Source organism: Equus przewalskii, chromosome 25, assembly GCF_037783145.1.
Source record: "Equus przewalskii isolate Varuska chromosome 25, EquPr2, whole genome shotgun sequence".
Lineage (NCBI taxonomy): Eukaryota > Metazoa > Chordata > Mammalia > Perissodactyla > Equidae > Equus > Equus przewalskii.
The window spans coordinates 4,623,366-4,745,261 of NC_091855.1; the positions used below are offsets into that span (position 1 = coordinate 4,623,366).

Sequence of the window (121,896 nt, forward strand, 5' to 3'; positions counted from 1 at the left end):
ACTGAAGTGATGTCGAAAAAGAGGATGAAGTGTTGCCATAAAGAATTTGAAAGGAAGATTGTGCAGAGCAAGAAATGATATCATGAGATAAGCCCTGACTACAGAGGGAGAGTCAGCAGACAGACCACGAGTCTTAAGGAAAGAACAGAACATCTCGCGTGTAGTCTGCAGCCCAGAGCTCCAGGATCGGTCCGCACGGGGCCAGGGGGAGAAGCAGTGAGCCCCAGGGGGTTCCGGATCGGCAAAGTGGAGGCTGACTTCTGCAGGCCGATCCTGGAACAGTCCTTCTTCTACGTCACTGTCGACCTTCCTGGAAAGTACCGTGGCAATCAAAAGTTTGTATCCTTCATGTTTCCCGTAAAACTGAAATGTGGGCAAAAACTTATGTTCAAAAGCTAACTTCAGACTAATTTATTTGGTGAAAATTAGGAATAATTTAAATAACCAACAACTGGAAAACAGCTAAGGAAATCACGGCATATTCATGTGATAAAATATTTCATGTCATGGGCAAGTGCTTTCTCCATAACACCGAGTGAAAAGGGATATAAACTGATCTGGGAAAACGATCCCTAAAGAAATACCTTGAAATGTTGACAGCGAGTTTATTCCTGAATGGTACAACCACGATGGGGTTCAGTTTTTTACCTCTTTTCACATTTTCCAAATTCTCTACACTGTGCATGTATTACTTTTATTAACAGAAATACAATAAACTTTTAAAAATTTCCACACTGGATTCTTTTATTCTGTTGATGGAAAGATGGATTCGTGTCATTTAGTGTGTGAGAGTGTTGTGTAAGGATATAGCATTATTCGTAAAAATGAAAAATTAGAGAAAACATATGTCTATCAGCAAGAAGTGGGCAAATAAATTAATAATAATAATTGTTACTGTTATAATTGTTGTTTTTCTTAAATAGCTAACTTTTATTGGTTCTAACCATGCGCTAGACACAATTCTAAGCACTTTACTTGTCTTAACCTTTTAATCCCCACTATAACTCTTTGAAAGACACACCATTATTATCCTTGTTTATAGTTGGGATATTATATTCATGTAATATTCATTATATCCTGCTTTTAAAGAATGAGGTAGTCTGAGGTGCTGACATGGAAAGATGTCCATGATATATTGTTATGCAAATAAAGAAAATCATAAAAGAGAATACTTAAGATGGTTGCCTTTTTTGTTTTTAAAAAAAAGTGCATACAAAAATTTTTGCAAGGATTTGTACATTAGAAAAGGTAACAAATATTTACTCTTGTAGTTAAAATATAATTATGGTTTTACAAAACAAAGAATAAAATTGCCCTACTTTTATACAACTAATACTTAGGAAGACAGAACACAACCCAGATGGAAAAAAATCCACAAGCCACCTAACAGAAGTTGATGTGTGTAAGCCGAAAGGCGCTTCATATTATCCCAGCCAAGATTATGTGGATAAACGAGCGCATGTGAGCAAGGTTGCTCAGTGAAGAATGAGAACCACAGGTTTGGGGAGTACAAACAGAACATCTGGGTTAAGTAAAGGGTATTTACCAGTAAACAAAGGAAGTTAATTTGATGAGTCGAGATAGTCTGTTAACATTTGGGACATGATCCGGTAAGCAGTAAGTAACTTCTGTAAGTTCTAAGTCAAAGAAATGACATGGTAGGACACCAAATATCAGGAGAATTCATCTTAGAGATGATTCAGGTGGCTTGGCAGGAGAAGAATCCATAGGTGGTTACAGCTATTTCAATATCGAGGCATAAGATAACTGAAACCAGGACTGAGAAACGGAGAGAAAGAGACATATCAGGACAGTCCTACCCTTAGACCCAGGCAAGAGGGCTGGGATCTCAAGCTTTAGCGGGCTGCACACAGCACACAATTTTAAAAAATTAAGTTTAGTAAAGAGAACATAGACATGTCTTTCTGGGTCCAGTGCTTTAACTGGCACAGCACAACCCGTAACTCCAAACATCCACTCTGCCAACTCACACGTCCTACACCCCAGGGAAACGCTGTTCCATCACTCTTGCCCAAGACCCTTGAAACAAACTGTGGCGGTGTTCAGGCAGCTGTGTCCACTGCCGGCTGTTGGCTGTGCTACTGCTCACACTGGAAGCAGACTCTGCTTTTGGGGTACAGGAGGGCTTAGTTTCAAGAAAACACAATAACTTATAAAAGCCTTCCTCTCAGCATGAATTCAGTAGATTCTTGCATAACGTATATCTTTTCCGGGTAGTGCTGAGCGTCCATTTTCTTGCTTCTCTTTGTGTTCCAGTTTGTGGTTCCAGGGTCCTCATGAATTCGTGCATATTGAAAACAATTGCATGTGGGAGCTGAAGAACATTTTGCACTATTAGACAATTCATTTACTCTTAAATTTGTGGCTCTAGATATAAGATGTATGTAATAAAGATTTTTTGTTATTGCTAATAGTTTCATTTTGACAAGAATAGTAAATGAAATTCAATTCACTTTTTACAAAATAAAAAGGTTAGCTTTATCTAAATAATTTTGCTTTAAAATATTGAAATTCAATAGGTATTTGTATTTTGTCTTCTTAACTTTAATAAATTTAAATAAAATAACTTTTTTGAAAATACATTGAAAAATAAGTTCAATTTTTCAAATTAATTTTTCAATGCTTACTTTTACTTTAATTTACATTTTTGCTGAAAATATATTCAAATTTTGCATACTTGAATACAATTACATTTTATTCTTTAATCCTTTAGATCATCCCTGTTAATAGAATACAAATTATGTGAAAATATTGATTATAACAATGTAATTGGTGATTATACTGAAAAGAAGACAAGAAAATAAAGTTTATTAAATACATGCATAATAATTTATGAAATAAGTATATCTTTATTCTTCTAGTTATTTATTTATTTATTTATTTTGGTGAGGAAGATTGTCCCTGAGCTGACATCTGTGCCAACCTTCTTCTATTTTGTATGTGGGATGCTGCCACAGCTTGGCTTGATGAGCGGTATGTAGGTCCACGCCCAGGATCTGAATCCAAGAACCCCGGGCTGCCAAAGTGGAGTGCGTAAACTTAACCATTATGCCACTGGGCCAGCCCCTGTATATCTTTGTTTTATCACTCATCGAAACATTGCCAGCCCATCAACAATACACCCAGACATGTGCAATTATAATTAAATTCAGTTGTCTTTGACAATTTGCCAACTTTCAGTCACACTTAAACCATAGCTTTACTCATATTTTTCTACTCTGTCATTATGAAGGTATTATTTGTCGAGGCAAAAGGGAACATCTTTTATTCTGTAGTTTGTGAGCTCAATTTTTTATAACTTTTAAGTATTTAGACATAAGGTGTGTGGGCCACTGCTATTTCACTCTTGCTCCAGATCCCTCAAATGATGGGGGCAGTCCTGGAGTCCAGAGACAGTAAAAAGAATGATACAGGGAACATATAGGATACAGGGAGCAAAGGAAATGCAGACTTTAAGGATAAAAAAGACTGTGAATCTGGTGGTCCCATAGACAAGAAGAGGGAAGTTGGAGAGGGCAACCTGACTCCATCTGTGCTTTCATAGAGCCATGAGTATGAGTAGCCAAAAACCTGAAGTCTTCGTAAACTGGGGAAATACAAATTCAGAATCACTACCATTGGTCAGGAATAACAGGAAGATGACCTTGGCATCATCCCCGTCAGGAGCCCGTTTGTCCCTTATGGGCGGTGACGGAGTGTGAAGATGCTCTGTTGGGTGGAATCCGATGTAGGTATTTATTTCTCCTATGGACTATTCCAGAGTGGCTCTTTAACTGAGATTTCAGGAACATAGGCATTATTTCAGAATTTCTGAATCACACCACAGGGTCGTTAGAAGTCAATTTTACTAAATAAAATATCTAGATCTTTTTTGTTACTGTACTCTGAAAATCACTTCCTTTTCTCTTCAGTAGCCTGTGCATCTTGGCATTGTCTTAAATTTTGTGGGGTCAGTTGACCCTCAACTTCGCGTTCCTTCTGTCAGGGCTGCATTTTCCTCTTAGGTCACCTGATGCTTTAGAAAAAGCAACCAATCACTGTCTACTTGGCCTCAGGTCTATGACTTGACTGGTCACTTTTTTCTCTCATCACATTCACTGCCCAGGTGGTGATGGCCAAAGGCTGTAGCGACCACACACTGAGCATTTGCATGGCCTCGGTCCTGCTGGTCTGACTGATCTCAGACTCCTCCAGCTCTGCCCTACAGGAGGCAGGTCTGGGGTACGGTCCTCACAGATTTGAATGGAGAAAGAAGAGGATCTCAGCAAAGAATCATGAGGCAGACCACTCCCACCCAAACAGATAACTTAGCCTTTTCCTTCCTTTCAGACCCTTCTATCCCCATCCCACTCCCAACCACCACTGTCCAAGTCCGCAGGAATCTCCCAAGGTCAAAGGAAGCAATTCTGACCCACACAGGGCAGTCCTTCAATACTTTTAACCCTTTAATTGACTGTCTTACTCATTAGATGTGCTTAGGATGTGGTATCCTAACCCCTACTCACATTCAATTTATGTCATTTCTTAAGTTGAGTTCACGTCAGTTAACCATCTCTGGGATAAGGCTTATTAACGTGGGCATTCCCAGTCTCGAACCCTGTTCTCTCGCCCTTCCACACACACACGTCACCCAACCACTAGCTAAAAGACTGTTGTCCACTCCTCCCACTCTCTCATCCTCTAAGCACGTTTTGGCTTTTGCCAAACCAGTTTGGGCTCTTTGCAAGACAGAATTTGATGAACAAGTAGACAGAAAAAGGACCTAAAAGAAAGAGGGAAATGGGAAAGAATCTTGCTAGCAGGGCCCCTTCCATTGCTCTCCTTTGTTGTAACAAATCCATGGGATGGGAAAAGCTGAAAGAAAATTTTTTTTTTGAAAAAGAAGCATGAACGGTTTAATTGATCTACACAGTAAAGAACAGAGAAAAGAGGAGGGAGGGGACAGAGAGGAAACGCCACAGGATGAGGTGTCTAGAAATTATTTCTGCGGTAGCGTTGGTAAGTGAAAGTTTCTGAAACTACTGCAGAGTATGGAAGTGGGAAGGAGGGGAGAGTGGATTTTTGTCACTGTGGGATATAAAATATACCCCCTAACATGATCTTCAAGTGCTGCAGGTGAGAATTAGAATTCCTTTAATTTCTCATGGTTTCCGGGCTTCTCAGAATGTAACTCCTCACAGAGCCTGGGCTGCTTGGGCCCGAGTGAGTATTTAAGTTACACAACTACAGAAGCCACTGGTTGGAAAGGCATTTAATCAAATCCCCTTTACATTCCACAGGGCGAAGGCTCTCCTAGCAGAGGGAAGGGTCAGGGCAAAGGCACAGAGAGATGTTTAGGAAACAGTGAAAGTTCTAGTAGGCACAGAGATGGGTCCTCAACACCTCAGATGAACTCAGGATTTCCCACTGACGTACTGTCTTCTTCTTCTCTCAGGAATTTTTCAAAGTCAGCTTCAAATGTTTATTTTCCCACCTTTAGTGGAAGAAAGATAAAATTTCAAAATGATGACCTTTTTCCATCTGAAAATTTACCAGGAGAGGGCTTGCCACATTCTATTCCTTGGCCTGGTGGTGGATCCACAAACTTTCTTCTTGCTAGATAGTTGGCTGAACATTATTTTTTGAACATTAGTTTTCTGATGTGTGTGTATGTTTCACAATAAAAAGTTTAAAGATTATTAAAGATATTTCTTTCTGCTGTGTTGTTCACTAATAATTGAAACTCAACTTAAAATGCTGGGAAAAATGAAAGAGCACCTTTATTCTCTTTAATCTGGGAATTAGGGGAACAGCTCCTAAATTTGGAAACATCCAGGTTTTCACATTCACGGTTCCTTGCTCACCCAGTTGAAAACATTCAGAAAAAGATTTACTTGTTTAAAAACTACTCCTCACACATTTAGAATTTAGGAAAGTCTTGGAAATACTTTACCCGAAACTACCCAGGCCCATTTTTATCACTTTCCTATTGAAATGCAAATATATTTAAAACTTAGTAAGGTGATCTGGATATTTGCTTATAACACTGCCATGTTTATTGTTTCAAGAAGTGTGGATTTTCATCTGTCAGAGAGTTTGAAATCAGATTCCAAGACAGGGGGCCCAACTCTGAACAAGAACCATGGAAATTGTTAAGATCCACTTTCATGAGGATATAATCCAGCTCTAGAAGCAGCCACAGTTTAAGTATGCCAGATTTGAGGATAAAAATCCCTTTTGGTCTGTGAAGAGGGTTGAAATTTTAATCAACTATTTTCTAGCTCATAGAATCCCATATGGTGTTGGGTCATTTTGAACATGGGAATACTTTGACATCGCACATCACTTTGGTTTCTCCCCCACAGGAAAGCCGCGACATCCTCTATTGGAGGAGCGGCACTGGGTGGAAGCTGCGTCCAAGAGCCCGTTGATATCTGCTGGCAGAGCCACCCGAGCAAGTCATGCGTGAGTAGTTTCCTTGCTAATGTTTTGGCATGTCATGATTATGCACTGCTAAGTCTTTGTCAGGAACAGACCTGTTGCCAATGTTTGTTGTTCATGCCTGTTGTTATTAAATTTCTTTCTTCCCTCCCCTAGAGCCATCATGCGCTGTTGTAAATGGTAAGGAGAACGAGCAAGTTAGCTGAAGCTTGCTGTCCTTCCCATTGGCTTGCAACCGCAAAGGGAGGTAAGGTGAAGGAGAGGGAGAGAGGAGTGCATCCAACAACCTCACAAAAGGCAGTTCGCTGATAGGATTTCCTAAGTCTAAAGCAGTTGTGTGCTACCTTGGCTGCACATTGGAATCACTGGGGGAGATTTGAAGACTGATGTCCGGACCCCTCCCCCATGATTTAATGTGGCTAGAATTAGACCTAAGCGTCAGGATTTTGTTCAAGTTCGTGAGGTGATGTTGACGTGAAGTCAAGGTTGAGAACCGACACTCTAGATTCAGGGAGCTATTGCAACGATGCTCTTTAATCATTTCTTCTCTTCCGTTCAGACTCATTGAGTTGTACCCTTTCAGACATCATGGGACCCTGTTACATTAGCGCATCCAGGACCTGCAGGATCAGCTAGTCTTGCCCACTCTTTCGAGGCAGCTTTGATGTGACAGAAAGAGCACTGGATCTAGGTCCAAGGACTAGACTCTTCTGCTTCATCTTTATATGAACCATGGCACATCATGAATAAGTCATGGCATCTCTCTGAGTCTCCTTTTTCTAGGATACTGGACTTTGGGGAAATTCAGTGACCATCGTGAACACACCTAACTCAGTTTCAGGCACATGGCAATGCATAGTTGCTCAGTAAATATTTTTGTCATTGTTTCTCTTTTTATAGATGAGGGCACTGCACCCCAAAAGGATCAAGTAACTGTCCGGAGCTCTTTCTGTATCTGAAGCCACCAGCAGTTTTCTTATGTAGGTCTCTTACAGTTGGACCAAATGAAAACACATCATTTTAACCCTATCCACACGTCACCCTCAACCCCTTCCCTAACATCATACAAACACACATGCCCACAAATATGGTTCAAGAGGATCTACAATCCATAAGAGAATAGAAATGTTAGTGCTGCCTCAGGATTTCTTGGGCTCGGACTGCTCACCAAATCCCAGCTCTGAAAACATTCCACTTTGGAGTCCCAGACAATCTATCTACATCTCCTCCGCTATCTCCTCCATCAACTAAATGGAAAAATTCCACCAGAGATTAATTCTTGCCTGCATGGCACTTTAAAGATTAAAATGCACTATATGAAAAAGCAAAGCATTAGCCCCAGGGCAGGATAGAATCACCGAGGGAAAGGTTGTAACAAATGAATCAACCAGAAGGTAAACCTTTGCAAAAAATGAGCTACACAATTCATGTAAACTTAAATTCTATCTTCATCCCTGGAGCATCCGTAATTTGCCGGATTGAGACAACTAAAATCAAATTTTCAGGCACAGCTGCTGTGATTATATAAAGGGCAAGCCCGTTTTTTAAATTAGAAAAATGGAGGGTAACATAATTCTTGGGTGAGCATTGGGGCACTTCCTCTCTCTCTGGCTCCTGTCTCTCTTTCTCTCTCATGTGTTGATCTTCACAGCCAAGCAAGTCACAGTGGGTGGCGTTCGCAGTCATGCGTTAGTACAGCTAAAGATCCTCCTGCGAAAAGAAGCTTTTTCTCTACAGCCCGAAGTCCTTAGGGGCCATCGAATATTTCAAAAACAGAAAACACCATCAGGCACCGTTCTTGTCCCTTACTACCAACACAAAGATTCCAAAGTTTTCCAAATGTATCTTGTTTGGTTAAATACACGCTAAATCCGGTACACGTTTTCTAGAAAACTGCAAAATCGGGTAGGAGAATATTCTTTACTTGATATTACAAAGTTTGTTTTTCCTGAAATGCTTTCACTACCCCTTAAGACAACTATATTTCACATTTCCATTACAGTGCCAGCCTAACTTCTTTCAAGAAACCTTTGCTGCTACAACCTGCATTAGAATGACTCCTCTCCAAGTTTGTAAAGCAAAAAACCAAACGAACAAAAATTTAAAAAACAGTAAAATGTAAATTTGACTATGACAAAAGTAACAATTGGCTGTCACTGCCTGCCAGGCCCTTTTCTCCGGGATGCTGTTGGGCGGGAAGACAGGCTGCTTGGAAGTGAACACGGACCGTATGCAGGTAACCCCATTAGGAAGCAGGAAAGCCAAAAGTGGACTCTGTGGCCCCAGTTTCCCTGGACCGAGCTAGTGAGATGGGTGCCAACTATCTGGAGATCCGTGGAATCACTGCCTTCTTTCTGGAAGTCTATCAACCACAGGGCCCGGAACCATCCATGTATATTTAAGCTGGAGTGGACAACTGCCACCAGGTGGCACCAAACCGCAGCCAGGCCCAGGAAGGATTTAGATGGCACAGACCCCCGGAACTCCCAGATGGCTAGTTGGGCAACCCCACTCTGGTCATTTCATTAATCTTGCAATAAGATGCCAGGCTTTAAGCAAGTGAAGTCTTTGGACTATGCTTTTCTCATCATGGAGAGAGCTTTACTCTACTTGTTACTGTACTCAATTTTATATAGTATTATTTTTCTCTGTATACTTCACCCCCCAGCCAAATTGCAAGCTCACTGAGAAGCAGCATCATGTTTCTATCACTCTTGTATCCCCGACAGTGTCTAGTGTGCTATAGGTGGGGGGTAGACATTCAACAACTGTCAGTTTTATTGCATTGTTGAAGCTTTAGTAGAGTATGAATTGTCTCAGTACCAATTTCTTTAACTGCCTGGATATAAACCTGTCTGCCATAGATGCTCCTTCCTGCACACAGCCCCACACGCACAGGGGGCTCCTGCCCTGGGTTCTATCATTGGCCGACCTTCAGGATACAAGCAATTCGTTCTTTTATCAGAGAAGTAAACAAAGGAACAAAAGAACTTTATTCAAAATATCTTTGTTATTCCATTGCTCAGTTATAAACACAACTTTCGACTTTTTCTGATTTTCTCATTTTGCGCATAGCTACTTATCAAACCTCTATTTATTTTTCCTATCTTTGCTAAGTGATTGAGGAAAATAGAAAACACGCACACATACACACACACATAGTGTATCCTTCTCAGGAGGAGCCACCAGCATAAAAGTCTGGAATGTGCTTGGCTTTGCACCCATCACAGCAAGGCATTAGAAATATTGGATTTAATGTTGTGCGTCCACAGATATAAAATTAGGCCGACAGAAGTCTGGATCCGGGCCGCGCTCCATCCTGCTAACTTGCAGGGCCCTGGTAGCCAAAATGGTTTGGAACAGTTCTCTCTCTACAGATGCTGCCATTCATTTCTGTGGGAACAGGACCACTTACATCTAATTACAGTTTCTGCTTAAATTAACAGGACAGATATGACAGCAAAAACTTCTTCAGACTAACTGGTGGGGAGACCTTTAGCTGACACAGCTTATGAAGTAGTTGGCTTGCAGCTAAGTAATGTCAATTTTTAAAAGTAATTTAGAATTCATATGATTCCATCCAGCAATTTGTGGCAGCCAGAGAAAAATATGTGGGGTGGGGGTGGGGCGGCAGAGTGGGTAGGCAGGAGCAAACACCAGTTTAGAAAGAGGAATAGATTATCTTAGAGAGTCAACAATTTGAGAGAGATGAGGTTACTTTACATAGTGCCATTCCATAGCTAATAATCGGTGGAGCTGATGTTTGAACCTTGACAGTTGAACTCTGGGGCCCTTTCTTTCAACCTTGATCACCTCCAAGGACATCTAAAGCCCTAACTCATGTTGAAAATGCCACTGCACTAACAAACAATTAAACGAGATTCTGTGCTTAATACTCATTTAATGACAGTTTTACTGGCCTTCATTTTGGCCAGTGAGCATTGTGGGGTGGGATCCAAGGTGAACTGACTCTTCAGTACACTATCAATCCCTAAAATGGGTCACTAGGTAACCCGTTCAGTCACTGTAAAAGTCTATCTCCAGCCAGCAAAGGGTGCCAAGTTGCCCTTGAGAAGGGAAGTCCCAGCAGATGCCCAGGGTTCACAGAATCTGCCCCCAAACTGCCCTCTTGCCTGATCTGCACCTTGTTCCATCTCTCTTTCAGTGCACCAAACCTCTCCTGTCCATGTACCTCACTGTCATTTCCAGCCTTTGTCTTCATGACCTGGGCTCTGACTACCATCCCTTTACCATGATCTAGCAACCTGGCCAACCACCACTTTGGCAGAGGGCAGTCTTAGAGCCACGGATAGCCATGCCTGCCCCCGTGGACAGCTCTCACCTGGAACAGACCAACGCTGGAATCATTAACAGACATGGTGGATCTGGGGTGCTTGTTTCACCTGAAGTCTAAAGAAGGACAAAGGAGAGACGCAGATTTGCTATATGTGAAAGTAGCTACTAAAAATAAAGTTTGAAACAGCTGTAGGTTTTCACAGCATACCAGATATAAGTATAGACATATAGATACAATATATATGAATATACATATACACATATACACATATACACAAACATGCACACATATGTCTTCATTAGGACTATATTCCATTTAAAAATTGTATTTTAAAATGAAGCACTTAAATAAAGTTCTCTTAATTGCTCATCCTAATTCCAGATGTAAGGACAGCAATTCCTCTTTTAAAGATACAGGAGACTGAATCACAGTCAGAATCATAAAATGATAGCTTCTTATTTACAGCTGACTGAACTTTTTTTTTTATCTGGCATAATTTTCTGCAGTTCGGAATAACAAATTTATTCTAAGAAGCTCCTAGACCAGAAGTCAGCAAACCACAGCCCACGGGCCAAAATCTAGCCCACTGTCTATTTTTGTAAATAAAGCTTTATTGGAACACAGCTATGCTGATTTCTTCACAGATTGTTTACAGCTACTTTCATACTACAAATGGCTGAGTTGAGTAATTGCAGCAGAGATCTTATGGCCCGCTAAAGGAAAAACTGTGTTTCTTTTCTCTACCTTTAACCCTTCTGACACTAAATGTGTGAGTGTTTTTCTCCACACCAACCAATTCTCCAACTTTCCAGACACCAACTGGGCATCCTACAATTCAATTCTGACACTGTCTATTCGGAGTTAGCACAGACCCCCAGGTTAACAGCTCAATTCCGCAAGACTGCCCCTGCATCAGATGCCAGTCACAAGTCCCCGGTTATCACCCATTCTTCTGACCAACTGGTTATAAATCAGTGGTTCCCACAAACCCCTCCTCAGTTTTGATGATTTGCTATACTGGATATAATGCCTCACAGAACTCAGGGAAACACTTAAGTTTATTGGCTTATTAGAAAGGATATTACAAGGGGTACAGACAAATAGCCAGATGCAGAGGTGCACAGGGTGAGGGCTGGGAGGGACCCCGAGTGCAGGGCCTTTTGTTCTCATGGAGCTGGACTGCACCCCCTCCCAGCATGAGGATGTGTTCATCAACACGGAAGCTCTGTGAACCCTGTAGTTCAGATTGTTGTGGAGGTTTCATCACATGGGTACGATCAATTATTAACTCAGTCTCCAGCCCTCGAAGACTGGAAGGTGGGACTGAAAGTTCCAACCCTCTAATCATGGCTTGGTCTTTCTGGTGACCAGCCTCCAAAAGCACTTCCAGCCACCAGTCAGCTCACGAGCACACAAAAGGCACCTTTATCACTCTAGAGATTCCAAGGGTCTTAGGAGCAGTGTGTCAGGAACCTGAGTCAAAGACCAAATGTTAGACTGAAAGATGCTCCTAGCACCCTTATCACTCGGGAAATTACAAGGGTTTTAGGAGCTCTGTGTCAGGAACCAGGGCCAGAGAGCAAACCTATTTCTTATTATACCACATCCACAAAATCTAAAATATTTACCCCTGGCCCTTTACAGAAAAAGTTTGCTGGCCCCCTGTGCTAGATGAATAATATGGGACATAGTTTGCAACATAGATTTTACCACCAGAAGGAAGCCTCTTGTTAGGTCTACGCTAAGACTAACGAAAACAGCACATCTGACAGGCTGTTCCAAATAGCTGATTTTTAAATTCATACATTTCACAGTCAAATCATTGAAAACTCAACCTTGAACTCAAATACCAAGACATTTTTGCCAGTTAGCCTCTCCAGGGGGTACTCAAGTTATAAAATAAAATCATCATTCTTTATTCACATAGTCTCAGACTAGCAAGAGTACATATTTGCTTGGTTGATTTAAATAATGCAGAATCAATGAGAAAAAGAAACTCACAGGGTTAATATAAAATCTCCGTTTCTTTGGAGGTGAAGAGAAAAGAGGGAAAGAATCAGTGATAAAAATTTATTTCTACTTACAGGAAAAAAAAAATACTGCTTCCTACCAATTTAAATAATTACTCATTTAAATAGAATTTACGTAATAATGAGATAGGTCTGTAGTTAGTGGTTTTTGCCCCTCTAAAATCTCTTCTAGACACAGAATATAATTCCAAAGCATGCAGAATGAAGAAAGGGAAACACGCTTGTCCCCGTGCACCAGTGTTGAAGAAGCAGAGATGGGAAGTGACAAAGCACATGCTGGGCTCACAGCTACGTCAAGCCATATCTGAAACCTTGGGCACATACATAAAAATCTGTCCTCTTTTGAGTCTGATTCTCATTTTATTCATTTACTCTCTTTTAAAACAGTGTTTCTGTTTTATTGATGCTCGGCCATTGTTTGGATTACTCTTTCGGTTTCAGGGAAGGAGAATAAAGTTTGCAGCATCTCAGTTTATAGAACTGACATACTGTCCAGTATTCACTACTTCAAGGTAGAAGTAGAAAAGGATTTGGGCTGGAAATCACAGGAAGTGATTTGGGTCTCATCTCGACTTGTGTCCGCCTGTGATCTTAGGCCATTTGCCTACTCTGTGCATCAGGTTCCTCATCTGAAAAACGTAGACTGTCAAAGAAGCCCCAACCCACCAGAATACAAAGCTGCAGGAATAAAATGAGGTAGAAGAAAAAGAATATTCTTAAAAAGTTAAAGTTTTAATTAAAATGAGCATTTTCTCGCAGAGGTATGTTAGCTGTGTTTTTGATTCAATTTATCAAACATAAATTGAACCTTTTCTTGCTTCATGTGTGCTAACAATCTGGATGCAGAAAACCCTGATTAGTCTGGATATACCAAGATTCGCTGGTTAAAGTTCTCCCAGGAAGCAGAGGCTGGGGTCTTACAACCCCACGCCCCCCCCCAGCCCAGCCTCCCACCACTAGACGAATGCAGGCAGAGGTAATTTTCTGGGTCCCAGACAGCCACAAGACTCAGAATTATCCCCATCGATATGTAAGCCAGGGTGAAAGATCACCACAGGTGCTGCCAACCAAAGTTGAGGAAAGGATAAATGTGGATGGTTCCTTTTTACCCAGCAGCTAGTTGAAGAGGATTGCCCTGGCTGTTTCCTTGTAATGCTGTCACTTACATTTCAGCCAATTCATCTTTTCAGTCCCCACTTGTCACATTATGATAAGTCAAGATGACCAAAATTGGCTTAAAATGGGGTGAAAGCCAAAAATCACTGGCTCTCCCCTGAAGTATTTGGCGGTGAGGAAATGAAAAAATCTAGCATATCGGCGTTACTGATACAGCTCTGGTGAAGGGCTGAGGGCCACACAGTAGAATCTTGAATTCACACCCAAATGAAAAGAGGATCTTCTTTAGCTTGGGCCCTGTCTCATTGAATCTGAGAGCTGAATAACAGTCAGAAACCACATTTGAATTTGTAGTTCCTGAATGTCTCTTTTCCTTATCAATTAGAACCTGAGAAACAATCTTTTAGGGCTCAGGACCAATATTAGGGTAAGGAAAATATTTTTCCCATGTCTCCCTAGTGTGACGACTCAGATATTAATATCATAGTGGTGATCATACGCAAAACAAGAAAATATGCATTCCCGGCTATTGGTAAAAAGTGCCATTTCACTCAGATCTCTGGTACATTTTGAAAGCAGAAACTGACACAGAACCCTACTTAGAGAGCGAGTATGGCCAACAGTCCCTCAGATAGCCACTTGAGTGGGTAAAGAAAACGTGATAGAAATGGAAATTTTAGCCTTCAGCACAGTGGTTCTATCCTCCTTCAGGCCACCAATATGCGTTATGATCAAAGGAAAGGCAATTTAAATTTGTTGGGCAGAATTTTTTTTTTTTCCAGCCTATGGGCAAGGCTGTTTTATTTGCTTGACCCTCTCTAGTCCTAAAACTATTTATGGTCAGATATTACCAAACGTGTGAAGAGCCACAGAACAAAATTACATTTCTTTTAACCAAGGGTAGGGGAAATAAGTTAATTTCATGCTATTTCTTGAGGTCAGATAACAAAACGCACATTTACCCAGGAAGAAAAATCATAGGCTTTTCTTCCAAAAATTGTTAGGACTGAGAGTAAAAGCAGCTGAATCCAGGAAGTTGATGAAGTGAAACTCTGAGAGTGCAGCCGGCTGGATGGGGAACCGAACGGCAGCCAATCAGGCTGCTTTCAGAGCACAGGGCCGTTGATAATGGCTACTTCATCGGTGACTAAAATCAGGATACATAAGAGAAGCCCCTGAAGATCACCATTTCTGCGCCTAGCGAACCCAGGAGAGAACACAGGTGGTCACAGCTTCCTAGGCAGCTGACTTCTGAATCAGTGGTTCTCAAACTTCAGCAAGCATCGCAGTCACCAGAGCGTTTGTTAAAACACAGATTGCTGGACCCCAGCCTCAGAGTTCCTAATTCAGAAGGTCTGGGCTGGAGCTGACGGTTTATTTGCATTTTTAACAATTCCCTCGATCTGCTGCTGCTGCTGGGCTGGGGATCACACTTTGAGAAGCACTGTCCTAGATCAAGAAGGACAGTCTTAGAACAGGAAAGGATAAATAAACCCCTATATTTCCTCTTGAATTATATTTGCTTAGCAGATTCCATCATACAATATTGATAAACAACCACAAGTGCTACCAACAAAGCTCTTGCTCAGAGATTGGCTTGGATTGATGTTTTGGGAAACTCTCATATCCCTAGGGAATTATGGATCAAGAAAGGGGCCCTTCAAGGCTGAGAGATTGGTGGACTCCAGCTAAAATAATCTTGAGAGGAAACTCTGGTCCTCTATCCTCTAAGCCGCGTGGCTCACTCTGATTATCGCAAACTGAAGTGGCTGAATCAAGAGCCCTACCCAAAGTCCACCAACCCAGCAGTCTATACAAATCTCTCTGATGCCAGATTTTTGGGCAGAGCACTCAGGGAGTGATGTACTCAGAGGCTAGTGACAATGACTCTTGAGCCACGGCTTCAGCCAGGCCAGAAGATGATCTCAGCCCGTTTGTTCTGAAATGGTCCATAGACCAAGAGCAGATGACTTAAAAATATCCCTAAATAATCCAGCCCTCATTCATGCTGTGCTGAAGAGCTTTAACAGGCCTCCCCAGTGGGAGGAACAAGGAAGGTTGCGGGGGCGGGGCGGGGGGGATCTCTTGCACAGCATCTTATAGTTTACAAAGCAATTTTCACACATATTGTCATTCGATTCTCATAATTCTGCTGTTGTATTAGCATTGCTCCCATTTTACAGATTAGGAAATGGAAATCAATAGGGTTTGCCACAGTCAAAAACTTGAGACTCAAACCCAGGCCGCATGAGCTCAATGCATGATGCCACACTGCCTCTCAGAGGCCATGGAAAAGGAGGACAGCAGCAGCCCTGGACGCAAAGCCAAATCAGGCCCACCGCCCAAACTAACTGAAATTCTTCATGCCGAGCAAAGTGACAAGCGAACAGGGCCAAGGGCCGCTGTTTGGCCAGCAAACGATGGAGAAACAAACACAAACAAGATAAAATTAGTTTTTTTTAAAAAAAAGAAAGACATTTACACAGTGATTTCACAATAACAAAATAAGACTCATTTCTCTGAGGGGACACTTCAAGGTTCTGACATAAACTATCCTGAGGGATCCTTCAGCACATATCTCACTTTCCACTCCTCACACGGATATATTTTAATACTCAGTTTTGCGGTAGTCTTTATTTTAGGACTTTCCAGGAAGAATCAGTACTCCAGCAACTAAAACTGCTTTGTTAGAGGTGGCCAATTTCTGAAACCCAGGAGTGTTGAGAATGCTTGTTGAGACAGTTTGGAAATATGCATTCATGAAGATGCACTGTTCTCATAAGCTCATTCTCCTCCTTGCTCCTTATCTCTCTGTGTCCTGGGTCAGAGCCTGCCACAGGCAAATCTGACAAATAGAAGTTTATTTTCAGCACCACCTCCTCATTCCTAATCTCCACTCTCCCCATCTTCCTGTAAAAACTCCAGGTACTTCTTCCTACCTCCCTTTGCCCAAGGACTCAGCTTTCTTTCCTTTCCAAGCAAAACCTGCCCTCCGGAAAGGAGATGATCAAATTTATCACACTCTAGAACAATGGTTTCCGACTTTGGCTGCACATTAAAATCCTTTTTTCTTTTTTAAAAAAATATATTAACGCTTGGGCCCCACCCTAGATCAATCAGAACCTCTGACAGTGGAGCTCTGGCTTCAGTATTTTAAAAAAAATGAACTAAAACACCTCCAAGTGATTCTAACATGCAGCCAGGGTTGAGAATCACTACATATACATTAACAGGAAGCCTTAACATTTAGTTTCTGGAGACACTTGTGTTTTATATCAATTAAAGCCTGAGTGGTGGGATTTTCAAGCAGGCCCTAAGATTGATGCAGAGTAGAGGGAGAATTGGAAGGAGAGGCGGAGCCCCCTGTGCTGAAGTTGCCCCCTGTATCCTATGTTTTTTGCCTCCACCAGTGAGCTTTGTGGGACTGGTCACTCGAGGGTCCTTCAGACATGTGCATTTGGCTTAGGATCATTCTATCTCATGGTTCGCCTCTCAGCCACACCACCTTCTGACTGCTGTTCACGGAGCCCGCACTGAGACCCTTCAGTTATCTCTATTTTCTCTCCTTGCTGTTAGATTATTTTCCTTCTTAGGCCTGGTTCAAATGCCTCCCCAAAATTTCCACATTCAGTGAAAGGAGTAAAGGGCCCCAATTTATTTAACATGGTAATGCTGTGACAATGGCTTCTGGGTCTTCCTGTAAAGAGATGGATTGAGCTGGCTGTCCCTTTTTTGGACAAGTTTCATGGGGTGACAATTTGGTAGGTCCCTGAGAAATCCAGGTCTGATTCTCAGCTTCGTGGGCTCTGAACCACAGTTTCATGAGTGATCAGGCCTTTGTGAGGTGGCCCATACCAACCTACTACCCAAGTCCTAACCCCAACGTCCTCATTTTTAGTGAGATCTTTGATTACCAAATGGAATACTCCTGTTGGCCAGCTACACCTCAGCTCAGGAAGTCAAATTAAGGTCAAGAGCTTTCACAGTGAAAATAAAGTTAGAGCGAAGATATGTTAACAAAGAAGTGCCTCTCCAAAATGCTTCCTGAGCTCCCATCTGGAAATTCTAGAAAACCTGAGCCCCTACATTTTAGCCGTACTCACTGCCTCCCCTTCTCCTTGCCTATGGAACAGAGAACTGCTTTCTGATGGTAGATTTCGGGAGTGGCAGAAGGACTCGCCCAAGAGGCCACCCTTGCTGAACCGATATTGCCGAAGAGAGTCAGCTGCCCAGCGTCTGATGCAGACTCTTCAACCAGACTCATGGTTCTCACACTTTTCTGCACATGAGAGTCACCCGGGAGCTTTAAAAAATCCTGATACCTAGGCCAAACCCCAGGCCAATTAGATCAGTTTCCCTAGGGGTGGGAGCTCACGGCACCAATATATTAGGAGTTCTAAAAATACCACAGAAATGTGTTGTCAGTGAACTCAGGTTCTTTTTTAAACTACCCCGGGGTGAGTCCAAAGAAAAGCCAAGTTTGTGAACCAGGGAACTATATCTGTTAAACCAATAAGCAATCCACAGTCAGGGCTGCAAAGAAATCTCTGCTCTCTTTTTCCGTCTGCCATCCTGCTTAGCAGGGTTCAGGGTAAGGAACGGTTATGTTTATATTTATACGCCAGACACTGAAGAGGTCTTTACATACTTTGTCTCATTCCAAAGAGCTGCACATCCCAATCCACAGGGCTGAGCTTCCTAAAAGTACATATGTCAACCACCACCCTCCCAAGGTCTCCTTAATCTGAATCTCTGAGATTGGCTGCCGAGAATCTAAAAATTTTTTAAAGTCCCCAAATGAGCTGATTCAAAACTAGGGTTGAGAATCGCTGAGCCATGTAGACCACCTGGAAGTGACCTCTTTTGGCACTTGTCATAATAATATCACTCTATACAGAGCAGATTATGGTTGGTGAGTACGCAGGCTTTGGAATGAGACAGCATGAATTTGAGTCCCCACTCTGTGAGCTATTGGTTGTATGCCTTTGGATAGGTGATTTACTCCTTCTAAGCTTCAGAGTTTCCTCCTTGGTAAAATAAGGATAATAATAAGATCACCATAAACGAGTAATTCACTAAGTACTGAACACAATGTCTGAGAACTATTCAAAAAGAGTAATAAGCATAGAAACTGTTATTGTTGCTACCATGCGTACTAACTGTGCTATTAGACTGGGTGCCAGACACCTTTATCTCAAGAGCAAATTCACCCATCTATTTATATTTTATTCATATATTTAATAAGTCAACAAACCATTGTTCAATGCTGTGCTAAGATTTGGGAGCTCACAGGTCCACGGGAGACAGTAAATAAATAGGGGAACCCGGAGGTGATGGGAGCTGCGGTGGAGGTGTGTGTGAAGCACCCCAGCAGCACAGAAGGAGGGGCCGGGGACCTTGCAAGAGGCCCTGGGCAAAGGTTTCAGGGCACAGGAGACACTGAGCAGCATCTCAAAGGAGGAGTGCAGCCCGCGATGTGAGGGTGGGAGAAAGGGAGGGGAAGAGTGCGCCAGGCAGAGGGAAAACCATGTGATGGGACAGGTTTCTGGGACGATGGCCATCGCTAACTGGAGAGGAAGGTCCTTGACTTTTCCCTGGATTTGGCATTCCGAGGGTTTGGGATTTAATTTTTGAGGCTGTAGACTTAGTTTTACCCACTATTCTCAGAAAATCCTTGTTAAGATTTGATGAGTTACCTATGCAATTCTTATGAATAAATTGAGTGAAGCTGTAGGCAAGTAGTGTTTTCATTTTCACAATCACTCAATCATTTACTGGCAAGAAACTGCAAGTCCAAAGGCAAAAAAGGAAATTTGGATTTAGTAACTGTTTGCAGTGGATATTCCAATATGATTTTCCAACTATTTTTCTATCACTTGGATTTATTTTATTAGCCTTTAAATACCAAACACATTTCTGCAGCAAAATGGGCTTTTGAAATGTTCACAGAAAGAAGTATCATCAACATTCACTTATTAGGTTAGAATATATTCTAAGCACAAAGGACTCCATCTCTGGGGTTTCTACAGGGAGAAGCCTCTGCTGATGCAGCTACAGAACACAGAAGAACCCGCAGCACTTGTGTCAACCCCCACCCCCACCCCCACCCACAGGCTGCAGGAACCCTTTTGGAAAGCTTCTGTGTGCTCCTAGCAGCCAGGATGTCTCCTGGGAAGTGTATTTTAGCCCTTAAATTTGGACCTTCGCAAAAGAGTAAGGGGAAAAAAATTGATGACTACATATGACAGTGATCGTCTCTGAAAATTGAGATTGAGGATAATATTTATTTTCTTTTTATATTTTTCTGCATTCTCCAAATCTTTTGTAAGGAACGTATTTTAATTATTACATTTTTTCCCCAAAATTACATAATTAAAAACATCATCATGAGAACACAGGTCAAACTCTACCTCACTCAGGCTTCACATATAGCTCTCTCACTTCTCACAAGCCCACTTCGCTTTGTTTAATGCAACTGTAGCAGAGACATTAATGCGAGTGCTTCAGTGCCTCGACGAAAATCACGGTTCATTGTTACTGGTGGAAAACTCATCTAACTTTCATTCCTGGGCATTTTCTTTTCTTAGTTAATCTTGTTTTGGAGATTATGATTTAAATAATTATATGGTAATCATGTGTGCTTTTAAATCAATTTTTTATCACAACTGGTAAAACAAGAAGAATACAACTCCTGAACATTGCTCTCTTCCTTGCAAAAGCTTCACTAGACACCTTGTAACAGAACAGGAGGTAATTCACTAAAACGTCTTCCAAGAACTTATAACAAACCACATGAACCCAGTAATGACAACATTTTAATCATTTGTAAATACCAATGGCTAATATTATATTTTAGGAATCAAATCAAGATTAATATAATCTTACAGACTGCTTATTTTCTCAAGAAATTAAATTACAGGGAAAAAACGTCATCTCCTGGTCATAGTCTTACACAGCAAGAAACATTTTAATTGTAAATGTGCCTTTTAGAGCCTTTAAATTTCAAAAAGATGATGAGGAGGTCGGATCCTGTGTACTTACTAATCTGTAAATAGAGCACCAGGCCAGGAATCAATTCTGAAATGCGGCATCAATTGCTCAGGCTTCCACTTAGTTTTAGTTGAATAAAAGCCCTACTAGATACGCAAATAACATCAAACTTGCCAGATTAAAGAGAGGCCCCTCATACTCTAAATCATGATTGTCAATCATCACCCAGGATTAAGGGATATATTTTAAAAACCTAAAAGCAAGCGCTTCCTTTTAACTTCTGCCTACTGTGCATTTTGGATTATCGCCCAGAAATAGTATTACTTGAAACAAGACTGCCTCCCTCCTACCATCTATGAGAAGTGCATTGTTACCATCTGCTGTTGTCTATTTGGAATAAAACTCAGCAAGGCACGCAGCTTGCTGTTCAGAGCCCTTCAGCAGACTGTGCTTGTCTTTAGAACGAAGCTCCACGTTTAAATGGAGCCGATTTTCGGGTTAGTCAGTGTTTTCCTAACATTGCTATCCTCCCCACTAGAAAGAAGGAAATCAGTCTAAGAACTAAGATGACCACGACATATTCACATTGCAATGTGGAAACTTCCTTTAAACCCTGCAGGGGACAGTGAAGCTTTGCTTGTAAACTCTCCAAGTTTATTCGGGTGAATAATTCTCCTATTTCGTACTTTCTCATTAGCATTACCCTCTCCAAACATCCACGTTACTCTCATTATTAGAAAATGTTCTTTCGAAAGGCATGTGTTCTTAGTAACACCCAAAAGATGTGATCAACAAAGGGCCTTGAATGCATATAGAATAGGGAACTGTTTTAAAGAGTTACGATAGGTCTAACAAACAACAGATTTTGTGAATTTGTATGCAAATAATATCTCTAAAGTATACACAATCAACTGGTAACAGGTTTCTTCACCTAGAGGTGGGGGACACTGAGAGTCTGGAGTGGGAAAGACATTTATTTGTCTGTATTATTTTGTGCTTTTTATTTTTAGCATGTAAATGTATTTAAACATGTTTTAGAAATCACCAAAAACGTGATTGTTCAAAATTGTGAAAAAGAAAGAAAACATACACTAGTTCTTTAAATTTAAAACAAAATCACTTTCCAGGACTAATCTTATCAAGAAATAACCTTTTAATAAGATTATTAAAATAAAGTGTTAACTTATGAAAAGTTCAGTGTTCTATTAAATTGCTAACAAAACACTGAATTACAACCCAACAGGTTGCTTCATTGAATTCATTCACCCACTCCTGGCAAGGACGTTCCAAATTTGAACTTAATTAATATTCCTTCTCCTCGTTTCCATAGTTTCTTTTTAAAAATGAGTACCAACAGAAACTGGCAGTAACTTTACCCATATTCTCAATAATAACCCCCTCTGGCTGTCAATATGTAAGAAAAGGAAAATTTTTTTCATTCCCAGAAGATCCGCCATTTTCATGTCTTTTCTTTAAAAATATGTTGGTAACATTCCTTTCTCCCTCTTCTTATTTTGTGTATGCAGTTTGACATACTTAACTCTTTCCCAGCCTGTGGTTCACACAACGCTTAAGTAGAAAATTAATGCTGAAGAGCCGTACTGCCACCCTGGATCCAAACAACCACCTCCTGTTCTACCTTCCCGTAACCTCAAAACTGCAGTGTCTAGGAAACTAGGGCCTGACAACAAAGCCTTCCAGTAGAAACCAACAGCATGGCTAGAAATTTAGCTGGGTGCAGAAGATACTCTTGTTTCTATTCTGTTTTAATACCTGAATGAAGATCTCCTTGGCCACTGTAAACAAAGGAATGAATTGGTAAAAGACTACATCTATATGAGTAAACGGCATGTGGGTACACTAAAGTGGTTCGTTTAGGCACAACTAATTCACTATATTCCGCACATTTTCTCTAAGGCTGGATGTCTCCCATAGCCCAAAGTGCACAGAAGCAGTCTCAAACCTGGTCTTGTACCTCCTCTCTCTGCTTCTGTAGCAGCATACCAGACACCTCTGTGTCCACTTAGTTTTAGACTAGAATGCTCACCTCTTTCTGCCATGATGCTGTTGCTATTTTGCAGATTTCGCTCTTATTTTCCATCTAGCATCTCTGTGCATTTGCATGTTCTACACTGCTGGGGAACATATTTCTGCTGACTAAATGTGTCTGTTGTAGTGTACAGTAAGATTTACAGCCTTATTGATTTGAGACGAGCTCCATTCCCCCTAGTTTGCGCAAATCAGGCTTGGGCCACACATCACATCAGCCCCTGTGGGCCCTGCTTGTGCTGCTCTTTGCATTCAGTCCTCACTGGCTTTCAGTGTCAAAGGTACACATATAGTCCCCACCCAAGTGGCCATGGGGTCACTGACCTCTCCGGCTACTTCTCTTTGGTCTTGCTGACAACCATGGATGTCCCAACAAGTAACAACATGGAGCAGGCTGTTCTCACGGCCAGTACAGGCCTCGTTTTATCCACAACTCTAACTATGAGACTCGCTGGTCCTTCTCTCTTCCCCTGAAGGGGATGATTTACCCAATTCGAAAGGGTTTGAGGGAGAAAAATAAGCTTGCAAGGAAAGGACAATCAGGAATACAACATGCCAGGAAACAACAGACTATTTTGTTTCTGGTTGTATGTTTCCTCAAAACTTTCTCCCTTCTCCTGTGCTTACAAGTCAAAGGACAAAATGCTGATTTTTAATATGAAGAAGATGTGCCTTACATTGAACCTGCTGTCCGCCCAGAAAAGTGCTAGGAATAAATTTAAATAGAATTTAAACTCAATTAGATTAAAAAAGAAATGTGCTGACCCTAAATAGAAAACACCTATGTAATATCGCTAAAGGACACGAAACCAGATAGAAAAACAAACCATGTAGGATGGAGAGAACTTAATATTCCAAAAATGCCACTTCTCCCCAAATTAATATACCAATGCAATATAGTTTCAATTATAATCTCAACAGACATGGCAGATATGCAAATTGTGCATATTTCCCCTGCTTATATACATCCTCTACTTTCCCATCAGACTTCATCTAAAAAACATAAGTTCAAAGATAAAATTATTAACAATTTCAAGATGATGTCAGCAGAGCATTCAACCAAGTGCAGTCCCTACTGGGTGTGGGCCTTGTGCCACCACACAGACTGCACACATATGAAGCTGACCCTGCCATCCCGACCACCACATTTAAAACGGGAACTCTTCCCTGCCAACTCTTCTTTTTCTCTATACCCTGATCTATTTTTTTTCCCCAAAGCACTTACCACCTTCTAATGTATTGTAGAATTTACTCATTATATTGATTGGCTTCTGCTGCTGGAATGTAAGTTCAATAACATCTGGGACTTTGTTCACTGATGTATCTCCTATGTGCCTAGAACAGTGCCTAGCACATAGTAGGCATTCAGTAAATATTTATTGAACTAAGTGAATGATAAAGTAAACCCTCAGTGCAGACAGGACCTCTATGCCGGGCTAATAAAACTCTACGAGGTTTTGCGGTGATTCCTCACTGGAAATGTGCTGTGTTGACTTCTGAACTTTGCGCACCCTTCCGTGAACAGCAAAGGAGATATCAGGGCCTCTCCACTTACATACTTGCACTGTTGCTCATTTGCAGGTCTGTGAATTGGGTAAAAGTAACCTTAAAAAGGGTCCAAGTTGTCTTTATTGCTCATTTTGAACATGGACCAGGCTTTGGGTTTGGCCTAGCCCAACATTTAGTCAACATTGTTACCAACTGGCCTATACATTCTTACCCACTGCCTCAAAATAGCAAAGGAAAGGCTTACTCCCTCAACTTTTCCTGTTGGTTCAGGCATTTCCAACCTCTGCTCCTGCTGTGAAGGGCCACATCAGTGTTCAACTTGCTTCACATTTGAGCGTGAAAAGTATGGATTTCTTTAAGAGTAAGAACAAGTTTGAGAATCTATACCAGTCACAATCCATGGCATGACTGCTAACAGAGTTAAGCTCTGAGCAAGATTGTTGGGATTTTTCACTTTTTAAATGTTCTGTTTTGTTCTGTGAAATGATCTGGCTTTTAGGGGTTTCTGGATAGTTTGGATTGCATGTAGAAGATAAATCCATTATATTCGGAGATGCACCCTTTGTTTGGGGAAAATTATCCAGGATAGACTCTTTGGTTACACAACATTAAGAGTTCATCAGTTGATCTTGGAGAAACATTTGAAGTCATCAGAAGTCCAAATGCAGAAGTTATAATCTGAGCAACTGCTTTTCCAAGAAATGTAGCATGGTAGTTAAGAGTACAGATACTGAGGTCTGACTGCCCATGTTTAATCCTGGTTCTACCTTCCCCTACCTGGGTGGATTTGCATTGGGTTTCTCCATATCTCGACTCTTCCATCCATAAAATGATGATGACAATATTACTATCTACGTCAGAGTTTTTGTGCAGATTGAATGTAAAATCATTAAAATGACATCTGGCACAAAGTAAATGTTCCATGAGTGTTAGCTATCATCACTAGGAGTTCTGTTTAGTAACTGAATATAGTGTTGTCTATGCTGGGCTCTTGAAGCATTGGAGAAATGTTTTCCTATGTGTAGATTTAGATAGGACTCTCCAGTGTTCTTATGTGGGGTTATTAAAATGAACTGACTTGGGCTTTGAGAAATCCATTCTACTGTGACTGACCTTCTAGTCCCTCTCTCAATCATTTTAAAGCAGAAAAAACGAACGGGCCTTGGAATCGAGAGTGTGGGGGTGGGCAGAAAGCCTTTTTGAGTCTGGACTTGGAGCATGAAAGTTCTTGGAGAGTTTTGTTGATGCATGTTAAATTGGCCTCAACGTCTAGGAGCCAGATAGAAACTCCACAGGGTCTCTGATATTGAATTCGGGGCTCATGAACCTGAAAAAAATCACTGCCGATGGCACAGTAAATCACTGTGGAGCTGTCCTTTGGTTATCCCCCAAGCATGCAGTAAAGCTTTATTAACCACTATGACCTTAGGTTTGGGGGAATTCAAGGTGCTGGATTAGAGTCGTTAGAATTTTAATTTTTAAAAATTGACCTTTTGTAGATCAAGCCAGTAAAGCAGGAGTACACTACACTATCTCTGGTTATCCTGCATCGTATGTTTCTGTAATGTTCGCATTATTTACAGCATGCATACATTACTTTAGAAATGAGAAAAGAGAAAAAATATTTTATATACAGGTGTTTTAATCCACCTACACAGGAATTTCTCTAGTAGGTCTTATCCTTCGAGGTCAAATGACATTAATTATTCAACAAACAGCACAGGCCAGGAGTTGTATTATATCCAGAAAGTTCTGGAAAATATGCCTTTGGCTTCTATTGTATTTTTAACAGCACCATTAATGGCTATGGATACAGAATTGAATACTGCTGTCTCACTCAATTACTTCCTTTCACATAACCTTTTTATTAAATATAACAAATTCAGAAGTGTACAAATTGTAAATATACTTCTCTATGAATTATTTCAAAGTGAACACACTCATGTAACTGTGTGCCCAGATCCAGAAATAAAACAACACCCCAGAAGCTACTCTCTTGAGACACTACTCTCCTCAGACACTACTTTCCTTCTCCTCAAAGGAAAGAGAGGAATTGCTAGGTATGCATATACAGTAGAAAACAGCAAATAGTTATTGAAATAGCAATATATCTGTTCCCATCAGAAAGATATATGAATTTCACTTGCTTCACATTTGCCAACACATGGAATTGTCAAGGCTTCTTAATTTTTGCTACTCTGGGGAATGTGTAATGGTATCTCATTGTGGTTTTAATTTGCGATTTTCTGATAACCAATGAAATTGGCACCTTTTCATGTCTGTTGGGCATTGGATATCCTCCTTTGTGGATCGTGTTTCAAATCTTTTGCCCGTTTTTCTATTGGAATGTCTTTTTCTTAATGATTTATAGTAATTCATATATTTTGGATATGAATCTCCTGTCAATTATGCATATTGCAAATATTTTTCCTAGTCTCTTTTGCCTTTTCAACTTCTTAATTTTTAACTCTCACCAAGAAATTTCTTCAAGAATCTTCATGCCTTTAAATCCAGTTTCCCAATCTCTAGGCTCCAAAGATTCAGGGGCTCTTTCTATGCTGACTCCCTCACTCCTGATTGCAAAGGCCATTCATTTTCTGCCTTAGTATGATTGCGAGTTCTTAATTTTAATGTAATCAAACTTAGAGTTAATTCTTTTTGTTACTTGCAAAGATATTTTTGCCTATACCATCATGAAGATATTTGCCTGTTAACTTCTAGAAGCTTTATTGTTTTCTCTCTCATATTTGGGTGCATAATTCCACCTGGAACTTATTTTTGTGTATGGTATTAAGTGGGGGTGGGGGTAATTAAGATTCATATATATGTATATGCTACTTCTCAGTTCCAATTTTATCATATCAGGTATTCAAGTACGTCAGTCTGTTTCTGGACCTTCTCTTCTGCTCTATTGGTCTAATTTTCTATTCTTTTGTCAACACCACACTGTCTTAATTACTGGAACTTTGTAGTAAGTGTTGGTGTTTAGTGATGAAAGTTCTCCAACTTTTTCTTCTCTAAGAATCTCTTGGCTATTATTGGACATTTGCATTTCCATATGAATTTTAGAATCAGCCTGTCAATTTCAACAACCAACTGAGATTTTGATTAGTTTATTAAATCTGTAGATCATTTTGTGGATAACTGATTTATAATATTGAGTCTTCTGACTCATGAATACGGCCTTTCACTCCCTTTAATTTCTCTCAATAATGTTTTATAGACTTATGCATAGATGTCTTTCACTAACTTTTTTCTTAGGTGTTGGATATTTTTGTAAAATATATTTTAAAAGTTTATTTTCAAATTGTTTATTGGTGTAGACAATCATTTGTATAGTTAATTTGTAGTATGTTGATTTTGTATCCAGCAACCTTGCTAAATTTACTTACTGTGACAACTTATTTGTTGACTCCTTGGACTTTCTATGTACACAATCACACCATTTGCAAATAATGACAGTTCTGTCTCTTCCTTTCCACCTTATAATTCTTTTTCTTGCATTATTGCATTGGCTAGGCTTGCCATTACAATGCTAAACAGAAGTAGTGATAGCAAACATCTTTGCCTTGTTACTGATCTCAGGAAGATAGTTATCAGTATTTCACCATTATGTTTGCTATATATACTTTTTGTAGATACTCTGTCAGACTAAGGAAATTCCTTTTGATTCCTAATTTGCAAAGTGGTTATTATTATTATCAATGGGTATTGAATTTCACTGTTTTTTTTCTGCTTCTTAGATGATTGTTCCCCTTAATACTGTTAATGTGGTAAATTTCATTAATTTTCAAATATTTAGTCAACCTCCCATTCTTGAAATAAACTTGATATGCTTGTGATATATTTTCCTTTTTTGTGTATCACTGGGTTTATGTTGCTAATATTTTGTTTAGGATTTTAGAACAACCCTCAAGAGATTGTTCTATAATTTTCCTTTCTTGTAACATCTTTGTTTTTGGCATCAAGGTTATGTTGGCTTCATAAAAGTGTTGGCAATTTCTTCCTCCTTTTCTATTCTCTGAGTTTGTGAAAAATTGGTATTATTTCTTCCTTTAATGTTTGGAGGGATTAATCAGGGAAGTCACCTGACCCTAAGTTTTCTTCAAAGGAAAATCTTTAATCATGGATTCACTATTTTTAATAGATATATTTGTTAATGTTTTCTATTTTATTTTATATCACTTGCTGTTAAGTTTTTAAAATTTTTTGTAGTTTAACCATTTAATCTAGTTTTATAAATTCATTGGCAAAGAGTTGGTCATATTAACCTTTTGTTTTCTTTTTAATGTCTGTAGAACATGCAGAAGTTTCCCTCTTCTTTCCTAATATTGGTAGTGTTTTCTCTTTTTTCTTCAGCAGTCTTGCACAGGTTTATCAGTTTCGTTAGTCTTTATAAGAAAACCAACTTTTGTTCTTATTGATCCTCTCTCCTGTATGTTTGTTTTATATTTTATTATTTTCCTTTCTTCTTTCCTTTCTACGTGTTTAATTTGATGCTTTACTCTAACTTTTTGAAATGGATATTTAAATAACTGTTTTCAGCTTTCCTCATTTCCTAATATATTCAAGGCTTTAAATTTTTCTCTATGCATTACTTTAGCTGTATCCCACAAGTTTTGATAAGTTGTAATTTTACCATTCAATTAAAATCTTTTCTAACCCATTGTAATTTCTTTTTACTCCAAAGTCATTTAGGAATTCTTTAGTTTCCAAGTGTATGGAAAGCATTTCGTAAACTTTTATTTCCAGCTTAATTCCACTGTAGTAACAGAACATACTCTGAATAAATTTCAGAATTCTGAAAAGTTAGGACCCCACAGTCTAGCACATAGTCAATTCTGGAAATTTCCAAATGCACTTGAAATGAATGTGTATTTTGTTATGTGTGACTATCATTCACTTATATATAATCTTTATATAAAAATCAAAATATTAAAATCTATTTTAGACACATTTCTCTTTACTGATGAAAGTTAAATATGTATTAAAATATTTACTAAATATAATCTCAGAATTTTAATGAAATGTATCCATAATTCTTAGTTAAGAAAAATATTCAATATTCTGTAATTGCTGTCTTTTGGTCAAAGCCATTAGTAATCACAATAAAAATAATTTGATTTCATTGTGTTAACTGCTAAAGCAGAACAGACAACATGTGGGGTTTTTTTTCTCTCAGATTCAGAATAAATGACCTCTAGATTTTGCTAATCCTTTGGTTAATTAGTAGCCCACTTTAGACAACCCAGTTATGTTAAACTTCCAAAAAATCCAAAAACATGCTTTCAAAACCTGTCTGAAATCCATCAATAAAAAAAGTTTGTGGCATATCCATAATTTGTAATTACACTTTCCACATACTATCGCCAAGGAGCCATTTTTATTAACATTACTGAGATAAACATACATTCTTCGGGATTACAGTTAAATATAATGGCTGAGAACTATGTTATAGATCTGCACTTTCTTCCCAGAAGCAGCTACTTGACATCCTCAGGGTTAATGTGGGGTCTGGCTGAGAACTGGGCACCAGGGTATAAAGCATCCCTAACATGTAAACAGTCCACCTATAGGAAGTCATCTAAATACTCCCCAACTTAAACTTTCTAAACGATTGACTTCAAGGGGAAATTGGTGTCATTCCATTTGAGTCTATGCATTCTAGCCATACACCAAGATGCTACAAAGTTTTTTTTTTTTTTTGCTTTAAGCAAAAAACAAAAACTCTACAATTATACATTTATCAAATAATGTTATTATTCAAATTTTAAAATCACTCCCGTGTTTCATAGCCATAGAGGAAGAAGGGATTTTCTTCTGCCACAATTTCTAGCATTTCAGAAAAAACGGAGATGATTAAAAAGTTTAATTTTTTTACATGAACTTAACTTCTCTTGGTGAAAGAACAGACGCTCTTCCAGCACTCACTGACATTCCCCCTAAACCTACTTTTACAAATGTATGTCAGTAATATTGGTATTCACCAAGATACATAAGCTAAGAATCTTGGAATCATCTTGATTCCTTCTCTTCCTTGCCCTCCACATCCAATAAGCAACAATAGATAAGCCCTATTGATTTAATCTTCCAAGTGTTTCCTGAAGCCATCACGTCCTCTTTATTCCTGTGCTGCTCCCCTCGTTCTGGCCTTCACCATCCAGATTAGTGTAGTAGCCTAGCTTCTGCTCTCTTCTCATCCACTGCATACATTCCTATCAGTCATCTTTTTAAGAGTTATTCATGTCATTTACCTATTTAATTATCAATGGTTGGGTCTGTTATCTTTATGACAAAGCCTGAACAATTAGCATAACATTTAAGACTCTTAATAAGCTAACTCTGACCCAAGTACTCCAGCTTTACTTGCCTTTTTTGACAGACCACACACCTTCAGCTCTACTCCTGCCTGCCCATTCAGTTAATATGCCAGTGACTCACACTTTGCAAGTGTGTCACTTCTACCTGGAATGTCCCTTCCCCTGCCCCATTTCCTGAAATGCTCCTTGCCTTTTCAAAGCCCAGTTGAAATGTAAACTCCTTTCATGAAATCTTCCTAGAAGTAATAGAACAAAATGGCTAAAGCATTGGCTCTGGAAGCCTGCAAGTACAGTTTGAGTTCTAACTCTATTACTTTTTAGACATATAACCTTGATCAAGTTATCTAACTTCTCTGTGCCTCAGTTTTCTCATTTGTAAAATGAGGATAATAAGAGTACCTACCTTCCAATGTGAGGATTAAGCGCAGTAACAAATGAATTTACTAGCAAGGAGCCTGACACTCAGTAGGTGTTTAATAAAAGATAACTTTAATAGCTTTAATTACCTACCCCACCCCTACCAGCACACAGATTTAGTAACAGCTCCCTCTGGGCTGTCACAGCAGCTGGGTCCATGCTGCTACTGCAACACTTGTTACAGAGTGCCGTAATTGGTTGCATACATTAACTCTTTCACCAGGCTAGACTCTTGAGGGCAGGATCTTTTTATTTATCTTAATATCCCTAACTTCTAATGCAGTGCCTGGCAAAGATGAGAATTTCCATAAATCTTTGTCAGATAAAGAATGAATGAATGAGGTGATCCCACAAAGGATTGGAAACACCTTCAAAAAGTTGATAGAAGTGGTAAGGATGAAAAATGATAGCAAACGCCTTTTTTTCTCCACCTTCCAACACTTCTACAAGGTCACGTAATCAGTAAGTGACAAAATCGAGATGCACATTAAGATGCCTTAGCTCTTAATGACAGGTATATGGTCATTGTATGCTGGCAGCACTAGGAGATGCTTCGGCTCTCAGATATTCCCAGGTGGGCTCAGACATAACTTCTCGAGGTAATCTACTTCTGACATCACAATAAGCCCATAATAGAATGCCTGCATTTTCTTGCATTTAGAATTGTAGAACTTTATTCCTAGCAGCGATCATAGAGCCCTAACAGGGAAACTGAGAGTTGAGTAATTTGCTCATGTATAGACTCTATTACACATTAAGTTTTAAATCCATCCTAGATACAGACTCCTTTCGCACATAAAGTCTATCTTATTTAAATATATTTTTATTTTTTGCCCTACAAAACAATTTTATGATAATTTTTCCTTTGAACTTTATTAGCAAAAATATTCTATTGGTATTCAGTCCCTAATGGTCAGATTTCCATTCACACAGTTTCTCTGAGGTACTCTATCATTAATTAGCAACTACTCATAACAGCAAGGAGATATTATAGAAAAACATATGGTATGTATTTCAAATTTAATTCCTTCAAAATGAAATTCTGTGTTTTTGGCATAATCACTTTACCCTTCTCAATTCAGCTTTACTAATTTGCTCACTACAGTAAAAGAAAACACATCAAAATATAGTTCTGAGTGATGAAATTATGAGTAACTTTTATTTAGAATTTTAAAATCTTTACATGTTTTCTGTAATGACCATTTTCATTCCCCCAACTCTGTCCCAAAGCCAAAGCTTTGGTGGCTGAGTGGGGTTAGGAAGCTCTTCTCACGAGTAGGGGAGGACAGAAACCCTATATGGGGTGTTGGAGCTCAACTGGGGTGAGAAGGTTGTCACATAGGAGAGGGAGAGTGTTGTACGTAAATTTAAAAGATATACGTGTGTGTGCACATACACTCATAAAATTCCCTAGCAATGTCCACTGAGAAAGAGTGGGGGCAGTGACATCCCAATTGTAATAAGCACATCACACATACAAATCGTGGTTCCTAAAGACCAATTGCCACTAAAAGGTAGATAAATAGGTGATTCCAGAGCTGGGGCATGGCAAGTACAAGATGAGTTTGGAAAATCCTGTATGCCCAAAAGTAAGAAAGTGCTTAAAAAATGATGGCAACATGTCAAAAGAACACAGGAGCCAACTTGAAGGGGTTCCCACTGGCCCAATGTGGGACAATTTGAAATTCAAAATTACTAACATCATAATCCACTGACTAGAAAATCATAAATCCATTCTGACCTTAATACACTGAAATTTTGGTCAGGAACAGGATACATACATAACTTCAAACTACCACCCCACAAAATATTTCAAAGGGAAAAACAGTAATTTTACAGTGGAGAAGCCTGATAGGTAGTACATTAAGCAACTGATCAAAATAAATGCCATCAGAAATGGGGCAAACTGGAATTGTGCACTACCCAGATGCAATGAGAACACAATCGCTCCTATAATATCCCTGCCAGAAAAGCGCAATTGGCATCTAATCATGAGGAAACAGATATAGTTAAATTTAGGGACATTTTACAAAATAACTGGCCTATAATCTACAAAAGCGCTGTGCACAGCAAAACTCAGGACTGAGGAACTGTCCCAGAGTGAAAGAAATGAGAGATGCTACAACCTAAGACAACACACGATTTTGAACTAAATTCTTATAAAACTTTATTGGGACAATAGGTAAAACTTGAATGGGGCTTGAGGATTAGACGGGAGCAATGTATCAGTGTTCACTTCCTGATTTTGATGGCTGTGCTGTGGTTACATAGAAGAATCCTTTCTTTTTGGGAATACAAAAGTACTGGAGGGTGATGGGGCCTTATGACAGCAACTTACTCTCAAAGTGGAGAAACTTTATTTGTACAGTATTTACAACCTTCACGTAAGTTTGAGATTATTTCAAAGTTTTCTTTAAAAAGCATAATGCAGAAAACTAATCAATAGAGTCTTATTATTCTTAAAGAGCTGATAAAGCAATTCAATGATGTGTAACTCTAACAACGGTAATTTTAATTACGATAAACTCTGTCCAATTCCTGGGTCCACCATGCACATGCATGTTCTTCAAAACTGCTTTACTTTTGTATCATTAATTCACCTAGAAGTTTTTCTCACACATGACTTTCAAAATCTTATTTAAACACACACTACTCTTTCTATTAGTTAGGATAGGCATATGTTCATAGGTGCTGTTCAGTAGAGAGAAGCTATGTGAGTCCTATTTTTTAAACCAAACAAAAATATAGGTATTACTATAAAAATAACTTCTCCCTCTTGTGGCAAAAATTGAAAATACATTCTACCAGAGAATCCTAATATAGAGGCACTTAGAACTATTCCTTATAAAGTATTTCCACATAATTTCATGTGAATCCTCTAAATAGCACAAAGCATTTGCAAACAATATACTTAGAGGTAGTTTCACAGTTTTCTTTAGGTCAGCACTGTCCAGATTCTATTTGGATAATATTCTCTGTAGCAAAAAGCTGCAAGTTTGATAAAACGGCCACAGCAAAGTGCCAGAGTTCAAAGGAACCAAATTCACTCACAGTATAAAGATTAAAATAATAGGCAGGTAAAAAGGAAGGGCTTCATTCAAAGGCACCTGCCTATTTAAAATTACATGGGCATCAAGAAGGCTTCCTACCTCGCAAAGTTTAATCTTAAATATTTGCAAGTCCACCATTGGAGATTAATTCCTTGGAGTTGGTTCTGACCAATCTTCAGAATTCATGAATATAAAGACACTCTGGAAGGGACAAGACATTTTCCTTCATTTAAGATTGCCAATGGTCAAAACAAAAGAAAGTCACTCATCTGAGCTATAATGAAACTTAACCGATTCATTCCAGATTCCTACCCCTGTTCTTAGCCCCCCATTCTTCTTCCTATTAAGTCATCAGTCACCGGTAATTCTCTGTTTTACCGATCTTCCAGTGATTAGAAAGTAATTTAAGTGGTTTTTGAAAGTAAACAATTCCGGTTTCAGACTTTGAAATTAAAAGCGGCTCAGTTGGATACTGTCCCATCAACACAGTAACATAAATATTAGTATCTTGGCTAAAATGAATTATTGACAATTTTAATACATGTTGCACAGTACATATTAATATAGAAAAATACATGTTATCAGCAGCATAATGTTGACCATGTTCTAATCCATTCCACCTGCTCAAATATTAGTGCAAATAATTATATATTTGTAATGCATCACTGCTGTCTAGTGCAAATCTATGCGTTCTGAATAAATGACTTTCCTCTGAGGTTGTTTGCTATTTGGAGTATCATGTGATATATTCGTATTTAAATTGGCTTTGTATGGTGAGGCCGACTACAATCTTCTAAACCATTTAGAAAACGAGCAAGTGTATTTATTTGTCTCTCCCCCAAAAAGTGATATTAATCCCAAGAACTGAAGTTTACTGTTATCTCTCAAATAATAATCTTAATGTATACAGGGCCTTGTTTAAAAATATCAATCTTGTTAAGCCCAGCGTTATCACCCTAGCTGCTCCAAATCACCAATTAAAATTCTTACTCTCTAATGTGTCGGGTTTCTCTCCCATATACAATTGAGGGGATGTTTCTCCCCTATATTTGGAAAGAGAAAAGACTGATCAGTGGTAGGAATAAAAGTTAAGAGTTAAGGCAATTTTTAAAAGATTAAACAGGCATTTTTGATTACATGAAAATGACTATTGCTAATACACTGAGTACATTTTCACTCTCGCATTAGCCATTTAAAAGCACCAAATAATTAACAGATTGGCAAACTTATGACATTGAAATAGTCTATTTTTTAAGGTAGAAATACTGATTTCCTCATATCTTCCAAGGTAGAGTTGTCATTTACTCCCATGTTAAAAAACATGGTACAAAATACCTGGACTCTTTCTACTTTAAAAATTATTAAGCAGAAACAGTTTTATGATTATGTAAAATAATACTCACTAAGGAGAACTTTTCGATGAAAAGATTTCTTTTAGGTACACACTTAATATTCAATTAAAATTTCATGACCACTTATAAAATTTTAAAAAACAAATTTAAGAGTATGACCACACATTGCACACATTAAAAAAAATCCAACAGTAAATTAGATACTGACCCTGTATATCAACTTCATAATCTAAACACTACAATGAGAACCAACACTAGATGAAAAGAAAATGAGATTAAGCAAAACTATTGAACCTATCAAACTAAAAGACCTATTTAATGTTACATAAGGAGAACAGTGTACAGAACATAAAGAGTGAGCAAGAAAGATACAGGCTTCAATCCAGGCCTTTTACTAGCTATAAACTTTGAGCAGGTCTACTTACTAACCTTTTCGTGCCTTAGTGCCTCATCTGTCAAATGGAGACAATAGTACCCAACTCCTAGGGCTGCTTTGGAATCAACTGAGATAATGTATGCAAAGGGCTTAGCATAGTGCATGGGACTTAAGTCAATAAATGTGGCCAGACTTATCTTTATTATGCATCACAATTTAAAAATTGCAGTTTTTACTTTATGTAAAATTATTTACTCTAACAATATGGACTGGACTTTTTCTCCAAAGTATACAATGTACTTCAGGACAGACTCTCAAGCAGAGAGAAGTACTACAGGAACTGAATACAGCTAAACTAATTAGATGGAAGCACAGAATGCTTTGTATGTCAAGTTCTCCATCAGAAATCAGGAGAATTCAGTATGCTTCTAGAAAACATCTCACACTTCTGAGTCAATGGGCAAGATATGGGTAATATGCAGAATATTTTTGCATTAAAAAAAAAAGTTAAACTCCTAGAATGTGAGCTTTTTGAAGTCACTAACAAATTATTCATGGAGCGAACCTCGCTACTCTGACAGTTTAAGCACGCCTTGTCACTATCTTATAAACATGACCACCTTAAGGGGTTTCGTGGCATTTCAGGAACCAAAATTTCTTTATCTGGATACATGTAAATATTCACCATCATAGATGAGAAAAAGGCATTTTCAGAAAGTAAATTCCCTACTTTGAAGCAATCTATTGGCTGATAATTAAATTATTTCACTGTAAGCCAGAAAGCTGATATTCAGATAGCAAAATATTTAAAGTGAAAGGGGAAAGAAAATGGTCTAAAATGTATCACAGATTTAACCTACTTAGCAGCTCTTTTTAAAACAAGGAAGGTGCTAAGGACTTGCAACCATGATGATACTCAAAATGAGGCTGATAATGGTCTTGGAACAGTCAGTCAACTGTCTAATGATCCACCCAGCTGTTACTTAATAATTCTTTATAAAGACTATTCATTTACTCTGGTTGACTGTCATTTTCAATACCATAACTAACAGAAGCCAGACTTCCTTCTAAAACCTGTGTTCTGTATTTCACTTTCTGTACCATTTTATGCAAACATAATATATCAAGTTTTAGAAAAATAATCTGGAGTGTTTTAGAGCATATTTTCAACTTCAAAACATTACCTAAATATTGCATGTTACCTTATATGGAACTGCAGAAAATTATAAAGATTCTCCTTATTCAAATGTAGGCTAAAATTAGTAATACACAAAGTTCCATTATGAGTATCTAAAATTTTACCATGTGCACATGAAAAACCATTTTACTTACTGATCATCTCTTCTGAGCCATAAATTCTGGGCAAAATTTTGTAGTGGCCATACATATGAAAAATACTTAAAAAATTGGAATACAAAGAATGCAAAGAATGCATATTGCTTTATACAATGTTTTGTTTTTCTTAGAGAAAGACAATCTGTTTAGGCTAAATTTCTAATCTTAGTCAACTATTTTTCTGTTAAAAAAAGTGAGAAGACCTATGCTATGAAAAATAAGGAACATCTTAAACATTTAAATAAAAAATAATTCATAAGATTCAGCATGGACATCCTTAAAAAGTAAAAATGGAGTGAAATAAAAAAAAACAATCGCAGGGAATCTGTTTATTGAGCATTAACGTTAACACTTCTAAATTAAGTATTCACTTACGGGTTTTCTTTGTCACTGCTCTGTCAATGGACATAATGAAAAATATTGCACAGAACTCAAGCATAGAAATAATAATTAACAAAATAACTAAGCAACAAGTATATGGTTTACATTTAAAAAATTAATCCAAACAAAATAATTTGAAGCATTTCTCTGATTTGGAAGTCTTAAAATGTTCTCTCATATTTTATTTGAAATTTTTTCCATTTTTTTTTTTTTTTACAAATTGACACTGTGTACAAAGAGTTCAAATGACCAGTAAAACTACTGCTTTAAAATTGTTGGCTTTAAGTAACAGAGGTATAATCTGAATTCACATCAGAATTTTTTCTAAAATGGCAATAGTACAAGCATATGACTTTCTCTAGTAGCCAAAACCTGTTCTGGCTCTCCCTTGGCTAAGGAACAGAAAACTAGACAGCCTTCTAAAACTGCCACAATTTCCTAAAATGCTTTGATAAAAGTTGGCATACTTCATTTCTCTTGTTTACCTTGATGACACTGGGCTAAACCAAAAATGAAGAAAATTCAGTCAACAGTAACTTAAACAGTAGCTAGCTCCGCACTTGGAAATTTTGGTAAAATTGAGGATCATTCAGAAACATATTCTTAAAAGTAGTTTTCCAAAATTAGGCCAAAAAGCCTACCTTTAACATGGAAAAAAATGCCAAGAATGAGTTGAACATTAAAGTTTATCTGCTCCTAGAAGACTGAACAGCACAGTGGAAGCTGGAAGACCGCACACAGGGAACGATCCGCTCTCAGAGCGAGTTTAAAGAGTTCATGGAGTTCCACTTGACGTTTAAAATTTTATAAGTGATTTATAATGTCACCATATTAAGCCAATTCAATTAACTACAATCAGTAAGAACTGCTTCAGAAATGCCTTGAAAAAGATAATGCAAAAACTATAGATTTGAAAAGCAAGTAGTCTTTGCAAAGGTCATCTCCAGACTTAGAATATATAGAATCTACCAATTCCCAATTCCTCTAAAAATAGAAAACTACCTGCATGTTTAGTAATCCCATTTTGTTCCAGTTTAGCATTAAGATAGAAATCTTAAAAGGACTGCATTGTTGCTAAACATTGTCAATACTTCTCATATGCACCATTTAGACTATACCTCACTTTTTAATTTCCCTTATAATATTAAAATAATGAATAAATATGGTCCTTTAGTTAAGGTCCTCCACCTTATCTTAAGTGAAATATAAAATAAGGTAGTTTTATTAATTTCTTGCTAGCATTGGCTTAAAATCTGTTAGCCAAATAAGAAATAAACTTCCCTAAGCTTTTTTACCCAGAAAGCAGATGTATTCTGATCCACTCCTAATATCTACATTAAAACATTTCATCATTTTAGTTTATAACATTTCTCTTGGAATAGTATTTTTGTTGTACCTCAGAAAAAATCCAATGAACCAACCACAGAAATATGCTCAATTGTTAATCTTTTGAAAGAGGAAAAAGTTCTCTAGGAAAACCTAAAATAACAATTGCCAGTGCTGAAAAGGTCATTACAAATTGATAAATAATAAAAGCAGTTTTGCTATATTTTATCCATTATTAATGCAAAACAGGATGGTGAAATTTCCCAATGGAATATGTTAAAGAACATGGACTGGAACACTGCTAACACCTCATTTGCCTTCTCACACCAACATTCTCCAGGATGAAAATAGCGATATATAGTTTCACAGAATTTGAAATTTATAAGTTCAAGAATGAAATTAAAATTCAACTTAAGGGGAAAAAGCAAAATAGGGCCAGTAGTGTCCAAATTTCAAATAAAATCTCAAGGGTAAGTATGGCTGCTGTTTTTCCAAACAGTCATTTTTCCATAAAACGTTGGCTGTGTCATAAGAAATCTCCTGTGCTTTCTATCAACCGAGGCCTGCTGGAGCGCAACACTTTCCCTTGTAAATTCAACCTCAGCTGAAATGTCGAGCAAGGCGGGCAGATCTATAGTCAGCACGAAGTTGTACGAAGGAGTGAAGAATGTTCTTGTCCAGATTAGCAAGTTGTTCTCCTGAGCAGACTTGCTTTAAATTATCTGGGGCAACTACCAGAAGATTGCACAGTGCATGCAGAGTATCAAAAAGCTGTAATACCAGTGGAATCTGAATTGAGATAAGAGAAGGAAAAAAATAACAATGAAACAAAACAATTTCTAGTCTTACAATTAGTTTGTAAATTCTCACATACGGTTAGTCAGGACTTACTAATGTGGGAGAGTTCGATACAAAGTCATTTGTTGCTTAACGACGGAGATCGACGGAGATAACATTCTGACAAATGCGTCAGTGGGTGATTTCATTGTTGTGAGAACAGCACAGAGCGTACTTACACAAACCTAGATGGTATAGCCTACTACACACCTAGGCTATATGGTCCTAATCTTGCAGGGTGCAGTCTGTTATTGACTGAAATGTCATACAGTGCATGACTGTATTACAATATTTAAAAGCTCCTGAAGTGTTAAAACTCAAATATTTCAGACATTACATAAACTTGCTATAACCTTTTTGAAAAGATTTGAATGTCAATTTTCTTCAATAGTAACAATCACTTACACATTTATAGACTACAATTAGTTATCATTAATTTAGCACTTCTCCTTATAATTTAAATCTTAAGGAAAATTGATTTCAGAGAGATGTACATGAAGAAAGAACATATTTTCCTGATGTGTGACATAAACAGCATTAGTTACGAAAGTCAACAAGATCATTTGGACTGTGGAACTGAAATATGGCCTTGTCTAAAATAAAGCACAAAGCAAAAATGTGTTAATATTGAAAATATGATTGGAACAATACTTCTTCAGTTAGGAAATGTTAGATCTGTCTCACAACAATATCAACAAAAGTTATAAACTTTTCACTAATGATTACAAGGCAGTATAGATTTTTTAACGGGCTGACTTAGGTTCTTGAGCCTATGCAAGTTTGATATTTGTGAATACATACCTTGAAGTCTTTGGCACACTTCCTATATTCAGCTACATCACAAATTGCTAACATGCCACCCATACAACTGTAGGAATACTGTTGAAGATGCTCGTAAATAAGTCGATGAAATCGTACTCCAAGTTCCATCAAAACTGTATCTACGTTCTTCCCATCCATGGAATTTTTAATCTTCTCCACTTGTTTTCTTACATAAGCACAGACTTTAACACAGGCCTGTAAAATTTTTTCTACACTTATTACAAAGAAATGTGTATCAGCTTAGCTAAGGAGAAAATACATACAGTTTCTCATTAATCTCTAAGGATAAAAGAAAAAAGCTTAGAGCACAGTAAGATACACTAATGAAAATGTTAACAAAAGTAGTAACAAAGCAGATATTCTTACTAGCATACGCATTTTACTCACATTAGTATACTGAATCAAAACATTGTTTTCATCTTCTGGCTTAAAATCTGTTTTCTTTTGTTCTGCAGCCAAGATATGCTTCATCTGTCCCATCATACAATTTAATGTCCTAGAGAATTGAGAACACCATAGATTTGATCCATTTAATTTATTGTATATTTACTTTTATATTATTTATACTACGTTAAATGAAAATTATTTAACTTCATGTCACCATAAAACTATTTTACTATTGGTACTCTTTAGATTTTAGAAAAAGTAAATTCTAGGTCTTGATATCAAAGAGCTCTTGGTTTTATTAGCTTCCTGCTCAAAACATGGGGCAAAGTTCATTTGCTCAATACTTTAAGGAAATCTTAAAGATCTTAAAAGCCTGTCACTAATTTATGTCTTTAACAACTATATATAGAGGATGCTTAGGAAGGGAGGAAAACAGAGGGCTTATAGAGAATGGCCAAAGTTTGGAAGAACAGGTGAAAAGCACATGAGTTTCACAATCTAAGGACAAGTGGGAGGCTGGGTATGCGGTAGAGAAGAACCAGCTGAGAAATGAGAGCATGGGTTGTAACACACCAATAATGTTTGAGTTATGTGATATTTTCCAAAAGCAATCAGTAACCCAGTTATGGGAATAAAAGAGACTGCACTGAACCAGAGTTTAGGATCTGTAAGACAGCTACGATTAAAGGAAACAGACTTTAGGGTAATTATGAGGGAGTATTTCAAGAAATGGACCAAGCAACCTAAGCACAACAATGAATAAAAAGTAAAGCTAGGAAAAGGATAGTAGATTGGCAAAGGATGAAGACATTAAGGGCTACAGTTCTTGCTTAGGTCAGAAAACAGGTATATGGAGTTGGAAGGAGGTTATGGGCATTGACTGGGATATTCAGGGTCAAGATTTTTGTTACCAAGGATAACAGGGTGTAGCAGGATACAGGAGTAGGTAGCTAAAGTGGAGATAACCGAGAAAATGAATGGGTCACACACAGGAAAGTGGAAATAACCTAAGACTTAAGGTTAAAAGAAAAATTGAGCCAGATGCCCAAATCCTTAACAAATGTAGGGAACTGACATAAATGATTGAGAGACAACAGCAATAAGTAAGGGAAGACAATGTTAGCTTCAAAGGCAAAGGGGTTCTGGTCTAACAACAGATGCATCCTAGTCTGAAAATATCAGCAGGGATGCAGGTGAATGCTGAGCTAACCTCTTGGCCCTACAGTGCATGAATAAAAGAGAATTAGAAGTTCAGTCAAGAGACCACCACAGACCACTGTGCCTTCAATTAGTCAACTAATGCAAAGACTTCAAGACTAAGGCTTACACAAAAAGATGAAAAGAAATTATCATACATATTAAGAAGGCAACTAGGAAATATATATTTCTTATACCTTTGAAGGCTTAACATATCCAACCTCCCCACCTACCAAATATGATTTTCAGGTATTCTAAGGCAAAGCAAGAAGAAACAATTTAAGTTAATAGGAGAGACACAGGCTAGGAAAACACATACTTCTTGAAGTGATGATTATAATGTATATAATGTATATGTAGGCATTATTATTATATTAAATGAAGTTCTGTGTATGTATAATCTCATGTGGTCCTGACTAAAAACAAAGGGAGAGACCAGTTTTTAGAATTTTTCCAAGCATATAATTCTTCAGCAAACTAGTCTCAGTAATTAATTCTATAACATCCTTATTTCTTCCAGTTTTATTCTTCAATTTTATTTTTTCCTCATTATCACATACTCTATGGTAGTTCTTTATCTTAGTGAGAAAAATTGGGAAGTGAGTTGCAAGTTTGTTACTTCTAATAAAGAAAAAATGATTTACTTTTTCATAAATTAAGAGTGGATTCCAGGTTATCATACTTATAACAGCACTGTAACTAACTTGCATTCAAAGATGCTTTCCTGAATAGAAAAGAGTACAATTACAATAAATAAAAAAGCCAGGCCCAAACCTGGTAGCAAAGGCTTTAGAATTTGAGTCACAACTCTACCACCATTAACTGTGTGATCTTGAGCAACCTATTTAATTTCTCTAAGCCTCCATTTTCTCATCTGTAAAATGGAAACTGAATTTCCTACCTAATAGATGAAATAATACAGGTAGAGGTCCTGGCACTGTGCCTGGCACATAGCAAATGCTTGATAAATGGTAGCTATTATCATCATTAATAAATATATCATAAATAAATATCTCAAAAAAAGGTAGAGATTCACTGCTCTATACCATGAACAGGTAATTAACTACAATAAACATTACAAAAACTTTTGAATGTAGAGTTTGCATTCACTTAATGGACGTTACCTTTAGAAAATTAGTATATTTATTTAAAGCATTTCAGACATAAGCCTGAAAATTCTAAATGAAAATAAAATCCTCTACGTATATACCATTTTTAAGGAGTTTGAAGTGCATGTGTGTATGGAGGGGGGAGGGGACTTACAAAAAAGGTTTTACCTGAATGTGGTTAAAATATAAATCTAAACATACTGATTCCCAGAAATAATAAACTTAGGGATCCAATACAAACAAAAGTCTAATAAGAATGAAAGCAATATGTAAAAATAAAATCAAATATTACAGCAGGATGATGGAATTAAGAGAGACCTTTTCTGAAAATCATTTTCATGCTGCTATAATGGTGTTTTTACAATTTAAAAAAAGGCAAGAGAAAAAGTAAAACTAACTTACCTATCAATGCCAGTATCCAGTTTCATCTCCATTTGTTCAATTATTTCTTTTTTCTTCTGAAGGCATTCAGATAACTTAGGAGAGGAGCTATTGAATATTTAAATAGGAAAAAAAATCACACTAGTACCCTTACAACTCTAAAAGTTTTTCATATGCATATGTGTATTGTTATATACACACACACATTATTTTAATTTGCTCACAAATATAAGCAGCACATAAGAAGTAACTATTTAGTATTCACTATGCCCAATTCATCACAATAGACTGGGAAAACATACCCAGTTAAAAGAGAAGGAAGAGGAAGATTAAGATTTGTTACTTTCATCTCTGAGGAGACATCCCTTAAGAATATAAACATGTGATTTTGAAATTCTGGAATTATTTGGCTTCCTTTTTAATCTAATATCTGGTATAACAGTAAGAAAGGTCACAGGCTATCACTAGAGTATTAACAATAAAGTAAATTATACTAATTACAATTTGGAGACTAAGAGCCAATCCAGTTGTATTTGGCTTTCTTACGTTAAAAAAACTCAAACTTGGGGCCAGCCCGGTGGCCGAGTGGTTAAGTTCACTCGCTCTGCTTCGGCGGCCCGGGGTTTCGCCGGTTCAGATCCTGAGCTTGGACATGGCACCGCTCATCAGGCCATGTTGAGGTGGCATCCCACATGCCACAACTGGAGGGACCCACAACTAGAACATACAGCTATGTACTGGGGAGATTTGAGGAGAAAATAGCAATTAAAAAAAAAAAAAGAAGACTGGCAACAGTTGTTAGCTCAGGTGCCAATCTTAAAAAAGAAAAAAAACAAGACCCTCAAACTTGACAGTCATATTTGCCTTCTGAATATCATCTAAATGTCAAAAACACCCAAATTGTACTACACATACAATTTTATAAAGCATGTTCAAATATACACTACCTTATTTAATCCTCACATGCTTTAAAAGTTCACACAAATTTGACAGGAAGATAGAAACCAAACTTCACTCATCAAAATCTGTTCTATTAATATCATAAAATTTTTGTTGTATGTTTTTATATTAGAACAAACGGGTACAAGCTAGAGGTCCTCTTTCACATTAGATTTAGGTTTATGACAGATTCAATCTATTCAAATGAACCAAAATTAATACCACAGTAGGAAGAGAAAACAGGAAGGCAAGGAAAAATGACAAGGACTTTTGCTTTTTCTCTCACACTCTCCTGTCTTGTTCGATCTTTTTATGAAAAGGTATTACTTTTAAAACTTAACAAGATATGCAGAGTGTAATAATACTCATTGAAATACCAATGAATATCATAGCATTTGACTAACCTTATTAGTGGCACAAGGTGATCATTAAACTGCTTGTCAAAAAGATGAAAAATAGTATTGGCTTGTTGCACAACATCCAAAAAATATAGATTTGCATTCCTAGAATCTGAAGAAGGAATTCCTAAAATTGGAAAGAATGTATTTGTTAGAATCATACTTGAAGAAATTCAACTTGGTAACAAAAAAAGAATGTAGTTTTACATATACAACATGCATAAAAGTGTCATTTTAATAAAACAGCAATGAATAGAGGAGTAAAATTACGCTTGTTAATAACTTAAGAAAATTCATCCAAAGTTTTTATACCCAAATTTTCACTATGTACTCAGACTTCATTATTTGCTGAGATAAACTGAAAAAATAAACCAATAAATGAATCATGCCAAACTATACCTTCCCCTTTCCTTTCCCACTCTCATGCTCAATAATTCACATGAGCCATGATACACTTCCATCATTTTGGTTATAACCAGGCCTCATTATCTCTGATAACAGTTAAAATAATTTTCTGAGTAGTTTTCTGTTTCAAATCTCCTTATCTTTTATGCTATATATTGTTGCCACAGTAATGTACTTAAACTTACACATTTCACTCCCTATGCTCTCCACTATTTGCTCAAAAATATTTAGTCTCCTCACTGTCTACAGAATAAGTTCTTGATTTTCAGCATATTGTTCAAGCCACTCCACATTCTGACCCCAAAAGATAGCTGACCTCTCCAGATTTCAGTTTCCTCTTTTTTGTAAAAGAGTGATAAATAAACTCTAAGCTCCCTTCTAACCCTAGATGTTTATGTTTTTAGCTAAAATTAGAAAGCATAAGGGGCTAGGAAAACTGTTCACAGCAATTGAGAAAATAAAAAGTTTAATACCTAGAGTTCTTTATAGGACGATGGTTTTTTCAAGGTTTTAAAAATGGAAAACAAAGGTGTTTTATTTTCCCACAAAAGACACAATCATTAATTACTAAGAAAGTTAAAGGCTCCAACAAAAACTTGAGGAAAAAATAAAGTCAATACATGTGTAGAAAATACTAATCCTTGCTATTAATGAAAGACATGAAAATTAAGGCAACATTTACATTTTTAACCAGTAAATTGATAAAGTTTTTAAAGAATATTCGATGACATGCAGAAAAACTGGTACAGTGACACATGCCAGTAGCAGTGTAAATTAGTGACAAAAACCCCTTAGGAAAACATTTTATATAGAGAAATTCTAAAAATCTGTAACACACTTTGATCTCGTAGTTTCACTTCTGCGACATCATCCAAAGAAAACAGTTCAAAATAAGGAAAACACTTAAAGTTCTATAATGTTCAAGGTAGCATCATTTATATTACTAAGTTGCTGAAAAGATCTAAGATGTCTAATAATAGGGGACGGTCAACTTTATAATATATATGCACGACAGAATTTTATACAATCATTAGAAATAATAAAAGTACTAAGTAATAGCTGCATAGAAAATATTTATGAATATAAGGGACATTCTCTTCCTATCAAGAAATTTCCTAAGCCCTTCCAAACTGTGAATTCTGCTATTAAAATGAAGATGCTAGCTTTCCATACTAGCTAAACATTCTAACAAATCCTTCATACCACACGGATTCAAATTAATGTTACTTTTTTAATCTTCTTTAATCTGCACATCTTTGAGGTGAGTATTATTATCCAAATACAAATTACCACATTAAGTCATTTGCAAATGGCAAATGTTAAATACTTGACGTCAAGAACCTGCTGTAATTAAGTACAAAAAAAAGCAGGATATAAATGCTTATCTACATCATGAGAGCAACCATGTAAAAAAAAAAACGATAATAATAAACCACAAGGTTACTGAATTATGGCTAATTCTGCTTCAATGTTAGAAACTTTATGGAATGATGTTATACGCAGTCAATAAACATTTTTTGAGCATGTGCTATGTGCTTTATAGGTGCTAGACTATGATGGCGAATAAGAGAGGTAAGATTCCTACCACAAGAGCTTACATGCTGTTCTCTCTACTTAAAATACTTTCTCCAAATATTCAGTTTATTCCTTCACTTCATTTGGCTCTTTGGTTCATATATATGTCTCTTAGAGAGGCTTCCTCTGACCATCCTTTTTAAAAAAAGCCCTCTGCCCCAGAATGCCCCATTCCCCCTCCCCATTAGTCCTCCCTATCCCTTATTCAATTTTATTTTTCTTCAATAAACTTTGTAGTCATTTGTCAATCTTTTCCATAAGAATGTAAGCTCCATGAGTACAGGAGTAGGCACTTAATAAGTATGTGTTGAATGAATGAATTCTGGTGAGAGGAGGCAGACATTAACATATGAAAATTTAATTGTGATAAGTGCTATGAAAAAAGTTAATTCAATGATGAAATAACGAGTAATAGGCTGGGAAAGGAGGGCTACTTTAGCTAGGGTGATCAGCAAAGGCCTCTCTGAGAAGGTGACATCTTAGCTGAGATCAGAAGGTTGAAAAGCCAGACATGAGAAGAGCTGAAGGAAAATGATTTGGGGGATGGGGAAACACCAAGCACAAAGAGCCTGAATGAGGAAAAAGAATGAAGGCCAGAGTGGCATGGACAGTGAGGGGAAATGCAATGAAAGGAGGCCAGAACAAAAGCCTTCAGTTTGTTGTTGTTTTCCCCCTAAGAGTAATAGGAAGCCAACAATGGTCTTAAACAAAGAAATGATAATTAAACTTACTGCTGCATGGAGCGAGTAATTTGGAGAGGCAAGACTGTACACAGGGAGATCAGTTAGTAGTGGACAGATAGAGATGACGTGTTTAAATTAGGGTGGCATCAGTGGAGATGGAGAAAAGATGAATTTGAATTATGTTTGGAAGTATATTGTCAAGATTTGCTGGTAGACTGGCTAACAGGATTGACAAAAAGGAAGAAATATGGCAAATCCTGGATTTGGTGCTTGAATAACTGGTCAATAGTAATGCCTTTTAAAGACATGGGAAGAATGGGAGAAGAACAGGTTCAGGTGTAAGATAAAAGAGTTTCATTTGTAATCTGTTAAATTTGAGATGCACCCTGAACAGGTGGAGAGGTCACGGAAGCAACTGGATCAATGGGACCGGAATTTAGGGAAGAAGTCATTATTATCCTATTAATACCAGTAAACCCAAAAGACAAAAAGCAAAAGAAAAATTTTAATATGAACCTACTCCTTTCCAAGCTTATTTTGGAGTATTTCCCTTTCTAAACCTTACATTACCCAAATGCATCAAGCAGAATTGTATCATCTTCATTTCCGCTCCCTTGCCATTTTATAACTTCTCGCATTATACTACATTTTGCCATACACTGTAGTGGCTTATGTATTTACCCTACCCTGCTCAATGTAAGCAATATGAGAAGTATGTCTTTGTACAGCTTCTTGCATTACAGAAGCTCAAAAAGCATTATTCATTGCACTGAACTAAATTTGACAGAATGGAATACATATAAAACAATATTATGTATATAGTTCAACCAAGCAGCATCAAAGGAATTTAACACAAAGTATAATACAAATAAATATACTTACCAGCAAGTCCTGTTTCCAAAGCATAATCAATATGCTCAATACATAAAAATTCCACAAGTATGGTAAAAATTCTAAAGGCATTCCTTGGTAAATCAGAAGGATCAGAGAGCTTTAAAAACAAAAACCAAATACATTACTCCTCAAGACTACCTTTAAAAAAAGGCAACATTTTTTTTCAGCTATCAACTTTGTAAAAGACTTTGCAGTCAGTATTCAGTTACCAGTATTCAGGTATCAAAATGATAACTTAGACCTCTTCCTCCCCACCCCCAAAGCCTCTCTCACGTACATACACATATACCAGACAAGTGGTTTTCTGACCTGGATTGCAATCCCTTAGTGGTTTGTGACAAGAAAGAAAGAGAGAACCAATAGAAAATAAAGTATAAAGTACACAGTAAAACAAAACACAGTTTCATGAAATACACACACACACACGTATAACAAATGTACACTAGGCTGCCATGTAAAACGCATTTTTTATTGTGGATCATCGTCAAAGACGTCTGAGAGCCACCAACTAAACAAAGGCTATTCTGGCAAAATTCAGAACAAAAACGATTCTTCATTTTCCCGGGTGGTGGGGATGGGGAAATGAATAATAGATGCACTATAAAATATGACAGGCTCAAATCCCAGCTTCATCACTTCCTGGTTGAGTGAACCCTAGAGATGTTATTTAACCTCTCCAAGCCTCAATTTCTTTATCTGTAAGGTGGGAATAATATTACTACGTACTTACATCCTAGCCTTAAGGTGACAATAAAATATGAAGATACATGTAAAGTATTTTTAGCACAGTGTTTGGCACATAGTAAGCTCACAATAATAACTATTCATTTTGATAATGATGTTGCTGCTGCTAAACACTCAGTAAAGGAATTACTAGCAGTTATGCCGAGAAAATGAAATCCCTCTCTAAAAGTTAGAAAATTACCTCTCAACTTTTTATAACTGCTTCCTATATTATTTACCAATTGATTATTGCCTATTTGTAGTCTCCATTCAAGCACCCTCTCAGAGTAAAGCTTACTATCTGGTACATACAGCTGGGAGTTGAAGTGCATAACCCACTTTAAATCCCCTAAATCTCCACTAATTATGAATACTAATTTGGTATTACTCAGTTCCCTTCCTGGTCTTCTTAATACTACCCCAACCTTCACCCTTCATCAGTCTCTCTACCACAACCCCCACCTCCCTTCTTTGCTCACTGATGCTGAACAGATGCCCTTAACAAGCCATAAAGAATAAATTTAATTTTTCACCTCCCTCCTGTTTACATCCACACATCCATGCATAACTGATAGAAGAGGTGGAGAGAAAATTGGAAAGGACACGGAAGACATAAACAACATCGTCAATCAACTGGAGCTAAATGACATTTATAGAATACTTCATCCAACAACATCAGGATATTCTCTTCAAGTATACACAAAACATTTACCAAGATGGATCACATTCTAGGCTAAAAACACAAGTCTCAATAAATTTAAAGTGGATTTACATTATACAAAGTATGTTCTCTAACCACAACAGAATCAAACTGTAATCAATAACAGAAAGATATCTAAAAAATCCCCCAATATATGGAAACGAAGTAACACAGTTCTGAATCAGTCTTGGGCCAAGGGAAATTTTAAAATATTTTGAACTGAATGAAAATAGACACAACATACCAAAATTTGTGGTAGGCAGCTAAAGCAGTACCTTAGAGGGAAATTTATAAGACTAAATGCCTATATTAGAGGGGCTGGCTCTGTGGCCTAGTGATTAAGTTTGGTGAACTACACTTCGGTGGCCGGGGTTTGGTTCCCAGGCACAGACCTACACCACTCACTAGCAGCCATGCTGTGGCAGTGACCCACATACCAAATAGAGGAAGACTGGCATAGCTGTTAGCTCAGGGTGAATCTTCCTCAAGGAAAAAGAGGAAGACTGGCAACAGATGTTAGCTCAGGGCGAATCTTCCTCAGCAACAGCAACAACAACAAAAAAGCTTATATTAAAAAAGAAAGGTCTCAAATCAATGACCTCAGCTTCCATTGTAAAAAACTAGAAAAAGAAGGGCAAATGAAACCCAAGTAAGCAGAAGAAAAGAAGCAATAAAGAGTGTAAACTGATGAAACACAAAACAGAAAAACAGAGAAAAATCAATGATACCAAAAGCTTATTCTTTGGGAAAATCGATAAAACACTCAGAAAACTAGGAATAAACGAATTTTCTTACTCCAATAAAGAGCATCTATGAAAAGACCTACAGTTAGAATCATTCGTAATAGTGAAAGATTGAATACCTCATTCTTAAGATAAAGAATAATGCAAGATGTCTGCTCTCACCAGTTCTACACAACTTTGTGCTGGAGGTTCTGATCAATGCAATAAGGCAAGAGAACAAAATAACAGGAACCTATATTGGAAAGGAATCTTTATTGGCAGACAACATGATAGTCTATACAGAAAATCCTATGAAACCTATTAAAAAAGTTATTAGCACTAATAAGTGAGTTTAGCTAGGTTGTAGGTACGAAAGCAACACATAAAAATCAACTGTTTCTATATACTAACAAGAAAGTATCAAAAACATAAATTAAAAAATACCATTTACATCATATTAAAATAGCACAAAAAAATTACATACTCAGGGATAAATCTTGTATGCTAAAAATTACAAAACTGCTGAGAAAAATTCAAGATCTAAATAAATGGAGAGATATACTGTATTCATAGACTGAACATTCAATATTGTTAAGATGTCAATTCTCAACAAAACTATAGATTCAATGCAATCCCAATAAAATCCCAAACTTTCTTCCCCAGAAACCAGCAAACATCATCAAGACTTAGATAAAAATGCAAAATGCTGTTTATGGAAATGTCAGAGGACTTACACTACCTGATTCAAGACTAGAAAATCTCTTGTGATCTTGAGTTAGACACAGATTTCTTATATACGATAGCAAAAACATTATCCATAACAGAAAAGTGTTAAATTGGATTTCATTAAAATCAAGTTCTATTCCTTCAAATGCTGTTAAGAGATTAAAAAGACAAGCCAGAGGCTGAAAGAAGACATCTGCAAATCACATTTGTAGATATAAATATCTGATAAATGAATTTTAACTAGAATACAGTCATGTGCCTGTTTAACATTTCAGTCATCAATAGATCACACATACAATGGTGGCCCTATAAGATTAGTATCACATAGCCTAGGTGTGTAGTAAGCTATACCATCTAAGTTTGTGTAAGTACACTCTATGATGTTTGCACAACGAAACCACCTACTGACTTATTTCTCAGTATCCTCATCAGCCAGTGACACATGACTGTACAGAATTTTCAAAAAATAAGAAAATAGACAACGTAATTTTAAAATTACACACAATACACAAAAAATACACCAAAGAACATATATGGATGGCAAATAAACACATGAAAAGATGCTCGACATCCTTAGTGATTAGGAAAATGCAAACTAAAACCATAATGAAGTATCACTACACACCCTATTCGATTGTCTAAAATTAAAAAGATTGATCCTATCAAATGTTCAACAGCAGATGGAGCAAATGGAACTCTCACACAGTTGGTGGGAATGTTAAACGAAACAATAACTTTCGAAAACAGTTTGGTAGTTTCTTAGAAATACCATTATGACTCTGTCATAATTTATATACTTATATACTCAAGAGAAATGAAAGCATTTATCTGCATAAGACATATACATGAACGTTCACAGCAGCTTCGTTCATAATAGTCAAACACCGGAACCAATCTAAACGTCCATCAATAGATAAATGGATAAACAAATTGCGGTATATTCATGCAATGAAATACTACTCAGTAGTAAAATGATACATACCAATTAATACACACAATAACATGGATGAATCTCAAAATAATTATGCTGAGTCAAAGAAGCCAGAAACACATGCACATACTATAATATACTATAATCCCATTTATAAAAAATTCTAGAAAATGAATCAACTTCTTAAGGTACAATTCACAAATGTACACAATTTATAAAAATTATCAAATTGTTCAGTTTACTATATATGCAGTTTACTGAATGCCAATTATATTTCTAAGTTACTTTTTAAAAAAGGAAAAAAATCAACCTGCTCATTACACTGTCCTTTTTAAATATCTTTTAAAGCTTCCATCATCATCTACGAGGTCAAGTCCAAATTTCTCAGCATGGTACAAAATTTGTGGTAGGCAGCTAAAGCAGTACCTTAGAGGGAAATTTATGAGACTAAATAAAGAGTTTTTGTCTAGCTTTTTAACCTCCCCTCTGATTACTCTCCCCATGTACATTTTTATTTCAAGCATTTCATGCTGCGTGATTGATCTCTGTATATGTCTTTGTACATGTGCTATTCTCTCTGTCTGAAACAGCCTGCCAGAATCATCATCTTGAAGATATCCTGTTAAGCTTTCGAGACCCTTGCCTCAAATGTCTTCTTTTTGAAACCTTTCCTGATAAATTCTGTTCCCCCAATGCCTTAACCAGGCAGAGCTGGTTGCTTCCTCTTTGGTCCCAGCAGTGTATACCTCCATTGCACTAATTCTTTATACGTCTACCTCCTTTCTCCACATTCTTCAAAAGTAATGTATACGCCTTAATATTTATATCCTCAATGCCTAACATGGCAGCTGGTACAAAGCAAATACATGATAATGATTATTGAATTAGATCACAGTGAGTTGAACTGAATTTCAATTTTGCGACTTTCCAGACAGAAGGTCATGATTTAGAGCTAGTTGCTATGATTCAAAAGATAAATTTTGATAACTTCATGTTCGATGATTTGAGGCTTTAAAAATATTTTAACATATTTCCAGCATACAGAAAAGCAGAGAAATTACCATACAAAGTATATCCATCGCCCACCCAGATGTGTCATATCTTAACATTTTTCCAAATGTACTTCAGTTTTTTCTTTTTTGGGGGGAGTAGGAGTCCAATATTATAAATATGGGTAAAGTCCCCTCGGTACTCCTCCTTCAAGGCAGTCATTACTCTGAATTTATCATGCTGTGCTTGTGCACATCCCTAAAACATACACTGTTTTATTTTTTTAGAACTTTATATAGTAGAATTATACTGAATATATTTTTTCCTATCTCGCTCTTTTCACTCAACATTGTATTTCTGAGACTCACTCACGTTGATATATGTAACTTAGCTTAGTCATTTAAATGGCTGTATAGCTTCCTAGTGTACGAACAAGGTTAGTTTATCAATTCTCTTCCTGAGGTACATTTAACTTGTTTGTAATTTTTCACCGTGACAATGCTGCTATGATGTTAGACATGTCAAGTGCTCCTACTGAGTTTCTCTAAGGAATTGCCAAATTACTCTCCAAAGGAACTACACCAATTTTTAATTCCACTGGCAGTATATGAGAATTTCTATTGCTTCACATCCTTACCAACACTTGGTATCATCAGATTTCTTAATTTTTGCCAATCTAATGAGAATGAGATAGTATTTTCCCTATTTAAGTTTCATTTCCCTATTAGTGAGATTGAATATCTTATTGGTAATTTACATTTTCCATATTTGCTTTTGTGTAGCCTTTGATTTGTCTCCTATTGATTTATATTTATAATTCATATTGATTTTCTGTCCATCAATATAAATATATAGACCACATACAACAATACAAATAAAAAATTAAGACTGCTTCAACTCTCAATTCCACTACTTAAGAAGTATGTATCTCAGTTTCTTTATCTGTAAAACAGAAATAACAACTTCACAGGATTGTTAGGATAATTAAATGAGTTAAAATATACCTAAAGTGCTTAGAAGAGTGTCTAGAACATAGTATGTGCTCTATAATTATCAGCCATTATCATTTGTTTTATATAACCTGCTAGTAATATTGGTTACAAATACCTTCTCACAGCCTGTGACTTATTTGCTTACTTTGTTAAAGTGTGTTTGTTGGACAGAAATTCTAAATTTTAATGGAGTCAACCTTTCATTCTTTTTCTCTGGCACGTCTGTTCTCAAAACATCCTTCTCTCCCTAATGCTCTTTATGAGATAGGTTTAACCCTCCCTTTTCTATCTTGACTTAATATCCTATAAAAGAAAAATTTGGTATGCTGAACTTTAAAATTATATTAAAATATACTTGTAAATAATTTTAAAATAATTCCGTTTCCCAAAACAAAAATCCTACCTTTTTTATTACAAAAAAGTTGTTCCTAACCAGAGAGCAGATTTCTATCTTAGTACAAATAAAGCAAGAATTAAAATACACAAGTATATACAAATAAAATAAATTTACAATTACTCTTACCCTATGACATCTTTCAAAGGCTTGTTTCGTTTCTTGTAAAAGATTAACCACCACTTCTTGGGATAGGAAAGTTTCCCCATGAGTATCGATACTTGGCCCCAGTGGTAAGTTGGTACGTTGTCTAATTCTCTCTTTCAAATCTTGAATACTAGTGTATCATATCGACAAATGAAAAAAAACCCACTTTATTATACACAGATTTCAATTTCAAGTACTCTCAAATTTAGTATACGTCAACAAAAAATGGACCAAAGCCAGAAGACTCAAAAGTTGTAATTCTAATAATTAGTTCTGTAAACTGAAGCAAGCCTTAATCTCCAACCAGAAGACTTTCATCTGAAAAATTAGTAGATCTGGAGTTATGATCTCTTTCAGATCTAAAATTCTGACTCAACAGCCCAAAACTCCTTGTTTGGTTTCCTTAAGAAGCTGGCTATTCCAAATGAATTAATATTCCAGATAACTAAATTGTTCTGCTTAAAATAAACTTTAAAATTTCAATGCTTTTTAAATATATTTAACCATTTAAACATATTGCACGTCATCATTATTACTAAACAAGATATAGTAAATACAATTTAGCTTTTCTTAAAGACTGGGGGGTCACTTTGAACATTTACTATATGGTACCTTTAGAAGGTTAGATTTTTTTTTTTGCTCCCAGAATACATAGGTCCAGAATACTGTGAACTAATTTTTTTCTTTTAAAGATTTTATTCTTTCCTTTTTCTCCCCAAAGCCCCCCGGTACACAGTTGTATATTCTTCGTTGTGGGTCCTTCTAGTTGTGGCACGTGGGACGCTGCCTCAGCGTGGTTTGATGAGCAGTGCCATGTCCGCGCCCAGGATTCGAACCAACAAAACACTGGGCCGCCTGCAGTGGAGCACGTGAACTTAACCACTCGGCCACGGGGCCAGCCCCGAACTAATTTTTTTTTAAATTCTAATTCTAATTTTAATTTTTTAATTCTTTAGTTTGTTCTTCCTTTACTTGCTACTGCCTTTCAGATGTCACCTTTTCTTCCTAATTCTAACCTCTTCCTAGTCATTATTTAATATATGACAAACTGAAAAACAAGAAACTGATTTGAGTGTGTATGTATGTAGACTCTGGACTCTGACTGCATGATTCCACAGAAGTCATTCTGCTTCACCCTAGAATCAACTGGGTTCCAGATGGTTGAGATCTGGATAACTGAGGTGCCACCAATTCTTACAGCAAGTCATTTTCTTCTAGTATGTGAGTAACTGCAGGTTTTAAGGTATTAATTAAATAATTTTCTGCCCAAACCACTGAAAAGCTCAGGGTACCTAAATTGTGAATTATTTACTGTTTTTATCACATCTGCAACAACAACAAAAAATGACGTGCTTCTTAGTCAATAGCCTAGAATAATATACTCAGTCTGATTAAAAAACTGCAGAATTCTTTACAGTACTTGTATTCTGCTTTACATTTTTAATCATGCTATGTTAGGTCATTTCAACATATGGTTCAAGGAATTGATCAATGGTGTAAACTGGATTAAAAGAGTTCTTTATAAAAAATTCCAATGACTGTCAATATTTGACCAGTTTGTCCAAATATAATAAAGTTCTTAATATTCTTAGTTTTAACTACAACATTTAACAAAAACACTCACCCTCCTGTGCCAATCGATCTCTTTTGATGGTTTTTTGAATCATAATAGCGCTGCAGGATCATAGCACTTCTGCTTTTCAAATATCCAGTCTCCACCTCAATATAGTTCTCCAAATAGGAAATGAAAATGGATTTGATAAGCTTAGACAAGAAAGTCTGTTTATCAGTACCTAAGTTAAACTCCATCAACTTGCTGGAAAGATTTGTGGTTCTTTTCATGGAAAGGGGGGAAAAAAAGATTAATGTATATTTTAGGCATAGTAACAATACTAAGGAATACATATTTTTACACTGTGACTTTAATAACTTATGTTAAAGCACCATTTCTTAAACCTTGGGAAGGTACTTAGGATGCAGAGAGCAGCTGTTTAGGGTTATATATGAAGTAGAATGGATATTACAACCAATAGTACAGTTTTCAAAACTGCCATCAACTCCTAGGGATGACTTAGGAGAGGAAACCGAGGCAACCAACCAGTCTAGAAATGGCAACAGTGGCAGAAAGGCTTCAAGCATGCTCTAATGCCATTGATGGCAAGGTACTCAAGTCAGAATACTGAGAGATCCGTTCATTCTCTTTTGTGTTTGTCCATGTGGACTTTCCTCTAATTTTCTTTTCCCCATTGTTAAAGATAGGCTCAAAATAGTGTTGTTGTTGAGATGGACTTTCTGACTATGATTGCTTTTGAAAACCCTCCTCCCAAAATAACACTAAGGAATAGCAATAGGGTTGGGAAAAAAACTCCATATGAAGCTTCTGATATAATATTTCTAAATGTGACGATGTCATTTACAAAAGCACAAGATAAATTCTCAAAACAGACTTAAGGCTGAAATTGTCATTTGTTAAGAATTTGTCACTTCCTTTTTCAATTTCTAAAGTTTTAACTGAAAGTAAGTGCAGTTATACTAGTTCTTAGAGGAAAAAAACTAAAGAATAGTGAACTAGCTTACAATTAAAATCAGAAACAAAATTCTCCAGTCTTAGTTTAATCAAGGTAAACAAAGTTTTATGTTTCCTTAATTTACATTAATATAAAGCGTAATGTCCAATTCCTTAACTTGGTGTACTAAGAATGCTGCTCTTGTACACTACTACTCTAGAGAGCCAACCATTTAATGCTAAAGGGTATATTGTTATCTGACAAACTGTTACTCAAAAACACCTGAACATTTCCCCATTTTACATTAAAAAAAGAAATATGAGATGTTATTATTTTCTAATAATTAAAAATATACCTTGTATATAAATCATAGAGATTTTTGAGATACTGCTCTGCATCGAACTTCCTACATTCTTCTAACTGGTCTTTCACAAAACTCTAAAAAAGAAAAGTCAACATTTTGTCAATTAAGTAAATACTAAATAATATCGTCAAGATTTTTTTTCTCTAAAATTTCTGCACATTCTTGAACTGTTCTGACTTAAAATCCAATGGGAAAGGCAATGCACAGAAAATAGACCAATATAAAAAAATAAGAAAATAGGTTTTTAGTTTTTATCGCTTCTCATATTTACTTGTACATCTCTATCAGTTTTGGGAATAAGTATTAAGAATTTGAAAATATCTTTTCTCTTGAAATTGGCCTTTCATCCCTCATGAAATACATTTAAAAAAAAAATCAAAAAACAAAAGCTGAGGCTAACCAATAGAGTCAATTCCTTAAAGCAGCTTTTCTCAAACTGTGGTCTGGTAACACTAGTGTCCCAAGACATTAACAGGCATTACTCTGAAGCTTCCCAGTTTTAGAGTACTGTACATTATACCCCCAGTTCTAGAGAATCACAATACATATTAGTACCTTTAAAGGCTATTACAAGCCCTAAATCATGTTTTAAAAACTTATGTAATGTTGCTTAATCCAGGGCTACACATACTTTAGGAAATGTTGCCATAAGGTATACTTCTATGGGAGCCAAGGCTGTAAGTTAAATTCCTGTGTTTCTTCTTTTCATGTTAGTATCATATTATAAAAAATTCTAAAGACTGCACTTGTAATTCTTGTCCAATTTCACAAATGCCATCTATTAGTCAAGGTGAGGACCCAGAATAAATACAACCTGAGGCTACCCTACTACAACCTGTTACTGCTGCTGCTGCTACCAACAAATTTCAAACAAGTGCTCTGATGAGACTTAGTGATTAGCACCTTTTTTCTGGATGAGCAAGAAACATTTTTCAAAAAGCATGACATTGTCATTCCTTTCCCTTCACTGAATAAGTAGATTACTGTTCCTAAGGGCATTACATAAGCAAACCAAATTTTAAAAAACTTTTAAAACATAGTGGAAAAAATCACATATTGCCTTAAGAACTACTTAGTCATTGTTTAAAATTACCTGTAGTTTGATTTCAAATACATTTTGAATAAGTTTAGCCAGGACTGTTTCTGGATTACTGAAGATATCTCCAACTTGTTTGTTCACCCGTTGACACAGTATTGCTGCATCTTCAAAAATATCACTTCTCAAGTAAGCACCCTAAAGAGCAGAGGCATTTTACACAATATTTTAAATGGTTTTTAACACAAATTAGCATAAAATAAAATAAATCAATAAAGTGTTCTGTTATGTTACCTCCTGGCACTGCTTTATATAAACATCAACACAATGGGAATAACCCTATGAAGAAGAAAGAAATACATATCACTGTTTGGTTCAATTATGATAATACTCATAATCTCAATAAAAGAAATATTACATATAATAAAGCTATGTCTATATCCCAATGAATGGCCAACAGTAACAGTTGTTGAACTTAAATAAAATTAACCGTAGAAAACCAATAACCTACTATCTTCTCCCAGTACATTTCTATCAAATTGATCAGCTAATTCATATCCTGGCAGGACTTGAGACTGACAGAAAAAAACTAAAGCATAACTGAGTTCTTTACAGCCATTTTGCCCCATGATCACCTAGCCACCTCCTTCAACTCTAAAACATGCACATACATTTCACACACACACACACACACATATACACAGATTCAAGGTCTTGAGAAAAAGTTTTATGTATATATATTTCTTTCTTTTCTCTCTCCCATTCAAAGCACTTGCCTTCCCTTGCAAGAATCTACACAGAGCTGCGTTTAACCGGCACTCGAAATTTACTTCTAAAACTGAATCCATTTTAATAGAATGTGTTTAAACAAAATAATCTGTCATAAGCCCACTACAATGAGATTTTTTTCCCCTATTAACAAATCATACTTCAAAACAAGTAAGGTAAGCAACACAAAGTACACTATTGTCTTCAGTCATTCTCAAAACTCATTCAGATTCAGATATGTTATTTAAATGAAAAGTTCAATAAATGGCTTATATTTTCCTAATCTGATACAAATATAAAGAAAGACTGAAGTAAGCACTATGTTTTTTCAAGTACGTCCTTTGCAGAAATACACTGCAATACAGGGATTCTCTCCCTAATTCAAATTCCAGGAAGACAGTTCCATAATACAGTATTCCTTTGTATTACCATCTGAGAGCCTCTGGATTACTAGTCATATTCCATCTACTCTCTGGTTACTATATTCTAATAGATAAGGTCAAGTCTTCTTGCTTTTGACCTATTTCATAACATATTTGACTAAAAAAAAAAAAATTAACCCAAGAAGACAGACAATATGATTTTCTATGTCAAACTGTATAAATTCATCGATAAAAACATTAATATTATTGAATATAAAATACTGATTTAAATAATATTAAAACATCTAAAATTTAATATCAGTTATGGAAAGAGATGTGAAATATACATTCAAATTATTCAAAACAAGGAAAATTATCACTGTGATATAATCATACAACTACAGGGGAAAATCAGAGATTATAATATATAGAATTTATATAATCTCCACAGTCTTGAAGACTAATCTTCATTTTTAATTTTCACTATTTACCTTAAAATGAAGTAAAACTGCTGCTACTTCTCTCATTCTGGAGATTTCACCTCTTCTTTGAGCACTGGTAAACTCTTGAATCAGTTGGCATTCTAAATCATGGTATTTACCTATAAATAAAAAGACAGTCATTCAGCTACAATGAGACAGACAAAGTATCCGAGTTATCTACAAGTATATGAATTATTTACAGATATAATGATTACGGATCTAGCCTTCTTTTGAGAGAATTAAAAAAACAATATGAGATTACAGGCAGTGAGTTTAGCCCCTACAATATACTGTGGTATATAAATCTCTATTTTCAAGACAAAAAAAATCTTCCCAACTGGTAAAACAGATGAGCTCTCATAGTCTGATTGCCATATACCATTGTTTCTTAAAAAAGTAGCTGACTGGGAAAAACCTTCTCAATGTCATTTCTGATAGCAAGAGAGAGGAAAAATCTTGAAGCTGAGAAAAGGGTGAGGAGGACTACAGAACTCTACTTGAATTCAGATGCCTTCACCATGAACAATGGTGGATTCAACATCAAATTCCACCTTTAAACAATCTGTGGTATTTGATTCACTACGTTCTTGAGGCTATTATGGTTCTGAATGAATACCTGAACTTTGGAGTAATCTATAGTGATGAAAAACATTTCCAGGAAGTCCAACTATCTATGTCATCTTTATTCTAACACTTTTGGAATAGATGGTTCTTCGAACCTTCTATGCAATGGCCCCCCAAAGCAGGACTCAGGCAACCATGGGAGCCTGCAAATACAGTGGCTTTTTCAGAAACCTAGAAGGATCTGCCTACAATCCAATCCAAAGATTGGCAAGAATCAAACTGATCATGTGAGGAATTAAATACATAGTGAAATGCTCATGTGACCTTAGCTTTTTAAAAAAAGAACCTACTTTAGAGATATATGTACGGATACAAAACAATCTCCAAGATACTTTGTTAAACTAAAACCACAAAGTATAAAACTATTTGTATAGTATGCTACCAATTATTTTAAAATAAATGGGGATAGAACTAAATTCTATACATATATACACGATTTATGTTCTTCTATGCTTGTATGTCCATAGAATGCTCTGGAAGAATACTCAAGAAACTAGTAATGGTTGTTTCAAGGAAGAGGAATCAAACTCAGGGATGGGGGGGGGATGACATTATTCCCTATCTCTGCTTTTACTATTGTTTTCCTTTACGCAAGTAGTTTTATTACCTATGCAAAACTGTTAAATAAATAGAATCCCACTTACTTGCAATTTTGGATTTTACTTCTGAAAATCTGAAAGATAAAAACCAATTATGAGGTTCATTAGCTATAACAAATGTACCAAAGTAATGTAAGATGTTAATAAAAGAAGAAACTGGGTTTGGGGTTCTATGGGAACCCCGAGTGTACTAAAGGTCATCATAAAAAAAGAAAGAAAAAAAGACAAAGCCAGAGGGGAGCAAGTACTGACAGGAAACACGCCAGGTAACAAAACTGAATTTGGGCAATTCAGGTAGGGTAGCTAGTTCTCATCTAGGAGACCCACACTGGACAACCAATTCCCTTATTAAGGAGGGAGGAGTTCTATATTAGACATTAACAACACAGCCAGCCCCAATACTGAGTTACTGTCCCTACTCATATTCACTGGAATTTAAATTCACTTGATATTTGTCTATTTCCCCCTTCTGTTGGGATTTTTTCATATAAAGTTCCATTATTGCTATTTAAAAGAAAAACGATAAAATAAGTATATACAAATGAGTTATTTTAAAACTAGAAAAATAAAATAGAAGCCATAAAAAAGACCCAGCAAGGTGCCTGGCAGAGTAATCATTGAATTTTTGCAAATCCAGAAACTAAAATATCACACACTACCATACACTAGAATTTTTTCAAATTTTAACTATCAAGGGGGAATGTACATCATGGAAAACTAATGTTGAGAGACCATATGTAATCAGTTTGAAGGAAGAAGAGAGTGGCTGGCAAAAGAGATGCCAAAGACAAGATGAAGAAGGTAATAAAAATCTAGAGAGTTATACAAAATTGATCTATCAACGTCATGGTGGATAACAGAGTGCATGTAAGACCATATTGTTCTTTGTGAAAAAATTAAATCTGATTAGGATCTATACTCAATTCCAAGGCTTGGTAGACAGGCTAAAAGAAAACTGTCAGAGAAGTTTGTAATTAAGAAGTGAGAGAAGATGAGTATACACACGTAGGGGACAATAGGATGGAAAGGGGGTGGAAGATGTAGCCAACAATTATCATGCACCTATTGTGAGCCACCCATTTTACCCATTTAAGTAAATGGTCCAACTCTGAAATGAGATAAAGTCAAAGACAGGTTTTTGTGGGTGACTTTAAAAATCATATAATACTAGGCAAGTAGGAGATTATTAATGATAATCATTACTGCTAATCCTTTATGATGATATGGAGTTGAGAGCAAAATAAGATATATTTTAGGGGTAGGAAATTCACTCTCACTCTATGTTTGGGACCTAATGGTCAAGCTTTAAGTATAGCAATACACTTATATTCCACCTGTACCTGAGGATCTTCAAGCATTACCAAAAGAATAACAGATACTTTGTCTGTTATATGGGAAGACATACTTCTTTCAGATATTTACATGGGGAACTACTCCTACCCAGATTTTATTAAAGAGTCTGACATTCCATGGACCAGGAAATGATGAAAAAATTTCCTTCTCAGTGAAGTTTCTTTTAGGATGGAACCATTAATTCCTGACTTAGCAATGGCCCTAGAGCCGTGCATCTAAAGCAGGGGTTCCTAACCAGAAGTCCCTAGGGAGGAGTCTGTAGACAGGTTAAAGAGGCTAAAACTGCCTGAAATTGTAGAGATTGTGTATAAGATTTTTTTTTTAAGAAACTTTATAGCTTCATCAGCTTTTCAAAGGTATCCAAGACTCCAAAAAGCTTAAGGACTCTCATCTAGAGACAGGAAAAAGCAGCTGAATGGCCTCATGTCTAAACTTTCCCTCTCCCCTCCCACCCTGGTTGTTAAAGTCCAAAAAATGAAAACTCAAAAATCTCACTTCAGTCAATTTCAAAATTCTCCTTCACCAATTTTTTTCAGAAGAAAAACAAAGGATTGAAATTATTTCAACATATATCATTAAATTTAGAGATTAAAAGACCATATATTTTCAATCAATTATTATATACTGTACCTTGTACAAAGGAGGTGCTCAATAAATTCTTGTTGAATTAATGAGCAAGATCATACAGGGAAAAATACAATTTTATTCTATAAATTACACTATATCCAAATTAGCTCTTAAGAAATAAACTTGCCTATCAAAAGGTAACTCCTGGGCGATTAGGTGCAACTTCTGAATGATGTCAGCTGCCTCCTTTATCTATTAAAAAATAAATAAAAGCAGTAATTAAAAAACCCCTTAGGCATATCAAAAAATAATTTATGTTTAAAAATAGTAATATTCCCTCCGATGTATGCACACAGACCCCCTACCCAAACAATTTTCTTTTAAAATCCACAACAAATAGAACCTTGTGAGCAACAGGAGTACATCTAGGGTATCAGCAATAAGAAGTCAATAAAACAGAAACATTCATCTTTCTGATACTGAAATCTTGAGATTTTATGCCACAATGCCTTCACAATGAAACTTACAGTTCAAATTTACTCTGAAAAAATTCGAATCATTGCTTGCTGAAAGCAGAAGTGTAAGTCTGTCCTGAGTTTATGAAACCAAAAAGGATAAATAAGATTTACGAAAATAATTCAGATCATACTGCTGCACATATCCCACTTTATGCTAAGTGAATAAAACAACAAAAATGCTTGTCATTTAATGAACACTAATTTATGAAACATGTTCTAAAAACAAAGATAAAGTTTAATATGCAGTCTCCTGAATAAAAACTGGCACAGAAATGTGTGTACATAGTCATGTTGTAGAACTAATGGACTTAGGCAAGAGGGTCTAAAATTCTTCAACTGCAAATATTTGACTGTGCTTACTTACACTAATGTGTAGGGGAGTTATATAAAGTTTACTTTTTAAAAAATTTCAAATAAGTACTGAGTTTTATTTTGGCACACCTTCAGGAACTGATTTTAGGATCATTCACTGTGGATAACAACAGCAGGTCCAAACAATATTGTTGTTGCCAAATGATAGCGAATATAGCATTTCTGCTCCAGTTCCCTCTTCTCTCCCAGTCAGCATGCCATTGTCAGTTTCAGTTACCGCTCACTCACTCTATCCTGCTGCACATGGGCACAGGTATCACTGCAGTACCATTTTTCACCATGCCACTTAGTCATCCTAGCAGCGTCCATCTTTTTCTCCTCATCAATACCCCCTCCAAAAAGGACCAGCCCGGTACACAGTCAGCTCTATATTTCCAACAGGATTTCGTTGGTGTTCTTCTAAGATACAGTAGTCCTCATTATGTGCTGTGTGCAGATTTCACTTAGCATAGTAAGAAGTACAGCAGTAAATAATACTTGATTTTATTGAACTCCCACAGGTAATTATTTTGTAAAAATTGCTTAAAGCACAAGTAGCTCTTAAGGTCACCCGTCAGTTAAAATATACTGCTACAATAAATACGGAAGCTGTCAAAATCACAACCTAATAATTTGCTTACATCTGTTACTGACATTACAGGTGAGGTGAGAGACCACCCACGCCAACAAACAGTGTTAAAGATAATCGGAATCACCAGGCGTTACCTACATGAACAATAATAAGCTGCAATTCTAGGCAGTCAAACAACTAACAGATTTGGTAAGGCAGGGATAAGAGAGAATATATCATATGGATATAAAATACGTTTTTTCCAGGGAAGGAAATTAGAAGATTCTGAAAAGTAAAGGTTAAAAAAACAAAAAGGATTATGAAGCAAGAAGAAAAAGGAATAACACATGTTGATATCTTACCCCTGGAAAGGAATAAGATTTGTTGATATCTTCTTATCCTATTCTAATTCCTTCCACAATCATACACCTCCCTAACCGTGTGGGTGATTTTCCTATTCTTTCCATTGGGAAGGTGGCTGGTACAGAGTGCAAAAATTGAGAGAGCCAGAAGTTTATCTGATAATTAGTAACCTAATGCCATATATGAGTTGCTAAGTGTAGTTAACTGTGATGGTGCCAGGCCAAAAATAATGCTTCACAATCAGCAAACAGTAACCCAAAACTTACAGGAGACATGAGAGGAAAAACAAGACAACTGGGGAAGAAAGGAATGAAGTACAAGAAAAAGGAAACACACAAGATGAAAGAAAATGGGATACAGAAGAGAGTGAAGCAAAGGAGAGAAAATAAGAGGAAATAGCTTAAACGCTGTTAGTCTACACCTACTCCTCAAAAATTACAGATAGCTGACTGACCAAGCGAATGAACTAGCAAGAATATGAAGATTATTTTCTTTCAATTAAAACCTCAAAAATTAAGAGACAATAGTAACACCAAAAACCACATAATTACTTGAGGATAATTCAAATGTTTAAAAAGTATAAAGAACACAATTTCATAATGCAAAACATTACAAACCACACAAATAAGGTTAAAAATATGTGTAATCAGTCAATTTAAAAATATTTATTTTTCTCTAGAGTCTAAATGGCTGCCTTGAACTGTATTCAAATAAACAGGCCAAATCACATTAGCTAAAATACCTGCCTTTTGCTTATAAGAGAGCATAAACATAAATATAGAATCCAACAGGTATAATCCAAGGTAATCCGAGGCATAAGACTTGAATTGTACACAATTTTTCTATATGTAAAACATTTTCATATTATATATTCTTTTATAATATATTACATGTATGTTGATATTTAGGAAACAGAAAAGCACTCCATAATTGTCCTGAACAACAGTTCAGTGTTCAAGCTTTGTGTAATATATACACACTGTTATACATAAAAATCACAGGTATGAAAGCTAGATATTGCCAGTGTTTTACAAGTGTTTAAGCGTGATAATGTTCTTGATGCTAATCTTATCAGTTCTACTTTATACTACAAATATAATTCCTGAAACTCATTCTTTAAAATACTGTCTTTCTTTAGAGGAATTATCTATGCATATGTAACCATTTTTTCAAAGATCTCTAAAAATTATAAATTCTATAGCTATATAGTTCCTACTCACAAAGAACGTGTTGCTTAATTCAAAATGAACTTCAACAATACTTAGCTTTTAACATTCCACTGAGATATTCCATGGAGAGTAGCCTCGGAATAATTCAGGAAGACTGTACTTAATATATTAGTGGAGAATGCTACCACGTGCATCCATAAGTGTCTATTTTTTCATGTATTTTGATTTTTTTCCCCCAAGGGGAAGAAAGTAAGCTAAAACCTTCTTTCAAAAGATTATAGGGCAGCCAATACCATGTACCCTTGGACCAGGACTACATGACGTGTGCTACAAAAAGGATTAACATAAACAATTAATTCAGATTTTTCAATTCTCTTTTGTCCAAACTATGCTGTAATTCTTCAGAGGAGATCTTTATTTAAGTAATAAAAACTAGAAGCTCTGAATTCCTTGTACAGAAAGATACTGCAGCTTATCATGGATTTAGGTCAGACCACCCCCTTACCCAATGGCATGTAACTATTAAATTCTGATAATATTAAAAGTCAATTATGGAAAAGAAAAGTTTATCAACAAAATTACCTCGGCCATTTCTAAACCACACATAATTTCATAAAGAAAAATGGCAATCGAATTAAAAATTTGAATATAAACACTTGACCAGCAAGCTGCAGGCAAGTGTACTAATTTACATATCAGAGCAATAAAAATTTTTAATAAGTCAGATACTCAATGATTTGAAGTCTAACTCTGAAATGTAATAACTGTAGTTCGTAATTAGGTTATCATTATTAATGCTGTAATTTGCTTTTATCCTTCTGACAGTGCTTACCTTTTCAGAATTTGTAAAAACATCAGATTTCAATTCTCCATCTAGAAATTCATTAAAGTATTTCATCAATTTCTGAGCCTCCACTGCCCGTTGTCTGGGTGTGTTGACCCCCTCCAACTGGTCTCCAAGGTGACAGACCTTGGTTGCTACATAGCTGATGTGCTCATCCAGTTCTTGGAAATGTTGGAAGGCAACCTAGGAAAAATGTACATAAGCATAAAATACAACCAGAGAATGTTTATGAGTTAATTCATATGAAAACGAAACCACCAATCTCATCACTACTCTCTAACTTAGGTAATTAAAGATGCCATAGAAGTTATGTACGAGGTGATCCACAAAAACGATGCAAGCCTGTTAGCACTGCATGATCTAAAAACCTTTGAACCAAGGTTTTTAAAAAGCTGCAGACTTTTACACCTTTAACTATTAAAATAATCACATTTTATCAAGAATACATATGTTAATCAACAGAACAGCAAGGCTACTTACTAGTCATCCTATTTAACGAAGTTCCCAGTACCATTTAGTCCTAAATAATGATTCTGAAAACAAAGAACTAAGTATCAAAGGGACCAGTAATCTGAACAACTCGCTTACTACTATACTGAGTCAAAAATATGTCAGAAGTAAAAGACTCTATTTAAAAATAAACTATATAACATTCTTTAAATATTTAAACAGCAATACTAGTATTATAAATAAGGGAAAATGGGTTTTTCCTAGTCTTGAAAACAGAAAAGACTGTAACAATTATTCCACTGAGGCAAAGGTACATTACTTCCTAGAATATTCTTCCCCTTTTCCCTGGGTATACTGGCTGTCCTGTGGTAGACGAAAATCACATACAACAAATGCCTTACAATTGCCATTAACAAAATTACTGATAATTCAGTATTACACTTTTGTTTTATCCTTAAATTGAGGGGGGAAAAGCTGCAAACATTTACTAAGGACTTCCTCTGTGCTAGACACTCTTCTAAACATATTACATGTATTTACTTATTTAATCCTTACAATGACCCATTTTATAGATGGAAAAACTGAGGCACACAGAGGTTAAGTTGCTTGAGATTACACAGTTAATAAGTGGCAGAGCAGACTCGCTCCAGAACTTGCTAGAATAACTTTTTTTTCTGCACACTTTTTTTTTTTGTTTAAGGAAGATTAGCCCTGAGCTAACATGTGCTGGCAATCCTCCACTTTTTGCTGAGGAAGATTGGCCCTGAGCTAACATCTGTGCCCACCTTCCTCTACTTTATATGTGGGACACCTGCCACAGCACAGCTTGATAAGCAGTGTGTAGGTCTGCACCCGGGATCTGAACTGGCAAACCCCAGGCTGCTGAGGCGGAACATGTGAACTTAACCGCTGTGCCACCAGGCTGGTACCCTGCAGGCTTCTTTTTTTGGTGAGGAAAATTGGGCCTGAGCTAAGATCTGTTGCCAAATTTCCTTTTTTTGTTTTCCCCCTCCCCAAAGCCCCAGGACATAGTTGTATATTCTAGTGGTAAGTCCTTCTAGTTCTTGTATGTGGGACGCCATCACAGCATGGCTTGATGAGCAGTGCACAGATCCATACCCAGGATCCGAATCCATGGACCCCAGGCCACCGAAGTGAAATACACGAATTTAACTACTATGCCACCAGGCCAGCCCCTAGATTAACTATTAAAACTATTACTACCACCAAGGGAAAACTGCATTACAAGTATTTGGAATCTATCATCTTTACTAATTAAAAATACATTATCTTCTGTAAATTACTGACTTTATTAATTATTTTCTCACAGCCATATATGCTTAAGTGAAGGAATCTAAACAAATGAAATTTGAGCAGAAATTGGTTGCTAATCTCTAACACTAAAAGAGCTAACAGCCCCTGGGAAGCAGCAATGCTAAGTGATGCTCCTCAAGCTACACTTACAAGGACAATCAAGTTTCAGATCAGGCCCACGCTGTCAACTGGATTTAGAGGTTCCAGATTAAGTCTAAGGCCTAACAATGGCTAAGAAGCTTGGCCTACTTACTCCAGAGCCAATCTAGAGACTTTGTTTTACTCTGAAAGAGTTCCACATCTGCTTTTCCCACAGTTACACTAGAATTCTCATTGGGGCACACACCTCATGACTTCTGTGAAACTTCTCAGACCAGGTTTCCCTGGGGAAAAACCTGATCCAGGCAATAGTTGGTCTAGTATTACTTCGTTTCATGATTAAATGAGAATGCAAATGACTACCTAAATATCCAAGCTAATAATGAGGCCCTAAAATAGAGGTCTGCTGAAGTGTCATTCTTGAAAGTCTGCATTGTTAGAGGAGCAAGGACCACACTGTACTGGATACCAACGCATCCTAAGAAGGGAGTACTGCAATCCCAAACCAAAGCTCAGTAGCAAGCCAGTGCCAAGAGTTCCTGATGATGATTAACATTTTTATCCCATGGGATGGGAGCAGTAGAGAGAAACTGCAATAGCTACTATCATTTGACTAGACTTTTTTCAAGAACTTAAAAATGGAAGGAAATAAAAATATTACAGCCTATACAAACTATTCATTGCTTAGCTAAATGTTTACCTGATTGCTTTTCTGGAGCTCTTGTACCTTCTTGGCAAATTCCTTGGCTTCTTTCTGACACTGTTGCTCTAGTTTCTCTACTTTCCTTTGAATCCTTTCATCCATTATCTGGAGTTCTTGAATATGATTTACAAATTCTTCTAATAACCTAATAGAGGAAAATTAGAGTATGTATCAATCCATCCAGGATCAATCATTAAGAACTGACCAATTTACTTATAATTGTAAATAAAATATCAATGAGCATTCCTTGAAGTAGGGATGATCATGTAAATTTTCTCTACAGTGTCTTATTAGGGATCATCTCTGACGTGAATGAAAATCACCCAGAATCTCCATTAACCCCCAGAATAGACAACAATTTTATAGAAACAGTCAAAAAAGTAAATGTACTATATAAAAATAATATTGTGCATTCCAAGGCACAGTGACTTTCTGTTCCCCTGATTTACAACTATACTTAAAACAACATACTCAACATGTTTTTATGTTAGCAATGTAACCAACCTTTTCTAATTTATTACTAACTGGAGAAAGAATTCAATTCTTATAGTGCAATAAAATCCCTCCCCTCATATCAGTTAAAGTCCTCCTCTAAAATAAAACAAATGTAAGAGGAAAAAAATCAATCCCAAATTTCTAACGCCTGTGTCTTTTACTGGCCAATTGTTAACTAAAATCCCTTTACATGAACACTGAGAGGAATTCCAGCAGTCACCTCTACTCCAAACACAAATTTGTACTAGATTGTGTCTTTGAAGAAAACATCTTTACTTCACCTTTTAGGGTCAAAAGCTTCAGGTCCCCCTCTAGAGCCTCCTCCTGGGGTTCTCCATACAAGACGTTCAATGTACTCATCTGCCACAAAAGGCTCCTAGTTTACAAAATAAAGCTTCTTTAAGAAAGTTGCAAAGAAAACTTAATACTACTTACAAAAATCAAACAGGTTCTACTATGTGAGAACTTAAAATGGAATTAAACTACTAATTATTTAAATACGACTACTGTCATGTGTCGTTTAATGATGGGGATACGTTCTGAGAAAGGCATCATTAGCCCATTTCGTTATTTTGTGAACATCATAAAGTGTGAAGTGGGACAAAATCTGCCACCCCAAAATACGTCTCTTTAACATAAGGATTATTTTAGATTGATTATTTTTAAGAAAAAAAAAGACTCAGAGAGTTGTTCTTGTTACCTCCCCCTTACCCGCCTAAAAGAATTCAGATTAAAAAAATCTGTCTCAGGAAGAGAGCTATCACCTTAGCATAACATGAACTAGGTGGTGGTCAAGGAGGAACCTAGAAAAGTCTGTTTGTTGGGTGTCCCTCTGTGTTCTTCTGTTTCTGTGTGGCTAGAGAAATACCTGTTTTCCAAACATTTGCTCCTTTTCACCTACCTGTGAATTGCCTTCCTTCCCTTTGAAGTCCCTGACTCTCCCACCCCGAATATCTTTTGTCTTTAGCTGAGGATGGTATTTAAGGTGAAGGCTTCAGCCATTCTGGCGAGTTACTCCATTTTCCCGGGTTTCTCCCATGTATATATGTATTAAACTTTTGTTTGTTTTTCTGCTGTTAACCTGTCTCAAGTCAATTTAATTCTTAGACCAGCCAGAGAACCTAGGAGGGTAGAGGAAAGCTTCTTCCTCCCCTACAGTACTTTACACAAACCTAGATGGTATAGCCTACTACATACCTAGGCTATATAGTCCTAACCTTAAGGGACTACTGTCATATACGTGGTCTGTCATTGACTGAAACATCGTTATGTGGCACATGACTGTATATTATTGAAATGTACAAGACTTTTTCAACTTAAAGCATCTTCAATAAACAAATTACTTAATGAAAATTAAGATATTAAAATATTAGAACAGTATTATGACCAGTTAGAACACTCCAATAGAAAAATGAGCAAAAAATGCAAACAATTTATGGAAGAAGTACAAATGGCCAAGAAACATAAAATATATGTGGCCTCAACAGTAATCAAATAAGGTCAAATTATCACTTTTTTTAACTCTAACTGACAAGGTTTCTTTAAAATTAAAATATGCAATACAGTAGAGCCTAAATTTAAGCCTAAATTCACACTCTCATTATTGTTAGAAATGTTAACAGGTACAATACTTTTTGAGGACGATAGGTAATAATTTGTAACATGAACAGTATGACAAATGTGTGCACCCTTTAACCCAGTAATTTTACTTTTAAAATTCTAAGGCAAAAGCAGATATGAACACAAAAATGCTTGCAGAATGTTCACTGAGTATTATGTATAATACTAAAAAATTGTTAATATAATTATTCAACAAAATCATTATTGAAAAATTATGATAAACTCATAAGATGAAAAGCTATGCTCCTGTTAAAATCATGTTGTAAAAAAATTTAATGAAGTGAGAAAAAATGCTCACATAAATCTGATGACAAAAGCAGGATACAAAATTTCTAAATTTTCTTAGAGAAAAAGCATTAATTATATAAAAAAGAATGTTACAGTAGAAGATCCAATCAAGAAAATAAACATTCAAATGTTCACCATCAGTTAATGCATTTTTTAGACTAATATACACTAATTTACATATTTTCCTTACTACCCTCCTTCATGCAGATAGATATCATATATTGCCTCCCACTCAGTATGTAATTTAAACTGGTAGCATTTGCTGGTAATTCCAGTTTGAATTCTTATATCTGTAAAATTTTCCATTTGCTAATCCTACTTTAAAAGTATATTTTCATTAATAAACATTCACTGAAAAATAAAATTTCCAGTGCCAAGCACTCTGTTAGGCTTTTGAATAAAAAGATGTATAAAACACAAACTGCATCCTCATAAAAACTCATAGAAACTCATAGCCTAACAGGGAAAAAAATACAAATAAAGAATTCAATAGTATGTGACAAGTAAAATTAAAAATTTGTGCACAAACTTCAGTATTAACATTGCTGAATGGTTAATTCAACAGGTAGTTGGGCGATGGAAACGGGATTTTCATTAACTCAGCAAATGCTTACTGAGTAACTACTATGCTGGGCATTGTGGCAGGAACTAAGAACACAGACGTGAATTCAACAGACAGGGTCCCCTGCAGGACCTCATAGAAATGATCTAGGCAAGGGTGCCAACATTAAATGAGTAATTATAGAAATAACTAATTACGATTGCGATAAATGTGAGGGAAAGAAAAGTCCTGGACATTCTAAGAGTACATAACAGGAGCAGAGATGATGGGAAGATAGTGAGGGATGGAAGAAGAATGGCAGGAAGTGGGTGCTGCACAGGCAAACATTCTGAGATTTTAACACTTAAGCTGAGATCAGAAGAAAGAAGAAAAATTAGCCAAACAAAAATAGAACAAACAGTTTTCCAGACCACCAGGGAAAGAGAAGACTGAGACTAACCCATAAGAAGAACTGAGAAGCATGGACTAGATCAGACAGACCATGTACGGAAGCATCTAGAAAGAGGTAACAGTTAAGACTAACAGATGATAAACTTGTCCTTTTTAATCATTATTATCATCACATTGGCACTTGAGATAACGATTCACCAGTCTGATGTGAGAGGAGAAATGAGAGGATGAATTTCATCAGAATAAGAAAAACTATCAGAATAAGAATAGGAATACCAAAAAGAATAATAGCTCACATAAACACTTCACATGCATTATCTCATTTACTACTTTCAATAAGACTTTAAGGGAGGTCCTACTTTATCTCCACTTTATGATGAGGAAACCATGATTTAGAGAGGGTAATTACTTGCTTAAGATAACACAAGTTGTATATGGCAGAGCTGAGATTTGAATCATTCTGTTTCTACTATTGTTGTGTAAAATTAAATGGCAACTTTGGGAAACTACAAGAAGCTCCTTTGCCTAAAGTTAGGTGGTAAAGATAAGAGGTGAAGCTAAAAAGGTGAAAATTGCCAAATGAAGGCACATGCTCATCATTTACTTTGTCTTTTAAATTTTCTTATATTTATAAACATTCAAATCATCTGACACATCAATAACGCAAACAAATTATTTTATCAGACAATTGACAAACTGTCACAAGCCTATCTGTACATAAAATCCATTATCAACTTTCAAACTGGTACATATTTTATAAGGAAACATCAAGCAGAAAGAAGAGAAAACAATACAAGCAGGTATTAAAATTTTTTTAAGACTTTTTACATTTTACTATAAAAGGCTATTTCACAGTGGTCAAATAAGTGAAAAATAGCAGTCATATCAATCCAGTTTCTCTCATAAGATTTCATTATAGGAAAGCTATCTGATATGATTAAGTCATAAAAAGTAAACAAGATTGCTAGCTACTTTAAAGAAAATTCAATTTATCTATGTGCTGACATGTGTGCAAATGAAATCCTAAGGATGAATTAGATATTCCGCAAAATAATTCTTTTTGGCCCTCTATCATCATTTAGATAATCAAACCTCTAGTCTACCTCACTTCTGTTTAGGCAAAAGAGTTGATGTATGTCTAACAATCCTTAATTTACATATATAAATTGAAAAACACTGACTCAAGACACAGGGATTTATGTTTGGAGCTACCTAGAACTTTAGAAACTAAGCTACCCAGAAACTTTGGAAAATCTCACAAGCACATGAAATTTCCCTAAATAATGATGAGATAGTGATGACAGCTAAATTTTTTTTGTTTACTATGTGCCAGATATACGCCTAGCGCTTTACATACTTATAGCTCATTCAATACTTATGAGATGGGTTCTACTAGTATTGATTCATTTTATACCTGTGAAATTGTGTGATACAAAAAGGTTATTTAATCCAACATCATATAGACCTACATGATTTGAAAAGTCCAAGTCTTCACTTCTGGTAAAATCAAGAGCTTTTTCTTTAAAAGATGCTAAATTAATTTAGGAAGTAGTCAGTTCTTCCAAAAGTCCACAACAGTTCCAATAAATAACTTTATATATTAATCACAGTCCTCTTCTCTGTCAATTTTTTTTGCATACATACTTGTGTAAATACTTAATAATCTTAATTCTTATGTGTTATTCATTTATTAGTTTCAACTAATTGTAGTTTTCAATTAAACGTTACACTGTTCCTTAATTTCAATATACCAGTTTTATTAAACAATATATGTCCAAAAACTTATAAATCAACAAATAAATATAAGAGACATGGTGAAAAAATAAGGATTTTTTCATACGAAATATTTTCAGTTTTCTCAAAATACAGTATTCCTTCATTTAACAAATATTAATTGAGAGCCCACTACATGCTACCAACTATTCTAAATACCCAGGAAACAGCAGTAAACAAGGAAGGAGAAAAATTTCTGCTCCTGTGGATCTCATGGAGGAGAGTGACAGACAAATGAGCAGATATATGATAAAGCAATTAAGAAATACGAAGAAAACGAAAGAGGATACAGAATGATGGATAGGAGTGGGATTATTTTTTGGTAGAAGAGATCATGCAAGGCCTAAGAAAATAAATTTTGAGCAAAGACGCAAATGCAGCTGAGGAATATGCCATCTGGGGAAGGAATGCTCCAAGTACAGGAACAAACTTATTATGCAAGCAATGACAAGAGGCCAGTGAGACTAGTGCAGAGTGACTGAAGGGGAAAATAGCTGCGGATGAGGTCAAGGGAGGCAGTGAGAGTCCAGAGCTTGTACCAAGATCTTGTGGGAGGTTCTATGATATATTCCCTACTATGGATTGAAGAAAAGACCACGTTCCCAGGAGGAAGGACTCTGCAATATGCTGGCAAATATATGCAGTAATGATTCTACTATTCCTTCCCCTAAAAAGAGGTACAACAATTTACTTGAGTAACTGTACACTAGGAAAAGGGGAATACTCAAACATTTTGAGCTCTGTTATAGACAGGGTCCTAGCTGACACTGATACTTGATTAACTCAAAGCATCATGGACTCAAAAGAGTGAAGACATATGGGTGCCAAGTAATAAACAGATTCCTAGCCAAGGTCCAGCTCACCATCGCTCCAATGGGTCCATTAGCCCAACTAGCGGCCACTTTCCCAGTCTGCAAATGTATTACCAGGGATAGACATATTTGATGGGTGACGCAACTCCCACATTGGGTCCTTGGCATATAGAGTAAGAGCTATTATAGTGGTGAAGTCCAAGTAGAAGTCTCCGAAATTGCCTCTCTCTACTCAAGGTAGTAAATCAAGGGGAATGAATGGCAAAAAAATTAGTGCCACTCTTAAAGCTCTAAAGCAAGGATCAGCAAATTTTTTCTTAAAGGGCCAGATAATATTTTAGGCTTGCAGGCCACACAGTCTTTGTTACAACCATTCAGCTCTGCCTTTGTAGTATAAATGTAGCCATAGACAATACATAAACAAATGGGCATGGCTGTACATCAACAACACTTTAAAAACAGGCATCTATGCCACAGGCTGGAAGTTTGCCAATCCTCAATCTAAAGGATGCAGGGGTGCTGTTACCCATCATTTTTCTCATTTAATTCATCAGTCTGGATTTTGCAGAAACCAGACAAATCCTGGAGGATAACTACTTCAAAATCAACCAAAAAGTAGCCCCAGTTACATTTGTCATGCTGGATGTAGTATTTCCCAGCCTCACAGTATATGGCCAAAGATTTGGTGGATATACTCTTTTCTATCCCTGACAGTTCACAGTCACATAGAACTGACAATAGTACCCATTTACAGTTTTGCTTCAAAACTGTGTGAACTCTTTTATCCTCTATTATAACATGATCTGTACCATATGGATATCCTGCAGAACACCTTATTGATCCATCATACTAACTGACATCAGGCTAATTGGGCCAAATAAGCAAGAAGCGGTGAGCACATTGGAGGGGCATTGGTAAGACACAAGTGTCCCAGAAACTGGGACATATACTACACAAAGATTCAAGGGCACACCAAATCAGTAAAAATTTTATGGTGGTCAGGGAATGCTGGGACATCTTATCCAAGGTAAAGGACAAATTATTGTACCTTGCACCTCCCACTACAAGAAAAGACACATAACATGTGGTAGACTTTTTCAGGTTCTGGAGGCAGCATATTCCACTCCTGCTCTGGCACATATATCAGGTGACACAAAAGCAGAAAATGGCTCTGCAGAAGTGAGGGCCATACAACCTAGAAGACCTTACGGTGTTTAATAAACACTAATCAGTGTTTAGTAAAGTATCAAAGGTATCAGTGTTGGGAAACAATGTCATGTGGAGTTTTGGCAAGCCCCAGTGAGCTAATCACAACACAGATCCCTGAATTGTGAAGCAAGATCATACCATCTGCAGCAGAGAATTATACACCTTCTGAAAAATAACTCCTCACGTACTACTGGAGCCTGGTAGAGATGGCACACCTGACCACAGGACATGAGGGGACCATGTACCCAGAACTATACAACATGAGCTAGGTTCTAAAAGACTCACCAAGTCATTGTGTCAAGTGGACCCAAGAACGATCCATCAGATGGAACTGGTAAACGCAAGATCAAACATAAACAGGACCAGAAAGTAAACTGCATAAGCAGGTAGCCCAAACTCCCATGTCTTCCACCACTATTGAACTAGCACCCCTTCCCTCAACTCACAAGTATGGCCTTATGAGGGATCTCTTACCACCAGCTGATGAAGAAGGAGGAAGCCTGAGCTTGGTTCACAGAGAGTTTGCTAGGCAAGTGGGTACCAACTGAAAATGAACAGCAGCTACAATTACAGCCTCACTCAGAGGTGGCCCTGAAATTCAATGGCAAGAAAAAAATCCTCCCAATAGGTATAGCTTGAGGAAATACACCTGGTCATCCTCTTGGGTGGACAGAGAACTGACCTGACGTTAGAATATATACGGACACACACACAATGGCAAAGGGTCTGGCTATCAGAGGAGAAAGGCTGTAAGTCTGAGGACAGGGAAGTCTGTGGTAGGGGCATGTTGGATAGATACACAAGAGTGGGCATGAAGTGTGAAGATGTTTCTATCACACACTTTTGTCAGCACACACCAGAGGACATCCACCATGGAAGAACAATTAAGCAACCAAGTAGACAAAACGACTGTGCCAGCTGACATCAACCAGCCTCTGCCCAGCATTAGCACAGTGGGCTCATAAAGAGAGTGAATACAGTACAGAGACAACATGGGCCCAACAGCATGAGGTCCTATTTACGAAGGCTGATCTAGCTACTGTCAAAGCTGAATATCTAGCCTAACAGTGACAGAGACCAACTCTGAGCCCCTAAAACAGGCCTATCCTTCAATTAGACCAATCAGATATGTAGTGGCAAGTTGACTACAATGGGTTCTTTCCATTCTGGAAGAGTAATTAATTTTGACAGGAAGAGAAACATTCCAAGTTGGGTTTACCTCTCCTCAGTGAGAGTGTTTGTTCCCCCGGCATGGGATCCTACATATCACATCAAACCAAGAGACCCATTTTATAGCAAAGGAAGTGATCCACTGGTCATATCACAAACACCACCACCCAGAAGCTGCCAGTCTGACAGAGCACAGGAACAGCCAGCTGAAGGCAGAGCTGAAGCACCAGTTCAAAGACAACACTCTACAAAGATGGAGCACTATCTTTCAAGATGCAGTATACATTCCGAATTAAAAACCTTTATATGATGCTGTGTCCCCAAAAGGAAAAACACATGAGTCTGGGAACAGGGAGTAAAAGCATCAGTGGACTTGCTTATCGTGACTCCCAATTTATACTTGCTATTCCTGCAATTCTTGGATCTACAGGGCTAGAGGTCTTGATCTCCAAAGGAAGAACACTTTTGCCTGAGAACATAATAAGAATCCCATTAAACTATACTACAGGTGCTGCCTAGGCACTTTGGCTTATATCCAGGGAATAAAAGGCAAGAAGAGGAGTGACTATCTCTGGCAGGAGCAATTGACTCTTATCCTCAGGAGGCAGGACTGCAATTACACAATGGGTGCAGGGAACAATATGTTTGACACACAGATCACCTCACGGGGGATCTCTTCATACTCCTTTGACCAATTCTGACCATAGACAAGTGCAGCAACTCTGGCCTAAGAAGGGTATGGTAACCAGTTAAGCCACCAAGAGTAGCAGAAGTACTAGCTAAAGCTGAGGGGGAGCTAGAATGGAGAGTAGTAGAGGGAAACGACAAGTATTGACTGCAACCTGAGACCTGCTGTAACAGTAGGGGCCTTATGTAGTTCATCCCACTAACCTAATGCTTCTCCAGGATAAGAACCCCAACCGGAATGCTGGAGGAGCAACTCCCCAAATGTATATGAAGAAGTAGAGTCTAGTGGCACAGGGGTGGTCTGTGGCGGACACAGTGATGTGTCATCCAGATCTCCCTTCAAAGAAGGGACTTGCCCTACCTGCTAGCAGTGCTGTCAGCAGACTGCCTTCACCTGGCAGTATTTTCAGGGATCCCCTCTGCTGCAGAAAGCCACTTCACTCAAGGTCATACCTTTCCCAATGTGGTCTGTATCCAATGACTGACTAAGATAGAGATATAAAGGCCTGACCATTTTGGTCCAAAGCAGAACAATTCTGACAAGTCATTTTAGTTCCAGAAGTCCCCATGGGGGCCAGCATTATAAAGCTCTACTACTCTATAGGCCGAACCTTTCTTCCTCACCCTGCCCTTCCCAGATATTCAACCCGAGGGTACTTTCTAATAAATATTCTGCACACTAAAGTCTGTCTCAAAGTCTGCTTCTCAGAGAACTCAACCTGTAACACTGTAGTAGTCAAGAGATGATAATGGCTCAGAAGAAAGTGGCAGTGGAGGGGGTGCTGAGAAATGGTCAGGTTCATGGCATTTTAAAGGTCAGGTTCATGACATTTGTACTCATACAAATTGCTGATGGATTGGACGTGGAGAGAAATTTTAAAAGGGAATCATGATTACACACAGAGGTTTGCAGCCTGACCAAGTGTGTAAATGGTGAGCAGTGCCATTTACTGAGACTGAGAAAAGAGACAGAAGAGGAAGCGGGGAACGAGTTCTGCACGTGATCTGTTGTAGAAGCCTCTCACGTACACAAGTGAAAATGGAGAGCACACAGGAAAATAAGTTTGTGTTACAGGGAAGAAATTGGAGCTAGACATAATTTTAGAGTTACTGAAAACTCAGAACTGGATGAGATCACCTAGAAAGGAGAAGAGCGTACCAGCATTTGGAGATGAGGGAGGAAAAGGATCCAGCAGAAGAGACAAAGCAGGAGGGGCCAGAGACAGAGGAGGAAAAATTAGGAGAGAACTGTGTCCTGCAAGCAAAGTGCAGCTTTTATCCTCAAAGGCAATCAAATTTTTACAAAGGTTTAAGATAAATCAACTACTGATCCCAATGGAATGGAAGTTCCAAAAAAGCAAAAAATAAAACAAAAACCTTTCTGCTTATAAAACCAAATCCCAATAACTTGCTTTCTAATACTTAACCTTGCTGCAAATGCATTTACAATGAGAAAAAAGCCAAATTAACAAATTCTAAGACTTCCAAATGACCATGTCCCCCCAAGAGGATTCTCAAAGATACCTATAAAACAAGTCCCAAAAAACTTTTAGAATTTCATGAACCTGACAAAAGTGTATCTTCACCTTCTGTTTCACTATAATAATTAAAAGCAAAAATTGCCAAAATAAAAACAAAAATCTAACAAGTATGCACTACAAAGATCCTATCACGTTAAATCCAACTTTACATAATTGATTACTGTGTTGCTCTGTTAAACTGATTTCTTACTCTTTACAAATGCTACCAATCGTAAGAAAAACGTGGGGTTTGTGGACTTTTCTCTTAAAAGTTCAACCTCAAGCCCTTGGACAGAAACATAAATCCCTAATTTAATATTGTTTCTTTGAGAAAATCGAACTTAACTTTTATATTTTCTTATACTATCTTTCCCCAAAATAGATCCAATACAATGTGTTAGAACCACTCACAAATGCAAAGAAACTATAACATTTTCTCCTAGCCTAGGTAAAAGGCTCAGGGGATTTCAAAGAAAAGTATTTCTGTGTCCTGTTAAACCAGCTAATCCATGGGTTCAAGTACTACCTATAAGGTGTTTTCCTTAAATTTACTGAGCATACCACTGCTAAACTGATCTTTAAAACATTGCTTCCTTTTAATCAGAAACTTCTCTATGCAATTCTAAAACTACCAAGTTCACATTCTTACGTCTACCCTTTAAGGTTCTTATCTGACACAACCTACCTAAATTTCTTTGGACCCCAAAAAGAACAGCCATACTACCATCAGCCTATTGCAGTCTTCTCTTCAAACCCATGCTAAATTTCTTTGGACCCCAAAAAGAACAGCCATACTACCATCAGCCTATTGCAGTCTTCTCTTCAAACCCATGCTACTTCTGCTTCCTCACCTGTGGCTAGCAGGTAACTCATCCCACAAGGATACCCTTTCTCCTCGAACAATTCAAACACCTTTATAAATTACGCAAAGCCTGGCTCAATTCCCATTTCATTATTGAGGAGTTCCTCCCATACATGATCTCCCCTAATTTCTTCACTCTTAAACCCTCATAAGGTTTAAAAATTCAAATCCCAACACAGAACAATATGTTACTTTCATTTTGCCATTTATTGTTTCATCATAACTTCTGTAAGTTTCACTTTTCTCCACACTTAGATTGAAAGCAAGGGCAGGATCTGTCATACACTTCTTTTGCTTTCCAGCTGTGGTCAACAGAACAAGGTTGAGCACAACCATAGATGCACAATAAATCAAAACGTGCTAGTTGGGGCCATGGCCAAATCCCCTGCAAAGGATCTTGAAAAATCAAGCCTTGATCCATATAGCCAAAACCAAAAAGACTACCATCCCACACCCCAGAAATAAAGAATAGGCACTCTATGGTGCTTTAAATCCAAGATTCTAATAGAAACCAAATATGAGTCTTATGCAATTCTGGCATTGAAACTAAATGAATTTTACTACATTTGGCCTCTGCTTTTTAACCCCATTTGATTTGGTTTTCATGAGACTCTTTATGTGCTTCATGGCAGATTAATAAACAAATTATATTTATTGAGTATTGATTTTTTTGAAAAGCACCAGAAAATGTTTCATTTTGTCTCAGGCTAGCAAAATGAGATTCATTCTACCTATGGAAACATAGAAAGATAAAGCACATTAAGACGCTTAAATACAACTAAGGCAAATTTTGAAAACTACCTGCAACACTATGAGAGGAATAGTTTTACTTTTTTTAAACTAAAGTCAACTTTAAAATTCAATCTTGCAGGGGACACCAGCTCTTCAAACTATGATAAAATTAGCCAATTAACCATATTAGCAGAATTATTTTGAAGACTATTAAATGTGGTACCTTAGAATTTTATAAAATATTTTAGATTCTCTTAAACAAAACCTCTCTGCAGGACAGAATATATCTTACTTCTGACAGTAAAGTAATATGAGATTTCTATGCCCAAAAGAGAAAGGCAACAGAATGTTACCGTCATTTTTATACCAGTTTCAGCAAAATCATAGAATTAGACTTTAAAAATTTTAAACTAGAATGGTCTTTAAATATCATCTCAGCCCAACCCTTTTATCTCATTTTTATACATAAGTAAACTGACGAAACAACATTTAAGTCTTCTCAAGGTACTAAACTGGTATTGTAGCCCAGAGGTTTTCCCACTCTACTATGATGTCTTTTAAAATCATATAAAGACCATGAAAATTATCACCTAAAATCTCTTATATAATCTTCCATTAGCATTTCAAATCAAATTAAGTGTATTTACAAATTTACACATTAAACATATTTACAGGCACTTAATAAACGCCTCTGGGATAAAATTAAGCAAGTGAATCCAAGGAATCATTTACTTTTTTGATTATGTCCTCAGTAACGAAAGATGTATATATTACATAGTTAGCTATATTCTCTTATTACTATTTTCATACTTCAATTCCAAGGAAAGAAAATAGCATCAGAAAAGTTAGCTCAAGTTTTTAAAATATCTTATATACATAAACTTTTAACAATCAAAACTTTTAAACTATATACCACTCAACTAACCAGAACTTTCATTTAGCTTTCGGATTTTTTGTTTTTTGAGGGTGAGTATTACACAAAACTTGGACCCACTATTAAGAGAACAGTAAAAATCAATCTTTCAGATTGCTCTCTAACACACACACACCAGACTATCCAATTTCCTGAGCATGCCAGGGACTCAATGTTTCACAGTAATTACACACACGTGCCATCAATAAGTTATCCTCAATGTAAGGACTTACTCATTCCAAAAATTCACTTCCAAATTGGTTTGACTAGAGAACTCAGAATACAAAATACCAAACGTAACCCTATTACTCTTAAGCCTCTACCTCCACCACTCTACTAAGAGTGGTAGAAGTCTACTGGATCTTGGTGTAGATAAGTTGATCAGCTCCTGTTCCAGTTATCTACTGCTGCTTAAGAACCACTCCAATAAATGAGTGGCTTAAAATAATAATAATCAACATTTTGTTCACGAATCTGCAATTTGGCACAACTCGGCAGGGAAACCTAGTCTCTGCTCCATGTGACATCAGCTGGGGCAGCTCAGCTTGCGGGATCTGATGCTAACTCCAGGTGAACAGTGTCAGAATTGAACTGAATTGTAGGACGCCCAGTTGGTGTCTGCCGGAAAACTGAAGCGAGCTGTGGGAAAAGCCCTCACATATCTGGTGTCAGAAGCGAAGTATTGAGAGAAGTGGTAGAGTGTTGAGAGAAGAAACAGAGTTCTTCTCCTTTTACTCCCCCAACTAGATTTTTAACTCAAACCATCTTTCATGGGGCCGGCCCCCGTGGCCGAGTGGTTGAGTTCGGGCGCTCTGCTTCGGTGGCCCAGGGTTTTACCGGTTTGGATCCAGGGTGTGGACATGACACTGTTTATCAAGCCATGCGTGCTGAGGCAGCATCCCACATAGCACAAGCAGAAGGACCTACAGCTAGAATATACAACTATGTACTCGGGGGCTTTGGGGAGAAGGAGGAGAAGAAAAAAAACAAAACCATCTTTCAACTCCAGTACCTAGAATGACTTCTGACCTACAGTAGGTAAGGCACTCAATAAATACCTGCTGAAGGAATACAGTTTCTCCTTTACATGATGCTGTACTTGGTAGCCAGTTTCCATAAACACTTCTTTAACAGCTAATAATGGCTAAAACAAGTAGCATTTCAACACCCTGAAGGTAAAGGAGTGCTCCTTACTTGTATATCTCACCTTCATTAATATATATTTAGCTAGTAATTGAACAAGAGAGATCTTTTTTAATAAGTCTGTTTAAATAGCTTTTGTAACTTAGTTTGAAAATCTAAGAGAGAGAAATGCGTGTGAGCAAAAATGTCTTCTTGGCTACTCATACTCTAATCTGAAAGTCAAACAGCTATCGTCACCACAGTCAAATTACCTGACCTCAAACACTATTATCAAGGCACCTATTTACAGGAAAGAAAAAAATCAAATTCGTAATCCTGGCATTAGGACCTCCACAATTAAAACCCAATTTACTTTACATGCCACTCCTCTTCATGCATGCTATACTGCAGCCAAAATGAACTCTTTCTTCGTCCCCAGGGGCTACACTTACCGCCCTTTATGTCCTGGCTTTTCTGTATGCTTTATTGGAAAGTCCCTCCACCCAGTTCCACAAACTCAAATCTAACTTATCTTTTGTATATCATTCAAATGCCACCTCCTAATCCTTTCCCACTTCTAGAGGTAATCTCCCATCCTCTCAAGTCCTACAGTACTTTATCTAGACCTCTCTGAGACCATTCATAACTTTATTTCAAGAGTATGTAGTTATATATCCATTTTCTCTCCGCCCACTTCACGATAAATGGCAGGTTCTATGTATAATTCAACATTTTCCAAAGTATGTTCCATGGAATTCACAAAATTAACAAGCAGTATAAAATAAAACTCTTAGGGTCAAAACAGTTTGGGAAATGAACTTTTCAGAATCTTTAACATACTAAGATATACTGCAAATCTCTAATGAAACAAAGTATACCTATTTCCAAAACTTATTTGGCCTCTGTACCGTTTGGGCTGTTTTGCAGCACATCTCATAGGATTACTATTTCTCTGGAATGCCCTTTGGAGACATGCAGCCTCATTAATTTTGTCACCTTATCTTGAACTTAATAGGTTGTCAACAAATATTTGCTGAATGAACAGGTAATTGACTCTAGTTAACAAACAAGACTCCCATAAAGGCAGCTTGCCCAAAGATAAGTAGAGACTCCAGAAGAATGACAGGAGAGCAAAACAGCACCTGAGAAGGGAAAACAACGTCCTCAGCAGTGCAGTAAGAGAAGAGAGAAATATTTTCGACAGCGGAAAAAGAATTTACTACCCCAGTCGATTTTTATATGTAGAGGTCATAATTAATCCAAACCACATAGGAATTCGTGTTTAGAATGTTCATCCTGAGGTAATCATTTAGAAACACTACAGATAGATCCTTTCAGAAAGATCTGTCACCTAGGGTTGAAACTAAGAAGGTATTCTGGTCAATTTCCAGGATCCACACTATTAAAATAACTGAATCATCTACTACTAAATCATTTCTATTAACTGAGGAAATATCCTGTAGTTTGATTTTGTTGTGTGAAGATGTTTATGTTAAAAAAGGAAGTCTTGTTGGACTAATAAGATTTTACAAGAAGTAGAGTTAACACTTATGAAAATTCATGGATTCAAAGCATAACTTTGTATAGATTTAACCTCTTTTTCAGGCTGGAAAAATGAAAGCACAATTCAACTTAATAGTGCATTAAAACCAGGATGCGTAAAAACAAAATATCCTTGACTACATCCTGACCTCTGTTTCCCACAGTTCTCCAGCTGTGACTAAGAAAGGGAAGCAGCAGAAAAGACACTCCCTGACTTGTCCTACAATGTAGATCAGATGGCAGTAGCAACAGGAAATGGCAGCAAGGACTGAGGTTTTTTGCGCTTTTTTTCCCTCCTCCCTCTAAAGCAAAGAGAACACTTTTTCACTTAGAGGTGATAACTTATTCAAGAGTAGAGTCCATTATAGGGCTGAAAAGATACATACATTTCTTAATCGTAACTATTAACATTTAATTGTAATTATTAATGTAATATGCTTTTAATTTTGATGAAGCAACAAGCTACGTATGGTCAGGAAAGAGAAAGTGACATTAGTTAAGATCCAGAAGCATGTTTAAGGTTGCTCTATGAACCCTCTGGCCACAGGACTAGTCTGTCTCTATCATCATTGGTCAGTAAATGAATATTACTGGCTAGTGCATAACTGGAGTCACTCAGTTTAAGGTAAACTCTAATTTGGTTTAACTACTTTACTAAATAGCAGGACCCTAGAAAGCAAAACATATATATGTATTTTATATATATGTATATACACACATATATTTCTCTACCTTCTCTCCTTCACCCGGGGCGGGGGGGGGGGGGGCAGAAATCAAATATATTTTCAAATAAGTTATATGGACTCCTATGGTCAAACATTTAAACAAAAACAGATATAATACAGTCCGAAACACAATTGGGAATGTGGAGCAGAATTCATTAACTCAAAGGTTAATGCCTTACAAACTGTACGACAAAATAACAGTTTTCCATTAATAGCTGTATAATCACGTATTTCACTAAGTAAATTAAAGATCTCAACTTCATAAATAGATTCCTACCTTTATAAGATATGAAAAATAGAACAAGGAACTACAGAACTACTTAGTATCTTTCCCAGGAACACAGAGTAAAAGCTTTTAGCAGAAAGAGCCTCTCCCTGCTCCTGTGTCAATCAATAACCAGATGGCACAATGCTGGAATGAGAGAAGTGAATGTAATACATCTCCCAACACTTAAATCTGAGGAAATGCAGTTAATATTTCCAAGTTCTTTCTTGTAATTATAATGCCTCATTCACAAATCACTATTTTATTACAATTTATTATAACAGTATGTTATTACTCTCAACAAAAGCATTATCTATCCAAAAGCTGAGAGAAACCCAAACTATAGTAACAGCAACGAATGAAAACTTCCCAATTGCTAGAAAAACTAAGGCATTCAACCTTTAAGCCAAAAAATCCTGCTGAATCTTAAGCAGAAAAAGGATCCAATCTGCACTTATGGAGAAATTTTCTATTGTCAACTGCAGTCTTCCCAATGATTACACTTCTGTTACTCATCATGAAACACAAGCACACACAAAAAGGGTCTTTCTTTCCTTTTTCTTCACACCTGTTTTCTTCTCTTTCACAAAAGAAGATCCCTTGTACATTTCATTGCTTGGTGGTCCAGTTAGAATTTCCCTATTCTATTATCTCAAACATCACAGCTCCTTATATTGGATTTTACTAAATTAAATTTTAAGTTTTAGACTGAAAATGCTCAAGGAAACACATGAGAATGCTCACTGTCTCACGCGTTAAGGATTCTCTAGCTGGCAGTGAGGTGGTTTTATAATACACTTAAATTCCTGAAGACCCAAACACAAATGTTGATTTTAGTCTTGCCTCCTTCCAGTCTGAAAGGCTAAGTAGGCCTTTATTGTCCTAAAAAATACTTCAGCCTTTTCAAATGTAAGAGTAAACTGGCAGGCATGTGAGTGCCACTTCTGACATTTACTAACGGAGTACCTACTCAACATCGCGAACCCCCAGTCGCCCCGATCTCGCGGGCCCCCTTAGAATACCACGCGAGGACTCAAACGACTAGACGGGGCTCGCCCAACCCGGGGCTCCCGCCCCTCCTTCCGCTCCCTGAGTCAGCGCCCACGGCTCAGCCCCCCGGCATCTCCCAGCGCCGGAGCGCCGCGGCTTCCAGTCCTCCAGTTCCGGGCTCGCGGCCCTGCCCACCGCCCCCCGGTCCCCCAGCCTCCCCTCCCCCAGTCCACGCCCCGCCCGCGCGGACACCGGCGCCGCCGCCCCACCCCTTCGTGTCCGCACCTTTCTTCCGAGGGCTGCTCCGGGCAGCAGGCGGACGCCTGCGCCTCTGCCCGCCCCCCGCAGCCTGCACCCCCGGCCTGCCACTCCCCGAAGAGCCGCCCGACCCACCTCGAAGAGCTCGGCCGTCGTAGCCATCCCGGCCGGCGGAGAGGCTCGCCTCGCGCTGGACGCCGTTGCCTCTTCACATGCTGCGCCTCAACGGCGCCGCGCACACGTCCCCGCTCGGCTCGCCGGCTCCGGCTCCGGCTCCGGGCCGCCGCGGGCTCCCCCGCTCCCCACAGAGCCCAGGCGGGGCGGGAGAGCGGCCATGAAGCGAAGCCGCAGACGCCTGTCAGCTGCCTCCCGGCGCCGCCCGCGCCGCTCCCATTGTCACCGCCTCGTACGCCGGAAGTGGACCTGCGCGCGCCTGGTTGGCTGTCGGGAGGGGCCGGCGAGGGAAGCGAGCAGCGGGCGGACCGCAGAGAGGCTCGCAGTTCGTGCGCGTGAGGAACCGTGATCCTTGCGGGCCACCGTCCCGGAAGTGGACTTTAGAGGAAGAAAGTACATGGGTTGCTGCGGATTAGTCAGTTTCTCAGATTCTGGGTGCGGATTCGCCGAGATGTTTGTGGTATGTGTTGGCCAGGAGGGACTCAGAGGTTGTAGTCACTTCACCTGCAGGAGGCTGGCTTCTCTGCTGAGCCTGACCTGTTTGTGGTGAAGAGGAAGGCGGCTCAGGATGAGCGAGCCTCGGGACTTCTGGGAAGAGTCCATCTGAGAAAGCCGGTCTGCGCTCTTCCTCGGGGCCACCTTAGAGTAGGCTGATGCGTTAGTGGCTTATCATGGCCCAGCGAGCGATGTGGCTCATAAGCCACGAACCGGGAACTCTACTGCGTGGCACCGTCAGATTCTCCAGGTAAATGCAAGTCTGAATCCTAGGGGATGCTGCATCGGAGGGATGGGTGGTGTAGCATAGTTTTGTGATGCAGTCTACCCCTGGTCCACCACCTTGGGCGAGTTGCTTAACCTCTATTTCATGTGTGAAATAGAGATTTCAATAATACTGCCTCAAAGTTTTGTGAGAATTAAATGAGTTGATTCCTGGTACAAATTAAGTATTATGTGTTTTCTAAAATTAGTATTACCGTATCTTAAAATTAACTCCACCTGCTTAAAATTGCTGTGGAGATGACGCAGGAAAACTTACCACTCAACGTGTTTCAGATTTTTCTACTTTCGTTAATAAAAGTCATTCAAGGACATTTTAACTCATCCTTCTGGGAAATCCTTGATGAGCAGTATCAGCCTATTGTCATCTTATTATGTTTCATTCCTAAATTTCCGAATAGTTTAAAGTTCCTAATTGTTGAAGAAAATTGAAAAAGTACAAAAAATTAAATTATTTTCACTTTTTCTTGGATTGTGTAAACTGATCTGATTCCACTTGTGGAATTTGCCACATTTTATCGAAATACCTCTGTGAAGAGAACAATACCATAACTCATTGTAAAATGTTGGTGGCAATTGAGTAATCTTTCACCTTTTATTCTTAGTGACTATTGATGGTTCTTTCTTGACATCAAATTCATTCTTCCCTGAGGAAAGATCTATAGTGAAGAAGCGTAGCTCTGAATTGAGATTGAGGCCAATAGGGATGAGTGTAAGTTTAAATGTAAAATGGTTGGCAATATGGATATGAAAAACTCCCTCTTTGCAACCTAAAGTTTTTGTGACTGAGGGCATCAAGAGTTGGAGTTTACCATTTTCCCCCAAGATACCTGGGCTTACATTTGTTGGTACTGGACCTCAAATAAGGAGATTAATAATATTTCTTAGTGTAGTTCATCAGCCTCATTGGTCCATCCAAGGTCCTCCACGTTTTACTTATATATTGCCCTATATATATCTTTATTTCTGCCGTTCTCCTCCCCGCCACAGGTAACTTACATGTTTGTTGCTATCCTTTTATTTCCGTCTTTGTGTGTGTATTTTTCAAATTACATAATTAAGTGTGCAATAGACTTCATTCCCTTTTCTTACATTTGTTAGATTCTCAGCACTCTTTTTAAGAATCATCCATGCAATGATGGACGTGGGAAATGTTCTAAATCTGTGCTATCTAATATTGTAGCCACTAGACACATATAGCTATTGGGCTTTTGAAATGTGGCTGTTGTACCTTTGGAACTCAGTTTTCTATCATTTTAACTTAAGTTTAAATAGCCACATATGGCTAGTGGCCACTATATCGAGCAGTGCGGATCTAGGCCGTTGCTTCTCCTTGGTCTGTAGTACTCCTTTGTTTACATCCTCCACATTGTACCTATCCTCTTCGCTTAGTGATGTTATCCCCCGTTGCCTCCAACTCACCCATCAGAATAGTGCTACGGTAGATGTCCTCAAAAAGTCCATGGGGCATATCTTTGCTGATTATGACTAAATATTGGTAAATAATTAGCTCCTCAGAATACTTTCACCAGTCTTCACTTTCACCAGCAGTGAGCGAGGGTTCCTATATCTCCTTTCCTCCTAACACTTAATTTCGATTTTTACCAGTATTGTTGTAAAGGTATCTTATTTTTATTTTCATGTTTCTTTGTAGCAATGATTGTTAACTCTTTGGGATTCCTCTTCAGTGAATTACCTATTCATTTCCTTTGTCCGTTTTTTCCTTGAGAGTTGCTGGGTTTTTTCCTGTTAATTTGCAGGAGTTCATCGTGTATTCTTGCTGTTAGTCTTCTGTCATTTTTAGCTATTATAGATATTTTCTCTTAATTTATCATTGTCAACTTTACGTTGCCCTTCGTTAAACAGAAATCACAAATTTTATTGCGATCAAAGTACTTAGTGCTCCAGGGGATTTGTTGATGTCTTTTCCTACCCTTAATTCCCAAAGATATCTTCCTACATTATTTTCTCTTAACTGTATCATTTTATCTGTTATATTTAGCTCTTTAGTCCATCTGTAGTCCATCTTTGGGTATGATGTTAATATGGGAATCCCATTTTGTTTTTCTTGGTACCGTGAGCCAGTTTTCCTAACATCATCTTTCAAACAGTACATATTTTGTTCATTGTTTTGTGGGGCTATTGATAGTTTATTATGTCTTCCGTGTAAACATTGGTATGTCTCAGTTCTATTAGTTTATGTATCTGTACTTGGACCAATACCATACTGTATTTATATCTGTGACTTTGTAACTTATTTTACTATATCATAGAGGTAAGATTTTTTACTGCTTATAAAATAAGTCTCTTGAAGAAGTCATACTTGTTTTCAGAATTTTTTCCCACTGTGCTCAGAATATTTCAGAAGAAAAATTCACATCTGTTTGGGTGGGCTTTTCAACATCTCTATGGAAACAGCAAGTTGGGTTCAAATAATTCATTTGTTACTTATTAATTCTGTACCATTGAAAAAAATAGTTAAGGTTTATTATTTTCAATTTTCTGACCTCTTGGGACTGGTGTTAGGGCTAAACAGATAAACAGATATGCTGTAGCATATTATCCACATATATGCCAAAGGATAATGGCCGTCATTTAAGATTTAAAAGGCACATGATCTTTCCTGTATCTGACTACTTTTTCCCCACAACAGAACTTGTTTTAGGTTCTAGTTTAGAGGTTTACTGTCAGATAGATAGTAATAGTATCAGCTTAAGTCTGGCTTAGGTTGGTATTGTACCGCATAGTTGTAGGACTGTTTAAGGTTTGAGACCTATTTTAGAAAAGGCCTAGAATAAATCTAAAATGACAGGATGAGTCCTTGAACAAAAATATATTTTGAGTACATATTGAGGCATCATATAAGGCCCAGATTAACTTCTTATCTTTACATTCAATCATGAGATTCTTACACTTAAGAAGAACTTTAATTATCCTCCAGATCGCTAGAGGATAAGACACTACACTAGAGATTAGTCCAAAATTCTCAGCTATTCTTATCCAGAGACTCAAAGAAAGAAATGACATTCACCTGCTAGGCCAGTACTGGCATGCTGGCTAATTCTTTCCCTTTCTCAATCAAGAAAATGCATCAGAATGTAAATGAGTGAGGTTTCCTAGTACACAGATAACTTTGAATACATTCCTGTTTTTCTTTCTTAAAATTATTAGTAAACATTGATGTTTTGTTAGTAGTATTAGTGAAAAAAATTGTTTTGGCCAGGTGTGTGCTTGATCCTTGATGAGAATTGCTGATGTGTTCTTCAGTTACTCCTTTATTTTACAAATAAGAAAGTGGATTTAGGGAAGTTAGGTGATTTACACAGAAGTTAATAGCCATTAGATGACTTTGTTCTGTACTTTGGAGTGGAGGAATAAGGAATAGGGAAAGTACTTTTGTTTTTTAAAGATCGGCACCTGGGCTAACAACTGTTGCCAATTTTTTTTTTTTTTTCTGCTTTATCTCCCCAAACCGCCACCCCCATCCCCCCCCCCCCCGCCCCGTACATAGTTGTATATCTTAGTTGTGGGTCCTTCTAGTTGCGGGGAAAGTACTTTTTTTTTTAACTAAGAAAATGCAATCTAACATTTCTGTAAATGAGCAAAAGCATCTTCTATTCTGTTTCCCCAAAAAAAGGATGAATAGTAACTTACCTTTCAGCCTAGAGTTTGCAAACCATAAAGGATTATTCAGATTTTATTCTTTTTATTACCTCACCGTATCTTCCAGGGCCATAGCCATAAACCTTTATTACTAAAATGCTCCTACATAATTTTGTAAGTGTTGGCAAGAAGACTCTGGGTACCTGTTATTCACTATAGGTTGAGTAGAATAAAACCTTCCTTTTACACTGTATCATCTCAACTAGTGAATCCAAGATTGTGGAGGGTTAAATTGAACCACCTCTTTTGATCTACTCTACTAAGATGGAGTCAGAAAAATAAAGTCCTTAAAGATGCCTAAAATGTGTCCAGATGTACACTTCTTGCCAACCAGGCAGGAATCTGAGTGACCAAGAGACTAGGATTTTGAATTAGAACCACGTGCTCCACCTATTTAAAAAAGTAACTAAATTGAATTATTTTCAAAAATAGATAACGACACTTTATCATTTGAAATAATGTACAAAGTATGCAACAGTTACTATAGTAGAAATTTAACAGGTAATAAAATATTTTTTGGTTGTGGTTTTTGTGTGTATGTATTTGTTATTGTGTGTTTCGTGGATATTACTGTCTGCCTTGTGTTTTGGGTTTGTTTTTTGTTTTTGAATTCTTCCATTTTTATTTTACTTGGAAGCATCATTTATGATGTTTTTGTTTTCATAATGCAGACGGTATCCAACTGTTGAAAAACGAGCCAAAGTCTTCAATGGAGCAACTTATGTGCCTATTCCTGAAGATGATCCCTTTCTTAAAGCACTACTCTTCGAACTTAGATTATTGGATGATGATAAGGACTTCGTGGAAAGTCGTGATAGCTGTTCACACATCAATAAAACATCCATCTATGGACTCCCAGTAGGAGGTGAAGAACTCTGGCCAGTTGTTGCTTTTCAGAAGAATGGCATGATATATGCTTGTGTTCCACTAGTTGAACAGACTTTGTCCCCTCGTCCACCATTAATTAGCATTAGTGGAATTTCACAAGGCTTTGAACTTCTTTTTGGAATACAGGATTTTCTTTATTCAGGTCAAAAAAATGACACTGAGCTAAATACAAAATTGAGCCAGTTGCCTGACTTGCTTCTACAGGCTTGTCCATTTGGAACTTTATTAGATGCCAATTTACAGAATTCATTGGATAGTATTAATTTTGCTTCTGTGACTCATCCACAAAAACAGCCAGCCTGGAAAGCTGGAACATACAAAGGCAAACCACAGGTTTCTATTTCAATCACTGAAAAGGTAAAATCCATGCAATATGATAAACGGGATGTAGCAGATACGTGGCAAGTTGATGGAGCTGTCACTTGCAAGGTGAGATTTTTCTCTGCTACTTGTTTTATCATTCCATTTAACATCTGTGGAGAGAAGTAAAATTTGCTAACTTTGTTTTACATTGTTGTATGACATTCTTGATTTTTATTAGAAACAGCAGTCACTGAATGTTAGATTCATGTGAAATTTTGTGATATTACCTTTTTGCATTTCTTACTAATTGTATTAGTTATATATTGCTGTGTAATGAATTGCCACATTCCTCCAACAGTAAACATTTACCCTTCTAGTTTCGGTGGGTCAAGACTTCAGGAGCAGCTTAACTGGGAGCTTCTAGTGTGAAATCTCTCAAGAAATCAAGATTTCGGCTGGAGCTTTAGTCTCCTACAGATTTGATTGGGGCTGGGAGATCTACTTGCAAGGTGGCTGACTCACATGGCTGGCAAGTTAATGCTGCTTATTGGTGGAAGGCCTCAATTCCTTTCCATGTGGACTTCTCAACAGGCCACCTAAGAATGGCTCACAGCTTGGTGATTGGGTTCCCGTAGATCAAATGATGAGAGAGAGAGAAGGTTAGAAAATAGGAAAAGACAATAGAAATAACAATACAGCTAGCAGTGATCAGTGCCATGTTGAACATGATCAAAAATAAAAACCCTCCAAGTACAATTTCTACAAGTGCATATTAATAATATTCTCAAATGTCTTTATTTTTCTAATATCTTCCTTTACTCTTTGCACTTATGAATATAAAACTTTTTACATATCAAACTTAATGTCGATTGGCTATGTACAAATCATATAGATAAAAGTAGATTTTAAGAACTGAGAATTAGAAGAATCCTGGCAGACAAATTGGGTCTTTCTTTTCCTTTTTAACCCTAAAAGTGACTTAAGATTTTATGTGTCTATTTTACTCACTTCCATCATGATCAAAAATACATTCCAGTTATTAACTTCATTAGAAAAAACTAATGTAAATAGCTCCAAAATTGAGGTGTTTGTGAATTATGTCATTCATAAGTCTTAAAGTAGTTGAATCCTTTTTTCTCACAAGTTCTGTGAAATAGCAGTAGGAAAACTCACCACTTCTTTTTTTTCATTCTGTGGCAATAAATAGGGAATATGTTATGTATACTTGACTACTAATTAATATGGTTGGTGTTTAAATGTCTCAGCTCACTGATAGGCCGACTCTAGTTTATTGCTTATGGGAATTTTGGATTGGTTTCTATTTCTAGTCTGATGCAAATTATCATGATGGAGAACTTTCTTTTTTAAAAAACTTTCTTCTAAAAATAAAAAGAATGGGGATGTACCTTAACCCATGTATTAAATATTTCTTTAAGCTTGTATGTAAATAGTACAACTCTTAGGCAAACTTTTTTTAATTACTTTCAGGAGCTTAATGTTTAAAGGAGTTTTATTGTGAAGCCTGTTGTAGATGGAAATAGTTATCTTCATTTTATCTTAGTACTAGTAGGAAACCTGGCAAACCAAAAACCAGTAGGCTGAAGTTCTAGTCCTCACTCCACCACTAATTCTTTGTGTGTCTTTAGGAAAGTCACACAAATTTTTGAATCTTTTCTCATTTTTAAAATCGGGTACGTTCCTAGGTCCCTTTTCTTTTTATGATTCCTAGTTACAAGTCCAGCTATACATATGTTAGATTGGTATAAAGGGTGGTGGACAGATTTATTCTAGAATGGGTATCCTCATTCCCGAGTAAATGGTTGGTGATCTAGCATATTAAATGCCTCAGGAGTGGATAATTTGTTGGTGGTTTCCTTAATGGTTGCATATTTCTGATTCCTTTAAAATGTTAGACTGTTAGAGGCTAATTTAATAAATATAAGCTGAATGTTTAAAAATGTTAACAGTATTTGCTATTAATATTTGCCCCTTTTATTATCTCCATAAATATCTGTCAAAAAACGAAACTTTTCTTTTGTTCTTGCTAGTTCACATATAGAGAGTGAATTAGCAGATGGTTTAAAAGTTGAAACACATATTTTTAAGTTTATAGTTAGGCTGTTTGGCATTTTTATTTTCAAATGTGATGGACATTCTTGTAACGGACACCAAAAGACCTTTATAAGGCACTGATTATACTTGGTACTGTTCATAATGCCTGCCTGCTCTCTAAGTGCTTACATTGTGTAGCAGATATATTTTTGAGTTCACGCATACGTCAAGCAGCAGATAAAACATAAAAAACTGAAACATTTGTATTAGAATGGAAAACAAAGATAGGGTCCATAATTAGAAAAAGATATCCATTCAGCAAACATTTTTTGTGTCACTTGCAATAGCAATGTGCTAGGCACTAGAAGTACAAAGAAAAATATAACACTTCTTGCTTTCAAAGAACTTAAAGCTTCAAGAGGGAAACAAACGGGCACAGAGAAATACTGGTGGGGGTGGGCAGTTATTATATGATCCAGACTGTGTATGTGATAGTCGAACCAGCTGCTTGCCTTTGGAGCTAAGCATTATACCTACTGAGTTCCACTGACTTAAAACACTGTGCGGGTCTAGCCAAACAAAACTTACCAGTAAGCCTTATATGGCTCAATTGGCTGGTTTTAATTCGGTGCTTTAATAGAGGTGAATGTGAAGTTAAGAGTTGAGGTACAAAGGAAGAACCTGACTACCCTACCACACACACACACACACACACAAAAGATGTATGAGTCTGGGTGGGTCAGAAAAGAAACCGCTACAAGATTTATGGGAGTAAAGGTGTAATATATTAATATATGTAATATAATATATATGTATAAGTTACATATAATATATGTAATATAAAAGAATAAAATTATATGTAATATAAAAATGTATATATTAATATAGGAATTAGGGCTTACTCAAGTATGAGAGGAGCTGAGAGAATAAAAGTCTCTGATCCTCTGGCTGCAGCCTTCCAGAAATTGCCGCTAATGACTCCAGTCTGAAGACTGGAGGTAGATAGAGAAGCCAGAGTTCACGGAGAAGTCTGAGAAGCCGCTACGTCTGTGTTACAACCTCAAAGCAGGAATGCATGGAAAGGTCTGTGAAAGTGCTGCATCTGGCCACTGTAGCCTTAAAGCAGGAGCTCAGAGAGGTCTGTGAAGCTGTCATATTCAGCTTCCGTGACCTTCCAAGAATACTGGCTTCCCTTTCGCTTCTACCTTCCAAGTCTCTCATGAGTACCTCTTACTGGTAAACCACCACAGACCACAGAGGAAAAGAAGATCCTGGGCTTCTCTACATGGCAGAGGTAGAGCTGTGGAGATGATGATACAGAACGTACGGCTTCACACAAAGCATCAAATGAGCTGAGTTTACAAAGAGAAAAGAAGTTTCTAGCTGGAGGAGACTAGCTCATACAAAAGCATGGTGGTATAAGACATGATTTATTCAAGGAAATTCAAGAATCCAATATGTCTCCAGCCTAAGTTACAGGGTAGAAAATGATTAAAGAGATAGATGGGAGGCAAACAATGAAAGACTTTTAAAAGTAATTCAAAACGGAGGGGGAACTATTTAAAGCTCTTGAGCATGGATACAATATACTTAGAGTTTTCTTTCATTAAGGTAACTGACGCTGATGGAGAATGGATTGATTAGAGGAAAGCAAATTTAGATACATTTAGAGGGCTATAGCAGAAATAATAAGGGCCTGTAAAATGTGTTTGCAACAGGAATGAAGAGAAGTTAGGGATTTAAAATAGCTTTTTAAGGGTTTTAGATGTAAGCAGAGGGCTCTAGGAAGGCTCTCCTGGTCTCTAGCGTAGGTGTCTGAGAGCATGATAGAACCATTAACCAGAACACAGAAAACAAGGAGACCCATAACTTGAGAGAAAAGTGAATGACATTGTGGAAATTGACTCAGATAAATTCAGAAAGCCTCACCCGGAAGCGGTATGCTTCTAAGATCTTGGTAATATCTGTTTCTTTTTGTATTGCAGTGTGATTTAGAAGGAATCATGCCGAATGTTACCATCAGCTTGAGTCTCCCCACCAATGGATCTCCACTTCAGGATATTCTAGTTCATCCTTGTGTGACTTCTCTTGACTCTGCCATTCTGACGTCTAGTAGCATTGATGCAATGGATGATTCTGCATTTAGTGGACCTTATAAATTTCCATTCACTCCACCTTTAGAGTCATTCAACTTATGCTACTACACTTCCCAGGTAAGCAACCTTGGAAAAGTTGAGACTTTACTAATCTTCATATTTATGAGTTCTGTTATAAGCAAATCATTTATACTTTTGGTCCAAATGAAAACTTTTCATGAGTTGTTTACCAGACAATAATTGATGAATGAAGATGAAGATTCAGTTCTTTGAATAGGATACGTTTTACCCCTGTTCTGTGACAGCATTAAATGGCTTTCGAAGTCATGAGATTTACTCTTTTTTTGATGTTCCCTAAGAAGGAGTAGATCCTGGTATGATTTAGTCATGATTTGAACCATAAACTTAAAATACCTCTAATCGCAGCAACTGTGGTTACAAATACATAATATTATTAGTAGTATTTATTGCTTATTGCATAACTGTTGTGTGTCAGACATTGTCATAAGTACTTTACCCATATTTTCTCTAGTACTTTCAGAACACCTCAAGTAGGTATTATTAGCCCCATTTTATAGATGAGGAGAGTCTCAGAGAAGTTAAATGACTTGTGCAGGGTCCTATAACTAATAAGTAGCAGAGCCTAGATTTGAACCCACATTTTCCAGACTCCAAAACCCAACCTCTTTTTTACTATACCATTTGTCTCTTGTCCTAATTGTGAATCAGTAGTTTAGAAAAATCTACTCAAGCTAACTTTAAGTAAGGAGTATTTATTCTGAGAATGAGAGAGGCAGTTTCATTGCCATGCAAGGACAAGAAGTACACCCAGGTCGTACTAGGACTAGACCAGAAAATAAAAATTAAAATCACTCTACACTGTTTCTTTCATCTCTGCTTCTCAGTCTGTTCCAATTGGCTTTCTCTGCTTGCACATGACGTACAGCTCTAGGACCTATGCTGAATAAGTAGAGTCTCTCTATTTCTTACTTCAGATGTACCAGAAAGAGTGAATTGGTCACACCAGCCTGCATATTGTTTCTTCTTCAATCAGTTACTGATAACCAATTGAGTAAGCTACTGCAGAGCTTGGGGCTGGGGGAGTCACAAGATACAAATGGGCCAGCAGGAACTGTGGGCAGGGCTTAGTGATGGATATGTCTATAGCGCATCCCGTGTTGCAGGTCACAGAGAACCTGGAGGAGGCGAACCCAGATGAGCAGGAATAGGAAAAAATGCACTGCACACCTTTGTAAGGCACCTTTCTCATCTCTGGAAACAGAGAGATGGAGGAATTCCTGTCCTTAAAACAAATGTAGCTCCATCATCTATTATCAAAACAACTTGGGGTAACCCATTAATCATTAAAGACATCTGTACATAATGACTATATTACTGCAAGGCTTTTTTCCTCAATCGCCATTGATATTTTAGACTCATTAACCTGAGAATTATATAAAAATTTGTTGGTGTTTTTTTCCAGGTCCCTGTCCCACCAATTTTGGGTTTTTATCAAATGAAAGAGGAAGAAGTACAACTAAAAATAACAGTTAGTTTAAAACTTCATGAGAGTGTGAAAAATAATTTTGAATTCTGTGAAGCCCATATACCATTTTACAATAGGTAAGAGTAAAGTAACATATGCCATGATTTCTGCCTGCCTTAGTACATTCCCACTGCCCTACAATAAATTTTGTTTTATTTATATATTTTAATATATATAAATATATATTTTTTGTATATTTATTTATATAAGATCTAAAGGTTTTATGTTATTCAAATGAATATTGATTCTGAACCAAAACATAGTCATAAAAATAATCTCTTTACCTTTAAATGTGTCTTTATTTTTCTGGATAAACTTGATAGTAAATATAAACTTAAGCCAACATAGCTTCCTCAGGGATTATTTCACTCCTGGCTTTATTTCTGGTAATTTCTCTACTCTACATGCAAGTCAAGCCCAGCTATCAACTACCTGGTGAATTAAGCCAGTAATGTCATAGATTACTTCCTCATCAGTTCTACTTTTAAGTTTGTTCTACACCATACTTCTTTTCAAAACCTAAATATATAGTAAAATCATAGTTTTAATGTTATATCAATCCATGTAGTTGCATTAACACATTCTATATGATTTTATATTGTCTTTGGAATTAGTAATGAAATGTATATCATCATCAAAAATGTTTATTGTGTTTCTGGTGTTTTTTGAGATGTAATATTCATTATTTGTTCTACTCTATTCTGCAGACTTGAACACAGGTCTGCTTTTATGCTGTCCTTGTATTAAGTAACAGTAGCAAGATTTGACTTAGATCTCTTAACACTGTTATATCTGTGATCATTTTTTCTTTCTGTCGTGTCCTTTTCTGTTTTAAAGAGGTCCAATCACACATGTGGAATACAAAGTTAGTTTTGGCCAGCTCGAAGTATTTCGAGAGAAAAGCTTATTGATCTGGATTATCGGTGAGCTAGGTTTTGTTTATTGACTTTTTTTCATTTATTTGCTATAGAATCTACTTAATTTAGGATACTTGATTGCTGTACTTGTGTTTTTAGGACAGAAGTTCCCAAAATCAATGGAAATTGGTCTTTCTGGAACTGTAACTTTTGGAGCCAAGGGTCATGAGAAGCAGCCGTTTGACCAGATTTGCATTGGAGGTACAGCATATTTAAAGGTAAATACATTTTTATGGCTCACTATACTAGAAAACTTTCTTTTGTTTCTAAATTATACATAAGTAATTGATTTTTAATGTTTTCTAGCCTTTTTTGGAGGGAAGGGGATTCTGTTCTTTTTGTTTATGCTAAGTTCTTGTTTAGAGTTTTGCGAGATTCTTTTTGCTTAGTATTAGTCACCTTCTATTTCACTTAATACTTTAAAAATTTTAAGGAGAAACAGTGAAGTATAACATAAACACCTCAACTTAACCTAGTTCTACACAGTTCTTAGTTGTCGTATTTGAGATTTACATACAAAAAATATAAAATATAGTCTTGCCCTCCAGAGATTTTTCAATGATGCATGTCAATAATTGATCAGTGCTAACAACTTTTGGTGTTTCAAGGAAAGAATGAGCACTTCTGACCACAGTGGCCAAGGAAAACTTTGCAGTAGAGATGGAGTTTAAACAAAACTCTGAGGGCCAGATAAGCATGAACATGAAGCCTTGAAGATTGACTAACATTTGTATAGGTAAAGAAATGACCTAATCACAGGAATGAAAGATAACAAGGCATGGTTAGGAACCAGTGCTAGAAACAATAAGGGATTTAGGTCTGGATCGTAGAGGGTTTGAATCTGACTTTTATTTCTTTGTTAGAAAATGTTATACTTTTTTTGACTATGAGAGTGGTCTTTCACAAAGTAATACTTGGTGAAGATCAATCTGGAATAGATGTGACAAAGGTGAGTGGAAAAAAAACTTGAGACAAAAAACCAAACTACTTTTTAGCTATATTGGTATTCCACATGAAAGGTAAAAAGATAATGATGCTGAGCTAGTATAGTAGCACAGAATGAGAAAAGAAGAGAGAGAATGGAAGAGACTGCTGTAAGAGCTGTGATAAAGGTAAGGCCTCGAGGCTGGCCCCATGGCTGAGTGGTTAAATTCATGTGCTCTGCTTCGGCAGCCCAGCGTTTCGCCGTTTCTGATCCTGATCGCAGACCTAGCACCAGTCATCAAGCCATGCTGACATGGCATCCCACAGAGTAGAACCAGAAGGACCTACAACTAGAATATACAGCTATGTGCTTGGGGGATTTGGGGAGAAGAAGAAGAAAAAATAAGACTGGCAATAGTTGTTAGCTCAGGTGCCAATCTTAAGAAAAAAAAGGTAAGGCGTTGGTCACTAGTTAAATATAGAGACAAGAAATAGTTTTAAGTCAAAGATGGTTTATTTAAAAAAATACCTTAACTCAGACTTGAACCTACAAGAGGACAGAGACCCTATGAATCTAATTCTTTCTTGTTTTTTTCTTTATTATTTTATCACGGTCATATAGTTTATAACATTGTAAAATTTCAGTTATACGTTATTATTTGTAAGTCACCATATAAATGTGCCCCTTCACCCCTTGTGCCCATCCCCCCCAAACCCCTTGCCTCTGGTAACCACTCAACTGTTCTTTTTTTCCGTGTGTTAGTTTATCTTACACATATGAGTGAAATCATATAGTGTTTGTTTTTCTCTGTCTGGCTGATTTTGCTTAACATAATACTCTCAAGGTCCATCCATGTAGTCTCAAATGGGACTATTTTGTCTTTTTTCCTGGCTGAGTAGTATTCCATTGTATATATGTACCATGTCTTCTTTATCCAACCATCAGTCAATGGGCGCTTGGGTTGCTTCCATGTCTTGACTATTGTGAATAATGCTGCAGTGAACATAGGGGTGCGTAAGTCTCTTTGGATTGTTGATTTCAGCTTCTTTGGATAAATACTCAGTAGTGGGATAGCTGGGTTGTATGGTATTTTTATTTTTAATTTTTTGAGAAATCTCCATGCTGTTTTCCATAGTGGCTGCACCAGTTTGCATTCCCACCAGCAGTGTATGAGGGTTCCCTTTTCTCTACATCCTCTCTAACATTTGCTATTTTTTGTCTTCGTGATTATAGCCATTCTAATGGGTGTAAGGTGATATCTTAGTGTAGTTTTGACTTGCATTCCCTGATGGTTGGTGATATTGAACATCTTTTCATGTGCCCATTGGCCATCTGTGTATCTTCTTTGGAAGAATGTCTGTTCATATCCTCTGCCCATTTTTTGATCGAGTTTGTTTTTTTGTTGTTGAGTTGTGTGAATGCTTTATATATTTTGGAGATTAATCCCTTGTCGGATATATGATTTGCAAATAGGTTGTCTTTTCATTTTGTTCATGATGAAGCCCCACTTGTTAATTTTTTCTTATGTGTCCCTTGCCCAAGTAGACATGGTATTTGAAAAGATCCTTCTAAGACTGATGTCAAAGAGTGTACTGCCTATATTTTCTTCTAGGAGTTTTATGGTTTCATGTCTTACCTTCAAGTCTTTAATCCATTTTGAGTTAATTTTTGTGTATGGTGAAACATAATGGTTTCCTTTCATTCTTTTGCATGTGGCTGTCCAGTTTTCCCAACACCATTTATTGAAGAGGCTTTCCTTTCTCCATTGTATGTTCTTAGCTCCTTTGTCGAAGATTAGCTGTCTGTAGGTGTGTGGTTTTATTTCCAGGCTTTCAGTTCGGTTCCATTGATCTGTGTGTCTGTTTTTCTACCACTACTGTGCTGTTTTGATTACTACACCTTTGTAGTGTATTTTGAAATCAGAGATTGTGTTGCCTCTGACTTTGTTCTTTTTTCTCAGGATTGCTTTAGCTATTCAGGGTCCTTTGTTCCCCCCATATGAATTTTTAGGATTCTTTGTTCTATTTCCATAAAGAATATCATTGGGGTTCTGATTGAGATTGCATTGAATCTGCAGATTGCTTTAGGTAGCATGGACATTTTAACTACATTTATTCTTCCAATCCATGTGCATGGAATATCTTTCCATTTCTCAATGTCATTGATTTCTTTCAATAATGTCTTACAGTTTTCATTGTATAGGTCTTTCACCTCCTTGGTTAAATTTATTCCTAGATATTTTATTCTTTTTCTTTCGATTGTAAATGCGATTATATTCTTGAGTTCTCTATGTTAGTTCATTATTACAGTATCAAAATACCATTGATTTTTGTAAGTTGATTTTGTACCCTGCAACTTTGCTGTAGTTATTATTTCTCATAGTTTTCTGAGGGATTCTTTAGCATTTTCTATACATAAAATCATATTGTTTGCAAACAGCAAGAGTTTCACTTCTTCATTGCCTATTTCAATTCCTTTTATTTATTTTTCTTGCCTAATTGCTCTGGCCAAAACCTCCAGTACTGTGTTGAATAAGAGTGGGCACCCTTGTCTTGTTCCTGTTCTGAAAGGGATGGCTTTCAGTTTTTCCCCATTGAGTGTGATGTTGGCTATGGGTTTGTCATATATGGCCTTTTGTATGTTGAGGTACTTTCCTTCTATACCCATTTTATTGATATTTTTATCATAAATGGATATTGGATCTTGTCACATGCTTTCTTTGCATCTATTGAGATGATCATGTTGTTTTTATTCCTCATTTTGTTAATGTGGTATGTCACATTAATTGGTTTGCAGATGTTGAACCATTCCTGTGTCCCTGATATAAATCCCACTTGATCATGGTGTATGATCTTTTTGTGTATTGCTTTATTCAGTTTGACAATATTTTGTTGAGGGTTTTTACATCTATGTTCGTCAGCAATATTGGCCTGTATTTTCCTTCTTTGTGTTGTCCTCATCTAGCTTTGGGATCAGGGTAATGTTGGCCTTGTAAAATGTGTTAGGAAGTGTTCGATCTTCTTCAACTTTTTGGAATAGTTTGAGAGGGATAGGTATTACATTTTCTTTGAATGTTTGGTAGAATTCTCCAGAGAAACCATCTGGTCTTAGACTCTTTTTGGAAGATTTTTGATTACTGTTTGAATCTCTTTACTTGTGATTGGTGTATTCAGATTCTCTATTTCTTCTTGATTCAGTTTTTAGAGATTGTATGAGTCTAAGAATTTATCTATTTCTTCTAGATTGTCCAATTTGTTGGCATATAGTTTTTCATAGTATTCTCTTATAATCTTTTGTATTTCTGTAGTATCCATTGTAATCTCTCCTCTTTCATTTCTTTTTTTTTTTTTTTAAAGATTGGCACCTGAGCTAACAACTGTTGCCAATCTTTTTTTTTTTTGCTTTTTCTCCCCAAATCCCCCCAGTACATAGTTGTATATTCTATTTGTGGCATGTGGGATGCCGCCTCAATATGGCCTGATGAGCCATGTCCACGTCCAGTATCTGAACTGGCCAAACCTTGGGCCACCGAAGCAGAGCATGTGAACTTAACCACTCAGCCATGGGGCCAGCCTCTCCTGTTTCATTTCTAATTTTATTTATTTGAGCCTTCTCTCTTTTTTTCATAGTGAGTCTGGCTAAGAGTTGGTCAATTTTGTTTATCTTCTCAAAGTACTAGCTGTTTGCTTCATTGATCCTTTCTACTGTTTTATTGGTTTCCATTTCATTTGTTTCTGCTCTAATTTTTATTATTTCCCTCCTCCTGACTTTGGGTTTTGTTTGTTCTTTTTCTAATTCAGTTAGGTGTAGTTTAAGATTGCTTATTTGAGATTTTTCTTGTTTGTTAAGGTGGGCCTGTGTTGCTATGAATTTCCCTCTTAGGACCACTTTTGCTACCTCCCATATGCGTTGGTATGGTGTATTTTCATTTGTCTCCAGATATTTTCTGATTTCTCCTGTAATTTCTTCAATGATCCATTGGTTGTTCGGTAGCATGTTGTTTAGTCTCCACATATTTGTCACTTTCCCAGCTGTTCTCTTGTAATTGATTTCTAGTTTCATAACATTATGGTCAGTAAAGATGCTTGATATGATTTCAACCTTCTTAAATTTATTGAAGCTTCCCTTGTTTCCCAGCATATGGTCTGTCATTGAGAATGTTCCATGTGTACTTGAGAAGAATGTGTATAGTGCTGTTTTTGGATGGAATATTCTGTGTATATATATATGAAGTCTGTCTGGTCTAGTTTTTCATTTAAATCCATTATTTACTTCTTGACTTTCTGTCTGGATGATCTATCCATTGATGGAAGTGAAATGGTAAATTCCTCTACTGTTATTATGTTGTTGTTAATGTCTCCTTTTAGGTTTGTTAATTGTTGCTTTCGGTACTTTGGTGCTCCTGTGTTGGGTGCATGTATATTTATAAGTATTACATCTTTTTAGTGGAGTGTCCCTTTTATTATTATATACTGCCCCTCTTTGTCTCTCATTGCCTGTTTTATCTTGAAGTTTGCTTTGTCTGATATAAGTATGGCAACGTCTGCTTTCTTTTGTTTACCATTAGCTTGGAGTATCGTCTTCCATCCCTTCTTTCTGAGCCTGTGTTTGTCTTTAGAGCTGAGATGTGTTTCCTGGAGACAGCATATTGTTGGGTTTGTTTTTTAGTCCATCCCACCACTCTGTGTCTTTTGATTGGAGAATTCAATCCATTTACATTTAAAGCGATTAGTGATATATGAGGGCTTAATTCTGCCATTTTATCACTCATTTTCCAGTTCTGTATTTCTCTTGTTTCTTGTCCCATGTATTTCAGACTACTAATTCTGTTTGGTAGTTCTCTATGATAGTTTTCTCTATTATTTGTGTCTCTGTTCTGATTATTTATTTAGTGGTTACCATGACGTTTGTATAAAAAATCTTGTAGATGAGATAATCCATTTTCTCATAGCTTATTTCCTTAGACTAAGCCTATTCCATCCATTTCCTCTTCCTCTTCTAAGTTATTGTTGTCACAATTTATTCCATCTTGTGTTGTAAGTTTGTGGTTAAAATGATGAGATTATATTCATTTTTGATGTTTTCTTTCCCTTTATCTTTAATGTTATAATTAAGTGTTTGCTAGTCTGTTCTGATAGAGAACTGCAATTTTCTGATTTTTGCCTGCCTATTTATCTCCTTGCTCAAGGCTTTGTAGACCCTTGCTTCTTTTTTTTTTTTCAGGTATGAGGGCCTTCTTGAGCATTTCTGGTGGCGGGGGTGGAGATCTTGTGGTGATGCCCTTAACTTTTGTTTATCTTGGAAAATTTTCATTTGTCCATCATATCTGAAGTATATTTTTGCGAGATAGAGTATTCTTGGCTGAAAGGTTTTTTCTTTCAGAATTTTGAATATATCTTTCCACTCTCTCCTAGCCTGTAAGGTTTCTGCTGAGAAATCCGTTGAAAGCCTGATAGGGGTTGCTTTGTAAGTTATTTTCTTCTGCCTTGCTGCCCTTAATATTTTTTGTTTGTCATTAACTTTTGCCAGTTTTACTACTATATGCCTTGGAGAAGGCCTTTTTACATTGATATAATTAGGAGTTCTATTAGCTTCTTTTACTTGTATTTCCAGCTCCTTCCCCAGATTTAGGAAGTTCTCAGCTATTATTTCTTTGAACAGGCTTTCTGCTCCATGCTTCTTCTCTTCTCCCTCTGGCTTACCTGTACTCCATATGTTGCATTTCCTAATTGAGTCAGATACTTCTCGGAGAATTTCTTCATTTCTTTTTAGTCTGTCTCTCCTCCATCTGAAGCATTTCTATATTTCTGTCCTCCAGACTGCTAATTCTATTCTCCACAATATCAGCTCTGTTATTCAGGGAGTCCAGATTTTTCTTTATCTTATCTCATCCATTATGTTTTTCATCTCTAACATTTGATTGGTTTTTATTTATAGTTTCAATCTGTTTTCTGAAGAATTCCCTCTGTTCATTAATTCTGTTCCTGATTTCATTGAACTATCTGTATTGTCTTGTAACTCACTGAGTTTTTATGGTAGCTATTTTGAATTCTCTGTCATTGAGATTATAAATTTCTGTGCCTTCAGGATTGACTTCTCAGTGCTGTCATTTTCCTTCTGGTCTGGAGTATTAATATATTTATTCATACTATTTCATGGCATGGATTTGTGACTTTGTGTAGATAGCATCTGGTCGCAGCTTCCATCTGCCACCACTGGGTAGGGGGTCAAAAAATGTGTATTCTGAGCTGGCTGTGACCCCTGGTGTCTGTGCTTTTCTGTGATTGCTGGTTGGCTCGCTCACAGCTACTGCTTTTCTAACTTATATGTGGGCGCTCTGGCCAACTGGCTAAGCTGGAGCGCTGGGCAGGGGGAGGGGTGCTTTCTTTTGCCTGTGTGATCCAGGGGGCATTCTCGCTCTGCCCTCACTATCTGCTTTCCTGGGGTGCTGGCTTGATGAAGACACCCCTGCGGTAGCTGAGCCACCTCTGTGTGGGGCTTTCCCATGAGCTGAGAGGGAACTTGGAGAGCAAAGGTGTTCCTGTGGAGGGCCTCCCCTCCCCCATCTTTTCTCTGAGCTGTGCACAGTCCCATGCCCTGGGTTGCTGCCATTTGGGAGGGAGAGGAGATCCCCTTACCTCCATCTACTTCTTCCAGGCTGTCCAGCACATAAAACTTCAGATGTATGGCTGTGTGGGTCTCTCAGACGTGTTTTGTGTTGTGTGAATATCCTCTGTTGGTTTATGAGTGTCCTTTTCATTGTATCGTAGTGGGGAGAGTCTAAGGGAAGAGCTCACTCCTCCATGATGCTGATGTCACTCTCATTCATTCATTGTTTTATCACTAACATCTAGTGTAGTACCTTTCCTGCAAATAATTGATGAATGGATGAATATAGTTAGAAGGAAGTACAGATATGGAGAAAGTAAGTTGAGAGAGAGTAGGCTTCATATCATGTTTGTTGCTGGTGATAGCAACATATCCCAATGTACGTGTCCAATAAGTAGCTGAAAACCTGAAGCCTGACTTTCAAGAGAGAGCTTAACTGTGATTAAGGATTTAGGAGTTATCCGTGGAGAAGAAATATTTGAGGCAGTGGAAATGAATAAGATCAGATAAAGATAAAATAGGAGATAGATACAGAAGAAGCAATGAGGGAAATTGAAGGGGTGATCAAAAAGTTAGCGGGAAAAGCTAAATAGAGTGATATTAAAGAAGAAATATTGAAATCTGTACACAAGAGTTCCACTTCTGGGAATTTATCAAAAGAAAATGAAAACACTAATTTGAAAAGATATATGCACCCATATGTTCATTGCAGCATTATTTACAATAACCAAGATATGGATTCAACTAAGTGTCCATCAGTAGATAAATGGATTAAGAAGATATGACATATATATATATATAAAGTCAGACAAAGAAAAAAGAATACTGTATGATTTCACTTATATGTGGAATCTAAAAAAAACAAAACAGAAACAGATTCATAGATACAGAGAACAAATTAGTGGTTGCCAGAGGAGGTGGGGTGGAGGGAAGGGCAAAATAGATGAAGGGGATTAAGAGATACACACTTCCAGCCATAAAATAAATAAGTCTTGCGGATGTCATGTACAGCATAGGGAATATAGTCAACAATATTGTAATAACTGTATGATGGTAGATGGTTATTAGTCTTATCAGGCTGATCGTTTTATAATGTATATAAATGTCAAAGCATTATGTTCTACACCTGAAACTAATCCAATATTGTATGTCAACTAATCTTCAATAAAAAATAATAAACGCTAGTAATTTGGATATATTGGGTTATATAAAATATATTACTAACATTTTTTTTAAAGCAATTAGGGGAAATGGTAGTGAAGTCAGAAGTATACTAGTGATATTCATTTCTTCTATCTTGTCTTCAGCTATGTCCACAAGCTTTGTTTCTGTCACCTAACCAGTTATAGTCTCATTGAAAGCATGTAACACAGATTTGTGTTAATTAAATAGGTTTATTTTTATATCATCTATTTACATGGAAATCAACCTTGTCATAACTTCCAGCATCCATAATTATACCAAAGAAGCAAGCAAAAGCCCTTTACTATTAAAGATCATTTGAATTGCAACAGGAAAAGTACTGCTGAGAAGATCTAAAAATTACATTCTACGCGTGTGATCAGTTAGTTTGGCAATCTAAAGGAGAAAGTTAGGAAATGGGAGAAACTTGCGGGGTAGGGAGATAGAAGAAAAAAGTACAGAAAAGATACTAGGATATTGCAAATTCGGGAGCCTTTAGCAGCAAAGATGAGGAGAACCACAGTAAAAGGAGACTGGAGCTCCTTAAGACATACACCTTTCATTGTTCATGTGAATATCAGTGTGACCCAGAGACACCCCAGTGCTTTGCCTTCAGAGAAGCTACTAATCACCCTCTCTGTTATAGCACAGTGTAGTAATTGGCATTTATACTGATGACGCCACATTATCAATTAAGTGCAGGAAGTATGGATTACATTTTAGGAAGGTTTTTTTACGTGAGAGAAGGGGTGATTTTTAAGGTTAGTTCTGTAAAAGTTAAATTTTACTTTTCTGAAAAATTAAGTAGAGCATCTCATTCTTTCCAAACACCAGATAAACTGGTGTTTCTGTTTTAGTAATTGCATTCTTGTGTTTTGCCAGAAAGTGTATGTATTTCTGTTAAAGAAAGTATTATGATCTGAAATATATCACAACCACATAGCCTTAGAGATGAAGAGAATATACAGAACATCAGGCCCCGTAGGGGAAGGAGCACCAGCTCTTGTGATCAGTTGGGTCTGGGTTCAAATGCTGGGTCTCCTACTTACATGCTGAGATGCTAATTGCTTCCATCTCTGAACCTCAGTTCCCTTATTTGTAAATAGGGGTGCCTTGCGGTATGGATTAGAGTTCATATTAGTGAAGCACTTGATATGTGTTAAGGACTTCATAATGGCAGCCTTACAAAGAAATGGCCCTAGTGCAAAGGAGAAAAAGTGTGTATATGTGTGCGTATGCACAAACACACACACACCATATTCAAGTTTAATGTTTGTGATTTTTATTTTGTGAACTGTGTGAAATAAAATTCCTAAAATTGTGTCAAGGAAAAAAATGTGACTATCATTTTTACCAAATAATCACCTCAATTTCTTACATTCTCTTCTTTTTTAGCTTCATTTTAGGATCTTAGATTACACACTCACTGGATGTTATGCAGATCAGCATTCAGTTCAAGTTTTTGCATCAGGAAAACCAAAAATAAGTACAAGTAAGTTTTACAGATTCAAACTAATGTGAGGGAATTAAAATAATAGTATGTAATTATTCCCTAAGGTAAAATGTAACAGAAAGAGATCGGAGAATAATCCCACTTTATAAAAAGTCTGGCCTGATCCCGTCCTGTGTGACGGTTTGTGTACTTTGCTTTGCCCTCTGCCTTCTGTTTGTGAAACAGTCTGGACGAGCAAAGATAGGCACAGAGGTGGGCTTTAGGATAAAGTTGGATTTGGTTTTGCTGTAGTTATAATAAACTCCCTGATTCAGATTGTTCCCAGGGGCTTTGGTGTTGGGCAGACAAGGGGTTGGGTCTGGTTTGGACAGTTTATAGTTTATTAGCTGTGTAACTGGACAAGCTAGTGAACGTCTCAAAGTTTTAGTTTCCTCATCTATAAAATGGAAATAATAGTATTATTTACCTCAGGATTGTTATGAGGTTTAAATAAAATTATATTAACTAAGCACTTAGCATGATGCTTAGCTTGTGGCATGGACTCAGGAAGTGTTCGGTATAATTACTATTAAATTTTAAATGTTTTTAGCAAATGTTGTAGCCAATGAGCATTATTTAGCACTCTCTCTATTTTATGAAAGGAGGGCAATGGAAAGAAGATTTCCTGCCTTCAGTGAGTTTGTTGGTTGTGAAAATATGTAGAGTATATGAAAACATAGGGAGATAAAAAGCAACTAATAAATGAATTCAGAATTATTTAATTCAGATCAAATATATATCTGTGGCATAGAACAGAAAAGTAGCTAGAATGAGGTGTAGAGTTAGCTAACATAAGTAGAAATCTTTTGCCTTATATATTAAAGAGAATAAAGCTATTATATTTAGATAAATATTTCTTAAACTAAGGATTAGGATTAAAACTAAGGATTAAACTAAAATAGGTAGGCTAGGGCTGGATTTTGTATTTGAAAGTTTCAAAAGAATACTGAATTCTAAGCAATCACTTGTGAATGGCAATAATAAATTCTGTTTAATGTAACCAGAATAAGCTGTATTCTTTACCTCCCTAGGCTTTCCCTGTGTTTTCTCTGACATCGTCTTTTGGTTGCTTCTTAAAAGAAATGCTTATATATGGGAGAGTCTTATGTCAGTTTGGACAAACCACAATATTTTCAATTGTGGGGAATATGTTGTGTCTTTAGATAATGTCTAAAATATTTTAAGTATCTTATTAATATTAACTATTAAACATATTGTAGTAATTCTCAGAAAGCATAATACAGGATGGGACATTTCAGTAGTATACTGGCTTCTCAATATAAAATATATCGAATGAAAGAGGTCATTTTAAATGGATAAATATGACCAATCTTTTATTTCCTTCCTCCGTTTGTTTCAGGACATGAGTAACACTTTGTGCAACTATGTAAAACCTTTATTTTGCTGTTATCTTGACAATTAAATCTATATTCTCAGTATATCATTTAGTTCTGAAAATAGTTTAGTAATGCTGATAAAAATGTTAATTTAAATAAGAATAGCTAAGATTTACTGCTATGGGCCAGGCACAATTGTAAGTATTTTATGTGTGTTAGCTCATTAATCCTCACAACACCCTACGTAAGTGTCGTCATCTCCATCTTACAGATGAGGATGCTGATGTGACAGAGAGATTAGGGTCACATAGCTGGTAAACGACAGAGCTGGGAATCAGACCCAAGCAGTCTGGATTCTGCTCAGTTGACCAGTATGCTGTGTTGCCTCTCCATGTTACTAGGTTCTCAAACTGAAAAAAAAGAGAAAAGGCAACAAAGTAATATATCCTGCCTTTATCCTTTGCATTATGAAGAATGGTAGAAAAGGCTAGTGATGTGTGTAATAATAAGAGTTTACATACAGCTAGCTCCAAATGATCATTATGGTCTCAATTTTACATATCAGAAAACTTTAGTTCAAAGAGGTCGTCGTATGTCCAAAGCTACAAAGCTATTAAAACAAAAAGCCTGAATTTAATCAGAACTATAAGAAACCACCAAAGCAAATGTTTTTTAAAATGTTATTAGAAAGTTGGATGTTTTCTGTCTCTGAAACTTTGAGTGGGTAAAGAATAGCAAGATGAGGGCCTGGCCCGGTGGCCGAGTGGTTAAAGTTCCTGCACTCTGCTTTGGTGGCCCAGGGTTTCGCCAGTTTGAATCCTGGGTGCGGACCTGGCACCGCTCATCAAGCCATGTTGAGGCGGCATCCCACATGCCACAACTAGAAGGACCCACAACTAAAATTACACAACTATGTACTGGCTTTGGGAAGAAAAAGAAAAAAATAAAATCTTTAAAAAAAAAAAGAAAAAGAATAGCAAGATCAGAATCAGGAGCTGGTGAAGAGGTTACAGAAGGGAAACCAATAAAAAAATTACTGTCTTTGTAGTCAAAGTGGTGGTCCATAAAAAACAGAATTTAGGGGAAATGTGAGAAAAAATTGACAGATTTGGCATAAATGAGGGATTTTGGCATAAATAAGCTCCAAGATTGATTATTTAAATATTTAATGAACCCGTATTTTAAGTAGTAAAAATTATAATGATCTCTTGATAAAGTCAAATTAAAATCAGTATTTCAGAGTACTATGCCTTCTTTGAAGTAATTGTGTTCTACAATTTTAAAATATCATGACTTTACTCTCACTGAATTTTTGTTAAGATAAATACAGTCTTATCATTTCTTTTTTTGTTTTTTAGACCGGAAACTAATTTCTTCTGACTATTACATCTGGAATTCTAAAGCTCCTGCTCCGGTAACATATGGATCATTATTACTGTAATTGTCCCATGTTTAAATGGGACTTATACAATAGTAACATAAATTAAATCATAGTCTTTCATTTTTAATGTGTATGCATATAACCTATGAGTGAAAAATCAGTGAATGATTTAATTATGAAAATGCTCTTGTTTAATGTTTTTGGTCTGACATAGTTGGAAAGACCATTTGGAAGACTAAGTCTCCAATTTTGTTACCATTTGATTTTACTCGTGTTAGAGTATATGTTCTATGTTTTATGTTAGAGCACAAAACAGTGATTCACTTTAGGCTTGTTTTGGACTAGTCCTGGGTCATCCTGCCACACATGTTCCTTCCTGCCCCTGTGGCAGACATGGCTAATCAGTCACAGCTCTCTTTCTCCACTGAGCCTTCCTGAATACTGGCTCAGGCTCCTCCTCAGTGCAAAGCTGCAGGCAGCCACTCCCAATGGATTGTAGATGTCTTGCAAGATAAAAAGCCATTTGCTCTTTCAAACTGAGTACTAAGCTCCTAGTACAGTATATTGTTACAGAATACCAGAGACCACAGTAGAAACAGCTGTCAATCTCTTGAAAAAACAGCCAATGAAAGCGAACGAAAATTGTTTAAATATTAACCTGTTCTTAATCAGAACTATCCTATTGACTAATAAAGAATCTGCATAATTCTATTTAAGGTGTTTATCTCTGCTCTAGAGTTACTTTTCTGGTAAGCTTATTAATATGCCACAGTAACATTTTGCTTAAGATGTCAGTAGGCATGTTAAGAGCGGGGGTATACCTTCAGAAGATGAGCATAGTGTTTTGTGATCACTTAATGTCTGCAGCCAAATTTTTGAAGATAAACTTAGGTATAATATTGCTTTTTTCCTGTATTATTATATTGAAAATCATTAATAAATGAATTCAGGTCAAAATTTAAAAGCCATTCTATGTGTCGAGAGTATCATTTAATCTTATTTCAGTCTCATGTAGCATATTTTCTTTTAATTTGTCACTCTGACTTTCTTATTAGCATTCTCTTGGTTTCTTCAGGAACCATCCAGTCATACTCTTTATTCTCTACCTGTCTTTACAAATGTGAGTCTCCTGTTTTGAAAGCAGTTCATTGTCAAGTTGGACTTTACGTGACCATCAAGAAAAGATGAAATCTCAAGGTTCCTCAAGACTTAATCCATGTCAGCTTTCTTCTTACAGAATTAGAAGCATTATAAAAATATGCTTTGCAGATTCCTATTCAATTAAATTATCTCTTGGTTTCTATTTTTTAATGAGTCTCCTAAGGACAAGCATAGAACAAGCTGCTAACTTCTTGAAAGAGAGCTATGATAGTTTGAAGGGATATTGCATATAAATTTAGGATTTGAAATATGATTTTTTAATTAAGGTCAATCCTACTCATTATAAACTCTCAGTTTCAGCAAGGGATTATCATGGCATAATGTCCTATATTCAAAATTTTCCCAAGTAACAAAAAAAAAATACAATAACTGCCAGACCAGGACTTTAACTTATTCTAGCTTAATCATAGATAATCAGTAGTAAAAATTTTCCTTTTGAAAGAAGAAAAAAATAATTTCCCTTAAGTTATTTGATCTCTCTTAAACTCAAGGAAAGCTTAACATTTAACTTATGTTCATATTAATGGAGCCATTTGGGCATCTTGATTGTATAAATGTTCAGCGAAGAACACTAAGGATAGGCAAGAGGCATTTATCTAGTGAGTAGGCAGAAAGTCAATATAATAATCCCCTGGGGAAAACTTTATAAGCAATCAGAAAAACCAGTGGAACTTTGATTTGACATTTCTAGAAACCTGAGGAAAATCTAGGGAGACTGGAAAAGTAGAGGGCTGATGGGGAACCTGATGCCATCTGTGGCCATTCCATTCTAACATAACGCTACAGAACTAAAACCAAGTCATGTTTTTATCCCGTTGAGATCAGCTGGGCACACTGCGATCTTTTGATTTTGTCTAGAAACCTGTCACTTCAGGATAATTTCTGAAGACAAAGTCTGTTTCCCGTTTGGTAGGTGACCTGTTTAATGTTTTCCCTGTGTCTGGGAACTCCTTAGTGTAATTAGCGACCTTTGAACTCCACAACTAATCCTGAGCTATTTTGTATTCCCTACTCATCTTTAAGGCTGGACCTTTCTTTTCTTCAGAGTCCGCTGCCACAATTAAAGAAGAAACAGCTGCATTTCAAAGGGATTCCGATTCCAGAAGCTTAATCGTGATTGACATGTTCTTATTCTAAGCTATAAGACACTCTAAGAGTCCTTTCTTGGGTTAAAACTTCAATCATTTTCTAAAAAATTATCTCACTATGGATTTTATTCATTTCTTTGATAACTATTCTTTGCATTTTTTAACTTGAAAGATGCTTTGCGTTTGCGGTGAATATGAGCACCTACTTCCAGTTAAAGATGTGGGTGGTGTCAGACCTACTCGAGATGCAAAATTGCTAAATTCCCTTTCAGTGCCTAAATATGATTAGGAAATCTGATGTCTATCCTATGGATAATTATACTTCAGTAGACCCAAAAGGTACAGAAAGTGTTAAATTTCTGAAAATGGTCTCCAGAAAAAATGGTTCATAATTTTGGTAAAACCCTTCTTTTCTTCATTTGTTACTAAACAATATTTTTAAAACTTTTTAAAGCCAGCAATACCCTTACAGTGTAAGGCAGTACCCTTACACTAGTGGGCATTTTTTACTTTTTCAATAATTGGTTCAAATGTCAAGATTGAAGTAAATAGCCTTGTTGGGAATTCTTAGGAGAATTATTTGTTTAAAAAAAATTTTTTTCATTAAAATTAGTCTGTCTCATAAAATTTAATTTTTTCACACCAACTCAATATAAAGACTTAAAATTATTGTGCTTTTTACATTGTATGATTTAAGATCTTTCAAAGCACAACTTTATACATAGTAACAACTGCTCACATTTCCTTGTGTTCTTTTTTTAGTATTTCAAACTGCTTTATTGACCTTCGTAGACTCCTGCAGCACCCCAGAGACGCAGGGAGGGCGAGTCACCATCCAGAGCCTCTGTGGCGACTGCTGCCACAGCAGAATGGTTGTTTCTAAGACAAAGGTCAGAAAAGGGATGTTAATAAACAGTCCTCAGGTTTAAGGGACTTTTTTAGGATTACATCTTAAATTCCAACAAATCAGATTTAGGAGTTACTGAAAGTGAAATTGATCCATCCCTCATCCAAACTTTGCAATACTTTCCTGTTCTGACATCATTTAGATAGTTAGCTGTATTATCAGATTAGAAACCATTGTACCGGGCTGCTGAAAGGAAAAGGAGGCAAAAAGCTAAACATGGGATGAATTCTGAACCTTTTAACCTGGCTGAAGTACGTTGGTCCCTGTTATGCAAATACCTTCAATCCTCTGCTAAGTTCAGTGGAAATAATTTTCTTGAATGACAGGTTTATTCAGCAAGGATTCAGTTGGTGATTAATCCCCCTTTGATCTAGGGTATTTCACTTAACTACCAGTTACCTCGTTCTGACAAAGTGCAACTGAGATTAGGGAGATCACTAGAACACTACCAGGGTGTGCGTTTATTCTCTCTAACCTTTTAAAGCAAGGGCCAAGAATGCAATTTATTTTCAGTATTTGAAGATGTAAAGTCCTGTCTGCTAAGTTAGAAAGTCAATTGAATACCAAATGAAGTTTATTTCTTACGTAATAGAACAAACATTTCTTTTTGCTTTGCCTAACAATGATTTTAGGAAACATAGGCTTTGAAGAAAGAAGAAACAAAGACTACATTCTAAGTCTATCTTCTGGTTTTGTTTCATGTACTGGACTGTATGCTTACTGGCCCTGAGATAACCCCAAAATTAAAGCAGTGGCTACAACTTCTGTTTTATTAAACTACAAGATTTTTCCCCACCCTCCCCCATTAAAAAATGTCATGCTATGTGGTAAAGAAATCCCATTGGGGAAAACATATTCTAATACACAATTATTCGTCTTAAGACTTCTGATCCCAAAGCTTTGTTTGTTAACTTTGTCCTTTTTTGAGGAAAAGGAGCTTGTTATGTTCCTATTATAAGAATAATTGCATTCATTTTTAGAATGAAGACTTTTTTCATAAAGAAAGGTAAATGATGCCTTACAAAAATACTTCAGAGTAATTATTTTAAATTATCAAAATAACCATTTTCCAGAGTATTGCATACTACTTTTTCTGCCTTTTTCTCATTTAACTGGGTACCACTTCCATAATTTTAAACTTTGAAATATTATATGGAGTTTTGCACAGTATTATAAGAATAAATTTTAAGAAGTGTTTCATGCTAGGTTTCTCAAAGAATTCTCTTTTAAACCATTGTTAATATCAATGTCAGTATTTATCTTGCAAGATGTCAAATTTAGGAATTTATTCCTCAAGTATATTTCAAACCCTTAAAAAAAGAAACTGATTTGTAACAAAATTTGTTTTTAAATATTAAATTAATAATAATTAATTTTATTATTATAGACAAAGCATTTTTAAGTGCTTTATAGTTCATTATTCTAGTAGCAGTTTGCAGTACAAGTTATTTAGATAATTTTTTTATTTTCATTTTTTGGCTCAAACTGTTTGTGATCCAATTTCTAAATTGAAACAATGACTCAAAGAAGTGCCTGTCTAAGTTATATTGGTGCCAAACCAGCCTCTCTAGTTTCAGTTTAGTAACCAAACTGTTTCTAAGATCTTTGATAGCAAGTTACTCAACCACAGCAAACTTGAGGATCAGAAAAAGTCTAAGATGGAAAGCAGGATCCCTTGGCTCTATTGCTAAGAAACTAGTATTTTTAATAATTACTCTATGCAGTAAATATTTAATTAATAAAATGTTGCAGTATGTTTTGAAATACTCCATAGAGAAATAATCTATATAAAACATGTATGTACAGATTTGGGGGGTTTTGGGGTGGGAAGATTAACCCTGAGCTAACTACTGCCAATCCTCCTCTTTTTGCTGAGGAAGACTGGCCCTGAGCTAACATCCATGCCCATCTTCCTCTACGTTATATATGGGACGCCTACCAAGGCATGGCTTTTGCCAGCGGTGCCATGTCTGCACCCGGGGTCCGAACCGGTGAACCACGGGCCACTGAGAAGCGGAACATGCGAACTTAACCACTGTGCCACCGAGCTGGCCCCTACTTTGTTTTTTTTTTTTATTTTTGTTTTTGGTATGGAAGATTGGCCCTGAGCTAACATCTGTTGGAAATCTTCCTCTTTTTGCTTGAAAATTAGCCCTGAGCTAACATGTGTGCCAGTCTTCCTCCACTTTGCATGTGGGATACCACCACAGCATGGCTTGATGAGCAATGTGTAGATCCACGCCTGGGATCCAAACCCACAAACCCAGGGCTCCCGGAAGCAGAGCATGCAAACTAACCACTATGCCACCCGGCCGGCCCCCATGTGTATATTTATGTAATAGGTTAGTGTGTCTGACTTGGTGGGTTTCCCTATGAAATACTTCAGTATCATGTCAAAGGAAGACAAATATTTAAAGTCAGATATTCAAATATCTTCCCTCCAAACACAATGTTATTTAATGGTAATGAAGAAATGCATTAAAATGAAAACTGCCGAAGAACTCATGAGATTACTCTTACAAAATAGTTACAACTCTTATGCGCTAAAGGCTTTTCAACTAGCTCCTAATTTTTTTCATCACCTGTTTTATGGCTATGATAATATAGCCTGGAGCAGTGCAATGCCTTGTCTGTATTACTAGTTTACTGCCTTGTAAGCAGGTTACTCTGAGGTCCGGGTTGATTTCTCTAAGGCACTGGCTCATCCCTGTGTAATTGTTGGCAGTGTGGTGTTAATGTATGATGCACGGTATTTACAGATTGATGGATGCCTTGGGATGGAAACCACCTGCTGAATTGTTTCTCCAGTAGGAGTGAAAATTTGTGTATCTTAATAATCCGTTAAACATTTAAAGTCAAACTGTGTGTTTACTTTAACTATCTTCTTTTTAAATAGTAGTTCCTGTAAAAAAGATAATTGTTTAGTTAACACACTACTAATAATAAAAATGAAAAATAAAAAATTATTGTTATCCCTGTTAAAATTTTACTTTTTCTTTCAAGGGACTTGAGTGCCCTCTGCAGGTTTTAAAGAGATAACTAATGACTATATTTTTAAACCTTGTGATTTTTCCCTTTTAGAAGCATAGCCTCCATAAGTGTGATCCATTTTATTTATATTTTTAACTTGGCTGATTTACCAGTGATTGAAGCAAGAGTTTATCTTCTTTGCCAGTTTTACAGTTGTGTTTAGTGTGAAGAATGTAATACCATTGAATTTTCCAAATCACTTAGCTGGGGCTGTTTAAATGTTGGAACTATATACATTGGAACTAATACACATTCTCACAGAAAGGGGATTGAGAAACCATTTAGTTATTTTGAAATTTATTGAAAATGTGGAGAATAACTTGATAATTTTCCGTTACATTTTTAGAGTGTAATGGAATAAGCCTTACTTTTTCAGTATGTGTCATATAAAATTTTAAAATTATGTAAGATTTCTATTTCTTGATCCTGTTGATGAGTGATGTTTGTGTTCAAGCTAAAAAGCAAGCCTTCTTAGAATTTCTTTATTTAAACAGAGTTCGAATTGAACAGATAATGCTGTGGTGTTACTGTTGCATAGATCTAACTAGAAAGAGTATTTCTATTTGAAGAGCAAAAGGCTAAGGTTTCATATCTGAGTCACTCATTTCAGTGTACCCATACTTTCTCAACGGGTATAACAGATTTGTTTCTAAAGGATATAGGAAATCACTTTGCCTATAAAGCTATGGAACTCGAGCACCGGTCGCACTTCTGATTCACTTAAAGCTGCCAGAGAAACTAAATATGATGAGAACAAGAGGAATGACTGGATCAAATTAATAGAAATAGATCTTTTTGCAAGCAACATAATGATCCTGATCGTCAACCTTGAAAAGTAAATTAGAACAAGCAAATTGCTGTTGAAAAATTCTTTCTGCACTCTGCTGTTGCTACTCAGCTAGTCATGGCTCAGCCAGAGGCGAGGAAAAAATGCACTCAGTTTTGCATTAACAAAGGAAACATTATTAAAGTGAATGTTTGCATTGTGTTTCTTGAAGTGTTCAAAGCATATTCGTTGCATCTTCAACCTGCTGTTCTATTACAGTGCATGAGTGATAAAAATAAGTCATTTGTACATTTAAAATAAATGACGTTTAACTTAAGCTTCTGAATTATCTTACTTCAAAATACTTAAGTATCAGACTCGACTTTGTCTTTTAAAGATTTTTGTCTCTAGGAAACGTATCCCATAAAAAAAATTTTAAAGGACTCATTTGCTTAAATATAGCTGCCAATTACTTGCAAATGCTTTATATAACTTTCCTCTCAGAAACTACAATGCATAAAAAATAACAAGCTGAAAATAATCAAACAAAAATGAAAACAATTGTGAAATTACTGAAGTGAGTGTGTAATTGAGTATCTACTATGTGCGTTGGAGAAATAGCTTGGTAATTGGGAGAGTTTTCATGAGCTACAATTATCTTGAACTACTTCCTAAAAACTGAATTGAGAATAGGCAAGACAACAATTGAAAAAAGGCATGCCAATCAGGCATTTTAATAGGTATTATATATATACTGGTAAAATAGGAGGATAGTCAATAATTAAAAATTCAAAAAGAATTTTAGCTTTCGCCTGTCTAAAATGAGCAATTTAATGACTTCTATATTTTAGAAGTAGAAGTCTAGTGTCTAACAGAGATTAAAGTACCATGTTTTACTTGGTCTTTCAGCAGGTGCTATTGAATACAACACAGCCTTCTGCAGTCTCCTAGGGATTGATTAATTTGTGAAGAACTCTTTTCTTAGATTCACCAATAGGACGAGTTGTCAGTCTTCCATAATTCAGCCTAAAAATCTTATCTATCATGATTAGCAAAGATTATTAGCTAATGCTATAGAGGCTCTTGAGAAGCTCTTAGCCAGATATTCTATTATTTACCATTTCTATAATGTACATTTACAGAGCAATATATATTTACTAAAGTGTAGAATTAATAAAATTATTTAAAAGTTATGAATTACTGTATATAAGTTTACATTTAAAATGAATATTTTAACATTTTCTTAAAGAACTTTAATCTTTGTCCATAATCTAAAAAAATTTTTTGAATCTAAAATAAAGCAAACGCCAAGCCTCTAACTCTGCTTTTGCTAAGGGAGTAATCAGAAGGGGGTAGCGACGCTTGTAGCTTGCTAACTGATAGCAGCAAGAGGACTTAACCAATGTTGTTATCAATGGCTTCGTGCCCATGATGTGTATTTCCCTCATATTAAATAGTACATGCCATTTTATTTAATATTAAAGGTCTAAACAAGATTGAACATAGGTTATGACCTGGAATTAAGAACTGCTGAGTAATCTAGTTGAAATGGAGACCTTAAATTAGTCAATAAAAACTCATAATTAATGTTAAACTTTTATTGTGCTCCTGTTATATGCCACTCCAGAGCTAGACACAAAGACAAAGAATAGCACCTGATTTTGAATGGTACATTGTATCTC

The 121,896-nt window shown here is 36.7% G+C and overlaps 2 protein-coding genes across 3 annotated transcripts; one reads left to right on the forward strand and one right to left on the reverse strand.

Moving 5' to 3' along the window:
- Positions 1-37,596: 37,596 nt before the first annotated feature.
- On the reverse strand, positions 37,597-88,345 carry EXOC5 (exocyst complex component 5). The gene is made up of 18 exons (XM_070593499.1): positions 88,056-88,345; positions 70,762-70,856; positions 69,983-70,130; positions 67,408-67,602; positions 63,791-63,855; positions 61,729-61,757; positions 60,470-60,579; positions 59,143-59,187; positions 58,906-59,046; positions 57,804-57,886; positions 56,566-56,775; positions 54,924-55,071; positions 48,605-48,713; positions 45,066-45,186; positions 43,744-43,830; positions 41,036-41,144; positions 40,628-40,843; positions 37,597-39,778 (listed from the first exon to the last, which is right to left on the reverse strand). Exons 1-18 carry the CDS (start codon positions 88,080-88,082, stop codon positions 39,590-39,592), a joined length of 2,127 nt encoding a protein of 708 aa, XP_070449600.1. The 5' UTR covers positions 88,083-88,345; the 3' UTR covers positions 37,597-39,589.
- On the forward strand, positions 88,075-114,565 carry AP5M1 (adaptor related protein complex 5 subunit mu 1). Of its 2 annotated transcripts, XM_008531691.2 has the most exons (9): positions 88,075-88,839; positions 93,206-93,851; positions 97,763-97,990; positions 99,357-99,496; positions 100,257-100,342; positions 100,436-100,554; positions 110,448-110,544; positions 113,240-113,295; positions 114,338-114,565. In XM_008531691.2, exons 1-9 carry the CDS (start codon positions 88,766-88,768, stop codon positions 114,398-114,400), a joined length of 1,509 nt encoding a protein of 502 aa, XP_008529913.1. In that variant the 5' UTR covers positions 88,075-88,765; the 3' UTR covers positions 114,401-114,565. The 2 variants fall into 2 exon arrangements, with proteins under 2 accessions (XP_008529913.1, XP_008529914.1); XM_008531692.2 differs by lacking the exon at positions 114,338-114,565 and having other exon boundaries at positions 113,240-114,230.
- Positions 114,566-121,896: the final 7,331 nt, after the last annotated feature.

Coding starts and splice junctions, on each gene's coding strand:
- EXOC5 (XM_070593499.1), bottom strand. CDS start 88,082: ATGGCTACGACGGCCGAGCTCTTCGAG. Junction 70,131..70,761: donor GAAGCTTTTGACCCTAAAAG/GTGAAGTAAAGA, acceptor TTCCTCTATTAG/GTTATTAGAAGAATTTGTAA. Junction 39,779..40,627: donor AGTGTGCCAAAGACTTCAAG/GTATGTATTCAC, acceptor ATCTCAATTCAG/ATTCCACTGGTATTACAGCT.
- AP5M1 (XM_008531691.2), top strand. CDS start 88,766: ATGGCCCAGCGAGCGATGTGGCTCATAAGCCACGAACCGGGAACTCTA. Junction 93,852..97,762: donor ATGGAGCTGTCACTTGCAAG/GTGAGATTTTTC, acceptor TTTGTATTGCAG/TGTGATTTAGAAGGAATCAT. Junction 97,991..99,356: donor TATGCTACTACACTTCCCAG/GTAAGCAACCTT, acceptor GTTTTTTTCCAG/GTCCCTGTCCCACCAATTTT.